Here is a 103,643-nt window from a genome sequence, read left to right as displayed (position 1 = left end):
AGGTCAAGTTGGTGACAAGTACTCTGTATCCTTACTACTCTTCTGTCTACTTGTTCTATATGTTATTGAGAGAAGGGTTGCAATCTCCAACTGTAATTGTGCTTTTTCCTATTTCCCTTTTCAGTACTATCAGTTTTTGCTTCATGTGTACTGAAGCTCTGTTCTTAAGTGCATAAATATTTAGGATTTTTATACCCTCCTGATGAATTTATTCTTTTAGCATTATGAAATAAAATGTAGTGGATTTGCTTTGTTTCTTTAGTACAGATATCACCAAGTTATGATATTTCCATCTAAACATTTTCTGTATATGCATTTTTTCAAGAGTTGAAATCATGTGTATCCATCAGTTTTTATCCTATTAAAAATTTTCACCATGTTACATAAATATCAGAGTATACGTGTATGTGTGTATACACACACAGTGTTTAAAAAGAATACAATGAAAACCCATGTACACACACACTACTTAAGAAAGAATATTACCAATACCTTTGGAGTCATCTGTGCATGCCCCTCTCCCTTCCAAGGTTATCTTTACTTTTGTATTAATCATTCGTTTTCCTTTACAGTTTTCCCACATAATGTATTTTTAAACAACATATTCCATTTCCCATTTTTGGCCATTATATAAAAGAAATTATATTGTATATATTCTATGACTAGCTTTCTTTGCATGACATTATGTTTTGAGACTCATCCATGATGTATATAGCTGTACTTCATTCATTCATTTTCAACTACTGTATAAATTCTGTTCAGAGTATATGGATAGACCACAATTTATCCATTCTTCTACTGACAAACAATTGGGATATTTCCAGTTATTTTGCTGTAACAAATGATACTGCAATGAAGAGTTTGAAACGCAGGTCCTGGTACACATACATAAGAGCTTCTCTAAACTGTATACCAGAAGTAGAATTGCATGCACATTTTCAAAATATTCTATTTTTTTCACTTAATTTTAATTCTGTTTTTAATCATTCTTCCTTAGTCTTTTTTTTTTATAAATTTATTTATTTATTTGTTTATTTTTGGCTGTGTTGGGTCTGTTGCTGCATGCAGGCTTTCTCTAGTTGCGGCAGGCGGGGGCTACTCTTTGTTGTGGTGCACGGGCTTCTCATTGCGGTGGCTTCTCTTGTTGCGGAGCACGTTGCTCTAGGCACGCGGGCTTCAGTAGTTGTGGCTTGCAGGCTTCAGTAGTTGTGGCTTGCAGGCTCTAGAGCTCAGGTTCAGTAGTTGTGGCGCACGGGCTTAACTGCTCCGCAGCATGTGGGATCTTCCCGGACCAGGGATCAAACCCACGTCCCCTGCATTGGCATGCGGATTCTTAACCACTGCACCATGAGAGAAGCCCCATTCATCCTTATTATTAATGACAGTATGTTAATTCAGCAGGTGTATGCACTAAGCCATGTCTCTGTTGTTGAACATCTAGAGTTTGTCTCCATTTTTTTGAACTTTATACACGACTCTGGGGGAAAAAAAAATTTTTTTTGCCACAGAAGTCTCTGCTTTTTAGGTCATTTCCTTATGAGAGATTCCAGAAGTGGATTTCTTGAATCAAGGCTGTACCAATTTACATTCAGTGGGAGAGGGGATTATTGCTGAAATACATAAAGTAATCCCCATCCCAATAGCTGTTAATCCTTTCGGGATCATAGATCCTTTAGATACTGTGATTAAGGGTATGGACCTTTTCTCCAGGAAAAAAAACCACACACAAATTGTTTATATTCACAAGTAAGCATACAATCTCAAGAGTTTCTCAGACCCTCTGAACCCTGTATGCTGACATCTCTATTAAATAAGAAACATTGTCTTACCCACTGAATATAAAATTTCTTATAATACCTCACCAAATAAGTTCACAGACCAACTGTTGTATCTGTCAAACACTTTTTGTTTTAAACCACCATTTACTGAGTACCCATAACATGCCAGCACTGTGCCAGATACAAGAGACAGAAGAGGAAATGCTCCTGGCTTCAAGGAATGCAGTCTACTGAGGAAGACATAATATAACAAGTATTTGTAATAAAATATGTGCAATAAGAGAGGTCTTCATTAGGCAAATGGAGATATAAATTAAGGACTTATCAACCTTCTTTTATCAAGGGTTTGCAAAGAATGAATAAACATTCTCAAGGATGTTATAGATAGAAGAAACAGTACCAGCAAAGGGAGAAAGACATCATATAACCTGGCATATACAGGAAATTATACATGAGTTTATACAGTTGGGTTAGAATGGTAGTGAGCATAAGGAAGGGCGAAGACTCTTCCTTATTTGGAGCAGAGATTAAGAAAAACCTATTGACATTACAGGACTTTAGCAACTGGTCTGACAACACAAAGGAAACCACAAAAGAAGATCTCCTCCCAAACACTTCCTTTATTACCCAAACCTACTCATATTACATACAAAGAAAACATTTTGCCTGTTTTCTCTGCAACTGTCTGAAGTTCAGTGTTCAACACACAACATGTGTATTCTTCTTTTTTAAATTTATTTATTTTATTTATTTATTTTTGGCTGCATTGGGTCTTCGTTGCTCTGCGCAGGCTTCCTCTAGTTGCGGAGAGCGGGGGCTACTCTTTGTTGCGGTGCGCGGGCTTCTCCCTGAGGTGGCTTCTCTTGTTGTGGAGCATGGGCTCTAGAGCACAGGCTCAGTTAGTTGTGGCACATGGGCTCGGTAGTTGTGGCTCGTGGGCTCTAGAGCGCAGGCTCAGTAGTTGTGGCACACGGGCTTAGTTGCTCCGCGGCATGTGGGATCTTCCCAGACCAGGGACCGAACCCGTGTCCCCTGCATTGGCAGGCGGACTCTCAATCACTGCGCCACCAGGGAAGCCCCAAAAACAGGATTTTAAAGTTCAAATATCAACCAGCTGAAGCTGAATAAACCAACTGAAGTTTATAAAGCTCTCAGGACAAAGGCCTGACTTATTTTTTCTTCTTTTTCAGGGTACCCCTTGGATCTCTAGATGGCATCCTTTGAGCTTTGTCAAAATAGAGGATCTCCAAGGGTACCTCAAAAGAGTAAAACGATGTATTCTCATTACAGGTTATCTAACAGACACATAGAACATGGTTCCCTTCATATTCTAAAGAAAGGACATTTTTTACATGCATGAAAAAGAAATCCAAAAGGAGCAAGTTTTTTCTGTAATATTTTCATGGAAAACCCAATGGATCTCATTGGAGTCAAGTAAAAGCACAAACAAGAATATATGTTAATATATGCTTTTTTCTCAGGGTGTTTTGTTTTGTTCTGAGAGGGGGGAATCTTCTTCGTGTGGCATTTCTTTTCCTAAGTGGAAAACATTCTTTAAAGGAACTTCTTAAAACACAAAGCATGGTCAGTAAATGAAGGGTTCAAAGACTTTCACGAAGTGGTTTGAAAATAAGTAATCTGTGACGTATATTAAAAGACTTCCAAAAACTCTGACCACATAAAAAAGTAAAACAACAAATCTACAATAGGTACAAATTATATACATTTATTTTTTAATAATTTTAAATAACACTCTTGTATAAATTCTTTCATATTTTCAAATCATACACAAATTTAGAAATGCATCATGAAGCCTAGTACAGCATACGCATGAGACATGTTTTTAAAATTTGTGTTAGAATTTTAGTGACATAAATACAAGTTTAATGTTTCAGAAACACTCCCCAATTGCTTGGGCTTAAATTTAACGTAGTACAGAGTGCTTGTGCCTAGCATGAAAACGTCACTGTAAATCAGTTAGCTCTTGGACTAGTGCAGACCTAAAGCCCGGGCTCACGTTCTAGGGCTGCTGGTTCAGTTACTGCGTATGCATGATAAGTAAGAAAGGTTCCCAATGGCCTTTGAAAAAGCATCATTCATCCACTGACATTGTGATGATCCAGAACTGTTCTAGTCCATGTGACGTCATTTGACTTCTTCCGCTGAATCAGTGTGTTCTTCCTGCTTCTCCCCTTGGCATAATCACTGGCTCGGGGCTGAAGGGAAAACTTGCATTAACCTTCTGTTACTCCCCTGCACACACCAAACTCATTTTAGCTTCCAAATTCCTATCAAGATGATCATAATAGACCAAAGCTTCTTCGTGGATGAGGCCAGAAATGCCTTCTTTGCTCTAACAGATTACATTGGGTTGCTTTTTACTTCTCTGACATTTCTGTCAGAGAGCTTTCCTTGACATATATAAATTCAACTCCTTCCCACATACCTCAAAATACAAGAACCAGGGAATGTTCATTATAAGTGGTGCTATGTTCACCATATGTGCTACAGAAAATACACGACCAAGGTGAATGATTTAATAACCCAGTCCAAACAGAGGCTGTCAGGAAGAAGTACTGTTGCTTCAGCTCTCTGGCTCCAAAATAGCACAAGAAGGACTAAGTGTCCTCAAGGCACTCAGCTGACCAAAATGAACTAGTGGGTCAGTGAGTATTGCTTTAGTGGCCAATTTTCTGGGAATATTGGGGCTAGAGAGTAGACATATAATTTGATGCTTCCACAAATCCTCTCCCCCCAAATCTCTCTCCTCCCATTCCACATCTGCTCTGTTCTCCTCTCTTAAAATTCAGGTATCCCTAAGAGTAACACAGTAGGTCCATAGGACCTTAGTACAAATGAGGTTTAGTTTTTATTATCATTTTTCTCTATAACTGGAGAAATTCCATTAGAAGAGACCTCTGGGAGGTAGAGGATGGAGGGAGGGAGGGAGGGAGGGAGGGGAAAGTAAGGGAGGACAGACATACTTAACAACACTACCGAGGGCATCTGTCAGAAATGCGGAAGGGCTTACTAAAACGAATTAATGAAGATAAAAGTATCACTTAATAGCAGTATCTGTCATTCATCAATAAGATTCATACTAGTCTTATGTCATTTGAAAATAAACACATTCCTAATCCTTAGACAAAAATTCTTCCAATATTAGTCTTTCTAAAGGACGTATGGGATCCTGGTGCTAAACGCCATAGTTCACGGAGATCATGCCTTTAGAGAAATGACTATTGTGCAATGTATTCCATACTGGTTTCCTAGTCTGATTTTGGTTGTAGATCACTTCATGATTGATTTCATTTTAGAGCAAATTTATTTCCACCAGCAGAAGCATGGGACACTAAAGAATATTATTTAAAACAGATTTTAAGACCTTAATTTTTTCCATCAGGACAAATTGAGAACATGACCTAGGAGCTGTTCATAAATATTTAAAGGTAAACGTTCTTTGTGATTCAGTTTTTGCAATATCTTTTAAAGTGTGTTTCATGGAATCTCTACATGGCCAGAATCCGGACTATTTGGCTTTGGCTCTTAGACCCCAACAAACTCTTTCTTTCTCTGTTCGGTTAACTTCTGTTTAACAAACGCTTATTTCTCACCATCCTCAATCCCTGGCTTGAGGGGGTAGTAATCTGGGGGAAAGGCAGGTATGTCACTTTACACAATTCCTTGGAACTACGCACTGCACAGTCTATACACGCATATGTGGCAGCTGCTGGGGAAATCAGGTTTTCTTTCCCTGCTTGGAAGGATTAGTTCACTTTAATGAAGCACAAACTGGTATTTTTATTTTCTTATCACCAATACTGGCTTCAGCGAGTAATCCTCCTGTGTTCTTTCCACAAAGTCCTTCATGGCTGTATGGCCCTGGATTGTACCTTGTACTTAGAAAAATTAGAAACGTTCACAGATGGGACTCTTCCTCCCAGCCTTCTTGTGTTCATGGCTGGGCAGTTTCTGCACAAGCATATGGTTGAAAGAACATGTGCTTCAGAGTTAGGAGTCCTGATTCCAAGCCTAATAATGACATATTATATAGCTTTGAACAAGACATTTAACCTCACCTATAAAATGGGAACAACAATTACTTCCTCAGGGGCCTATGTTGAGGAACAAAGGACACACATATAGAAAGATGCTTTGCACACTGCAAAGGGCTACAGAGATAGTAACTAATTTTAATGTAATGTAATCTCTACTTTCACGAACAATGGCCAAATATTCGGAGCACCTAAGGTTAATAGAAGCAGGTTACCTGCCTGTGCATCCTCCAGAGCATCGTCTCCAAACCCTGAGAACAACTACAGAGGGATGACCGAATTCCAGGCATTTCTCTGGGGAAGTTAGGCAAAGGTATCAACTTGGATTTCCTAGGTCTAATCTTTGTTTTTTTTTTCTAACCACTTGACAGTTTGCTCTCCTTCCTAATAAATATCTATATTTGACTTCTGGCTGCTTTTCCTGGCTTGCTTAATCTACAATCTGTCAATATCATAATTAGATGAGAGCAAAGGTAGAGAGGGCCTCTAAGAAAAAACTGCGTCTAAAAGCAAGGACTAACTATACCCACTCAACTACAGAGCTACCCTCTAACCAGACAAGAAGAAGATACAAGAACTGTAGCACTGCAGAGAGATGGTACACACCTCATGGCATGTGAGTGACAGGCTACGTTCAAATGTAGGAAGTATTTTGGGGTGGGGGGAGAATATAAATGTTTCACAGGCATGATATTTCACAGGGGATCCCAAGTAATATGATGGCTTTTCTTTTGGAACTAAAATATTTCTAATTCCTTTGGAAGACTATGTTTTACATTAAAAAAAATTCTTTAATGAGGATATGCTCTACATTAATCTATGTAAAATATATAGAGGCTAATGTCTAATTAGGTGAGTAGTTTGGAGAGTGCAGCCTGTGTCCCAGCTTAACAAACACTGTCTTCAAAATCTACTGCTTGAATCTATAGGAAGCCAAGACCATAGAACTCTACTTTTAGATTGAAAAAGGGAAAGAAAAATTAGAAACACCCAACCTCTTATAAATTTCAACAGTGTCCCAAGAGGGACTGAAAACGACTGGTGCTCACCACAGTCCCAGCTCTAGCAATACTGCCATCTATGTTACAGTCTTTTAAGCCCGTATTTTCTTTTTACAACTCCATTAACTGCTGTACAAATAAATTCTAGATGATAAAATATGACATGATTTTTTTTACAAATAGATACAAATACAATGCTGACCAGATATTCTACATCAACTATATACACCTTATTTCTCCAGAGGCAGGAATATTCTTATTTTTAGACAACTTATCATTTACACTGAGACCCTAAGGAGGACCGTCAGCTTCCTGCTCCCAGATGTTGCCTTCCTCTCTCTACCATTAGAAGCTTATCCTGTGCTTTAATCTTATCATTGAGCAAGAATTCTGGAAGGAAAAATCAAACCCTTCTAAAGATCTTCTTGGGACTTTTCTGCCCCTATTCTGGAAATAATCAAGGTTGTTTATTGTGATACAGCCCCAACATCAGCTTTTCCTCAATGAATATCACCCCTGACCCCTCCTTTAAAAAAATGTGTTTCAGGAATGGAGATGAAGTCTTCTGGTAGTCCTTTCCCCCTCCACATCCATCATCCTGTTTCCGCTGGTCTGATAAACACTTCCCCAGGAGTCTATTTGGAGGTCAAAGTGGATTTGGGCTGCACTATGCGGTTCCGCCTTTCTATACTCCCATGTGGTTTGGTACAAAAATATACTTTACTTCAAGTCCTTATTGTCAGTGACTGCTTCAGATCTTCATGGGAAATCTAAGAGTAATAGGCTAAGTACATTATAAATTTGTACCTGAAAATTTCAGATGCACTATATGCCTTTGCTTTCTCATCGCAGTGACTCTGCCCAGGCTTTGTTTGGCCCAGGGGCGGACGCTGTTTTAGTAAGCACTGTGGTCTCACAATCCTGGAGAACAGCTCTAGCTCCTTAGGCTTTATAGTTATGTATTGGTGTCGTCAGGGTCAGTTGCCCATTGGGAGCCACTTCATTGCCATCATCTTCCAACAATCCTGACACATCTGCATTGGGAATGCTGTCATGGTAGCTGCTGAAACTGATATTGTCTTCTTTTAGCTCAATGGTCCAAAAGGGGGCGTTGAGTTTCCGGTTTTGGTACTCCCGGTACATATATACGGCCCCCACAAAACCCATCAGCAGCACCACCACGATGATGATGACTGTCAAAATGATGATGTTAAACTGGGTCCATGATACGTCAGCTAAAGCTGATGTGCTATTTTCAGCAGAGCTTACTGAAAAGATAGTCTGCAGGGTTGTAGGGGTAAATGTACTATTTATAACAGGGGTGGGCACTGATGTGGTCAAAGAGGCATTGGAAACCCAAATGGTAGAACCTTCAGGTGTTGGAACAATAACTTCTGAAAATAAAAACAGAGAATGAAATGTAAAAGACAAAACATCTTGTTTTAAGAAACCATAAAAGAAATACACATGGGAGTGGAAATTGATATGGGATGTTGACATGATACTCTGCTTTAAGGTAATGCAAGTTAAAAATAACTTTTTAAGAAATATCATGAAAAGAATCAGGGTCTAGAAAGCTAGATTATTACATCCACGGCTGTTATCCAAAATGTATAATATCTATGCTAAAATCTTTGGGAAAATTCTAATGTTGGAGTTTTCCAACCTTCTGTACTCTTGAATAGATTCATACAAATTCCTGAAAAGGTAGTAAATATGTCACTAGAGACTTCTAAATCACTTGGTTAAAAGTGATTTAGATAATAATCATTTGAACTAAGATAAGTTCAACATGTCTGATGGCATTTCATAAAGGTAAAATTCTCTTCAATGGAGGCAAAAACAAAATAGGAAAAATTGTATTTCTAGTTACTTCTGAAAAACACAATTTAAATATCCAAAGTTGATATGAGCCAAGACAGAAAACAGCCATTGCAAGCGTAGTGATTCTTCCTTTATGTAGATTATAGCTATTTTATAACTAAGGTACTATACTTTGTACTTTTAATGCAGCATAGCTCAGTAGAAATACCAAAAGCTTTGGAATCAAGTAGAACTGTGTGGCAATAAATAAGTCAGTTAATCTTTTTTTTTTTTTTTAATGCTATTCTTGTCTGCTTACATTCTTTTTATTTATGTATGTATGTATGTATGTATGGCTGTGTTGGGTCTTCGTTTCTGTGCGAGGGCTTTCCCTAGCTGCGGCAAGCGGGGGCCACTCTTCATCGCGGTGCGCGGGCCTCTCACTATCCCGGCCTCTCATTGCCGAGCACAGGCTCCAGACGCGCAGGCTCAGTAATTGTGGCTCACGGGCCCAGCCGCTCCGCGGCATGTGGGATCCTCCCAGACCAGGGCCCGAACCCGCGACCCCCGCACCGGCAGGCAGACTCTCAACCACTGCGCCACCAGGGAAGCCCAAGTCAGTTAATCTTTTTAAAACTGAGGTTCCTCACCAATAAAATGGGAATAATGATATCTACTTTGCAGAGTTCTTGGGAAGGATTAAATTAGATAAGGTACTATATAACATTATCACATTTAATGTTTACAGTGCTTGGCACATAGTAGGCACTCAACAAAATGATTACTATTATCATTACAATTCATCACTACAGTCAGACACATCAATCTATCCTAAAAAGAGGCATGTTTTACATTTCCTAATAACTAATAAGAAAAATCATCACAGCCCTGTCAGCTAAGTATGGACAAGGTATGCCTCCAGTGGGAAAGAGAATTGAGTGACAGGACCTCCAGGCTAATGATAGGGTTCAATCTGAGCTTTTTAGCCTTGATAACAGCAGAATAAGGATATCAAGAAAATGGCAGAAGGATAACCCTTGCCACAGACCAACTGCCTATCAGCCCAGTATTCAGCATCTGTCAGAATATCAAAGAATGGTTTATAGAAGAGCATGGCCTAATCTCTATGACCTAATAAAGCCTGAATATCCCTAATTCAGCCTAAATTTCTAATCATTAATTTTTATCTAAACCCTTACTGAACTTCCCTGTAAGAAACATTTTGCCATATGAATAACTTTTTATTTTAAAAATTGAGGAATATTTTTACTATTTCCTCCATCACACCTGGGAAAACTTAAGCCCAAAGTTAGGACAGAAGTTAGAATAAACCCTTGTTTCTCAGCTGGAACTTCTAACCAGATATAGGTTTCTACTTAAAAAGACCTCTGATGATCACTGGAAGTGATGAGAATACAGGAAGCAAAGGATAAAAGAAATGACAGGACTTTAAAAATATTTTTTAAAAAATAGATGAAGAGAAAATGTGAGAACACTGCAATGACTTTGTCTTGGTCCTCAGATTTCTAGAGTTGACTCTGGAGTCTCAGGAGAGCAACAGGAATAGAAGGAAATCTCTTTAGGCAAATATCTATCAAAATCTATTTCCAGAAAACTTCTCTGGTAGGATTGGAAGCTTTTACAAAGCTAAAAGTAGCTGTCCTGAAATTTTCACTGCTAGGTTTAAATATTAAATTTACAACCTTAGGTGAAGTTTTACCTTTCTTGATGCAATTTCCCTCGAGGTCTTGAACATAACCTTCTAGGCAGTTCTCACACCAAAACCCAGTGGTGTTATGGAGGCAGTTGATGCACTCACCACTCTCAGGCTTACAAATCTTTGGAGTTTTAACTGGGTCCACGTGGCCATGACACTGGCACTCCATACAGATGCTGTCAGAATTGTAATAGCCATTGTCACATTCATTGCAGTTCTGGCCCATGTAACCATCTTTACACCGGACACATTCAGGTTTCAATTCACCCAGTTCTGAAAGAGAGAGAACATCAAAATAATTTAGTAAAATTTCAAGCTACAATTGAAAATGCCAAACTAATACTAGTCCCCCCACCAGAACAGTTTACACACCCTGCCTACTATCTCCTCTCAAACTTAAGAAACACATGGAATTCAAACTAATAATTTACACCTTATTTATTAATTGTCCAGTTTGTTGTGAGAATGATAGGGCCACCCAGAAAATCTATTTAGGTAGAGAAGGAAAGAAGTGTGCCTACATAAAGAATCTGAGTAACTGAGATGGATAGGCACTCAAAATTTTTTTATTCCTTCCTCTTCAGTCATGTCAGATGGAACAAAATACAGTTTTTGTTTGTTTGTTTTAAAGTAGAAGCCTAGTGCTTTTTTTTTTTTTTTTTTTTGGCTGTGTTGGGTCTTCGTTTCTGTGAGGGCTTTCTCTAGTTGCGGCAAGTGGGGGCCACTCTTCATCGCAGTGCGCGGGCCTCTCACTATCGCGGCCTCTCTTGTTGCGGAGCACAGGCTCCAGACGCGCAGGCTCAGTAATTGTGGCTCACGGGCCTAGTTGCTCCGCGGCATGTGGGATCTTCCCAGACCAGGGCTCGAACCCGTGTCCCCTGCATTAGCAGGCAGATTCTCAACCACTGCGCCACCAGGGAAGCCCCAAAATACAGTTTTAACAAAAACTTCCTCATCCCTCCCTCATGTCTCATTTCACATATGTATTTGGATTTGACTGCAAATTCCTAGAAAGGAAAACCTATACTGTTTTTATAACTCCCTTTCACCTACAGCATCTAGAACTTTATCAACACACTTTCTACCTAGTGATAATTGATTCACTGATTTTTCCTCTAAAAATGAAGATTTAGGGAAAGGCCTTACTTATGATACAACTGCCTGTAGATGTCACTGCTGAACAAGGGCAGCGAAGACATTCTTTAGTGGCATCAGGACTCTGATAAAATCCTTCTTTGCATTCTTCACAATGATCCCCTCTGCTATTATTCTGGCAATTTAAACAAGCACCTAAAAGAAGCAAATCATTTCAAGAAGTTAAAGATTTACTCTGAAAGCACAGTAACTTTAAATAGATCATACCTGCAACCAAAAAAACTTAAGAGTTAACCAGAAAAAGTTATCCACCAGAGATTGCACAGAGTTCAGTTTCTACCCCATCTTATTTCTATACTAAACAGGCCTATCAGTTCTGTGTCCCCTACTAGATTGTAAACTCTTTAGGGAAAGGCTAGGTACATGACTAGAGTCGCAATAAGCCCTTGTTGATTGATTGACTACATACCAAAAGCAGGCCAACAATTTGCAAAGAAAAAATAAAAACAACCTAAAGACCTATTAAAAGAATAGATAAATTGTATTATTTTAATAGTTGGGATACTGTAGTTAAATTAGTGAACTACACCATATGTATGAACACACATAAATCCTAAAAACAACGTTGGTTGAAAAAAGCAAATTGTAGAATGATACATAAAGAAGGAGAGTGCTTACTTATTTTGTAAAAATTGATTGATTGAAATAAAAATTTTAAAAACCACACTAAACAATACTAAGCAAATGGATACATAATACTCTAGGCAGATGGATACATACATATGCAGTAAAAACTAAATCCAGACTGAAAGGGTACAGGCAAGTTATATGCTCTGTTTGTCTCTGTAGAGGGAGGGAGAAAAACGAGAGCAGGGAAGAAAACAAAGGAAGAATTCCAACTCTATTTGAAATTTTCTATTTCAAATATGTAACTATAAATATGTATTAATATTAAGCAAAATACCAAAGTGTTAATATTTATTAATTCTTTGTTATATTATTCTCCATATTTTTCTAAGATTTTTTTTTTGATGTGGACCATTTTTAAAGTCTTTATTGAATTTGTTAAAATATTGCTTCTGTTTTTTATGTTTTTGGTTTCCTGGCCCCAAGCCATATGAGATCTTAGCTCCCCAACCAGGGATCAAACCCACACCCCCTGCATTGGAAGGCAAAGTCTTAACCACTGGACCACCAGGGAAGTCCCTCTCCATATGGTTTTATATTTAAAAATTCAAAATAAAAATGAAAACAATTAATAAAGAAAATGAAAAGGAAGGAGGCAAGCAAAGTTATGTGTTCCTTAATGATACTCCTTTGGTTCCCTACTAGTAAGGACATTCTACAGGCACTGAAGCAGCATAACATCTGCAAACAGGAAACAAAAATGTGTAGTGTAATCTACATTCCACAAAGATTCAAGGGGACACTCAGAACTACTATTACAGAAATAAGTGAGTAAACTCGACAAAGAAATCTAGGAAGACAATGAAATTTTTACATGATAAGCTAAATATAGTTCAGTGCGAAAGTATCATAAGTAATTTTATTTGATTTCTTTTCCTTACTAGTGAAATATTTACAAAAAAGGGGAGCGAGAATGAGGCTGTGGAATAAAATGGTCTGACAACTGGAACAAGATTTGAAAAACCAAAAGAATGGAAATTATTAACATACATCTCAAATCTCAATTCTTATGTGATTACAGCAAAGTTCCTTGAAACTTCATGAACTTATTCAGAAAGACATTTTTTTTAAGTTTATTATATGAACACTTAACTCTGAATTAAATCAAATTTGCATGTAAATATCACTTTTAATTATAGAATTTTTTAAGGCCTGATAGTGTTAATGATGTATTTCATATATGTAACAAAGTAGTATATCCTCATACGTTGATAAACACTTAAGGTACTGATTTCTTCGCAGATCTTCTTATATCCTGATCCCTCTTTAGCTATGTACCATTGTGACAATAAAAATAGCTGAAAAATACATACTAGGAAACTGTAGATTTGGGCTCTAAAAATAAAATAAATGTCAAAGTGTTCTGCAGGTTGGAAAAGTCAAAACCTGCTTTATGTGTAAAATCTGTCTACCTGCTCTCCCCCTATTAAAAATGTCCAATGGAAATAATTTTCAAGAAAAATTTCTGATAATGTCCTAAACTTTAATATAAAAATATCTCAAAAATTAATAGTTCTGAAACAGAATAAGGATGCATTCCAATAACACGCCATTTGCAATGTGGCAAGAAAAGGTCTTATTAAAAAACAGTATATATATATATATATATACTTTTAATACTTTGCTCCTACAATGTTACTGGACCTACATGCTTATTATTTTGGGGCTTTCTACTATTCTAGGTAAGACCTTCAAACGTTTGTTGTTGTGCTTATCACAATACAGCTTCACTCTCCTAAACCATTTATATTAGAATATTTAATATTTTTTTCCAGAAGAATTTCTTATTTCAATTTGTTTTACGCGACAAGCCACAATGAGAAATCAATAAGAAAAAATAAGCCTACATGGTAAATATGTTATCTGAAAAGTAAAGGAGGAAACAAGTATAACAATAAAACTCATCAGTTTTTAAAAACTCATCACTCTACATTGCTTTAAAAATAGCATGCATCTGGAACACAGCTATAGAAAAAGAAAATTAATAAATTAAAGACGGTAAGACATAAATACACCAGAATGCTAACAATAGTTGTGAGGGGCAACAGTCCTTTAAGTGTTTTATTCCCCTCTAATTTTTAAATTGTCTCTATTATGAACTTATCACTTTTATTTTTACTATCTTAATTTTTTTCTGATTACAAAATTAATACATTGTAAAATGTATCACATGTATATTGTAAAATATTTCAAAAACTCAAGCAATTTTAAAACATTTCATGTACAAAATTGAAGATTGATTTTTACAATAAAAATAAAGATCATAACTTTTAAAGTCCATATAGAGCAGGAACTAATAATATGAATTTGCTTTTCTAACAGCTTACAACTCCTCTTTGGGAGGCAACATAACATAAGAAAAATGGTATGTATTTCATGTCAGATATGAGTTCCATTCTCAGCTGAACCTCTTACAGCTATGTGACCTTCAGCAAATAGCTTCTCTGAGTTTCACTTTTTTAATATGTAAAATGGGATAATAATTCCTTGCCCAATGATTTAATGTAATGTAAACATTTCAGAGGGTATATGTAAATATTCCATAGGATATAATGCTTCAAATTCCTCATCTACAAACTAGGAAAGCTGAACTAGATGAGATCTAAGTTCCCTTTAAAATCTGAAATTTAAGAATCTTTCTTTTATGATAAATGACATATAAAAATTAGGTGAAGTGTAACTTTGTTCATTATGCTCTGCCTGGAACCTCCCAAATATAACAATACTGCCTTAAAATTCACATTTTCTTTGCTGAAAGATGGCCAAAGGAGCAAATCCAAAAAAAAGAATAAGTGTTTCCTGAAGATGATCTCATGCTCCTTGGCTAAGCATCAAAAAAATCTGGTGGTGGTAACCAAGAAAATAACTGGTCAAAGAAAAGAATGTAGGGTTCTTTTCCAACCAAATTCAGTGACAAAGCTTTGAAAGCATAAATCGCCACCTGTAAAAAGCCTTTTCCTTATTTATTTCATTACCTCTAATTCACATATAAACCTGTCAGAAATGCAGCAAGGTACTTTGTTATAAAAAGAAATGCCTAATCTTCTCTATGCAACAGAAGACAAACTTCAACCTGTTAAACAGAAAGAAGGCCAGCCTAAGCAAACAAGGGAGAGGGTAACAGAAGATAAGGTCAGAGAGAAAGGCAGAGGCCAAAAAAATGTAGTCATGGAAGGAAGTTTGAATTTTATTCCAAGAGGGATAGGAAGACTTTGGAGGGTCTGAGCATGGGAACGACATGATTTGGTTTTACATTTTTAAAAGATCACACTGGTTGTTATGTGAGAATGGACTGTGGTGGGGTGGGGTTCAGAGGATGAGAGGACAAGAGAGAAGGCAGAATGGTCAGATGAGAGCATGTCAAAGTAGTTCAGAGAGATGACAGCTGCTTAGACAAGGATGATAGCAAAGAAGGTCATGTTGAATGTCAGGCTGACAGAACTTGCTGACGGACTGGATCTGCAGTAAGGAAAAGAAGCAAATGTGACTCCTATGGTGCCAGTCACCAAAATGAAGGACACTAGAACACTAGGAGTAAAGCGGGCTTAGCTTATATAGTAAAATGAGAAGTTGTTTTGGATGTGTTAAGGCTACCTTGCCACTTAGAGCAGCGGTCCCCAACCTTTTGGCACCAGGGACTGGTTTCATGGAAGACAGTTTTGCCATGGACGGGGGTGGGGGGGGTGGGGGGATGGTTCAGGCGGTAATGTGAGCGATGGGGAGCGATGGGGAGCGGCAGACGAAGCTTCACTTGCTCGTCCGCCGCTCACCTCCTGCTGTGCGGCCTGGTTCCTAACAGGCGGCGGACTGGTACCGGTCCACGGCCCGGGGGTTGGGGATCCCTGACTTAGAGCATTCAAATGAAGATGTCAAGTGCACTGTTAGACCTTTGAGTGTAGAGATCAAGGGAGAAATGTAAATCTGGTAATTAGCTCATTTGTAGATGGCATTTAAATTAAATCCAAGGGACTGAATGAGATCATTTAGGGAGAGTATAAATGCAGAAGACAAATGTGTCAAGACAAACAAACCTCTGAGGCACTCCAGTGCTTATAGGTGAAAAGAAGAAGATCTAGCAGAGCTGACTGAGGAGGGAAAAAAAAAAAAAAAACAGGAAAGTGTGATATCTTAAAGTGAAGAAAGTCACTGAGGAATGAAGGATGAAGGAGTGGTCAACTCAGTCAAGCTACTGACCAGTCAAGGTACTCACCATGAGACACTATGAATACACAAAGTCGCCTTAAATTCTTAAAAAGAAGTACTCTATGTGAACATAAAGTTTTAGCTTAAAAATGACAGTCCCTCCCACCTCCATTTTAAGGGAAGTCTGTGTTCAATAAAGAAAATCTAGAAAAATACAGGAGAATAGAAACAAGATAAAAATCACCCAAAGAAAGCTGTTATTAAGATTTTGAATACTTCTCCTTGCATCTCTCCTTATATAGAGAAGTTTGGGTTTTGCTTTTTAAATAGTCTAAACATATGGCACATGTCGTTGTATACCCTGCTTCTTTCACTCTCTCATGTCGTTATATTTCATTCTTTAAAACATTTTCATGGCAACATAACAATAGTTGCCATTTATTGACTGCTTGTAATTAGCCAGGCACTGTATAAACATATTGCATTGAATCTTCACAACATCCCATTAGGCAGTTACTGTTATAATCCCAAATTTCTAAGTGAAAAAACAAGGCTAAGTAATTTGTACAAGGTAAGTCAAGATTTCACTTTCTGTGCTCTTATCATGTATTGCCTAGATAACATAATTTGCTTCATTCCCCGCTGTTAGAAATAGAGTTGTCTTATTTTTTAGAATTATAACTGCCACTGTGGTGAGCATCTTTGAACATAAAGCTTTTTATGAATTTCAAATTATTTCCTAAGAATTGATTCCTGGAAACAGAATTACTGGATCAGGGAAATATTTTTAAGACATATTGCTTTCCAAAATATTTTTCTCAATATATTGTATCATGAAAAGGTTACTTTAAAAATCTACTTCAATCTAAAACACAAGGTATAGATAAAGACTAGGCGGGTGGGGGAAATAAGAACTGCAAAAACACAGTAAGTGGCCACCAGAGGGCAACCGTATCACAACACTGTTGAAAAAAAAATCTTTTCAAAATTTGAGACAAAAGGAAAGACTGATTTTATATTAAGCTGGCAGTTTTATATTAAGTGTTTGCACTCTTTCACATTAGATTCCACTTCTATTATATTTCCAAACAGAGAAACCATTTATTTCTTATTACTAGCTGCTTTAGAAATCATAACCATGAAAAGGATTTCTTTTGCCTTAAATTATCTCCTGAGCAAAAACAGGTTGGGATTTATGTGACACTAAAGAAAGCTACCTCGCTGCTGCAAGGAAAATTAGAAATGAGAACCAGCAATGTAGACTGCTTCCTGGTACCATAAACGACCTAGGGAGCAGTTTAAATCAACTCAGCATGATGAAGCATTTCTGTCGTTCTGTAGGATTGAAACTCATCTTTGCTCTGTAAGTTTCTCCATTCATTTGTTCATTTATTCAACAAAAATGTAGCAAACACTTACTATGTGCAAATATCTTTGCTAAATATTGTATAAAATGGTGAACAAAACTGGTATGAAACTTACAATGTAGTGAATAAACCATATATGACTCATAATCACAAATAAATATATAATTACAAACTGTGATATGTGCTATGAAAAAGATACAAGTGTATATGAGAGTGTGTAATTGGGAATTATCATTTAGCCTGGAGCATGAACTGCTTTCTAATGAAGTCACTTTTAACTGAAGGCCTGAAGGAAGGATATGGTTTAATAAGGCAAAGCGGCCAGGGGTGGGGGTACAGGTATATTAGAAAGACCATTCTAGGCAGAGGAAAGATCATGTATGAGAATCTTGGGACAGGGGAACATAACACGTGTTAGGAGTAGAAGCCAGTATGACTGGATCACAAAGAGTAAAGAAAAAGAATAGCACAAAATAGAACTGGCAAGTAGGCAGGGACCAGATCACATAATTGAAAAAAAAAAAACACAATTTCTTCTAAATCAATTTGTTTCACCACAGACTACAGGATTAGAATGAAGAATAAGATTTCAACACATTTTTCCAGGGTACTTTCTTTTCAAATATTCTGCTACCTTGGTCTCATAAAAACACTTGTACTTGTCAGACTAGTATGTTCTGATTTTTTTTGTTGGGGAAAAAAAGATTTCCAAGGAAGTATCTCTAATCCTTACACTCAGGAAAACTGAAGAGCAGAAAAGTTAATTGTCTTTAGTTTTAAACAGTTTAACTAAGTTTGCCTAGATGTGGTTTTCTTTGCTTTTATACTGCCTACGGTTTGCTGAGCTGTTTGAATCTGTGGGTTGACGTCTTTCATTAATTTGGAAAACTCTTGGACATTATCTCTTTAGATATTTGCTTCTGTCCCAATATCTCTCCCCTTTCTTTCTGAGCCTTCAGGTACATTTATGTGAGACCTTTTGGCTATTTCCCACATGTCTTTCCTGCTCTGTTCTTTACATTGCATTCTTTTCCTCCATGCTGCAGTGTGGATATTTCAAATTGAGCTGTATTTAAATCTACTAACCTTGTCTTCACTGTATACAATGGTATATAACCTTGTCTTCACAGTATATACTGTATACTGCTGTTAAGTCCATGCAATGAGGTATTAATTTCAGACATATTTTTCAGTTCTAGATTATTCTTTTGATTATTTTTTATAGATTCCAAATCTCTTGAAATTTTGCCTCTTTTCACCTATTTTGTCTGTTTTTTCCTCTATTTTCTTAAAATATTAATTTTAGTTATTTTAAAGTCATTTTATGCTACCTCTAACACTTGGGTCATCTGTGAGTCTGCTTCCATTGTTTTTCTCTTTATTATTGGTCACATTTTCCTACCTGAGCATTGTCTAGTGTTTTGATTGCCAGACACAATGTATAAAGAACCACAGATGATTCCCCTTTCCTCTGTTAGACAGATACAATGAGAGGATCACCTCAATTCAATCAAAAATTGAGATAGATTGAGGATGGACTGCAATTTTAGTATGAATCAGTTCACCTACGGTTCATTACTACTTCTTGGTCATGACCCTCTAAGGCTTTTGACTGAAAACCTAGCAGGCATGTGTCTCCTCAGCTCTGAAAGACTGCAACAGATTAGTACTTCCCTTAAGTAATGTGAGCCTAAGTCCCACTCCACACACCTTTGAATCTGGCAAGGTCTTGAGAGAGAGATGGTTGTATGTTGTAGCAGGTCCTCTCTTTCTAAAGAGATTTTTGTCTCCTAAGCACCACAAGACTGAGAAATTTCTTTCTACCTTTTGGAACAGCCTTCCATCTCCTGCACAGTCAGCTTATGTCCTGTGGGAAAATTGGCCTTGTGTTTAGGGCTCCTCTAGTTTCCAATTCATCACGTGAGCCCCAAATGACTGCCAGAAGCTCTTCTTGTATCTCTTTCCTCAAGAAGAATTCTTTTACTTGGACCAAGCCTGCTCCTTAGTCTGTGCCCAGAATCAGCAATGTCCCTTGAAAGGAAAAAGGCTGGTTGATCATCAGCTTACTTAGGAATACCCTGTCTGGAATTTTAGTGCATATAGTTTTCCTTTCTTCCATGGATCTCCAACCAATATGATTTTTGAAATTTATATATCTTTTTTAAGTTGTTGTAGCAGGAGTTTGGCTTGCTATGACCTATTACAGCCTACTTAGAAGAGAAAGACCCTTACAAACTATTTGGGAGAATCAACTCATAGAGGAAGGACTTCAAAGTGAAAAGAACAGTGCACTAATTATATAAAAAGGTAAGGAAAGTGTGTACCTGTGAGGGCATCACAACTGGCAGACCGATTATTGCATTGGCAGGGCAAGCAGCCATTCTTATTAAAGTCATAATATCCATCTTGGCATCTATCACATGAAGAGCCGGTGACACCCACTTTGCACTGACATTTCCCAGAACTGCAAATAAAAGCAAAGACAATGAACAAAAGTAAATAAGTTTGAAAGTTTTGTTGCCTAACATCCCATCATAGATGATCTTAATGTAGAAATAGTTTCAACTAGATTGTGTTCACTAGATGTACTGAGTGATTTTTATTTTGAATTGGAAGTTGAGCAGCTTCATGACTATATTAATTCAATTAACATAGTACTAACACTAATCATTTTTGACAATTTAATCCTCTGCACTTGGGTAGTTTATCATAGATGATAAAGGAACCATGGAGAGTACAAGTCCCTGGTCCTTCAAAATCTTTATTTACTAAAAGCACTGGGGCATAGAACTGGCACTGCTGCTACATCTCATTCCTGAATCATTCCACAGTTCCCTCAGCACCCACACTGCCCAATCTGAAGAAGAAACACCACCCAGCCCTCATGCAATCTAGCTTTTGGCTGAAGAATATGAAGGCCAGGACCTTAATGAATGTGCTGGAAACTCAACATGATTTTCTACATTAGGTCAATGCTTTATTAAAATATTTCTGATAATTAACTGGAATTCACAACTAAGTAAATATGACTATAATGGGGACCTCTATTGGTTTCTGAATTAAATCCATATAAAAATTCTAGATTATCAACCCAAAAAGAACACTAAAAATCTAAAGTAAGAAAAATATTTTATTTAGTATCCCATCTCTTCCTATTAACCTGTTTTCTTAGGTGTCAATTATATCAGTGACATCATCTCTCTCTGATCAGTGAAACTTACATCTTCATTGTAATTTTCACCTCTTCTCTCTCTACCCCATGCTCTTCCAATCACTCCCTCAAATCCAATATATCACCAATTTCGGTCAAATTTTCTTTCAAATTTTCTCTTGTTATTTACTCTATAGTCACCCCTCTTAGAATATTTTTCCTCTTCTTCACCTCTCAAAATTTTTCCTGCTTTCAGGCTCATCTTTTCCCATGAAACTCTTCCCTGACTGGTCGACAGAGATCTTTTGGCCTCCTGACATCACACACTCTATACCATACATTTTATTCCTAATTATGGACTTTTCTATATTCTTTCATATATGTAACTCTTGTTTCTCTAGTTAGATTGGTAAAGACCTTAGGCAAAGGCCATATCATGCAGTTTTTTAAAAGGTTATCTTCAAGACTTAGCACGAGCCTAGGAATAGTGTACTCTAACTATTTTCATGTCATACATCTTACTCGGTAAGTTTGCTGAGTTCAGGGACCATATCTTAGCCATCTTGGTATGCTCAGATTCTAGTATAGTTCCTGGTTTGCTGTAGGCACTTAATATATGCTTGATAAATAAATGCTCAATACACAAATTGAGTTTTAGAGTTAAGCACTGGAAGGGAAAAAGAAAGATGAAAGACTATACTAATTACTAGAGTTCTCAAAACAGCTAAAGTATTTTCTCTTTTTCAACCTTTCTTTATATGCTCATTCTGGACATCAAGTTTTTAGACTTCATCTCAGTAAAATTTTGGCACCAGTCATATTGGATGGGAGACAGTATAAGGTAGAACTGCATTTCAATATAATTATTTTAGAGACTGAGCTCCTAATAATGAGCCCCCATGGGGTTGTTCATTTTAGTTCAGAAGACTAAGCTAAAATTATTAATACTTACACAGCTCTTACACGTCAGTTAAAGTAATCCCCTACTGCTTCCCATATTCCTATTTCTGTAATAAAAATAGAAGTTCTAAATTTGAGTTATTGGAACTTTGGGTTGAACTTTGCAGAATGGAAGTAAAGCAATTTTCAGCTGTGTGTATTCTACTTGTAGCATACAAACCTAAGAATTATTTTTTTAGTTTGAGATGTGCCTCTCTGTTTATCAGCATGCCCTGGGCTAAATAATGAGGCTTCTGCTTTCTATCCTAAAAAACTATTTTGAGCAGCTAGAGTTGAAGTTTACTTCTCTCTCCCACTTACCATGGTTCTTTGCAATATCCCAGGGTATGCCAAAAAGGAGTAGAAAAACAGTTCTACATGGTATATTTTTAAGGCATAACTCAAAACCATTCCAGAAAGGAAAGAAAGCCAGGCTTATGTAAATAATAAATACTTAACATATCTTAAAGCCTTATATCCTGAGAAGTCACCTATCAAACTCTGTATTTCTATCTTAAAGCTGCCTAATATACTTGGTTACGTAATTTCTTGACTTACAAATAACTTTACAGAAAATGTAAAATGGAAGCATCTGAAAGCAGGAGTGATGATGATGATGATAAAAACAATGTCATCATTTATTGAGGGTCGATGTCAATAAATATATATTCTCTCTAATCCTCAAAATAACTCTACAAGGTGGCAGTCACAACCCTCATTTTACTCCTGAGGGAATTCAGAGGGTTAAAGTTACTGTCCACATCTAGTAAAGGCAGGTTTATTTATACAAAGCCAGACTTTCCCACTCTGCTACCGACCCTTTCCTCAGTTTAACTCTGTATTTGTACAGGAAATCTGACTGCCAAATAACCTGATACCCACCTGCGTATCAAGCTTCATTCTGTAGATTCCAAGCACCAAAATTCACCATTTATTTAGGTTCTGACCCCAGTGAGCTGTTTCTGCCTTACCCAGAATAAATCCCAGTCTCTTTTCTCACTGCCAGTAAGTTTCAGGTCTTCCTTAACAAAAGCTGAGAGTTCTTTCTGCTTGAAGAGACTGCAGCCTAACAAAATCCAAGGTTCTCAGAGACACAAGCCCAGATATTTTGATGTTTAGTTAAAACTTAAAGTTTGTATCGATCATACTATAGAAGATGATTATTCTCTTTAAAAATGCAACAGAAATGTACATTTCCAAGTCTCTCAAGTAACTGCAAAAAAGAAAACAACTGAAAAAAAACCCCAAAAGCCCACCTGCATACATATACGCAGTCTTACACCAGAATACCCCAAGGTATTTAAAGATCTAGCAAAGTAAATCTGTATTCGTCAAATATGAAGTTCAGGATTATCTTATGACTCAACAAGAAGGAATCAGTCAACTTAAGTCTCACTATACTGTCAGAAAATTATAAACGATATAATGTACCTTTTGGAGACTGGCCTTAGCCAATTTCCAAGGCTTTGGAAAAAATGTTAATCAAAATATGCTTGCTCCCCATTTCTCTATAGACATTAGGTTATTTGGTATACAAAAGAATAAACAGTTACTTTTAATGACAGTGTCTGCCCAATCCACCATCTATAAGAAAAAGGTATTACCTTGGAATACCTAATCACCTAATAACATCTCATAACCGTAATATAGCCAGTGTTCCCAAAGTAGTTGCTATTCCTGTAAGTGACCTTTCTCTTCATAGTTCTGCTCTAGACACTCGGAAGACTGATTTAAGCAGGCATCTTTCTCCCTGGAGAATATGCTCCTTAGTTCTTCATTAAAAAAAAAAAAAAAAGTGGCTTTATGAATCTTGTTAAGGTGGTTGACTAGTCTAGATACCATGCATCACTTTTCCTGGGTAGATTTTAAAACAGCAAGAAAGGAGGTGTTTTTTCTCTCTTTTAAAAAAAATATAGAATGGAGTGGGGAAGTTTGGTTGTGAGCCTGCAACTAGTAGTGCTTTTCCATCATGTTACTCATGGCCCATGGCCAATTTCTGCATGTATAAGAATTAAATCACTCAGCAAATATAAAGCTTTCCCTGTGTGACTTCTTTTATAGAATAAAGCCTTTACAACACCGCTTTTCATGGTCTCCCTCTGTTAAAGACCGTTGAATGCTTTTTGAAGCAAAGGTCAATGATATAAATGCAATGAAATTTTTAAAAAAAAGAAAAGAAAAAAAAGGCCTGTTAACAGACCACTTGTGCTTATCCATAGGTTTAAAATTAAAGAACCAAAGACTCACATCTTCATATGTGGAGAATAAGGGCACAGAGCTGGATTTTGAAAAGTCAGAAATCTATACTACTGAGATCAACTAGCAAAGAATTTAAGATGGAATTTCCTCATCTGGCATCACTTTTTATAGACATGAGTTAGTTGCTAGTAAAGAACTAATGAAGTATGGATAATTATATCAGAAAGAAGAATATGGAATTATTTATAAAGGAAGCACAAATATTGTGGAACTAAGCTACACTAAGTATAACTAAACATATATTATACATTCTTAAATTATCCCAGACAGAATTATCAGATTTTCTTATGGTGTCAGTGCTTAGTTATAGAATTTATCACACTCACAGGTGTGAACAACTATTACAAGGTTTAAACACTTGAAAATTTCTCTCTTAAAATGTAAACAAAGAATGTATTTTCTGACATGAAGTTACTCGTTTTTCAAAAGGAAATTCAATGGTGTGTCATCTCAAGATATTGTACATATTTATGTCATACAAGTACTAACCAAAATATCATTTTAAAGGTTCTGTTTTAAGATGAGTGGGTGGAGAATCTTCAGAATTTCCATTATTTTACTAGGGTAGGAAGGGTGGAACACAGGAAGGGAGGTATCAGGGTCTATGGAAAATTCATAGCCTGAGGAGACAGAGCTTGGTTCAAATTCCAGCTCTGCTAGTAACTAGCTGGGACTAAGTTCTTATTCTATCTTGGACTCAGTATTCTCATTTGTAAAATGAAGATAATTATACCAAACTTTGTAAAGTCCTTGTGAGGATTAAAGATCACATATGCAGGGTACTTAGCACAGTGTCTGGCACATAATCAATACTCAAAAATGAAAGAAATACAAAGATGATGACAATGGTCCTAGATCTTTAATTTTTTCTGTGAATTGTAAAGAGAATGAGTTAGAATCTCTACTAGGCAAAAACAGACAAGATTATTTACTTTTAAAATTCTGTTAACAAACCTAGAAAAATGGCAAGAATTTATGGGGTAATTACTAGTTTGGAGCAAAAATGTGGCTAGGAAAAGAGAGCACATTATGAACACATGGTAGAAACAGTTTTTGGAAAGAAAATTTAAAAATTGAGAAGGGAAAGAATCAGCAAAATCCTACATTAGGTGGGACCAAAGCCAGCAAGAACTGATATGCTTTTGTACCAACTAGCTAATTGATTTAACTTTTTTCTAAATTGCCAAATGTCTTGACATGTTTTACATTATCAAAAACATTGTCTATTTTCTTCCTAAGATTTACAAGGTATAAATTATGTGCATGGCATACCTTTATATATAATGTTATCAATTTTAATTCAAACAGTCACAGAGTAACTACAAAGGTATAGTTCTAATTAGGGGAAATTAATTTATTCAGAAGCCTTGCTTTTCCTCCTTCCTTCTTCCTCAGACAGCTTACATGTTGGCATTCTGACATGGAAAGAACAAGAAACAGAAAAAGGGAGATAATTAAATGTATCAATTTTCTTCTTCTGCCTCTTTTAATAACTAAAAGCAATTTAGTTTAGGAAGAGACTTAAACTACTAGTTAAAACAGAGTCTGAAATTAGAAAATTGCTGATTGCAAGCTTTCCCAATATATTAAAAATAATATTAAAAGGCAGCTAGCAAAAGTTTTTCTAACCAGAAAAAGCTTTTACATGGGAAAATAAACAACATGAAAAGTTATTAACAATCCTTAATTTCATGTTTGGCTCATGGTTTGTAAAGGTAATGAAAAAAATCGTTTCTCCTTTTTGTGAAAGAAACTCAATAATCAGACATTTTGGCAAAAGACTATTTGCATTTAGTGTTCCTCTGTCTTTCTACCATCATGTAAAAGACCACTATGCAATGAGCAAAGCTCCTTTTCTGGAGGAAAAAAGAAGATAGCTTCATTGTTGAAAACATTGGGCTATTATGCTAAACATTCCTTGTTTTTTCGAGTCTAAAATATGTTTAGAGGAAATTCATATTTGAACAGAAATTCTTAATACTCAAAAAGGGCATTGCCTAAGTGTAAAAATATTTTCTGATAGCTGGTCTTACCAAAATCAAATTTAAAAGTTTATTTGAAAAGCCAGAAGTAAAACTTAATGGTAAAAAAAATAAAAGTATCATATTTCCAGAGCCACAACTTGGGAGGGCAAACTTAAACTAGGAAAGTTATTTCTTATTTCCTTCACTTTTTTTTTTAATGGAAGAAATATAGCCATAAGAATTCGCAGACCCACACAATTACTCCATTATTTGATAGTGATTTCTGCATTTCAGAAGTCATTTTGAAAACAGAAAAAGCATGAAGTCCCAGTATCATCTTCTTGAAAAGATGATGCTTCTCACATGTTAACATCTGTATTCTTTTGTAACCATTGTAAAAGGTTTGCTTAGTAAAATGACAATTATTAATAATTTGTTTTCATGCTGAGTTCTAAAAATTAACTTGTAGAGCTTAGAATTTAGAACTCATTTTCTCACAGAAATGACAGCATAAGTGGTGGCTTAGTTTCCAGATGAGCGAACAAAAACCTGTTTAACTCAAAATGTTGATATCAACAGTACTGAGGACCAAGTCCTTTATACCCAAGTCCTAACTAAGCCTTTGTGTTCTGAACCTGTAGGGGGTGGAGTGGTCGGGGGCAATATTAACATTTATTGAATTCCTACTATGGGGTTATAAATAAAGTGCATAGAGCAATATTTATCTACGCATTACTTAATTTTGTCCTTACAATATGACATTCATTAGTTTCAGTTTTGTCACTTTCTTGCTGTTTGATTATTGGCCAAGTTAAGTTTCCACCTCTGAAAAATAAGAATAATAAGCCCTGTTTCAAAAGATTGTAATCATTGGCTAAATTTACATATTTAAGTGTCTTCCAAATATTAGTAGCTCCATATATGGTAAAATACTAATATTGTCAACATCCCCAATTGTTAGAAAATCAGCAATGTGAACGACTCAGTTTTCGAGGTCACACAGCCAGAGAGTAATCAGAATCAGAGCCTAGGTCTTCTGCCTACTAATACAATGTTTTTTTCTCTCTCTTCTATATTACAGATTACCTCTATGTACATAATGAAAGCAATTCAGAAGGATTTAATGTGCTCATCTCTATAGACTTGCAAAACTCCTAGAAGCTTTTTATGTTGATCTTCTCCTGGCTCAGTCGTCAGTCATTTAAATATCTCCTCAGTTGAATGAGACTTTAAAACAATTGCCAAAGAAATAAGACATTGCTTCTGATCTGTCTCAATACAATTACAAGACTTAGAAGCTCTTGTTTCCTACCTGTATCTAGAACTATTTGCAAATGCCCCATAACAGCCAGTTTCCTTGCAAAGCTTTCTTTTTCCCCCTACCAACTTTGATATAATTTTGCAAAAGTTTTGCAGTCTTCATTTTTAAATTATGAAATATTCTTTCAGAAGCAGACAAATTTAGGGCTTCCCTGGTGGCGCAGTGGTTAAGAATCCGCCTGCCAATGCAGGGGACATGGGTTCAAGCCCCGGTCCGGGAAGACCCTACATGCCGCAGAGCAACTAAGCCCGTGCGCTACAAGTATTGAGCCTGCGCTCTAGAGCCCGTGAGCCACAACTACTGAAGCCCACGTGCCTACAGCCTGTGCTCCTCAACAAGAGAAGCCACCGCAATGAGAAGCCCGTGCACCACAACGAAGAGTAGCCCTGGCTCGTTGCAACTAGAGAAAGCCCACGCGCAGCAACAAAGACCCAAAGCAGCCGAAAATAAATAAATAAAATAAATAAATTTATTTAAAAAAAAAAAACAGAAGTAGACAAATTTAAAGAAAGTACAATCATCTTTGAGTTATTTAAAGAACAATAAACTTAAAACTTTCATACCCACTAGTGAGACATTTGAAGCCCCTTAAGTGGCCCTCCTCAACTGCACCCTTTCTCTTGCCCCAGAAGCAACTAAGTTTTAATCATTCTTTAGCTTTTTAAGAGTTTTACCATCTCTGTATGCATTACTAAATAATATATAGTTTTGCCTGCTCTTAAACTTCATTAATAAAAATAATTATGTACAGTTCAATTCACTATTTTCTTGCTCAGTAGAATATTACGTTTTTGAAATTCATCACTGTAAATTTGTATAGCTGTAGTCATTCATTTTTCTCTGCTGTATATTTCATCATATGAATATAACCCTATGTATTTATTCATTCTTCTAGACATTTGGGCTGTTTTCATTTGTTATTATGGATACCAAAGGCTTCTGTGAACCTTCTTGTATGTCCCTTCTGGTACACATGAGCATGCTTTTCTCTAGGGTATTTACCAAGGAATGGAACGGCAAGGTAATAGTTTGTGCATGATCAACTTTACTAGGCAATGCCTAACTGTTTTCCAAAGTGGTAGCAACAATTTACACTCCCATTACCAGTGGAATAGTGGTCTCATTGTTCTGTATCCTCACCAACGCTTGATGTCGTCAGCTTTTTAAATTTTGGGCAATTTGGCAGCTTGAAGTGGTATCACGTTCTGGTTTTAAATTGCATTCTCCTGATTATTAATGAGATGGAACATGTTTTTATGTTTATTAGCCATTTAAGCTTCCTCTTCTATGAAGAGTCTGCCCAAGTATTTCTGACATTGATTTGTACACATTCTTTATGTATTCCTGGAAAAGCAAACCTTTATCAGTATAATGTGCTACAATTATCTTCTCTCAGTTTGTGGCTTGTCTTTTCACTCTTCTCACAAGTTTCATAGTTTAATGAAGTGTTAAGATATGAACTCTGGAGCTTAACCACCTGGATTCAAATCCTGGTTTTATCACCTACTAGCCATATGACCTTAAGTAAATCATTTAAACTCTTTGTGCCTCAGTTTCCTCACTTATAAAATGGAGAAAATAATAGTACCTCTCTTATACGTTTGTTGTGACGATTAACTTAGTTAATGTGTCAAGCATATAGTACAGTGCCTGACACATAGTAAAGACTATGTAAGCACTGTCATAACATTAACATTTTTGTTTAGGAAATCCTTCCCCACCTCAAGGTCATTAAGACGCTTTATGTTTTGCCTTTCACATTTAGGTCTTTAATCCACCTCATCTTTATTTCTGCATATGAAGAAAGTTAGAGGTCCAATCTCATTTTCTTCCTTACAGATAATCAAAGCTCTAGTACAATTCATAGAAAAGTCCATCCTTTTATCCCTAAGCTTTAATACTTCCTATGCCATATGTCAAATGTCTTCACAATCATGGATTGTTTCTGAGCTTTCTTTTTTGTTCTATTTATCTGTTTGTCTATTCCTGAACCAATACCACACTGTCTTAATTACTATAGCTTTATTTCCCTCCCCCCCATTTTTCACATAAAATTTTTTGAAAATATAGATATATTGAAAGAACAGTATTTTGAGTATCTGTGTATATATTTTGCTTTACCTAGTACTCCCCTAACCCCTTCTCCCAACTCACATCACTTCAGCCACAATCACCCTGCTTTTGCTCAAATATGCTAGGCACATTCCTGCATCAGGAACCCTGTACTTGCTGTTCCCTCTATTAGCAATACCCTTTCCCCAGGGGATCCATATGGCATGCTCCCTAAATTCTTTTTGTTATTTATTCAAATGTCATATTCTCAACAAGGCCTTGGCTAGCTACACTATCTAAAATTATAATATCTCTTACTATTTAACATAATATATATTTTATTTCCTTGTTTATTCTCTCTCTCCCCATCAAGAATGTCAGTTCTTAAAAAACAAAAGAATGTCAGCTCTATGAAATCAGGGTGTTTTATCTGTTTTTTTCCACTGCTGTATTCCCACGGCCTAGCACAGTGCCTGGCACATGATAGACACTCAAATTTTTTGTTTAATGATTATGTAATCTGGCTCCAAAATCTATGTACCTTTCTTCATTAACTCTGATGCCTTCTGAGTGCACTATTTGTCTTCAATTTAGTCCATTTAATTTTTTCCAAGCACCTAATCCTGATGCTTTATATCACATTTAAATAAACCTCTTAGAATCTTAGAAATAGGATATTTATTCTAGGTGAGAAAAATGAGACATTTAATGACTGGTCCATTATGGGTCAATCAACCTTGGAAGACAGTGATCCCTTGGGTTTGTTCTTTAAAGTAGGACAAAGAAGAGCAGATAAAAATAAAATTACTAGCCCTCAAAGAAAATGCTATTTTACTTAACTTCAATATTCTATTATGACCCTGCTAAAAGGGCATCTTTAATGTTTATAATCCTTATATAAACAAAGAATAGAGGCTAGAACGCCTTCTGGTTTTCTCCTGCATATAAGTTGACATTAGGTTTTAGGGGGCAACATTGTCCACTAGATCAGTGGTGCTCAAACTTAGGCATGCATCTGGAAAGCTTGTTATAACACTGACTGCCCGGCCCTATCCCAGAATTTCTGATTCAGATAGGTCTAGGGCTGGCCCCAAGAATTTTCATTTCTAATTAATTCCTAGGTTATGCTGATACTGGTCTGAAGACCATACTTGGAGAACCACTGCACTAGATTAACTGGAAAAATATCATTGTTCTTATTTCACTCCCTACTTTTAATACTCCTAGCCCTGACTTAATTTCCACCTCTAGGCTTAGTGCTGAACCCTTTATTTGGTATCAGTTCTGACCTAAGGAGAGGGTACTTACAGCAATCAACCTCAGTGATGTCTGTCATCAAGTTCCATTTGCTTACTGGTTCCTTTGACCTCAGTCCCCTATATTCTCAATGACTGAATTACAACTATTGTCCCTAACTTCTCAATGCCTGGCTCCTGGTCCCAGTTGCCCTGCCTCCCCACTTCCCACCTCAATGGCTAGGTCCATGACACTTGTTTTCAGCTCTCCTGCATGTCAAATGCCTGCCATTTAGGCTCCAGCAAGTCAGGTGGACTCAGCTTTGATATTCATTAATGTGCTAAATCCTACCTTTCAAATGATTCTCTACACATACTCTCATTATTTCAAATTGTCTTCTTCTATGCAATATTTATTTTCATTGTGCCCAGATCTGACTTCTAGATTTATGTCTCCATGAGCCAGTTCCTAGGTGGATGAATCATGCTAACCACACCCAGAACTTCACTTACACTGAGCCGCTGCCATATCTAATCTTGCCCATTCTATTTTAGGGTACAGTGGGGAGAACCTTGGAGTCAGACAGACCTAGTCTCAAATCTAAGCTCTGTCACTTATTAGTTATGCCATACTGCTAAGTAACTTAGCCTCTAAGAGCAAGATAACTAAGTTGTTGTGAGAAGTCAGCGAGGTTATATGTGTAAAGCATCAAGCATAGAGGTTCAACAGTGTTCATTAGATGTTAGTTTCCTTCTGATCCTCCTGCTAAATTATGCAGCTTCCTTAGGTAAACGGTTTAGTCAAGAAGGCTAAAACTATTTCCCTGCAAAAACCTTTCTTTCAAATACCTATAGTATCTGTTTTACTGGACATTCTATTTAACTGTAGAACTTTTTTATAATCATTTTTTTTTTTAAATTTTTATTTATTTATTTATTTATGGCTGTGTTGGGTCTTCGTTTCTGTGCGAGGGCTTTCTCTAGTTGCGGCAAGCGGGGACCACTCTTCATCGCGGTGCGCAGGCCTCTCGCTATCGCGGCCCCTCCCGTTGCGGGGCACAGGCTCCAGACGCGCAGGCTCAGTAGTTGTGGCTCACGGGCCCAGTTGCTCCGCGGCATGTGGGATCTTCCCAGACCAGGGCTCGAACCCGTGTCCCCTGCATTGGCAGGCAGATTCTCAACCACTGCGCCACCAGGGAAGCCCTAACTGTAGAACTTTTTAAAAATCAACTCAAGACCAGGAAAAATAAAAATTAAAGAGATGGTTGTAGTGTATGTGTTGGGAACTGGCAGAAGAGACAAAGGGATTCCAGTACTGATAATATAAGCCATATTTTCATTACTGCTTTTGGCAATGTGAGAAGAACATCTATGCCCTTCCTGTACAGTATTCAGAAAACTTCTTAACTTGATGGTATCTCAGATCCCTTTGAGAATCGATTGAATGTTGCAGACCTTCTCCACAGAAAAATGCATAGATTCACCATTACATTTCATGTGCTTCCCCCTCTTAGGTTAAGAACTCCTGACCTCGAGCACAGGGGAGTATACTTACCCAGAACTGCAAGCCATGGGAGTTTAATGCAACAGAAAGAACATGGGATATGGTGTCAGAAGACCTTGAGATGACTCTTCTCACTCTGGTATGTAATAGATATCCAACTTTGGGCTTATCATGTAACCTTTCAAATATTACTTCTCATCTGTAATTTGGTGGATAACAATTTTTACCTACCTCTCAGGGTTGTTGTTAGAATCAAATGAGAAAATGTACAGGAGAAAAGAACACTATTACTTGTAAATGACTTTACAGATATTAGTTATTAACATTCTCTGGAAACCTACTGAATTTATAAACACAGGGGCAAGCTTGAAAATCCAAATTATTGAAACTAATGGAATATATCATACCAGATAATTATCTTAATAAATAAAAAAGCATAATAATGATTTTAATAATAATGAAATTAATAATTTTAAACTAGTCCTATACACTTTGAATGTCAAAATAATCATGGCTGAAGCACTCATGCTCCTTTTTAAAGGAAATCTTGAGAAACTTCAAGCCCAAATCTCTAACTGGGATTGAGAAATTTAGATATTTTGAGTGGAAATCAAATCCAAGGAGAAAAAAGATGAATAGTCCCATATTTCTCTCTACCCTACAGGAAACATATTTCTTGCTATGAAAAAACCATCTGAGACGGAGAAAGTCATGCTGATTTAGTTTTCTTTCAAGGGACACAGGGGAAGACAAAGCCTTCTCTGTGGGAACAAGCGTCCTTCTATTTTAGCCTAAGTCTACTAACATTTTAGAAGCTCTTCTTTTAAAACTTTAGAGAAAGAAGATATTTAAAATATTAAAGTAGGCTACGAATTTGATCGTATATTCTAACCACAACGTCATACATCTAAAATGGCAGATCTCCACGACAACAAAGTAAGTTTATTTCCTTATCCTGATTCCTCTTATGGATCTAAGGCTAAAAATTGTCACCAGGACCAATTCTGCCCTCATAATAAGACAGTAATACTATCCATATTCCCTTGACTGACTGTTCCAAATAACAATTCTATTAACTTTTTATTTTGAAATAATAGATTTAAAGAAAAGTTGTAAAGATAGTACAGAGAGTTCTTGTATACCATTCATGCAACTTCCCCTAATGTTAACTTCTCATGTAACCATGGTATATTCATCAAAACTGAAAATTAACATCGCTACACTGCTGCTAACTAAACTATAGACTTTGTCAGATTTTCCTAATTTTTACACTAAGGTTCTTTTTCTGTTCCAGGATCCAATCCAGGATATTACCTTACATTTACTCATCTCCTTAGCCTCTTCCAATTTGACAGTTTCTTGGTCTTTCTTTGTCTTTTACTACCTTGAAGCTTTTGAAAAGTACTGGTCAGGTATTTTGTAAAATGTTCCTCAATTTGAGTTTGTCTGATGTTTTGTCATGATTAGACTGAAGTTATGAATTTGGGGTAAGGATATCATAGAGGTAACATGCCCTTCTCATTTCATCATATCAGAGAGTACAGGATACTCACGTGACTTATTACTGATGATGTTATCTTTACCACTCAAAGGATAATTTTTCATGCTAGGAATCTGACTATATGGTAGCTAAACCTAGGATGGTTACCACCCTTATTTGGAAAATAAGCAAAGGTTCAGCTGCTCAACTAAGAAACTCTGGGAACTACTGAAGGTAGTATAGTCAAACAGGTGTTGGTTTGAGTCTGTTTCTGCCACTTACTAGTTGTCTGTTGGGGGGCAAATTACTCAAGTCTCAGTTTCTTCACCTGTAAAATGAGAATAATACCACTTCAACCAGTTGTTATTTTATCCTTACAAGATAGTATATATAAAGCACTTAGCTTGGCACATAGTAAATAATCAATAAATGTTAATGCTGTTCATTCTGGGGTTGACGGTGGTAGTAATAATGTTAGTAGTATTTGCCAAGTTGTGTTGTGTGTTATTTTCATCTCAGAAGGAAGTCAAACTACAGGCCAGAAAAATACTAGGTGTTTATAAGATTTTTAAACTTTTTAAGTGTATTAAAATGTCCTATCAGAGAGATGTTTAACTAGAGATTAAATATGTGGGTTTTTTCTTCTTTAGCAAGAGAAGTTTGCAATTGCTTTACCATTTGGGCAGAGGTAGAAAATAACCTTCAAGCAGATCCTACTGACTGGGTAAAGAATCATTTAAGAATGAAATTAGAATACTCCCTAACACCATACACAAAAATAAACTCAAAATGGATTAAAGACCTAAATGTAAGGCCAGACACTATCAAACTCTCAGAGGAAAACATAGGCAGAACACTCTATGACATAAAACACAGCAAGATCCCTTTTGACCCACCTCCTAGAGAAATGGAAATAAAAACAAAAATAAACAAATGGGACCTAATGAAACTTAAAAGCTTTTGCACAGCAAAGGAAAACATAAACAAGACAAAAAGACAACCCTCAGAATGGGAGAAAATATCTGCAAATGAAGCAACTGACAAAGGATTAACCTCCAAAATTTACAAGCAGCTCATGTAACTCAATATCAACAAAACAAACAACCCAATCCAAAAATGGGCAGAAGACCTAAAGAGACATTTCTCCAAAGAAGATATACAGATTGCCAACACACACATGAAAGGATGCTCAACATCACTAATCATTAGAGAAATGCAAATCAAAACTACAATGAAATATCACCTCACACCAGTCAGAATGGCCATCATCAAAAAATCTACAAACAATAAATGCTGGAGAGGGTGTGGAGAAAAGGGAACCCTCTTGCACTGTTGGTGGGAATGTAAATTGATACAGCCACTATGGAGAACAGTATGGAGGTTCCTTAAAATACTAAAAATAGAACTACCATACAACCCAGCAATCCCACTACTGGGCATATACCCCGAGAAAACCATAATTCAAAAAGAGTCATGTACCACAATGTTCATTGCAGCTCTATTTACAATAGTCAGGACATGGAAGCAACCTGAGTGTCCATCGACAGATGAATGGATAAGGAAGATGTGGCACATATATACAATGGGATATTACTCAGCCATAAAAAGAAACGAAATTGAATTATTTGTAGTGAGGTGGATGGACCTAGAGTCTGTCATACAGAGTGAAGTTAGTCAGAAAGAGAAAAACAAATACCGTATGCTAACACATATATATGGAATCTAAAAAAAAAAAAAAAGGTTCTGAAGAACCTAGGGGCAGGACAGGAATAAAGACACAGACGTAGAGAATGGACTTGAGGACACAGGGAGGGGGAAAGGTAAGCAGGGACAAAGTAAGAGAGTGGCATGGACTTACATATACTACCAAATGTAAAATAGATAGCTAGTGGGAAGCAGCCGCATAGCACAGGGAGATCAGCTTGGTGTTTTGTGACCACCTAGAGGGGTGGGATAGGGAGGGTGGGAGGGAGATGCAAGAGGGAGGAGATATGGGGATATATGTATAGCTGATTCACTTTGTTACAAAGCAGAAACTAACACACCATTGTAAAGCAATTGTACTCCAATAAAGATGTTAAAAATTAAAATAAAATAAAAAAAGAATCATTTAAGTTAGGGTTCCCTTAGTAAGTTTAGAGTGAAGAGGCCCCACTGTCCTGAGAGAAGGGTTTAACAAGACCTTTTGTATTGGGGAAGAAGGGAGATTTATAGTTTGTTAGGTAAAAGATTCTACAAAATGTCCTCAACCAGTACTCTTGGAACTGGCTTATACACTGGGATGTAGCTGCACGTATAAACTAAAGGAGCCAGTTGTTAAATCTCTATAACTTCCAAGCCCCAATTTAGAGTATAATTGAAGGAACTTGGAACCAAGGGAGTGGGTTCATCCTACCTCAAAGAAGCGTTGCTGCCAACGATTCTGGACCAGTAAAAGCATCATCTCAGTAGTGAGCAAGCATCATCTGTCAGGTTGTTCAGGGTCAGGCCTCAACCCCAAAATTCAATATAAGAGTAAGAAACAACAAGATCACTGAACTGATCAGAATCATGTTCCCCTGATACTCAGCATTAGAGGGGGATTGACTCCTAGAGCTACCGGAAAATTAGTAATTAATTGTTGGGGAATGGATTGATGCAAAAAGAGGGCACTGGATTTATGCTACTGAGGCATATGAGTGTCAGAGTAATTAATTGTAAAATAAAAGAGGTATGCCTATATTTGAAGCCCATTCGCGGAAAGTTTATCAGTTGTATAAGCTTTCAACTTCCCCATATCTATTGTTTGCTACCCCCACAGGCCTCTCTATAAAGACGAATAGTTTTTAAAATGCTTACAAGGTAAAAGGCCCCTGGATTTATTTTTAGCAACACAGAAAGAACATGAGTATGGGGACATGGCTTGACACTTAGCAGCAAGGCTTATGAGGGAATAAAAATCCCATGGGATACAGTGGGTGGTAGCAACTACTGAAGCATAGGAAAGCAGATTCAATTCCTGCAGCGTGCAACAAAGGAAGAACGGTAAGCATACAGTGAGGGTATGGGCCTAAGAAGGAATCCTGGGACTGAGCACTTCCCTAAATTCAACTTAGAAACACAAACTGCCTTTAGATTTGTGTGTATGTATTAATGCAAAAATCATAAACTTTCTAGAGAATTATGCACGGAAACACTATCATGGGGCAGATCACCATTCTCCTTTCTCTCCGCAGTCTCTCCATTCTCACAGTTTTCATTCTGCCTCTGATCTCCCCCTACTTATATCCACCCAATCTACTACTGCTAGAACACAGTGCTGATCTTTTACCTGCTTAAAATTGCTTTGTGAATAAAATCCAAATCATGTGTCTGGCCCTTAAGGCCCTCTGGGACCTGACCCCAGCAGGACTTGCCAGATTTATCTCCTCTGCCCCACTGCTCTTCCACCTTACATCCTGTGTAAGCACATCTCTGAGATGTTAATCTTGCTGTTTCTATTCTGTAACGTTCTTTTCCACCTTTTGCACTTCTGTATGTCTAAATCCTTTCCTTCCTTCACACTGAGGTCAAAAGCTATCTCCTCAATGAAATCATCTCTGATTTTTCCAGCTATAAGTGATATCTCCCAGTTTCTTAATCCCCTTAACATTTTATCTTTCTATTTTATGATGTGGCTCAGTTTTTACCTTGTATTATATATATATATATGTATACATGTATTTCTTTTCTTTTTTTAAAAATTAATTAATTAATTAATTAATTAATTTATTTATTTTTGCCTGTGTTGAGTGTTCATTTCTGTGCGAGGGCTTTCTCTAGTTGTGGCGAGCGGGGGTCACTCTTCATCGCGGTGCGCGGGCCTCTCACTGTCGCGGCCTCTCTTGTTGCGGAGCACAGGCTCCAGACGCGCAGGCTCAGTAGTTGTGGTTCACGGGCCTAGTTGCTCCTCGGCATGTGGGATCTTCCCGGACCAGGGCTCAAACCCGTGTCCCCTGCATTGGCAGGCGGATTCTTAACCACTGCGCCACCAGGGAAGCCCTATATATGTATTTCTTAATGATCTTACTAGACCAGAAGCTCCTTTGGTCTTCTCATTGTCTTATTTATTTCCCACAAGGTCTATTAAAGTATCCTGCACACAATTTGTTAAAGAAATAAATACCCTGGTACCAAATACTACATTTATATGAACTTGATTATCTGTACTATTAGCATATATATAACTACAGATTTGGGGGAGCTTCTCAGAAGAAGCACAATAAATAATCTTTTAATATTATCAATAATAAAACTTTAACTTTAAAAGATTTCTTTTAAAAATTCCAAACTGACCTAAAACTGGCTTAATAAAATGAAACAAGCAGAGGATTCTGCAATATGGTTTAGGAAAAATTATGCATTTGATCAACAGCAACTACATCAATTCACTGTGACATGTTACATTAATGTTCACAAAGGTCACCAATAGCTGGGAGGAAAAAGTGTTTTGTTTGTTTTTTTCATTTGACTACAGATGATATCTAGTTAATAATTAGAAGACCAGGAGGGCAGATCATGCTCTGTATTGAAAGGAGGATTAAAGACAGAGTGCACTGAAAAACATACAAAGCTTTCCAAACTGTAATAGACATGCATTATTTACACTTAAACCTCAATGCACTCAGTGCCTTTTCTAAATAAGCCCCTGTCTGGCTATTTATTAACATTCAAATTTTATTTTAATCTGTTTTACCATGAACTTTACATGATTTATTTTCTAAGGTATAAACCATTTGGAACTGTAGAAACATTTATTGAAACAAATGAACCACGATATAGGATAAGGGCTGAGATCAGTTATCTGCTTCTGACCAAGACAGCTACCTTTTAAAATTCTACCTTCAAGGAAAAAAATACTGAAGTGTACCAAAAAAAAAAAAAAAAAAAGGTAATTTAAACTAGAGATTGGTATAATTGCAAGAATAATAACGGAGGTATAGAATAAAGTTTAATAAGTAAAATTAAAGCTATGAGGCTTTGTTTTGTTTTCCTTAGAATATGCTAGTTTCCTTTACTAAGAATATGCTAGCTAGTTTGTAAGATTTCTTGAGTTTGGCACACAATGCACATGCAGCTCTCTACCAGACACCACTATCTGAATGTCCCATAGAAAATGAACATGTTGAAGCCTAAGATCATAATCATCTCCTTCCAACTTGCTTATCCACCTGTATTCTTTATCTAGTTAATAGAATATCTCTTCATTCATGTGCCTGTGCCAGAGCCAGACCCAGAGCGAAACATGGGAGTCATATCTATCTCTCTCTTACTCTATAAATACAATCAACCATCTAGTTCTGTAGATTTTCTCTCTTACGCTGGTTCCCTCCTCTCCAGCACCATTGCCAATGCCAGTGTCAATGCCTTAGATCAGCGTCAATGCCTTTAACTTCTCTTGCTTCCAGAGTTACACGATAGCCTTCTCCCTGGTCTCTCTGCCTGAGCTCTCTCTCTATCCACCAGACTTCTGATGGAGTAATTGTTCTAACGAGCAAATCCAATGTTGCTCCTTACTCAGTATTCTTCAATGGGCAAACTAATTTACATGGCATATCAGGCCCTTCGTGGTCTGGCCCTGTTTACTCTTAATCATTCATTCATTCTGTTCATTCATCAAGTATTTACTGAGTCTACTTTGTACCAGGTACTATTCTAGGTATTAGAGATACAACAGTAAACAAACAGACAAAAATCTCATCTTTTCAACCTTTCCTCTCTACCACTGTCAAGTGTTCCCTGCCATCAAGAAATAGTGAGCCACTTGCAGTCTACTAAAAGATGGCTTGTTCTTTCATGCAAACTTCTACTCATCCTTCAAATTTCAATTTAAATGCAACTTCCTCTCTCAAGACCTCCTGAATCTCCTGTGTACTTTATAAATACTTATATTATGTTTGTGTTTCTATCTTTCCATTTCAAGTTCCTTGAGCACAGGAATAATATCTTTTGACATATAGTTGGCAAATGCAATGTCTGTTAAATGAAATAAGTGAATAAAATGACAAAGGTTTCCTCAAGTTTTAATTGTTTCTAGTGATCAAATAACTTTTTCTTGATGTCCCAGAATTACAGGCAAAGTAATAAGTAAGAGTTTACACAAGCAACTGTTACTCCTTATTACACAACAGATGATTTTCAGAGCCCCATATGAATGTTAAGTCTTGGCGATTTTGTCATCTTTCTATTTGACATTTATTTCAGCCTAAGTTTATTTCATGAGTAAAATTTTTCCCTCTGCCCTGGGGCATATTCCCATAATTAAAAATGCAAAGTAGTAAATATTTCAACATACACTATACAGCAGTAACCACAGGTTTTATGGGAAAGGATATTACGCAACAGCAGAACTTCGTTATCTCACAGAGACAGTTTTAAATGATGCACCTTGTATACTAACCTACTATGGATACATTAAAAAATCTCAAATCAGTATATGACTGCCTACATATAAGTCAACCCTGACGACATTCTAAGGCTATATTAAGAGAGTCAGGCTCTCACTAGGCATACTGCTTTATTGAGATAAAATGCTATCTGATTTCTCCATTCATTTATTCAACATATGTCCAAATGTGAACCAGGAAAATATCAGAAATGTATTCCAAAAGCAAAAGTGAAAAGATAGATATTGTAGACCAAATCCTTCCCAATTAAACAGGTTGGAACACCACTGTTGATGTGAGGGGTGGCCATCTGTCAGTACATAAAGGAACTTGTGTTTGCACACAAAGACATTGCTCAACCCACATCTTGCTCCTGCAGCCAAATTCTACCCTCACTGGGGCAACTCCCACTGAAATATATGGGCATAAAGAACAGGCAAATAAATTTTTAAAAAGCCAGCTATTCATTCATGGACAGTAGATGTATCAGAGAATCTGGATAGAATTGAGTCCACATTTCTACTTTCATTTTTTTTTTTTTTTAAAAAGAGAACAAGAAGTTCATGACAGAAGAGAATTTGCATATGTGTTAGGAGATCATATTTCTCATCTCATTGTATAAACTTAGGAAATTCTCTTGGATTCACATGTTTTTTTCTCTTCTCATCTCTCTTCCCAAATCATAACCTGTAAGGCACAACTCAGTTCCTACCTCCTCTGGGAATCCTTTCCTAAGTATTCCTGCTTTTTTCCTACTCTAAACTACTCTACTTAGAAATTTAGCATATATTTATAAACTTCCTCTAATGTTCTCAATGTCTACTTGGGATTACTCTTTCCCAAGAAGAGTTATTTATATAGCACCAACTACATAATCAGATGAAATTCCTATAAAATATCAAGTAGTTGGCACCACAGCATCAAAGTTTCTTACAATACTCACTCACTTTGCTCAATATCTGAGATTTTGAGAGGGGCTATACCAACATAATGGATAGGAATATATACTATAGATCCAGATTGCATATGTTTCAATTCCAACTCTTATTTACTGGCTATTATATCATAAGTTAGGCAAATTACCTAACTTGCAACTCTTTTCCTGTACAAATGAGAATAATAATAATAGTGCCTTCCTGATATGGTTGCTGTGAGGATTAAATTAATCACTACATTGAAAGGCCTTAGGATAGTGCCTAGCATGTGTTCAATTCATTTTAGCTGTTATTATTCTAAAGCATGAAATGTCCAATTTTAAAAAGCATATATGGGTTTCTTTAAAATGGAAGAAAATAAGCTAAACTTTTTTTTCTTCTACAGTGAGCAATTTCTTCTTTAGCCTACCAGCAGAAACAGATATCCCAACCCCTACTCATACCCAAGACTGGATGACTTAATTCTTCTCTTTTGTGAGTCACCAATTCTATTCCTCATTTAAAAAAAAAAACAGGGGACTTCCCTGCTGGTGCAGTGGTTAAGAATCCGCCTGCCAATGCAGGGGACACGGGTTCAAGCTCTGGTCTAGGAAGATCCCACACGCCACGGAGTAACTAAGCCTATGTGCCACAACTACTGAGCCTGAGCTCTAGAGCCTGCAAGCCACAACTAGTGAGCCCGCATGCCACAACTACCGAAGCCCATGCGCCTAGAGCCCGTGCTAAGCAACAAAGAGAAGCCACCGCAATGAGAAGCCCTTGCACTGCAACGAAGAGTAGGCCTGCTCGCTGCAACTAGAGAGAAAGCCCGTGTGCAGCAACAAAAACCCAATGCAGCCAAAAATAAAAATAAGTAAATAAATATAATAAATAAAAAAAATTAAAAAATAATTTAAAAACAGACTCAACTACTGGGGGGTTACTGAGTTGAATCTAAGTGCCAGTTACAATGTAAGTGGGTATACACACACACAATTTAATTCTCACAAAAATTCTTCATGCTACATTTATGAATCCTATTTTACAGATGAAAACACTGAGGCTCAGAGAGGTCAAATATCTTAATCAAGACTGTACAGTTAGTAAGTGGCTAAATCAAGAATGGAATCAAAGTACCAATTTCAGATTCCACCTCCTTTCTGCTACATATCACACTACTTGCCTACAATTTCCTTTTTCCCTTAACTTACCCACATATAATTTATAGCAGAGCAGAACACAGAGGTGTTTCCTCAGAGTTCACCCAAATGTTCTTGCCAAAGTACATAGTCCCGCAACTTCCCATTTCTGTTCCTCAAGTCTCATGTCAATTTAACTTCCTTTCTTGTAGTAAGAAATGCAGTGCTTACAATTTTGGAAACACAGAAGACCCCGAATAGCCAAAGCAATCTTGAGAATGAAAAACGGAGCTGGAGGAATCAGGTTCCCAGACTTCAGACTATACTACAAAGATAAGGTAATCAAGACAGTATGGAACTGGCACAAACACAGAAACATAAATCAGTGGAACAGGATAGAAAGCCCAGAGATAAATCCATGCACATATGGTCACCTTATTTTTGATAAAGGAGGCAAGAATACACAATGGAGAAAAGACAGCCTCTTCAATAAGCGGTGCTGGGAAAACTGGACAGCTACATGTAAAAGAATGAAAGTAGAACACTCCCTAACACCATATACAAAAATAAACTCAAAATGGATTAAAGACCTAAAGGTAAGACCAGACACTATAAAACTCTTAGAGGAAAACATAGGCAGAACACTCTATGACATAAATCACAGCAAGATCCTTTTTGACCCACCTCCTAGAGAAATGGAAATAAAAATAAACAAATGGGACCTAATGAAACTTAAAAGCTCTTGCACAGCAAAGGAAAACATAAACAAGACAAAAAGACAACCCTCAGAATGGGAGAAAATATTTGCAAATGAAGCAACTGACAAAGGATTAACCTCCAAAATTTACAAGCAGCTCATGCAGCTCAATATCAAAAAAACAAACAACCCAATCCAAAAATGGGCAGAAGACCTAAAGAGACATTTCTCCAAAGAAGATATACAGATTGCCAACAAACACATGAAAGGATGCTCAACATCACTAATCATTAGAGAAATGCAAATCAAAGCTACAATGAGGTATCACCTCACACCAGTCAGAATGGCCATCATCAAAAAATCTACAAACAATAAATGCTGGAGAGGGTGTAGAGAAAAGGGAACCCCCTTGCACTGTTGGTAGGAATGTAAATTGATACAGCCACTGTGGAGAACAGTTTGGAGGTTCCTTAAAAAACTAGAAATAGAACTAGCATACGACCCAGCAATCCCACTACTGGGCATATACCCTGAGAAAACCATAATTCAAAAAGAGTCATGTACCACAGTGTTCACTGCAGCTCTATTTACAATAGCCAGGACATGGAAGCAACCTAAGTGTCCATCGACAGATGAATGGATAAAGAAGATGTGGCACATATATACAATGGAATATTAGCCATAAAAAGAAACAAAACTGAGCTATTTGTAGTGAGATGGATGGACCTAGAGTCTGTCATACAGAGTGACAGTAAGTCAGAAAGAGAAAAACAAATACCGTATGCTAACACATATATATGGAATCTAAAAAAAAAAAAAAAAAGGTTCTGAAGAACCTAGGGGCAGTACAGGAATAACGCTGACGTAGAGAATGGACTTGAAGACACGGGGAGGCGGAAGGGTAAGGTGGGAGGAAGTGAGGGAGTGGCATTGACATATATACACTACCAAATGTAAAACAGATAGCTAGTGGGAAGCAGCCGCATAGCACAGGGAGATCAGCTCGGTGTTTTTGTGACCACCTAGAGGGATGGGATAGGGCGGGTGGGAGGGAGATGCAAGAGGGAGGAGATATGGGGATATATGTATATGTATAGCTGATTCACTTTGTTATAAAGCAGAAACTAACACACCATTGTAAAGCAATTATACTCCAATAAAGATGTTAAAAACATTTTTTTAATAAAATAAAATAAAAAGTCGAAAAGAAAAAAAAAAAAGAAATGCAGTGCTTAGAGCTGGATTCTGAGCTCCCACGCCTTCCTTCTAATGACTTTCTTTAAGTAAAAGTTTTTAAATGACTTTTGTGATACACTGCTTGCTCTGACAAATTGTCTGACATTTTGAAATAATATTATTTTAAAATTTTAATTAAATATTACTCTGTAGTAACTCATAGAAAAGAATTATGGATTTATCTCAAAATTTTAATATGCCTATCCTTGGGGCCAAAACAATCAAGAAATGAGGCTTCTGTGCTCCAATGAAACTTTATTTACAAAAACAGGCAGTGGACTGGATTTGGTTCATGGATTTGGTTTACAGACCCCTGCCCTAGACCTTCGAATGTCCAGTGCACTTTTCCACTACTTTATAGTTACTACCTATTTTCAGAATGGTGTTTTAGCCTATGTCACTTGATGACATTCACTGTCAGGGAAAAGATAAATAAAAAGTAATTTGTAAAAGACCTATGAAAACAGCAGTATACTACATAAACATTAGTATTACTTTTTTCCCTCTTCTCCAGCTTCTCAAACTTTCTCTCACTCTTCTCATTTCTTTCTCCTCTAATAAGGTAGTTTGGCCTAGAAGTAAACACTTTTTTATCTTTCCAAAAGTACTCAAAGCAAATGTGTTTGCAGAATCTTATTTTAAAAGAAGTAGTGGACAGGGGACTTCCCTGGTGGTCCAGTGGTTAAGAATCCGCCTTCAAATGCAGGGGACGCGGGTTCGATCCCTGGTCGGGGAACTAAGATCCCACATGCCATGGAGCAACTACTGAGCCTGTGTGCCACAACTAGAGAGCCTGCATGCCGCAACTACAGAGCCCACGTGCTCTGGTGCCCACACGCTGCAACTAGAGAGGAGCCCGCACACCACAACGAAGAGCCCGCACGCCACAACAAATATCCTGAGTGCCGCAACTAAGACCCAGCACAGCCAAATAAATAAATAAATAAATATTATAAAAAAAAAAAAAAGTAGTGGACATGTCTTTAGATACCAGAATGAACAAACTTATGCAAATCTCACCTTTTAAAATGGTAAGAAATGTGGGCCTTCTGAATATAACTTGTGTCGGCATGTTTTAGGGGAGTAAAGGGAGCAATGGTAAGCAACCGTTATATTCTCAAACTCAAGTAACAAAGTGATTATCAGTTTTCTCATTATAGAATCTATACAGCATGATGATAAGAATATTGGACTTAGTACTGGAAGACCAAATTTGGAATTCCTTTTCTGCCACTTACTATCTTTGTGATTTAATAACCTACATAAAAGGAGTTGCTATGAGGATTTAGATAGTTAACTATTTAAAAATACCAAGCATCATAAACATCAATTATTGTTGTATTTGAAATTATAAACTTCTTAAGTTCACATCTATATTTTAATAGAAGTACAATATGATACAGTATTGTACAATACGATTTTTTTGGGGGGGCTGTGCCACGCTGCATGTGGGATCTTAGTTCCCTGACCAGGGATCAAACCCAGGCCCCCTGCAGTGGAAGCGCGGAGTCTTAACCACTGGACCACCAGGGAAGTCCCTGTACTATATGATTTATAAAGCATCCAAAATATCTACTGCTAAGTATAAAGAAACTTTTCTGCCAAGGAGCTAAAAATTATTTTAAAATACTCCCTCATCAAGCCAACAATACTCCTCTGAAATTTAAAGAAACCAGAATTAATTGAGTGACGTGTGCTGGGTATTTTACATAGATTCTACTCATTTAACCTTCACAACAACCTTGAGAAGAAACTGAGGCGCAGAGAAGTGAAATAACTTGCTGAAATCACAAAGCTCCTAAGTGGCAGCCGATCTTGGATCCATACCCAGGTTAGATTGATCCTAAAGCTCTGTTCTTTTCATCACATAGCACTGCATCTTCAGCTTTTTCACTTGGGGTCCACAGAAAGCTAAGTACCTCACACAAGGTCAAATGATAATTACTTTCAGTGGAGTAGAAGGCAAATCCTTAGATTACAGGGCACTGTTCTACTAGATTAAGTCACCTACAAATAATTTACTATTTTAAAGGTAATTTCCAGACAATTTCTGCTTAATCTAGTTTTGGTCCCCCAAAATGTATATACTGGTACATAGAGTGAAACCAGTCTTTTTCACACTAATTAAAGAAATTAGGATATTACCAAGTTTAAGCCTTACATGTGCAAAGAAACAGCTTTAGAATTTTGAAAAGAGAAAAAATAAACCAAAGAATAAGTTTCCTGAAACTCTAATGGTATGTTAATAAACATAACAAGGACATTTTCACTGGAAATGCCTGGAAGTTATTGCTTCCAGGAAGCAGACTGCTTTCTCAATACTTTTTTCCATGAAATTTAGAGAAACTATTACAAGGCAAAATTGGTTACCAAGGTGCTTTTGAAGAACTAAATCAGTAAATTAGAAGCTTTTAAATCTTGACATTAAATATAATTCACAAAATGATAAAAATATGTGAAATATTTTATAAATCTATGGCCCCTTTATTTAAACCAGTCTGGTCCTTGAGAGCAGAGGCCTTTTTGTGTGTGTGATAAAATAAAATTAATTTTACCTTCAACTTCTGCTGCTTACCTATTGCAGAGTATGCTGAGGGCTCCATGTGGACTACAGTCACATGGCAGACAGAGCCTGGAAGTACGATTCAGGTACAAACCCTCCTTGCAGGTTTCACAGCGAAGACCCTGATAACCTGGCTGACACTCGCACTGCCCTGTGGTCTGGTTGCAGCGATTCACATCCAGGCTTCCGACCACAGAGCAGTTACACACATATCCTGCAAAGAAAAGAGGGAAAGAGATATCAACTAAGGTTTAATGCTTTCCTAATAAAATGAGCTCTATTTTATTTTTCTTAATAAATATTCATGACAACTTTGTAAGGATGGATAAAATTAAGTCTAGTTCAAATTCACTTTCTATCCTATTTAGTTTATTTAAATTGGGAATTATATGCAGTAAAGTACATAAACTAATTATAAAACTAACATTCTCAATTTCTTTTTCAGCACTCTTCATCTTCTAGCCCTCTTACCCTATACTCCAATGTGTGGGTGGGTCCGTATATTACTAGTTTTTCTGGATTAGAAATCTCCAAAGGCAGGGCCTATGCTTATCTACATGGCACTGAGAGCACATGCTGGAAACGACAACACGTTAAATAATAAATAATCCCGCTGTATAGCAGCAAGAGCTCAGACGATTGACTGTGGTAACTTATACAGGTCAGACAAGATTGTGCTACAGCTGGAATCATGAACTAGTTTGTTCTTCCCAAGAAGAAATTAATGGAGAATTGAAACTTTAAGGTGAGGAAATGACAAACAATAAATCCCAGATAAGAACGTTTACAGGGGCACCCTGATCAGTGGGTTAAAACCAATCACAATTTGAATCTCTTTCCCAAATTAAAAGATTTAGAAAATAAACATTTTCTTTAGATATTTCAAACAGTTTTTTGAATGAAAATATTTAGAAGTAGTTGGTTTTAGCTTTTTTTAAAAAAAAAATCATTTCCGTAGTTTTTTTTTAAGATTTATTTTATTATTTATTTAATTTATTTTTGGCTGCATCGGGCCTTAGTTGCAGCGTGCGGGATCCTCCGTTGCAGCGCCCGGGCTCCTCATGGCGGCACCCGGGCTTCTCTCTAGTTGTGGCCTGTGGGTTTTTCTCTTCCCTAGTTGTGGCTCGTGGGCTCCAGAGCGCGTGGGCTCTGTCGTTTGTGGCACGCGGGCTCGCTCATTGTGGCATGCAAGCTCAGTAGTTGTGGCGCGTGGGCTTGGTTACTCCGCGGCATGTGGGATCTTCCTAGACCAGGGCTTGAACCCATGTCCCCTGCATTGTAAGGCGGATTCTTTACCACTGGACCACCAGGGAAGTCCCAGCTTTAGCTTTTTTTTGTTTTTTACATCTTTATTGGAGTATAATTGCTTTACAGTGTTGTGTTAGCTGCTGCTGTATGACAAAGTGAATCAGCTATATGTATACATATATCCCTGTATCCCCTCCCTCTTGCGTCTCCCTCCCACCCTCCCTACTCCACCCCTCTAGGTGGTCACAAAGCACCGAGCTGATCTCCCTGTGCTATGCGGCTGCTTCCCACTAGCTATCTTACATTTGGTAGTGTATATATGTCCATGCCACTCTCTCACTTCGTCCCAGCTTCCCTCCCCCCCAACCCCAACCCCGTCCCGGTGTCCTCAACGCCATTCTCTACATCTGCATCTTTATTCCTGTCCTGCCCCTAGGTTCATCAGAACCTTTTTTTTTTTAAATTTAGATTCCATATATATGTGTTAGCGGCTTTAGCTTTTTAATGCAGATACATTTAAAGGTCAGTTAGGATTTGTTTTTTGCTATTATTTATACTCATTCTATTAAGAAGAAAGTATTTTCAACATAGTTTGACAAAGTATCAACATAGGACTTTCTAACCATATACAGAAACATGTAGTTAAAGTCAATTGCAGATAAAACCTTGAACATATTTTAGGAATAGCCCCCATTCCAAAGTAGCTATGGACCTCGGTTTAAAAAGCTCAGAGAAATCTATGACAAATTATACTTCTGAATAAGTAAGGAACTATCAATATATAAAATGACATTATACATATAGATAAAAGTTTAGCTTGAAGAAAAATCTTTAACATAACTTTTGATTATTTTTAAAAAGATACTGGATAAACTGGATCCAGAGTCTTAAAAAGAAAGCTATAAAGAAGTTTGCTTCTCTATTCTAGACAAGGAAATTAACCTTCAAAATTCTTTATGTCATCACAAATAGCTTATGCACACAAGTCCAAACAAAGGATTCCACAAAGATATTCTCACTTGGCCAACTCTTGGCCCACACTTCTTCAGTTCCTAACCTTTGGTGTCAGCTTATCTCCCTACTCTTCACACGTCTTCTAATTTGTAAATATACCAAATGAATGAATATGTAAGTGATTTGTTTATTTTATGTATATTTTAAGCTTGAGTGGTGAATTAGTTACAAAACCCAGAGGAGAGTTCAGATTTCTTCAGCCCCAAACTTAGGAAAGGAATAAGCTTCCCATCTCAGTCAGGATTCTTATTTTTACTAAGCTACATAAGCATGACATTTCTGTGATAGAGTTACATGTTTTCACATTATTTCTAGTTTCTGGGTTTGTGTGTGTGTGTGTGTGTGTGTGTGGTTTTTGTAAATAAGGAAGCCGTGTTTAGTGGTCTGTAAACCTGCCAATAACAACTTCATGGCAAGGCCTTCACTCTACCAAAAATGACCAGAATGCTAAAAATAACATTTTCTTCCAAAATCTGGCAGGATTCCAACATACATTCAATTCCTCCTGCTGGACCAATTTCATCACAAGTTAAACCAAGCAAATTGTGCTGGTATGGGCAGAATTAGCTCAAGAAAAATGAATGGACTAAAAAACTCTATAATAAAGACTGAGAACTTTATTCTATTATTTCCTTACTAATGTGCTTCCATCTGAAACCTGAATCAGTGTTCCCAATGAATAACATTTTTAGTAAAACTGTTAAGAACTCTGAGATAAAAACTAAGTATTTTTTTCAATCAAGTCTTATGGATAAAAAGTAGTAACCAAGTTTGTTGGTTATTTATTATTTCTATAGAACTGATTCAGCCTTTTCATTATCCCCTGAACATACTTTTTTCAGTCCCATTCTGTGCTCCTTGTAATGTTCTCTCCTCTCCACATATTTAAATCTGTCCCTTATTTCAAGAATCAGCTGAAATTTACTCCTCCATAAACTCTAATTCTATTGCCCCTTGTTTGAACCCATAACAACAACTACCACCTATGACCCTCATACGACAGTAATTTAAAGAGGCAGTAAAGTGAAGCAGATATGAGCACAGACTATAGAAGTAGACAGCTACAGGTTTAAATCCAGCTCCATCACTTACTAACTTTATGACCTTGGGCAAGTTAGTTAACCTCCTTGTGCCTTCCTTTTCTCATCCGTAAACAGGCATAATACAGTACCTATAACACTCAGGCCCAACACATAAACTGGAAGTGGTTTGGAGTGCCGAAATAATTACTACAATAGCTGGAAGAAAGGGATTCCAAATAAAATAACAGAAACACAATTTAGATGGCCAGATTCACAGGCCACAGCTTTGTGGTGAGATCTGAAAGCCTGGGATTAGGTTTATTACCATGGCAGTTTTGGACAATGTCTGTGAAATAGAATTAGTGTCCTGACATTCAGGAATTCAAGCGGTGGGTTAGGTAGAGAAGAACAGTGTATCCTTCATATGCTGGGCTCCATACATTACCAACATGGGTGCCTACAAATACAACGATGAAAACAAAAGGGTATAGGACATGGTTTCAGAGAGAAAAAAGGAGCATTTATTGATTATATGCCCTTGGTACTAATCATCCTAACAGTAGTGGGGTGAATTGCAAATATTTCAGCAGGAGAAGAGAAGATCACCCTAGTGCCAGGATGAAGTGCTATCACCTGATACAGCAAGACAAAAATACACTATCACATTAACATTCCTCCCCAGATTAACCAAAGGGAAGGAAGCTGAAGTAAAGCATACCAAGTGCCAGGGAACATATGCATCTTTTCGGTTTGGAGCTCAGAATCTGAGGCCCTATCCCAGTGTTTAACCTCAAATGAAATGATCCAAATTAAATGAATAGTATGAGCAACAGTAATAAATATAAAGGTCTATGAACATGCGTTAAATTGTGTCAGGATAACTCATTAGCTTGTTCAGAGCCTTCACAGTTCTTGACATTCATACGGAACCAGATAGGAGTTAATGCAGAAACAATGCAATTTTCTAGGAGACTGGCAATATGAAAAAAGAAGAAAAGACATGTCAATCGATAAAAGCAGTGGGAAGGACCTATAGCCAAAGACAGGAGATGAAGTGCTGACTTTTTAATGAGGTAGAATCTTAGACACCAGAGCGGCACAAAGGAGTCTGTGACATGACTGATGGTAAGGCACTAGTGTGTATGTTAATGGGAGTGAAACAACATGAAGAGGACACAAAACGCTAATCACAGACAAGTCTGAATGAAATGCCAAAAGGCTCATCTGGTTGCCTATGAGTAAATATGGAATAAACTCGCCATCATTTGAGTAGCATGTTTCCTTTCAGTGCCCTATAATTCTTAGGAAAACTCTACAGAAAAATAGAGAAGAGTAACATATATATTAGCAGGGAGACATTTTCTTTTTGTTCGGCTTCTGAAGAACAATGAAATACAGTGACTTGAACCCCGAAGAAGAATAAGAAACTAAAATCTGGAACCAAACTGTTTAAAAATAGAAACATAGGGCTTCCCTGGTGGTGCAGTGGTTAAGAATCCACCTCAATGCAGGGGACATGGGTTCGAGCCCTGGTCTGGGAAGATCCCACATGCCATGGAGCAACTAAGACCGTGCACCACAACTACTGAGCCCATGCTCTAGAGCCCGCGAGCCACAACTACTGGAACCTGCGCGCCTAGAGCCTGTGCTCCACAATAAGAGAAGCCACCGCAGTAAGAAGCCCACGCAACGCAACGTAGCCCCTGCTCGCTGCAACTAGAGAAAGCCTGCACGCAGCAACAAAGACCCAACGCCGCCAAAAATAAATAAATAAATTTATTAAAAATTAATTAATTAATTAAACACTGCACTTTTCAAACATCCCTTGCCAAAGCCAAAAGATGAAAATTTTAGCACTAAAGAAAAATGATGAGTTTTGTAACTCATCAAACACCTGTTTCATACACCTGGTAGGCTTCTCTCTGCATTCAACTTTTAACCAACTCATGTCCTTAGCTCAGTAAAAAGTCCATTATATCATCTACAGAATTTTAATTATGTTTTGGTATCTGCAGCTACTTCGATGGGAGTTTTTAGAAAAATATTAATTGTAGTAATATGGCCTAATTAATGTGTCCTTTGTTTCTCTGTGCCTGTTTCTTAAGTCCTTTCTGAGTGCTGTAATTAACTATGATGTCTGAAGACAAAGGCAGTTTGATACAATAGTGTGTTAGCCTTTTGCAGATAAAAAAGAACTATAAAAGAAGTGAAAGATTTGAATAAGATTGAAGAAGAAAGTGAAAAACATTGTGTCCTCAGTCAATTCATGATGCAAATCTCGTAAAGAAATGTTCATCGATAGCAGCACTGTTGCTGAACTAAAATGATTACGAAACAAGTATTGCACTTAAGCATAGATACTGAAAAAAATACTTGTAAATACAACTAACACAGAGCACTCACAGGAATCTGATTCAGGAATATAGCCTGAAATTCCATCTATAGCCTCCTGCAAAACTGTGGAAATACCTTTGCAAAACTCAATCTCTGACTCCATTCCTTCAACAATGATTTCACTCTTGCTTTTCAGTATCTTCAGATATTGAAAGAATACAAAAAATATATCTATTAAGAATACCAAAAAAAAAAGAAAGAAAGAAAAACTGCTTTGGGCTATTCTAAAACTTTTCATTCTTCCCCATATTCAGAAGACATAGTAAATGTACTATAATAATGATGGCATCTTCTGTTCAATCTCAAAGCAGCAAAAACTAGAAGATAAGTATTTAAAATATATTAAGACTCAGTATTTAATCTTATAATGAAAATTTAAAACATTAAAAATTCAAGTTTAGTAAGTTTAAAATTATCTGAAAATATACACTTAAGTAAAAAATAAATACACTTTAGTATCTCCTTCAGGAAAACATAATTATTTTGTAAGGCACTAACTAGAGGTCATTTATAATTATGGAGAAATTGAGTTTCTCAGGCTTATCATTAGATGGGAATAAGCTGATTCCAGGATATAAAATATTTGGGGAGCTTTATGAACGGAGGTCATATGACAAGAGTTATGTCGGCACTCATCATACTGGTACAATTGTCACCACCTCCTGCTTTGTACCCTAAAGCCAAAGAAAAAAACACATCTTCCCAACTTCCCAAAGAATAACCTCTTATTCCTCTACTTTCTCCTTTTCCTTCTTTTCTCTCTCTCTATTAACTGTATTCTAATGTTTAAAAGTATTCTCTACACACACAATGCAACCATTATAACAGCATCTACTGAATGGAAGTCAAAGAGCAAATTGCACAGTAAGAGGCAATGAATACCCACCTATTAGAATGGCTCAAGTTAAATAAACAAAACAAAAAAATGACAATATCGATTGCTGGGAAGGATGCAAAGGAACTGAAACTTTCAATAACTATTGCTGTGAATGCAAAATAGTACAGACACTTTGGAAAATAGTTTGGTAGTTTCTTATAAATTAAATATACCTTCATCATATGACTCAGCAATTCTACTCCTAGGTATTTATCAAGGAAAATGAAAACCTATGTTCACACAAAAACTTGTATTAAAATGTTTATAGAGCTATATTCATAATCACCCAAATCTGGAAACAACCCAAATGTCCTTCAACTAGTGAACTGGATAGGCTGTGGTACTTCCTTACAATGGAATACTACTCAGCAATGAAAAGGAAGGAAGCATTGACATGCAAGGATGTGATGGACCTCAAATGCATTATGCTAAATGAAGAAAGCCAGACTCAAAAAGGTACGTATTATATGATTCCATTTACATGATGTTCTGGAAAAGGCAAAACTATAAGAGCAGAGAAAAGATCAGGGGTTTTCCAGGAACTGGGGGTGGGGGGGGGTAGGGAGAAGGGCTAACTACAAGCTCAAGGGAATTTTGAGGGAGTAATGAAGTTGTTTTGTATCTTGACTGTGCATTTGTCAAAACTGATAAAACCGAGAACCAAATGAGTAAATTTTATTGGATATAAATTTTAAAATTAAAAAAAAAACTTTTTAAAAAAGCAATGAGGTTTTACTAAACTAGATTCTTAAATTTTGCTAGAGGGAAGCCATGGTTGTACCACAAGCAGCGATTTTAGCTGGACTGTGGCACTAAAGTCAACATGGGACCCAACTAATAACTCAGTCTTTTTCAAAGCTAATGTTACAATTAAGACAGCGAGAACTGATTAACGCTTCAGCTGATTACTGCATAAGGAGTTGTGGAACATTTTAGGATTTAAAATGCTATTTAACTAAAAGAAGTAGAATTTTCCTTTTTCCTTTGGCTTCAACTAAAGTCTTGGATTGTAATTGCTCCTGTGTAGAATGAGGGAGAAGAGGGAAAAAATGAAAGATAAAGATGTATAGGATTTCCAACCTCTCTTCATATACAATTGCTTATTTCCCTTTGAGATTGATCATTAAAAATCCTACTCTATTTAAACAAAGACCAGGAAAACAACTTTGAATCTATCCAACATAAAACTTCATCCTTTTTCACAAACCTAGGATAGCATCTACAAAAATAACATCTCTCCTGATTTTCAAGTTGAAAAGAAAAGGAAAAATAATTGTTGGAAACAAGAATAGGAATACTTAATTCAAACCTCTGCCTGCACATCAAAAGAACAGAAAATTACAACAACAACAAATTATACTGTCTTGACTATAGACCTGATTTCCTAAGTGTATGGGGTATTTATTTCAAAACATAGTTTTTATTAGGCCCATATTTCATCTTTGTAGGTTTAGAGTACAGGAATCTCAGAAAGGCCTCATTCTAGGGAAAAGGAATTATCAACATAGAGTTCTTATTTTTATAAAAGGTCCTACTCTAGCATAACACTGATACTCAAATTATATTTCACATTTATGTTATGCCAGTGTAAGGTCACAAATCTTTGCAAAGCTGGGAAACAATATTAAAGTTGATGAGTTTTTGAGTTAAACCAGGCTTTGTAGAAATATGGAAAGTTTTAAAGCCACCACTTTTAAAGAAAGCTTTACCTTTTAAAATAAAAATATATCCATTAAAATTCCCAATCACAATTCACTATTGCAAAACATTTCTTCTACTTTACGGTAGACATATGAAAAAAAAAAAAGTGTAGCATGACGTAGGTTTTGTTGAAAAATTTCTGTCTCATGCTTTAAGGACCATGTTGTTAGTGCTTGTCCCTGGCTCACTGCCAGTTTTCCACAATTCAAAGACAATTCATCTAATTAATGAGACAAGACAGCAAGTTCTGGGAAAGGCTATAACAACTACCTTTTACTACAAATAGTAACAGAGGTGATATTACCAGTTATTGAGCATGTGTTGTATGTATCTCAAACTTCACATTAGAAACTTTACACATATGGCCTCCTTTAGTCTTCACCACAATCCTGTGAGGAAGGTTCTTTGAAGGAGGAAATTGAGTCTTAGACAGATGAAACAAATCATACAACTAACCAGCACAGGAGAACAAACTGGAACTCAAACTAAATAACACCAAAGTACACGTTTTTTCACTATAAGAAGCTTCTGCTTTCACTTTGTTATAAAGCAGAAACTGACACACCACTGTAAAGCAATCATACTCTAATAAAGATGTTTAAAAAAAAAAAAAAGAAGCTTCTGCCTATGAAAACGAGTAGTAAAAACACTAGACAGAACCAGCAATCCCACTACTGGGTATATAACCAGAGAAAACCCTAATTCAAAAAGACAAATGCACCCCAATGTTCATTGCAGCACTATTTACAATAGCCAGGTCATGGAAGCAGCCTAAATGTCCATCGACAGACGAATGGATAAAGAAGGTGTGGTACATATATACAATGGAATATTACTCAGCCATAAAAAGGAACGAAAATGGGTCATTTGTAGAGACGTGGATGGATCTAGAGACTGTCATACAGAGTGAAGTAAGTCAGAAAGAGAAAAACAAATATCGTATATTAACGCATATGTGTGGAACCTAGAAAAATGGTACAGATGAACCAGTTTGCAGGGCAGAAATTGAGACACAGATGTAGAGAACAAGCGTATGGACACCAAGGGGGGAAAGCGGCAGGGGTGGGGGTGGTGATGAACTGGGCGATTGGGATTGACATGTATACACTGATGTGTATAAAATGGATGACTAATAAGAACCTACAGTATAAAAAAGTAAATAAAATTAAATTAAAAAAACAAAACACTAGAGAGACCCAGGACACCTGAAAACCAGAATATGCTGCTAATTAACTATCTCCATGACCTTCAGTAAGTCTAACTGTTCTGCGTTTCAGTGTCTCAGTCTATAAAATATGGATAATTCTTGCCATCTCTCTATATGAAATACTTAGATATAAAGTAAAATAGTATGTGTATGGTTTTTATGCTAAAAACTGGAAAACACTGATGAAAGAAACCAGAAAGACCTACATAAATGGAGAGACATACCATAACAATCAGATCTACAGAGCTGATGAACCCTGATCAAAATATCAGCAGGATTTTTTGGTTGAAACTTGAATAGCCAAAGAGAAATAAAGTTGGAGGAGTCTCAATAACTGATTTCAAGACAATCTAAAGCTGCAGTAATCAAGACAATGTGTTATTGGTGAACGAATAAACACAAAGATCAACGGAATAGAATAGAGAGCCCAAGAATAGACTTTCACAAATATCATCAACTAATTTTTGACGAAGCACAGAGGCAATTCAATGGAGAAAAAATAGTTTTTTTCAGGCTTCCCTGGTGGCGCAGTGGTTAAGAATCCGCCTGCCAATGCAGGGAACAAGGGTTCGAGCCCTGGTCCGGGAAGATCCCACATGCCGCGGAGCAACTAAGCCCGTGCGCCACAACTACTGAGCCTGCACTCTAGAGCCCGCGAGCCACAACTACTGAGCCCACGTGCCACAACTACTGAAGCCCGCGCGCCTAGAGCCCATGCTCCATAACAAGAGAAGCCACCACAATGAGAAGCCCGCATACCGCAATGAAGAGTAGCCCCCACTCACCACAACCAGAGAATGCCCACACACAGCAACGAAGACCCAACGCACCCAAAAATAAAAGATAAAATAAAATTTAAAAAAAAAAAAGCTTTTTTCAATAAATGGGGTTGGAACAGCTGGACATCCATATGCGGAAAACTGAACCTTGAGTTAACCTCACACCCTGTAAAAAATTAAGTCAAAATAGATCATAGCCCTAAAAGTAAAATGTAAAACTATAACACCTCAACAAGAAAACATAAGAGAAAATCTGATTGACCTTGGGTCAGGCAAAGAACTTTTAGATACACACCAAAAGCAAAATCCGTAAGAGAAAAATTTATAAATTGGACTTTATTAAAATAAATTTAAAACTTTTGCTCTTTGGAATACTACTGAGAGAATGAAAACACAGCCACTGACTGGAAGAATATTTGCAAATCACATTTCTGTCAAAGGACTTGTATCAAGAATATACAAAGAACTCTCAAAACTCAATAAGGAAACAATGTAATTTAAAAATGGGGATAAGGTCAGAATAGACCCTTCACCAAAGATGTGTGTATGGCAAATAAGCACTTGAAAAGATGTTCAACATCTTTCATTAGGAAAATGCAAATTAAAACCATAATGACATACTACTAAATACCTAACAGATTGGCTAAATTTCAAAAAACTGGCAATACCAAGAGCTGACAAAGATGCTGAGCAACTAGAACTCTTATATGTTGCTGAGAGGAATACCTGGAAAACAAGTTTCTTATAAGGTTAAATTTACACCTCCCATATGACCCAGCAATTCCACTCATATGGATCTACCCAAGAGAAATGAAACTTATGTTCACACATCAGTGTAAGTGAATGTTTATGGCAGTTTGCTTCATCATCACTAAAAGTTGGAAGCAACCTAAATGTCCTTCAACCAGTGAATTGTTAAATAAACTATGGTCCTTTTTATAACAAATATTAATATATTTTTTCACATCAGAATCTGTTTCTGATTTTGAAATTGATCTATTCTTGTGCCAGTACAGTAAAAAAAAAAAAAAAAAAGGTTTTAATAACTACAGCTTTATAATATGTTTCACTGCTATTCTTCTTCACATTTTCTTTCAGTTCATAGTACTTATGTTTTCATCTGAACTCTGTTTGCCACATTTCCTCCAAAAAAGTCCCTACTGTAATTTTTCCAGTAATTCAACTTATTCTAAATAATGTGTCTTAATGTGTTAAGAACTGATAGCTTTACGATATTCAATTTTCCCATCTATGAGCACTGGCATGCCTCTCCATTTATTCAGTCTTCTTTTAAATCTCTCAGTGAAATTTCATAATTAAAAATATATTTATATGAGTTTCACACATATCTTGGTGAGATTATTCCTAAACTTTTTATCATTAGTGGTAGTGGTAGCAGTAGTGGTTAGAACTGTGATCTTTTTTTCCATTATCTCTTATAATTAGTTTTAGTTAGTAAAACTTATTAACTTGGATTTCTTGGTATATATACATAGTTATTTTGATGAAGTCTCATTATTTCTAATGGTTTTTCCATTGATTCTTTTGAGTAAGGCCTCTATTTTTAAGCTACGTGGAATGAGGTCTTCCATTGAAAGTCATATTTTGCTTGGCTAAAAATAGATACAATTCTGAGTTTCCTCAACCACAATAGTTTGCTGGTAAAATAGAGCAGGCCATTTCATATAACTTCTTATCTTAATCCCTAGGTTAGCTTTATTATTAATTATAATAAAAGTAGTTACCACTTACTATTACCTACAATGTCTCAGGCTTTGTCACACATTTTACTTGTATGAACATTTACCTTCACAACAACCTTGCAAAGGTTGTTTATAAAAAGGAAAACTAGAACTTAAAGAAGGTAAGTACTTGCCCAAGGCCACAGAGTTACAGTAAGTGGTTGAGACAGCATTCAAATACAGGTTCATCTTACTCCAATGCCCTTCCTCATTCCACTTCACCACAGAGCTTTCTTCCTTGGTAGAGAAGGGGGGAAGGAAGGAAGGAGGGAGGGAGGGAGGAAGGAAGGAAATAAGAAAGAAAAGAAAGGAGGGAAGGAGGGAAAGGAAAAAAGGAGGAAGGGTAGAAAGAAGAAAAAGAAGAGGAAGAAGAAGGAGAAGGAGTAGTAGTAGTAGTAGTAGAAGAAGAAGAAGAAAGAAATTCCACCTAGTATTGTTAAACGCAATTTTTTTTTTCAATCTGTTTTCCTTGTGAGAAAGTAACATCAAGTCAAATGACTGCCAAACAGTATGGTAGGGAGAAACAGTTGCTCCAGCTACAAAAATAATTCTCAACTGGCGACTCACAACACCTTGTATATGCTTTGGGCTGGAGAGTCTTAATATATTGCTCAAAGTTAAACATGCATGCTCATGATTTAGTATTTGGGATCTGTTCATTTAAATGCATTCTCATAGCTAAAAGAATACTGCTAATTAATATTTCCAGTATCTCTCTAAAAGAAGTGTAGTGATTTAGGAGTCAAGGGTTACGGATATGGACTATGCTAAACTGCCAAATTGCTACCGGAACCTAAACAAAAATTTTTTCTTTATGTGCCAACATTTTCCCATTTGTTTGCATTTTTCAAGCCTTTAAAAAAAAAAACCTAATTTTGCCATTTAATAGAGTCAATTGCTTACTTTTTGAAAGCGCATTTTATTCTTTCAGGCCACCATCAAATTCAGAATGCACTGACAGAATTAACCAAATACTGCCCATATGGCTTGGAAGAATAACTATTCTATCAAACTTTGAATTTCTGTGAGCTTTTTTATTTACAGAATTTTTACAGTATCCTTGAGTTTAAGGGGAGGTAAGGAGCGGGGAGGGGGAGCAAATACAGAAAGTGAATTAACATGTGAAATCTGGTTCCAGGCCATAGTAGAAAAAGATCAGTCTATGAGGTGAAGGGACCTGGGTTCAAATACAGAAACCACTGTTTATAAGCTCTATGATCTTAAATTTCATGACCTCTTTTCATAAAATTGGGATAATGATACCTAACTTATAAGAATGTTTTAAAAATTAGAGGAGACAAGGCAAAGAAAACACCTATGACAGGGCCTTCTCCTCCCCATCCTACAATTTTATTATAAGTAATCTTTTTAACAAAGCAGCATTCTTAGATGTTACTAAAAATTGCAAGAATTGAGAACTAAAAGGGATCAGCAATCTCAGAATGCACTCAAATTACCCTAAATAATTTCATTAATACCTTAATTTTGTAGCAACAGAACAGAAAAGGTAAGAAAAATAAAAGAACTTCAAGTACTGCTGATTGCTTCTGAGGTTGGGACTTAGATTTGCTCTCTATTTACAGAGCACAGCTGAGCAACTTAAAGGCTAGAACTGTTTGCTCATTATAATACCTGAAAAATGAGTTCAGAGAAAAGGAGTGCAAACAGAGCAAGAGGAAAGGTCAATTTAAAAATACTATCTTAAGGCACCCAGTGATGTAACCTAGGAACCGTTTCCTAATTTTCAAAAAAGGGAAGGTTGGTCCCATATTATAGTTTAACATTCATCCCCAGCCAATTTTTAAACATGTTATTAAATAGATGGTTTATGGATTACTAGAAATATATATAGTTGATCACAAAATTACGCCATACCATCCTGGGAAAATACCTGGTGTATACAGGGAAGCATGAGTAGAGAGAAAAATCTTACTATGGTTTCAACAGACTAATAGGAAGGAACATAGGAGAAAATACATATCTAAAGGGTTTACTGGGGCCCTGAACTCCAGACTAAGGAGTTTCCACTTCATCCTACATGGAATGATTCTCCAAATAAGGTCACAGTACCATCTGCTTCAAAATCCCCTGGGGAGCACATTGAAATTCTGACTCCTGGGTCCCATCCTAGACCTACTGAATAGAAACCTCTATTTCTATTTGGGGGACAGGGGACTCAGGAATATGCATTTTTTACAAGTTTCAAAGTGATTCTGATGTACCCAAAAAGTTTGCTATAAGCAAAAGGGACTATGAAAAATTCTTGAGCAGAGTAATGATGTGGCCAGCATTGGGCTTCAGAAGTAAAAACAACAACAAAGACAAAATAGCAACAATAATAATGACAATAGTAACACTCTCTACTACTATTCATTATTTGTTACTTATTTACTTTTTACATACCAGGCACTGTTTCATGTACTCTACATACACTGACATTTAAAACTTTCAAGGAATCAATAAGGTAGGTAGGTATAAGGTGATACAGGGGATAAGATAAGGAAATGAAGGCACAGAAAAATAATTTCCTCAAGGTCAGATGGCCATAAGGAGCCCAGCTGGGATTAGGTTATCCTTAGCAGCAGTGTGAAGGAAGGATTAGAGAGGAGAGACTGGAGATGATAGATTTACTGATAAATATCGTAGCAGCCTAACATGAAAATCTGAATTGAGGCAGTCTCACTAGTAAAAATTGCTTCTGCAAACATACAGATACCTGTCTGTATGTCATAAAGTGAAATTAAGTCTGCTTGCTTTCAGAATAAATAAATACTGCAAGGTGGAAAATATACCTGTCTGCAGCTGTCTGCAGTGCTAAAAGTTTAAAAGATTTGAAGTTAAGAGCCAAGTGAAATAGCTGAGCCTTGAGTTATTCCAAAGGACACTTGAAAGAAGCACTTTTTTCTTTTGGAACTGGATGTGGGCTATCTTACTTTGTGTTCCCTATCTAATCCTCTTACTCCCCAAAACATGTTGACAAATTCTTCCCACTCTCCTGCCACACTTCACTATTATCAAACACTTATACAGTATCAGCATTGTTCTACACTGCAAGCTGTGAAGTTCTTTGCCTTATCATCATGACTAAGCATTTGGGTAACACTTCAGATTCAAAAATAAGGGCACAAGAGAGAAGAAACTCCTCTTCCAACTCCACTGCTCACTCCTGCTCTTCCTGTACATACCATTAGTGGAATCCAATTGTCCCTCCTTCCGAAAACACACGCATACACTCACAGGATCCTCAAAAGAAAACTGAAATGGTCAGAAGTCACAGTTCTAAAACATGGATTGGGAGGCTTCTTCTTTTTTTTTTTTAACAAGAATTTGGGAGCATCAAGATGTCAAAGATCTTGTTCAAGTTTGCAAACAATACAAAACACAACTTTCAAACTTTTCCTAATCATTGCTAAAGCACTACTGGAAGTTAACAATCTCAGAAATTTTCAGGGACCAGTGGTCAATAATAAGCCAAAAAAAAAAAAGAAATAATTTGGCTTCCTCCACCACTCCTAAAGTATTAATAATAGTCTTGGAGAAGCAAGCAATGTTAGCTAAAATATCTAAGGGAAACAGATGCTGGCAAAGTGAAATTTACCTTCACACCAGTAGAATTTACCTATTCTTCTTACTTCACTTCTGATTTCACATATCCCATTCGCTACTTTCTGTGCCATTAAAAGATGTCACCACACTGTTGGTAGAATTGTAAAATGGTGCAACCACTACGGAAAACAGTATAGAGGCTCCCCCCAAATTTTAAAATAGAATTACCATATGATCCAGCAATCCCACTTCTGGGTATATATCCAAAAGAAGTGAAAGAAGGGTCTTGAAGAGATATTTGCACACCCCTGTTCATATCAGCATTATTCATAATAGCCAAGATGTGGAAGCAACCCAAACGTCCATCAACAGGTGAATGAATAAACAAAATGTGGGATATACATACCATAAAATATTATGCAGCCTTAAAAAGCAGGGAAATCCAGTCACATACTACAACATGGATGAAACAAAGTCATTATGTTAAATGAAATCAGTCATAAAAAGACAAATACTACAAGATTCCATTTATAAGAGGTATCTAAAGGAGTCAAATTCAGAGAAACAGAGTAGAATGGCAGTTACCAGGGATGAGGAGAAAAGGGAGAGCTCTGTTTAATGAGTACAGAGTTTCAAATTTGCAAAATGAAAAAGTTCTGAAGATCTGTTTCACAACAATGTAAATTAACACTCCTGACACTGTACACTTAAAAGATGGTTACAGTGGTACATTTTATGTGTGCTTTTTAATTACAACAGAAAAAACAGGTGGGTAGAAGCTATCATCATACAATATGTGTGTATGCATTTCTTAATTTATCAAAGAAGCTAGGAAATCTTAAGTGCTGGGAGTTAAGGATCTAATTATCTGATCTACTCCCTTTTTACAGGTAACTGAAACTAAGAGCAGTAAACTAATTTCCCATATAAACCTTGAAGCCAGACAGGTTAGACTACAAATACTGGCTGTAATACTTAGCTGAGAGCTTGTACAAATGTGGGGATTAAATGAAACAATGTAGCACGGTGCCTGACACACAGTTCTCCTTCCCTTTCAGCATCTGGGATAGTTCATCTTATAGCCTGAGCCCTGTCTGGGTTGACAATGGAAAATGGTGTATTTGAAAAGAAACAAGTGAATTTTTAGAAAATTATTTAATTAAAATCTATTATCTATATAATTTAGATCAATTCCTAAGAAATATTGTAGTTAAGCTAACTATCCTCTGAAATAATTTTATTATTTCATGTTTTCCCACCCAAAAATCTTTCTAATTTTAAGAAGAGAATGGCTGCAGATTACACTTAAATAGTTACCTAGAAGAGGCTACTCCTGGGACAACCAAATCCCTCATACACTCCTGTTGGAAATATAAACCTGTACGACATCGTCAAAGAACAGCGTGGCAGTATCTAGAAAGATAATGATGTGCCACAACCAACTACTGCCTTGCAATTCAAAGTGTGGTCCATGGATCTGCATCACCTGGGAACTTGTAAGAAATGCAGATTCTCAGGCCCGCCTCAGACCAACTGAGACAGAATCTACATTTTAACAAGATACCCAGGTGATTCCTATGCACATTAATTGCGACACACTGCCCCAGAGAAAGCCTCCTATTTGTGAAGAAAGAGACATGGGCAAGTTCATTGCAGCTTTATTTGAAATAGTAAAGAAAAGCATTAATTGAAATAGCTATCAATAATAAAATGGTTACACTGTGGTATATTGGTTTACCACATACAGTGGTAAACTACACAGCAACTTAGACAATCTAGAGTTACATGAACCAGCAAAGATAAATCTCAAAAAAAAATGTCGAGTGAAAAAAGCATGGGAAGATGCCATTATGCAAAGTTTAAAACATTAAAACAACCCTATATTGTGTGCGTGTGTGTATGCATGTGTGCGCACACGCACGAGCACACACAGAACCAAATTCAGAATAGCACTTACATCTAAGTAGGGAAAGAAGAAAACTGGATAAAAGAGGAACACTGGAGGCTTTAGTCATCTTCTAGTATTTTAATTCAAAACAAAACAAAAAAACCCGAAGCAAATGTGGGAGACAATTCAGATATTACAAAGCTGAGAGGTAGGTATACAGGGGATGCTTACCACATTACTTTCTATGCTTTTCTGGAAGCTTGATATATTTCACACAATATGAAATATTGTATTGAATATAATATGATATACAAGACATACATTTCTCCCCAGTGATTAATATTCCTCATTATTAATATTATCCTACTCAACCTTGTACTATAGTTATTTATCTACTTGTCATATTTAGGTTCTAGAAGAACAGGTTTCACATCTGATCTATCTCTGAATGTATACTCACCCCTCCCCAATACACACATACATGGCTCTTTGGGCTTCAGATACCAGGTTAGGAGATGCAGAAGTCAGATTTAAGTTGAGTAATGGTCACCTGAGGCTATAAAATGGATAAACAGGATTTGCCTGGGGTAGCCAAGATTATGGCCTCAAAATAGGACTAAATGTACAAGTCCCAAAAATGAAAGACAGAAAAAATAAACAGCACAGTACTGGAAGCAGGACTGAATCAGGGGCACTGAAAGAGTAAAGAAGAAAGAGACGCACACTTAAGGGTATGAATGTATTCATTCATTCAGCAAATATATATATATCGGTTCACCATGTGCCAAACATTGTATTAGGTGTTGCGGATGCAGCAGTAAATAAAACAAACCAAAATTCATGCCCTCATAGCCCTCACCTCGTAGCAGGGGGAGACATTCAATAAGTAACTTAAACAGGTTAAATATCTAGTATGTTAGAAGAGTTAAATAGTAACGAGGGAAAGCAATACAAGGAAGCAAAACATAGCGGTTGTGGCGGGGAGAGGAAGGACTATATATGTGTGTATTAAAGAGTCCAAGTTTCGATAGGATGGACAACGGAAGCACACACATGTACTTTCCACATGCTTCTGGGCAAGGTATGGAGGTTGAAGAGGTTCAAAGCAATGTTCTGTTGAATAATTAAATGAATAAATAAGTGAATGAATGAATATGACTAGAAGATGAGAAGAAAAATATCAAGAACGTGAAAACAGAGAGATCGTAATTTTTCTCTGATGTTGTTAAAGATTCTTGGCAATGCACATGATTATTAATTCAATCATTCAACATATTAGTTTTGTACCAGAAATGAGTAGTATAATTTCTAGATGCTGAAGATATAACAATGTGGAAAAAAAAGAAAAGGTTCCTGCCCTTATACAGCTTAAGGTCTAATAGAGAGAAAAACAAAGTAGCAATATAGTGTGATAAGTACTAAAATGGAAATATGCCACAATGTTATGGGAAAACAGGGTACATGTTTGCACAGGGAGAAACACCTAATTAAGGCTTTCCAGAGGAAGAAATCTAGACTGGGACATAAAGAATGAGGAGGTTTAGCCATGCTAATAGTAGAGAGGAAGAATATCCCAAACGCCAACGTTTGTGTAATGACCTGGAAGTAAAACAGGGCACAGAGAACTGAGAAAAGTTCATTATAGCTCTGACATAGAATAGGAGGCAGGAGTGGTGACAGGTTAAGGGCTTTCTTAAGGGCAACTGGGTAGCCATGGAAGAGATTTATACAAAAGAGCATAACATGATCATACCTTCATTTTAGAAATATAACTGACTGCATGCAAAGAATGGATTGGGAAAGAATGAAGGCAAAGAGACCTTTCAGCAGCCTGCTAAAATGAAATAATCCAGTTGACAGACAAAGATAGCCAGAAAAGTAAATGCCAAGAGCATATGAACGCTATTATAATCAGAGAAAATTTATCGTTACCTGGGCCAGATGGTATGCTCATGTCCTAAAAACCTGCTTTTCTATTGTTGCAAAAACAAATCATACATGCCAATGAATTATCAATGTCTCTTACCCAGAAGACAGGAAAATTGCATTAAATCAAAGACCCTAATAAAACAGGGCTATGAAAATGTTATCAGAGTTGTGCTTGATAACAACCTTAAAGTCATTATGCTCTTCCCTAAGAGAGCGCGTTCATTGCACATCATGTCAATATCTGATAACAATTTTCATCCTTTCCCTTCCCAAAACAATTTTTCCACCTATTTTAACAGCTTCTGAGACCTTGAGATTCACGCCTGACTGTATAAGAGACAAGCACAGCTTTTCAGCTGAATAAACAAAGACAGACAATGAGGGCAATGTGGCAAACAAATCTGCCCACTCAGATATTTCCCGAAGTAGGAGTTCACGCTGGGCTCCCTCAGCTGGAAAGCCCAGGGGAATAAACATTCCAGATATATAACTGAACTAATATCAAAGACATATTTCAGCAGCACTATCATTTCTGTTAATTGTTGACTCGACAGTATATAAAACTTTGGGGAAATTATGAGGTCCAAGGGTTTAAAAATTAAAGAACAGAAATAAAAAAGTTTGGTATACTGGGGTATTTTGTAATCAAAATTGGCACCACTCAAAATGGAAGTTATTTTTATGTTAGGGTATACTCTAAAAGACTAATGTTTTATATCACCTATACAGCAGATGTAAAATGTTTGACTTGTGTTGCAATGTTTGAGGCAGCTTCACTATCCTTTTTTCTCATTCAAAATGAGCAGTACATTCCTAACCAGGTCTGCTCAGACACCCAGGGTGCTAGTGAATGGTAGCACACACTCTTCAGTGACCAAGCAACCAATATCCTGGAATTTGAAAAGAACTTTTTATAATGAAATGTTCTACTATCAATAGACCATTTGCTTGAGTTGTTTTCATAGTTGCAACTGATCCTCTGCTGGAGACCAAAATTTTCCCTGTATTAGCCCTAAAGTCACTCCACCAGCTAAAAATTAGGATAGGACAGAGGAGGGAGAAAGTACTTTAAAATTCTAAGACAACAAAAGATAAAAGAAATCAGGTGATCAAAGGGAAGAATGTCCTTGTTATAAAAATAATGTGGGCCATAGACATTTAAAAAGAAATATAAATAGTAAGTTTCTTGAACTCAAATATTTATGGAATGAGCATGGTTCAAATGACAAATTTCAGCACAAGTTGTTTGCAGGTTATATGACCACTGACAAACCATTTCTTTGAGTCAGTTTACTCACACGTAAAAACTAGATAATAATCTGCATCCAGTTCTACCCAAACAATTCAAGGAGTCCTCATATTGCTAGTTTTCATCCTTAGTTGGGTTATATGAGGTATTTAGCAATGTCAGAAATGATAACAAAAAGACTACCAATTTTCATTACTACTCCCCCAAACTGATCGATCAAGTCTCTAGATTTAGCTTTAAAAAATGGAAAGGGGAGGGACTTCCCTGGTGGTCCAGTGGGTAAGACTCTGTGTTCCCAATGCCGGGGGCCCAGGTTCGATCCCTGGTCAGGGAACTAGATCCGGCATGCCACAACGAAGATCCTGCGGGCTGAAACTGAGACCCAGTGGAGCCTAAGTAAATAAATAAAATTATTTTTTAAATGTTAATAAAGAAAAAAAAAATAGAAAGGGGAATTCCCTGATGGTCCAGTGGTTAGCACTCGGTGCTTCCACTGCAGGGGGCACTGGTTCTAGCCCTGGTTGGGGAACTAAGATCCCACAAGCCATGTGGCATGGCCAAAAAAAAAAGGAAAGATTTTCCCCCTCATCATAAAGAAAGCATTTTGATGATATTAAGAAATTGTTCATTTTTTCATTTAGATATGATAACAGTATTCTGGCTATTTAAGAAAAATAAGAGAAGACATATTTTAGAAACACATTCTGAAATATTCACAGACAAAATGATATGATGTCTAGGATTTATTTCAAAATAAAATAGGAGAGGGGTAAATGGATGGGGTACGGATGAGGCAGGATTGGCCTGAATGGTTGTCCAGATGGGTGATAGGTATGAGAGAAGTCAGTACGCTGTTCTGTCAACTTTTGTTTATTTTCAAAATTTTCCATAATAAAGAAAAGTTTAGAGTGTCTTTATGCTAGTTTCACAGGCATATTTTCATAGGTGTTTGTGATACCAAGGTCATTCACTGATCCCCTGAACCAGAGGTCAGATTTCAAACATGCATGCTAGGCAAAAGCTCTTCACCGAGATTAATTTGAATAAGGTAGGTTGATTTAAATGCATTTTAACAAAATTTCCTGAATGTTTGGAAAAAGATGAATTCCAAAGACAATTTTAACAGCTAACATTTAGGTAATTCTTTCCTTATGCTTCCACTGTTTTAACATTATCTCATAACAGTACTCACAACTCTATGAAATGGGCTGACAGACTTAGAGAGGGTAAATGATGGAACTGGGATTTGAATACAGACAATATGACTTTAGAGCCTGCACTTTTAATCACCAATGACTGGATCTTTTGAGGTTCAACTGGTTTGGGTAGTGTTTGAAAGAGTTAAGAAAATATGGGAAGAAAACTACTTCAGGCTTGAAAATAATATATATGCATTATCTTGTCAGAGAAAGCTAAATATATGATGGGGGGTAAGAAACACTCTGGAGCTGGGTAGATGGAATATTGAATTGTAGCTATTTACCATTCATTATTACATAAATACCTCTCTTAGTAGAGCTTTAAAATTCTCACCATGATAACAACAAAAAGGTAATTATGTGAGGTGAAGGATATGTTAACTCACCTTATCCTGGTAAACATTTTGCAATATAAATGTGCACTGAATCATCACATTCTGGCTTTAAACTTAGACAATGTTATACATTAATCATGTCTTAATAAAGCTAGAAAAAAATCTCTCTCTTATCCTGGATTTCCTCATCCATACTTTGAAGGTTTGAGAAAGCAATAAGGACAGAAAGTGAAAATGTAAGTAAAGGAATCTAATACATAAGTATCCTAAAGCATTTGTATACAAGTCTATCCCTCCACCAGATTGTAAACACCTAAGTCATTCACCATTTTATCCTCAGCTCCACAGTGCCCGTCACACAGGAAGTACTTGGGTTTGTTCAGTCTTACACCAGATCCATTAAGAGGTCCAGCACCAATTACTGACTTTGTCAAGTCTCTAATTTCAGTCATCTAGGTCTGTGTGTTATACCAACAAGCAAAATAGGTTTCAAATGTTTGCTTAATAAGAGAGAATAGAAAACTAGTTCATGTCCCCTCCTATTATTACATTATCTTAGCATTTAAACCCTTTAATCCAAAATTAATGATGGGAAAGATTTAGAGGGGCAGTCAGTGGCCTCTAATTATCTTTGCTGGGGATCACTTTTAGGAGTACCCTGCAGTTTCCATACTGATCTAAAACTCAAACCTTACCATATCACTTCAGGGCTTATAGCTCTTCGCTGCTTTTAGAATAAATTTCTGAGCGTGACACATAAAGCACTTCATGATTTGACAAGTGCCAGCTGTTCCAGCCTCAACTCTCACCATTCCCCATTCCACACTCACATATGCTCGCCTTTCCTACTGGAGCCACCCAAGACTTCAGTTCCCTGAACAGGCCGTGCATGTGCTTTCTTACCTCCATACTTTTCATGTGCAGTTCCCTTTTCCTGGAGCGTCCTTCCCCTCCTCCGCTTGGCTAATTCCAATTTGTTCTTAAGACTCAGCTCAGAGAAAACTTCCTCCAGAAAGGACATCATCTTTCACCCCCCCCCCCACCGCAAAAGTCTGGGTGAGGAGTCCTCTCTTTGCTCCTGTAGTACATGCATACCACTATGGTGGAACTTATCCATCTGTAGTCTGACTTTCTGTATCCTCCACTATGCTCTCAAGGACAGAAAACACGTCTCATTTGTCTCTCTTGCATCTATCCAGTCCAGCATTAGGTGCATAGCAAGTGATTAACGACGATCAGATAGATGAATAAAAGAACCTTATTTTGTTAACATAGAAAGCCCAATGTAAACTTATTGACAAAAGCATACCCTTTGGGCTTCCCTGGTGGCGCAGTGGTTAAGAATCCGCCTGCTAATGCAGGGGACACGGGTTTGAGCCCTGGTCCGGGAAGATCCCACATGCCGCGGAGCAACTAAGCCCGTGCGCCACAACTACTGAGCCTGCGCTCTGGAGCCTGCAAGCCACAACTACTGAAGCCCGCGCGCCTAGAGCCAGTGCTCCGCAACAAGAGAAGCCACAGCAATGAGAAGCCCGCGCACCGCAACGAGGAGTAGCCCCCGCTCACGGCAACTAGAGCAAGCCCGTGCCCAGCAACAAAGACCCAGCTCAGCCAAAAATAAATAAATTAATTAATTTTTAAAAAAGCATACCCTTTTCCCTATTACTTAAATAAAAGTGAATGCAAAGTCTTAAGCTGAACCATCTAGTGAAACACAGGTGAAGGCCAGTTTTAGCATGGTGAGACCCCCCCCACCCCCCCCAAAAAAACCAAGTGAAAAAGGATCTGAAATCTTGTCTGATTAACAGTGAAAGGAAAGAAGGAAAAAAGGAAGGAAGGGAGGGAGGGGAAAGGAGGAAGAAAGAGAGAGAGAAAGAGAGAGAGAGAGAGAGGGAGGGAGGGAGGGAGGAAGGAAGGAGGAAGGAAATAAAGAAAGGGGGAGAGAGAGAGAGGGAGGGAGGGAGGGAAGAAAGGAACCAAAAGAAAAGAAAGAGGAAGATACCATTGCAGATTGGTTAAGCAATAAGGAAGTACAAAGTAACAGCTTGTGACACTTGTGGCTTTATTCCCTGAAGACTACTTAATCACTGATTTTCTAAACGAGTGATCTATTATATGAGATTATCAACCAAAAGAAATATAGCAAAGAGAAATGCTTACTTTCTGATAAACTGTTAAAACGACTGCTGTTAACAAGAAAGATCATATGCTAAGAAAAAGAATTCTCTCAAACTAAGTTTAAGTAAACTTTTTTTTTTTGCAACAAATGTCTGGAGTCCATTTCTAATTTCTCAATAGAAGTTTAATGCACAAGTTAAACAATGATTAATGCACAGAAAAGTACTTTACTAGGCTGCAAAGCTTTTGTAGCAACTCAATATCATTATTTGTTACTGTCTCTATTTCTGACAATCTTGTGTTTCACCTGTTGCACCAGCTGAAATGGCCCTCAGTTGGGCGTATTCTATTTGTCCTTAAACGCCACCCTCGCTAATGTATAAAATTACTCATCTGACTCATAACACTACGTCTTCTTTTCTGGCAACAATCCACTGTACAGATCAATTAAGCTAACAAAAAAATGAAAGTGAAATTAAAATGAACAGTCATAGTAGTATGTGAGGATATGCTTTGGTCTTTCAAATAAAATACATACTTTCTACTACAAAAAGAATCAAGAAGAACACCAAAGAGGGCAGTACACAGACCTACGGTATGAACAGAAAAACAATGACTACAAGTCAGGAAAGAGAGTGAAGGTGGCAGGGGAAAAAAGAGGCATTAAAACTAACAGGAGTTACAGGGACTTCCCTGGTGGTCCAGTGGCTAGGACTCCATGCTTCCACTGCAGGGGGCACAGTTTCGACCCCTGGTTGGGGAACTAAGATCCTGCATGCCAGGCAGTGCGGCCAAAAAACAATCAAACAAACAAACAAACAAACAAAACAAAAAAACTAACAGGGGTTAGGAGGATATAACAGAGCACAATCTACTTTTAGCATACTATTTTGCCATGATAGAAAGCGCTTCCAAAAAGGGAGATCTTGGTTTGAATTCCAGCTAACTAGTATTTCCAAGCTCTGTGACTATTGAGCAAACAACTTAACCTCATCTCAAACTCAGGTTCTTTGTAAAATGGGATGATACTACTAATTCAGAATGGAAAGGATTAGCAGTAGTGAAGAATTAAAAAGACTGTGAGTAGCATTCCAATAAGTAAATGGGTATTCAAAATATAAAAATGAAAAGAACAGCTAATATTTAGAAGGCCTACTTATGCCAGGCAGCCTAAGTACTTCACATATGTTATCATTTAATCCTTGTAATAACCCTGTGAGGTAGATGCTATTATTATGCCCATTTTACAGATGAGGAAATTGAGACACATCCCAAGGTCACACAATAAGTAAGTGGTAGAAAAATTATTCAAACCTGGCTCCAGAGCTGATAGTTACCACATAACAATAATTCTTCACTTCGTTTTAACAAAAGTTCTCTTTCAGCTTGACATAATTATGCTTGTGTCCCTCCAAAAAGCTAACCTCTAAAAGCTACAGAACTCTGGTCTACATATAGTACATCTCTGCTACTCCACTACCCTTGTATAAATCATTCCACAATTATGGGTCTTCATTTCTTCAAAATGAAATGCTACCACCATAGGTTATGAAACTTTTTAAAACAGCATACAAGACAGTTTGCCTAAAAGCCTTTTCTTCCCAGAATAGACTGCATCTATCAAGACATAGTTGGTTATACAGAAGGTGACAAAAAAGATTTCATGTCAAGCAGGTATTGTACTTTAGGCCATTTTTGTGGCTAGTGACTATGGCGGTAGGTCTGGGAAAGAATTCCAAACTGCCCTTTTCTGGTTATGCTTCTGGATAGGAGGAAGAGGTAACTAGAGATGAACAAGGCAGTTTCTGGCTTCATATTGTATGTGGTCTAGTTGGAAATTATGATATAGTTCTTTGAATCTGCCATTCACATTCAAAGGTTTTTCTGACAGCATCATTCCCAGAAATAAAGAATGTACTATTTAGGAGTATTCATTTATTCTATAAACACTTACTGAGGTCCCAGCACATGTTAGTAATTCATCTAGGTGCTGGGGAGACAGTGGTTTAAAAAAAACAGAAAGACAGACAAATACAAACATCCCTGCTCTTGTGGAACTTACATTCTAGTGGTGGTGGGGAGGGAGGATTTACGCCTCAATTCAGTTCAACTTTTTATTGAGTACTTACTATGTGCTGAATGCTGAACACTATCCTAGGTAGGTAGATGTTAGACAGTACAAACATCAATATGACATAGCCTATGAGCTATGAGAATATAGCCTATAACCTTGAGAATAGGTTACAGAGAAGTCAGTTACATTAACAAGTAATACTTAAAACAAGAAGCCTTAACAAGCAAGTAATCAAAAAATACGTACAGTAATATTAGAACGTATAAGGTAGAACAGTATGGGAAGCTGCATGGATGATGTTTCTCAAGGACAAATAAGTTTCTCAGGTAAAAGAAAGGGATATGGTAGACATCTGTCATTCTTTCTGGCATCCTGCTAATTCCTTCGTATTCTGGGAAATTCTCCATCTTTTAAGGTTTGCTATCCCACCACAAAGGTTCACAATGCCAGATTATTGTGTTCCCTGCCTCCCCTACATCCAGGGAATAAACAAGTAATTGAGGCCCCAGTAAGCACAAGCACCCTCACCTGGCTTGTAATTAGAAACTAATGATTCTAAGGAATGAGCATGAGGCCCTTCTCTGGTGGCAGAGGGGGTGATGGCTGCAGTATGACAAGTGGCAGTAGTACTTGCTATTGCATCCAGTACCCAGTGTTAGGAATGTTGATGGTGCAAAACTAGAGCATCTAATGCTCAGTGGTGATGGCAGTGGCATATTCAGTGCACCTCTCTGTGTATGACTGGGCCTTATCTCTAGCTCCATGTCCTGAACTCGGTTCCCCTGGAGATTCTGTGAACGCTTTAACAATCTTTTAGTAAAGTCCATTTCTGATTAAATCAACAAGCATTCATTTCTGTTTTAAGGCCTGTATTAAAACTGAAGAGAAGGGCATTCCAGGCTGAGGGAAGAGCAGAAGCAAAGTAAACGAGAGGCCAGTTAGCTTAGTGATTAAGAGAGGAGCCTCTCAGACTAGATAGATCTAAATTTGAATCAAGGTTCTACATTTTACTAGCTGTGAGACCTAATTCAATGTATTTAAACTCTCAAAGCCTCAACTCCTGCTTAGTAAAATGGAGATAATAATACATATTTATTATAGGTTCTTTTGAGAATTAAACAAGGTGATGATAATTCATTTAAAGCTCTTAGAATCTCACACAGTAAAACTTCCACAGATAACTGTTTTATTAGTAATATTGATGATGTAATAACCATGATATTTGGGGGTAAATAAAAGCAATCTGATTCTGTTGGCGTTTAAACCACAAGGAGAGGGGTGGTAGGAAATGAGGACAGAGACAGATTACAGAGAAGTTTTAAATCACGTTGGGAAACTTGAGCATTACGCGCTGGGGTCACTCATGGTGAACACACAGGAGAATTATCTTAAAGTATAAATATTGTATTAAATTATTAACTAGGAGACTGATGTGACCAGGTTTTGCGCTGTATGTGTATTCTCCACAGCTAGTTATATAGTTCTACTTGACCATAGTACTTGTGCACTTGCAGGATGTAATAATATATTATACATTGTTACTGTTGAGTCCTGATGCCATACAAACTGAAGCTATTTGATTCTAAATCAAATCCTCCAACATTGTGTATATCCTCTGTCAATATGTTTGCAACTGGATCAGAAGAGGTTGGTTCTATACTTGAAATAATAGCTTCTCCTTGCCTGATCTGAGAGACAACTAGCCCTTCAGTGGGAAGTTTATAAAATGGGGAGGGGGAATGCATCCTCGGGTGACTGGCAGAAGTATGAATCACATTTGCAAGTCTGAGATTCTTCTATGACTTCTGTATAATCAAATATCACCTGCCACTTTTTACAACATGTTGTTTTGCACCAGCATCTTCATCTAGAGTCCATATTAAGTTAAAGATGAAAGGTTTTATTGTCAAGTCAAGAACAATCAATACTATCATTTTGCAGTGTGTGGTATTTCTTGCCAAATGCTAATAAGCATCACATTGTCTCTGTTAGCCCCAAACCTTCTGGCGCTGAGTAGACAATCTCATAGTTACTGTTCAGTTCTGCTTTACATTTACATGTAGTCTACCTGCTTACCCTCATCTAATTTCTACCATTATCTCCTCTCCCTACCTCCACTCCACACCCATATCTACCTCTGAGAAACACTCTTTGATCTAATTTTGATTTTCACAGCAGCTACTGAAATCAAACCTGAGTCAAAACTGTGTTATTCAGAACAAGCGCTGAGAAGGACAATGTATGGGCTTGCTGGTGGAGGCTCTGGGAGGCTAGGGAAGGCAACAAAAATGGAACCCAAAATGTGCTCTGTAACCACTGAATGCTTCATTTCATTTTCTGCTACTCCCATCTGCTTTGGCAATGCAGCACAGTTTAGTCAAAAGAAAAAAAAAAAAGCAAAACACAGACTTTTAAGTCAGCCAGAGCTGGGTTTGAATTCTAGGTCAACACTCAAGAACCCTATTAGGTTGGTACTATTATACTCATGTTACAGAAAACAGTATAGAAGCCCAGGGAGATTATGTGACTTGTCCTGTGTCTGTGCATGTAACAGGTCTCATTTTATAGCTAGAGAAACTAAGTCACAGAGCCATTAAAAAATTAAATGTGCTACGGAACTTACAAAGTGAATGAAAAGAAAGACTGGAATTTATTTCTTGTGACTGCTATTCCACTGATTAGCTGGACCATTCAGCCCTGCCTTTGTGGACAAGTTGAAGCAACAAACTAACTTAAAAACTAAAACCAGTTGAACAGGATAGGTTTGTAGGCAATACACCAACAATTCAGTATAATAATAAATACCCAACAGCTAGCTTGCTTTGTGGTTTTGGTACATTTTATAACCATTCATTAACCCACACAACATCAAGGGATGGTGGGGCTACCTTGTTAAAGCAGTTCATATAGAACAGGTAATCAAAACACGCTGTAGAGTTATAAGGAATATGAAGTCAAATGAGAAATCTACAGCAAAAAAAGCCCAATGCCTTCCTCTAATCAAGTCTCAATACAGATATAAAACAGGATAAATACGTTGGAATACGAAGCATTCCATCTTTTCCCTCATTATTACCGTTAACCCTTCCCAAACTGCCATTTCATCCCTATAAACAGCAGATAGGACTGAAGAGAACCTAAAAGCTACTCGGTTCATGCAATTTCCTTCAGAGGAGACAACTATCCCTAGAATATGTTTAAAGGAATTTCACTTTTAAAGACCATTCTAAAATTAAAAGGAACTAGAGAATATGATGTTCTCCTTACAATAAACAGTGTTACTCCTAACCTCTTCTTTTTGCTCAATACATCAAATAAAAACTATAGATTTTAAAAAATAAACAATAAAAATCTAATAAGATCCCTGGTAACATGCCAGTTTCTAGGAAGCATGCAAGACTGAAACAAAAGTTTCCAAAATCAGTTATCTAAAGAGTGTAAAATTTACTAAATAAAGGTTATTTAACATTCTCTAGCCAGGTTGAAAACATTCCTACCCCTTATCATTTTCCCTGTGACTAGGCAGAATACATTCCTTTTTCCAACTGAATATATTTCCCCTTCCCTCAGAGCTTAGCTGTCTCCCTGGCAAGGATATCATATAGAACAGCTGTTGTATTACCAGTATAAAAGCAGTCCCATCTGATCTAATCGCAAAACATATGGATAGACTGAAACCAAACTTTTGGGAGCTCTGTATCTTTAAAGGAAGAGATAACCAAAGACCATCTATTGGTAAAGGCTGTGAACAATGTCATGAATTCAAATTCTGCACAATTTAAGCAAGATCTATTTCAAAAAGCTACTTTAATTAACTTTTAAGTTTATGCTTTAAATTCCCTAGACAGAATGAAATGGATAAAGAATCAGCTCTGTTTTCAGCCTCTGCTAAGATCTCAGTTAAACCTTCCCTAAAGGTACCAAATCTTAGATGTGTCTTCACTACCCTGACTTGTCAGGTGCCAGGAATAGTTTCCTTTCTTGGGTATTGTCTTCAGCAATCTCCTTTCTTCAGAACCACAACTCACTGAGACTAAGCAAATATCTCTGATGCAGATCAAAACTGGTGAGTCAATCACAGAAACTAGAAAGTGGCCCAGGGTAATATCGCGTGAGTTGATCTCATATAAGTGGAGGCTTATCAAGCTTATCATAACTTTTTATTCATTTTTTTCATGTTATTCATTTATATTTATGATTGTAAAATTAAAATTGGATACATTCATTGAAAAAAAAAACTTGGAAAATCCAAAGAAACACAGAGAAGGAAATTAAAAAGACCCATAATCCCATTACTTAGCTTTAGCCACTTAATATTTTGGTGTATTTCTCTCCTTCTATGTATACTGCTACTTAACATAATGTAAGCATTTTAATAGATGCATAATAGTTCAGCGATTACCATAATTTCTTTATTATAGAATTTTAGAGTAGAAAAATTCCTATTTCAAATATCTCTACTGAAAAAAACAAACCCAATATATAAACCAGATGAGACTAGAGCTGATTAAAGTGTGGGCGGTGATGCGGGGGTGTGAGGTGAGGGTGGGGGTGGAGGGCCCGGAAGTAGACCCACTTGGCCTCCTGAGTCCCTATACTGGCTCCCAAACACATCTAAGGAACCCTGGCTTCCCAAATAATACAGTTTAGAAACAACAAATCTAGCCTCTCTCATTTTACAGATGAAATTACTTGCCCAAGATTACAGAACCAGTAAGAGAACTGTGAAAGACCTTAGGGTCCCATGTCTTACATACAAGGGCTCTGTTTTCCAACTTTAGCTACTTTCTCTACAAAAGGCATCAGATTTACATCTGTATATTGCTGTTCTTCCTTTAAGAAAAATAGAAGGGACAAAGTTATGTAACAAAAAATGAATAATTAATGTAATTTGCTAGATCTCAAAGAACTCCACTTGCCTAAGTAGGTTCTCATACTATTCCTATGAGTAATGGAGAAAAGGAGAAAAGTTCGTTTCTAAACTAAGGAAAAGGCCATGAGATTACATTATTTTCCTCAAGAATACACTACACATCTAGTGTAGCTACAAACCACTCCTTCTTCTTCACTCATTCAATCCTTAAATTTTTATTCAGAATCTATTTTGGGCTGGACGCTGGGGATACAATTGTGAACAGAACAGACAGAAGTCCCTGCCCTCATGGACTTCATAAGCCTGACAGTTTGAGCAAGCTGCTTTCTCTTTCTGAACCTCAATATTTGCCACCCATAAAGTAAGGATAATAATATTTAACTACTGCTTTGTCTAAGAATTAAATAACATGATGTAAGTAAAAAAAAAAATCCTGGTAGGTAACTAGGCATATAATAGGTGCTCAGTTAACATTAATTACCTTTCCTCCCAGAGAGCTAAATATTAGATTGGTAATGAGAGGTGAGAGAGTACCAAGTTCCTTTGCTACTCACACTGATTTGAGGCAACAGAACAAGTATGTTAAAATAATTCCAAACAGGTTCCTACACTAGGAAAGAAGTAAATAATATTTCCATCTGAAGAAATGAAATTTACATGAGTTCTCCCAATCAAGTTCTGTAGTTTGCATTGCTACCTCCATTACCATTTACTTTCAATTATTACTGGGCTCTTTCCATAACATTCAGCCCCATACAGTACTTAGGAAAAAATATATAAAGTAAGTAATCCTCTTCCCAAAATGCTATCTTTCCATCCCATAAATATGGGCAGCTAAACCAGTCAAAGATTTACATTCAACAAAATAAACTTAAAGGACAACAGTTTGGGACTTCCCTGGTGGCACAGTGGTTAAGAATCCGCCTGCCAATGCAGGGGACACGGATTCGATCCCTGGCCGGGGAAGATCCCACATGCCGTGGAGCAACTAAGCCCATGCGCCACAGCTACTAAGCCTGCGCTCTAGAACCCGTGAGCCACAACTACTGAGCCCACGTGCCACAACTACAGAAGCCCGTGGGCCTAGAGCCCATGCTCCGCAACAAGAGAAGCCACCGCAATGAGAAGCCTGCGCACAGCGAAGAGTAGCCCCCGCTGGCGGCAACTAGAGAAAGCCCACGCGCAGCAACGAAGACCCAATGCAGACAAAAAAATAAATAAAATAAAATAAAATAAAAAGGAAAAAAAAAGACAACAGTTTGATTTCTTTTTTTTTCTTTTTTCTTTTTGGCCACACCATGCAGCTTGTGGGATCTTAGTTCCCCAAGACAACAGTTTGAAATACAAAATACCAAATGTGAAACCCACCAAAAACCTATAAAGTTTTCGTCTATATTCACCAACATAAGTACCAACAGAGGTCAGAATCTGAGGTTTTACTGACTCATATAATACCCAGAAATCTACAAAATATGGATGCCGAAGTCTCAGAGATTCTAAGAGCACCTTGTAAACCGTAAAGCACTGCACACTTGTTAATTATTAGAAGCACTCTGTTCACTATTAACTTTAATTAGATTTCTACAGGGGAAATTCTGTCATTCAAAAGATCAAATATTTGCTTCTCAACCAAATTAAACCTTTTATATTGCTATTTAGCCCAAATCCACCTACCTAACAAAAACTGCTCATATTATTCATAAATAGAAAAAGAAATTTGCTGCTTATTCAAAGTACTGGATTTTTTTTTTTTTTTTTGGAGGCAGATAACTTCTGTTATGACAGTTTTTTTTTCTGTATTGTTCCTCAGGAGAAGGAAAAGAAAAACAAAAAACAAAAACAAGAACTGGACAATAAAGAAGATCCAGAACAAAAAGAAAATCTTTTCTTTCATTTTTTTCTAAAAGAAAGAATTAATACCATATCTTGAATATTGTATAAACTATGTCACTTTCTTATCAAGTGGGCTTAATAATCTAAATTAAACAGACTTTAAAAACAAATTCATAGGGAAAAAGTCAAAGTCACAAAGAAAGACAGGTTTTGTTCTGAGTGCAAAGTGTTCAACCCTGTGCACCCTGTTACCAGGACATCTTCAAGGACCTTTTGTTCCCCTGGAAAGACTTCTTGGAAGAATTAGGTTTTGAGGAGGCATTGAAGGAGGACAAATGGGAAATTGTTAAGTAGAGAGGATAATTTGGTTCCTTAAAGAACATGAAAGAATGGATGGGTTCAAGAATAAGAGACAGGAGTAAGAAGAACATACAGAGGAGCTTAAAGTGAAAAAAAATGAGCAAGGAGAACAGAAGATTGCATTTTAATGAAGAAAAAGTAATAGGGAAAGATTTTTCAGACAGTAATATTTATCTGTGGAACAGTGGCATTACTAGAGGGATTATTCTGACACACATTTATCACATGTACTTAAATAGAAACAGTTAAAAAGAGTTGAGTAAACCTTTACTGTGATTCAAACACATATGTATCCAGACATAATCTTTATCTTTTTCATGACAATTTTTAAAATATCTCCCTTCAAAGTTACGAGTGCAGTTAGGGTAGTTGTTTTTAGTGAAAAACAGATATACCAAAACGCATACTTGAAAAAAAGACTAAGAGGGGCTTCCCTGGTGGCGCAGTGGTTAAGAATCCGCCTGCCAATGCAGGGGACACGGGTTCAGGCCCTGGTCCAGGAAGATCCCACACGCCACGGAGCAACTAAGCCCATGCGCCACAACTACTGAGTCTGCGCTCTAGAGCCTGTGAGCCACAACTGCTGAGCCCGCGTGCTGCAACTGCCGAAGCCCACGTGCCTAGAGCCCATGTTCCGCAACAAGGGAAGACACTGCAGTGAGAAGCCCGCGCACCGCAGCAAAGAGTAGCCCCCGCTCGCCGCAACTAGAGAAAGCCCGCGCACAGCAACGAACACCCAATGCAGCCAAAAATAAATAAATAAAATTTAAAAAAATTTTTTTAAAAAGACTAAGTGACCAAAAGAGATACCTATAACATAATCTCAACATTAGTATTAAAGATGTTTATATTATATCTAAAGAAAACAAACAAAAATAAAGATCAAGGCAAAAAGCATGAATTAAAGCTATTTTTAACTAAAAATATCATCTAACACTATCTTTCAGCCAAACAGATCTTACATTTCTATTCTCTTCTGATCTATTAAGCGCCCTAGAGCAGTAATCTCTCTACCCATAATTTACCCATCAGTAAAAACAGCACCATGATACTTTTCTTCTATTCTTTTTATAAGGGTGCCAAGATGTCTGGAAGTTAATATATACATGCTTAGAAATGCTGAGATGAAAAGTAATGCTCACTTTAATTTTATGGATCTTTAAAAAAAAAATCAAGATAAAAAGACCTAGTTAGATTATTTCAATGTGTAAATTTTCAACTAGCCAGAAGGCTTCCTGGGGACATAATTCAGTAGATTTGAAACTAATGCTTTGGAGTTTAACTGTGCTGTTCCAGAAACTAATCAGACTAAGGAATTTCTGCAGAAAGCTAGGCACTCAGGCCAGGAATAAGATATAGTGAATTTGAGAAGTCCCTGGGCCTAGCCCTAAAAAGACTACAGACAATCCTCCCTATCACACACCATATTAGAACCTAATCAAAGGAAGAGTTAGAGCTATAATTGTACAACATTGTAAAGCAGAAATTTTGAGGAGGTGACTGAATAGCACACAAGAGAATGAAGAGAGTAAATGCCAAAGAACAGGTGAAAAATTTTCAGACTAGTATCCAAGGGCAAATATTTTTAGCAAAATGGTTTCCTTCTCTTATCTTCTATATAACTATTTCTTTAAATGCCAATAATATGGATTCTGGAACCACAAAGGCTGGGTTTGAATCTAGGCTCCACCATAGCTGGGCTTCTCTGAGTCTCAGTTTCCTTACCTATAAAATGAAGATAGTAATAGTACCTAACTCAATTATACCTAACTGTCGTGAGGATTAAGTAAAGTAACATATGTAAGGCACTCAGAACAGTACATGTAGCATAGTAAGTACTATATGTGTTTGCAATTACTATTACAGCGGTCCACAATCCCTCAGACCTGATGTAAATACCAGAAGATCCAAAAAACCAAAACTTTTTCTGTTATTCATTTGGCAGCAAAACCTGACCTGAACAAATACAAGGCTATTTATAGCTTTTTTAAAAACCCACTCAGTGTGAATATACATGCATTTTGCTGCAAGTATCTTCATGTGTTTGATTACAGGATGCTGCCCTAGACTTCACCGGGGTGTATTTATTAACTTCCTAAAATCTGAAAAATTCTAAATTCTGAAACACACCCAGCCCCACAGGTTTTCGATAAAAGATTATGAACATACATTATCTTTGAAGCCTGAACAATTTCTATTTCCTTAAAATGAATGGTATCTTCTTAAATAACCATAAGCAAACGACACCCTGAACCTAGCTGTACAGAATTTTAGGATGAAGAAAACATTTCCCAGTACAGGTAGGAGGGCCCTGAATTCCCAGAATGCTCCTTTCAAATAAAATCCATTCACAATATTTTATTTACATGCCATAGTAGTCAGCGCTTTCAAACTCTAAATTCTAGGACTTGTTTGAAAAAAAGCCTATTCTCTTAACTTAGATCACAAATAAATGATTAAGGCTCATTTCGGGGGCATTCATGTGCCCTGAATCATGGGTACCAAATCATCACAGAACTTTACAGCTGGAAGAGACCCTTGAGAACTAATCTAAATCATTATTCCTTCCCTTCCAAACTGTTTTATCATCCATAAATGTACTCTCCCCTATGAGGTAAGAACAACCTGCCCTAACTTGTCCTTAGACTCTGTCTATAGGAACACCCTGTAGGTGAATGTGAATAAATTGGGTGGGGTACATTGACAGACTCGGGATCCAAAATGATGGGTTGAATCTAACACAATAAATCTTACATGCTTGGCAAATGTCTCAGTTTATACTTAAGAAAATAACAAGAGTTTCCAAGTCCAGAATGAAGAAAGACTCATCTACTACATGTTTTAAAAAAAAAAAAAAAAAGAAGACTTAACTATCTTAATGGACTCAATGAGTCAACTACATAATGTGGCTGCTAAAAAAGCTACTGTGATGAGGAACTAACTGCATCAACAGTAGTACAGCATCCAGAAAGAACAAGGTAACCGCCCTCTCTACTATGAGCTGGTTAGAGCACATCTGGAGCAATACGTTCAGCTCTGTGCTCAACACTCCAGGAGAGACACAGAAAAACTGAAAAAGTCCAGAAGAGGGGTAACCAGGATAGTAAGGGAATCTGAAACCATTTCACATAACAGTTGAGGGAGCTGAAGTTATTTAGCCCAGACTCAGAGGGAACATGATCACTGTCTGCAGATCCCTGAAGAACTGTCATGGCCCAGAGAGAGCTGACTTGTTCTGTATGGCCCCAAAGGGCAGAGCCAGAACCAGCTGGTGTTAACCACAGTGAGAAATATTTCAGCTAAGTCCATGGAAGTGTTTCTTGCAATGTAGAGCCACGTTAGGACGCAGTGGCTTCTAAAGTCGTATCTAGCCCTGAAGGTCCGTAATTTTAAAAATCAAACATTTGTCATCTCTTCAGTCTCTTACTGTTGATAACTATTATTCTCTAGTATCACAGCTTCTGCCTTCACCCTTCGTAGAATGTCCTACCCAGCCAACCAATCAGTCAAATGTTTTGCCAGGTCTGTGGGAGGAAAATGCTTGCTTGCTGGGCAATTAGTTTCAGTTTGCAGATCAGTGTCCCTATAAACAAAAGACAGCCCTAATTGAGGGGCAGGCAAGAGCTCCGAGCTAGACCTCCTTGAAAGAAATTCTTATTAATTCAAGGAGCAGCTAGAAGACCCATCCAAACACGTAATATATTATCTATGGTGTTCAGCCCTTACAGGAACATTAAAATAAAACACCCTGTACCCGTCTTCCCAAATGCCAGAGAATCCAACTTTGCCAACCTAACTAGGTCTCTCAAATTCAGTTAGAAGTTTTCCTTCTGTCAAAGAGATGCGTTTACTGTTTGAAGTAGACTAGAACCCATGCTCAGATAGAAAGGCCATACTCGATTACATTACTGTAAAGCTAAAACTGCCCATCAGTAGGCCCACAGAGGCAGTTCAGCTTCTGAGAACTAGACACAGAAAACTACAAGCTATGAAAAATTTAAAACGCAGGAGAGCTACAAAAATTGGACATCCTGGGCTTCCCTGGTGGCGCAGTGGTTAAGAATCCGCCTGCAAATGCAGGGGACACGGGTTTGAGCCCTGGTCTGGGAAGATCCCACATGCCACGGAGCAACTAAGCCCGTGAGCCACAACTACTGAGCCTGCGCGTCTGGAGCCTGTGCTCCGCAACAAGAGAGGCCACGACAGTGAGAGGCCCGTGCACCGCGATGAAGAGTGGCCCCCGCTCGCCACAGCTGGAGAAAGCCCTCGCACAGAAACGAAAACCCAACACAGCCAAATTAATTAATTAATTAATTAATTTAAAAAAAATTGGACATCCTTCTAAAACTTCTGTTGCTCAAAGACCACCATAGACATAGATATATGGTAGTCCATGGAAGTTACTAAAAGCCTTGAACAGTTCAGATGGCAAATATTACTCAATCCTGCTTTACTTCTCTTGAAATTGATTTGGAGTCTACAAAACTCCAGCCAAAGTACTAGAGAATATAATATATACGTGATGGACTGAACAAGAACACATTCTTCCCTGTGCTTTTTAAAGTGAAGCCCAGAAGCAATCTAAGTGTCCATAAACAAGGGATTGGTTAAATAAGTTATGGTATACACTTACAACGAAAAACGCAACTGCTGAAAAGAATAAGGTAGACCTTAGGTACTGTCATGAAAAAAACAGTCCATGATACATAGTTAAGTGGATACAGCAAGTCGCAAAACTCTACGACTTGCTATAACCATATATAATTAATATATGTAACATATATATAATTATTTCATTTTGAGTTTTTAAAACCTATTTTTAAAAACCCTGTGTTTATGTTCATATATGCCTAGAAAAATGTCTGAGAAAAGATCAAACTGCTAACAGTAGTGACCTTTAGGAACTGACTGGACCTGGGAGGCAGTAAAGGAGTGACTTTCACTCTTTCCTTTGTAGACTTCTGGTTCTTTATAATTTTTGCAAGTAAAGGTTACCTTTGCGGACAAATGCTGTATGAGTCCCCCTGTACGAGGAACCTGGAGTAGGCAAATTCACTGAGACAGGAAGTAGAACGGTTGTTGCCAGGAATTAGGGCGATGGGGTTGGGAAGTTATTGTTTAATGAATACAGAGTTTAAGTTGGGGAAGATAAAAAAGTCCTGAAGATGGATGGTAGTGATGGCTGCACAATTTGAATGTACTTAATACCACTAAACTGTACACTTAAAAATGGTTAAAATGGCAAATTTTGTTATGTATATTTTATCACAATGAAAAAGCAACTTAAAAAGGAAAAAGTTACCCTTGTGACTTAAAAATAACAATACAAAAATTATTAAGGTAAAATAACATCAATTACACAGACATACACTAACCATTCAAAATAAGCAATCTTCCTACATAAACACTACGGTGTGCTTCAAACTTCGGAAAATCTAATTCATCCTTTTCTACTATATTTTACTAAAACAAATAAAAATCACCACAAGTCTCTACTACGTTTCTCAAATGCTTTCTATCCCACAAAAAAAAAAAAAAAAAGAAGAAGACCTAGTCATAAGGATAGCTAACACACACCCCCACAGTGCTTATTTACTCTGCACGGGGAACGGTTGTTCTAAGCTTTATAAATGTACTAAATTATTTAATTTTCACAACAATCCTATGAGCTAAGTACTATTATTATCTTCATTTCTCAGATGAAGAGAGGTTAAGTGACCTGCCCAAGATTATACAGTTAATAAAGGGCAGAACTAGGATTCAAACCTAAGAATGGACTCCAGAGTCCATACTCTCAACCTCTATGCTTCCTGCCTCTCAGTAATATGTCAGTCTCTCTATAGGAAGGCCAAAAACGGTTACAGTCAAAATCCAGCTAGTTAGTACAGCCCTTGAAGCTGGAAGAAATACAAACTTGGCTTTTTATGGGTGAATAATCTGCATTCCTTCTTAAGTCAATGCCAAGCTCCAATCCAAGATGTGACTGTATTAAGGCTCATAATCATGTGGGAAAACTCTCTACAAATTCAATTATAGTCCAAAGTCCATACCTGACTCCACAGTAAATCACTGAGCCTAAGAATTAGGTCAGAGATCCATTAATATAAATACAGCTAGACAAAATGGTTTGGACAAATCAAACCCCAACTCAAAGCAAAGGAATTCAGAAACTCTTGACTAACATCTTGACAAGGTAGGTTTTATTTGTTTAGTTCCAGGCCCACTTCAGATCTCAAGGGGGAAAGAACAGAAGTTGTCTCTAACTTTGAAGACTTCAATAGGCAGGAAGAAGAGCTTTATTTTCTACGGGGACTCAGACAGAAATTGGCTTTTATCAGCATCAGCAAAACTGAACATTCCCCTTAAGGGGGAAAAAACCTGGCATCCCTGCTTAAAATGTGTATTTGTCCAAACATATTGACCTTGTAATTGAGGAAGGGAAAAAAAAAATGGTGCATGGAAGGGATTTAACCTAATTTATAAACGTGCTCAACCTAGATACACACCTGCCCCAAATGACCTACTGAATCTATTTATTTGCAGGGAAAGCATGGATTACAATGTCTTTTTTTTGGCCTCGAGTGGCCTGTACTACTGTTTGTAAACAAAATCCTCTCAATATCTTTTCCACCTGCCACATGCACATCTGATATTTATATAAACAAGGAGAAATGAACAAGGAAAGTGGAGCTATAGGAGGAATCCCTTAGACTCAGTTTTTGACCAGTTGGTTTCAGGAGGTACTGGGCTGGCTTTCAAACTTCCCCAAATCACCCAGGCGGAGAGGCAAGGTGAGCGAACCGAACGCGAAAGTTTGCGCCCATTAGCCTGTCTGACAAAGGCCAGAGAGCCCTGTTTGGAAGGAGGTGCGATGCCTTTCCACGCAGCAGCCGCCCCCTTCCCGAGGAAGCACAGCCCAAGGGGGGACAAAAGACTTTCCAGATTGGGGGCTGGGGGGCAGGCTAGCTGGAGCTTGGACCTCCCCTTGAGAGTCGAAATCTGGGGAACCTTTGGGGCAAGAAATGATCCATTCCAGCCAAGAGCCCAACGCTAGAGGCCGGGGCTGGGTAAAGGCACTGGCAGCCGCTGGGAGGGTCCGGCGGGCGAGGAAGCACTGAGACTCACCTGGGGGAGGCGGCGAGGGGGCCTCGGTGGCAGGTGGGGTGGGCGGGACGCTGCTGCTGCTGCCGCCACCGGGGAGAATGGAGGTCGGGATCGGGGGAGTGGTGGGCGCCGGCACCGTGGTCGCTACTGGGGTGGTCGGCGCCGGGCCAGTGGTCGTCGAGATGGTGGTCGGCACGGGTCTGGTCGTCGCCCGAGCGGTGGTCCGAGTACGCTCCACCGCAGGAGGTGTGATCGGCGAGGGGCCGAGCGGCGCCCGAAAGGTGGTCGGAGCGGGTCCGGCCCTGGCCCGAGAAGGGGTGGTCGCCAGGGGCTGGGCTGAAGAGGACGCAGCCAGGGGTCGGTGGACGGTAGCGCGCGGGGGTCCGGTCCTCGGGGCCTGGGCCGTGGGAGCCATGGCCTTAGAGAAAGGGTGACTGGGCTCACCCCCGAGCCCCGGGCCCGGCGACGCGTCCACCTGCCCCGCGGCCCCGCCGCCACCGGTGACATTCCCCGCTGAGGTTGCTGAGGCGGCGGCGGCAGCGGCGGCGGCGCACAACAGGGCGAGGCCGCCCAGGCTCGGCAGGCTCCTCATGGCGCGCTCGGCTTCGCCATTCATTCATTCAGTCAGTCAGTCGGTCAGTCATCTTCTCCTCCCTGCACTCGGACCAGGGAAGCCGCCGCAGCCGCCACCGCCACCGGGCGCACCATCGCCACCTCCCTCTGACAGGCGGCCGGCCCCGCGGGCGGGCCCCAGCGCGGAGGGAGCAACCGGGCCGTGCGCGGACAGCCCGCCCTCCCCGATTGGCAGTCTGATCCGACCAATGGGAGGCCACGCTAACTCACGTGACCCACCCGCTTCCCGGCCTCTTTGTGGCCCCGCGGGCCAATCAGAGGACGTCAAGGAGAGGGGGCGGTGCTAAGTCGGGAGGAGGGTGGTGCGAGCACAGCACCAGCCGGTCCGGTTAGCTGCAGCCGCGGCTTTGTCTGCCCAAGGAGCGGGGCGCGGGCCTCGGGCACCGGGCGCCACGGAGCAGACAAAGGACGCGCCCCGTGCGGCAGAAGCCGGGCCAAGTCGTCTGCTCCGCTGGGCGGCGAGCGCGACCCGGAGCGGGGAGTCCGCTCTCGGGAGCTTCCCCGCCCTCTTGAACAATGGGGCGCCGGCGGCGCGCCCGGGCTCGGGTGGAGACGGAGCTGGAACCCCAGCGATGGGTGAGGGCGGCTGCAGTGAGGATGTAGAGCCCAGCATTCCCTCTGCTGCCCGAGAGCACCTGGCCTCGGCCCTGCGAGGTCTGCGCTGCATTCCCATTTCAGAGATGGGGAAACTGAGGTCCTTGTTGAGGACCTCACCGAACCAAGACCCACGCCCTCATCAGACACCTGCAGTGGGCCAGGTGCTGTGCCTGGCAGGACGGGGGTTCTAAGAGACCCGTCAGGAGCCGGAGGTGCAAGCTTCCTGCGTGGGGGAGACAGGCTCCCATGCACACTTTACCCTAAAACCCTGGGGAGAGTGGGATCGGATGGGCTTGAACCTCAGCTCCAAGTTTCCTGCTGAGTGGTTTTGTGGCCTGAGCGCAGTGTTCTCACCTCTAAAAAGGGGTGGATAGAGAGCTAACACCCCCAACGCCCCCATCCCCCTCTTACAGAGCTGATGTGAGAATTAAGTAATGATTTGAAAGGGCTTAACGCAGTGCCTGGCCCACAGTAAACCCTCATTTATGCTTACTACACTCAGTGTACTGTGTTAGGACAAGACCCATGCCGCAGCCCTGCGTGTACCCAAAGCCGCCTGCCTCTTGGGGTGGGTCTGATATTAGAGCTTGACCCTGGGTGACACTCAACCCTGTGTAAAGCTGGAATTCCGGTGCGCAGCCTCGCACCATCGCCCAGGATTCAGAGCTCGCTCAGGCGCTGCAGCTTCGGCTCAGCAGCTTCTAGTGGCAGCCGGGCAGGGCGCGTTTGTCATCTGACAGGGCTTAATCCCAGCCCCACCGCCAACCCATTCCTGGCCTCCCCTGCGTGATGCTCGCTTTGTGTATGGCTTTCCATTAGTCACTGGCCTCCAGCAAGAACAGGGCGATGAGATTTGCGTGCGAACCCGTGTATATGTGAATTAAAAATGCATTTCTTTACCTGCATGAGGAGTGGGTGGGGAGAGGATAGTTTTGTGCTTGTGTAATGAAAACATAAACATGTTTGTGAGTCTGTGTGTATGAGTATTATGTGTATTTGTATGAGCTTATGAGTATGGGAGCTAGTGTCTATTTTTGCATATTGTATGTTTTAAGTATCTGCATGTGTTCTGATGTGTGTTTTATGTGTATTTTCTGTGTGTTTTTGCATTTGTGAGTACCTATGAGTGTGTCTTGGTAGGTCCATCTATATATGTAAGGGGAGGGGGCAAACTGGGAGGGCTGTGTATGGGTTCTGGTTTCAGACCAATATTGAGGAAGCACAAATCAAGATTCTGTTTTTACTTCTCTTGGGGAAGGGAGGGGACAGGTCATGCCTCTTTCCTATATTCTTTTGCTGAATCTTTCTAGCCCTTCAAACCCCAACCCAAATACCATATCCTCTAAGAGACTCTTCTGGATCTCGTGAGTGGGAATTAATCTCCCCCTCCCCATTTTCCCACTGCTGTTTGTTTGTTCATTGATTATAGCCCTGATCTATCAATCTATCTCTCCCCTGCCTCTTCCTAAAAGGATTAAGGATGGCTTTCAGAAATACATACAACAGGATAAATAGAACTGCCCACGTGATTTTATTACTTCTCACAGGCTTGCATCAGCGGGAATACTAGAACTTGTGATTTCTGCGTCTGTCTCTCCCATTAGGCTGTTCTCTCTGTTCTCAGTGCTTAGCAGGGTTAATATGTGTGAGCACTGACCCATGCTGGTTAAATTGAATTAAATTGAAAAGAGATCCTGTGGTGCCCTGGGAAGAGCTTGTATCTTTAGCGTCAGACAGATCTGGGTCATGAATCTGCCAGCTGTGCGACCTTGAAAGAAACCTTTCACCGCTCTGAGCCTCAGTTTCCTCGTCTATAAAATGGGACCAATGAATTCTGTCTCACTTAGTTGAGCTGAGGCCTGAAGAGAATGTTTTTGCAGAGCCTGGCACACAGAAGTTGTCCGATCTGTGGAGGGTCATTGCATTTATACCAGTGCTAACTTTGAGTCTTGTTGGCCTAAGGACCACAACCAGAAACAACTTCCCCATCAGGTGACATGGCCTGACAGTCACCCTACCAGATATCCCAAGTGACAGCTGAAAAATGCTGGGTTGGCCCTAAGCTGTGCTATATCAGAGATTCAATGGCACTAGGAGAGAAAAGCTGATGCAGCTTCTTTGCCGGGAGAATCACAGAGAAAAGACTAGAAGGCCTTGCCAAAGTAATCCAGGCCAGCTCCCTGCCTCAGACAGGGATCACCCCCACCATGGGTTCTAAAACGAGTTAATTACCCTGTAATAAGTATAGAAAATGTTGAATTTTTTGGAAAGGTGATTTAAGTGTATTAACGTTGATCCACTCAACATTTAATCCTTAAATTTCCTGTTCTGCCTTTATCTCTAAAGTGCAAGATAACGTTTTTGTTTGTTTGTTTCTTAGGAATAGTATTTTATTTTTGTGTTTAAAAATTGGAAATGCTCCAAATATCCAAATCAGGGAAAGTTGTTATTAAATCTCTTCAATTTAATCATATAAAGTCATTGTAAGGGTGGCTCTGAAGACATTATAGTGAATATTAATAATCGACCATTGAGCTCTTACTACATGCTAGACATTATACTAAGAGCTACACATTAATTCTTTTGTTTAATCCTAAGAACAACCCCAGGAAGTAGGTACTATTATTATCCCTATTCTACAGCTAAGGAAACTAGGCCACATGGAGGTTAAGCAACTTGCCCAAGGTCACTGAGTAAATGATAGAGCCGGAAATCAAACTGAGGCTGGCTGGCTCTAGCCGGCACCCTTAACAACTCTGCTCTAAAGGGAAAGTGCTTATGAAATAATTTTAAGAAAATTTGAAAATAAAAATTGGAGCTATGACTCTCTGTGTAACAGAATGTCGTTTGGTACTTTTCCTGTGGCTCCAGAATTGCAGCTGAGGCCCAGGGCTCTAAAGAGAGCTGTCAACCCATCCATGGTATCCGGGGCCTCTGGACTTAATGGGGGGTGGTTAGGAGGCGCAGAACAGCAGGGGGCAGAGAGGGCTGATTCCTCTTTGTATCTTCGGCACCGAGCACAGTGGCAAATACAGAGAAGTGAATTGTATGTTGAGCTAAACAAGGCCTTATGATGTGGCAGACACCGTTCCAGGAGTTTTGCATTCGTAACCCATTTATTCCCCAAAGGTAGGACTATCATCTGTCCTTGAAAGAAGGAGAAACGGAGCCTCTGAGAGGTTAAGGGACTTGCCCAACATCTGCCCAGCTCCAAAATCCAGGCTCTTCTCCAGACTCCACAGGCCATTTATGTGGCTACTATGCCTTGCACATAGTAGGAGCTCAATGAACACAAAGAAAGAACAGGTATACACCAAATTAAACCCTCCTGCTAGAGCAGCATTTAAGAAAAGAGAAGCTTTGAGAGTAAGGAAAGAAGGCATAATAATATAATCAGCCAAATAACTTCATCTCCAGATTTCAATAAAACACAGAAACTTTCCCCTTTCTGGTTTCATTGAAACAGCAATGCTGACATGGACTATTTCTTTTTTTTTTTTTTAACATCTTTATTGGAGTATAATTGCTTTACAATGTTGTGTTAGTTTCTGCTGTATGACAAAGTGAATCAGCTATATGTATACATATATCCCTGTATCCCCTCCCTCTTGCATCTCCCTCCCACCCTCCCTATCCCACCCCTCTAGGTGGTCACAAAGCACTGAGTTGATCTCCCCATGCGATGCAGCTGCTTCCCATTAGCTAGCTATTTTACACTTGGTAGTGTAAATATGTCAGTGCTACTCTCTCACTTCATCCCAGCTTACCCTTACCCCTCCCCACGTCCTCAAGTCCATTCTCTACGTCTGTGTCATGGACTATTTCTAATCCTGCCAGAGCCTGGGCTCCTATAAGATGTGGCCAGATGCAAGGTTTGGCATCATCTGCAGACAGCTTTAGTTGTTGGGGCCCCTATTAGCAAAGTCTGCTCAGCAGAGTCACAGAAAGAGAAATACAAATGGCTAAGACACATAAAGCACTGTGTATTCAACTTAAGTCATCAAAGATTTGCAAACAGACAATGTTACCATTTTTTTTAACCTATTGATTTGGCAAGAATTTTTTAAAACTGGTAATACTTGTTGCTGGCAAGGGAATGCCTCACATAATTGATGAGAATGTAAAATGATACAACCTTTCCAGGAAGCCTTAAAAGTGTTTGTACTCTTTGACTCGTTATTTCCACTTTTAAGAATCCATTCAAGAGAAATAAACAATTAGATGTAAATAAAGCTATATGTATGAAAACGTTCACCAGAGTGTTATGGATAATAATGAAAATTAGAAAAATCTAAACAGATAACAGGGAATTCCCTGGCGGTCCAGTGATTAGGACTCCACGCTCTCACTGCCGAGGGCCCGGGTTCAATTCCTGATCTGGGAACTAAGATCCCACAAGCCAAGTGGCTCGGCCAAAACATAAATAAATAAACAGATAACAGTAAGGGAGAGGTTAAATACTTTGTGCTGTTATGCCCTCCCTATGTTGGAACACTATACATCTATAAAAAATGATATTCACGAAGGAAATGCTTGCAATATAAAATTGTGGAAAAAATAGGTTATACACCTCTGAGAATAGCCAAAATCCAAAACTCTGACAACACTAAATACAAGAGAGGATGTGGAGCAGGAGGTATTCTTACTCACTGCTGGTGGGAATGCAAAATGGTACAGCCACTTTGGAAGACAGTTTGGTGGTTTCTTACGAAACTGAACATACTCTAACCATATGATCCAGCAATTGTGTTCTTTGGTATTTACCCAACGGAGTTGAACACTTATTTACCCAACGGAGTTGAACACTTATGTTCATACCAAAACCTGTACGAGAATGTTTACAGCAGCTTTATTCGTAACTGCCAAAACTTGGAAGCAGCCAAGATGCCCTTCAGTAGGTGAATGGATAAACTGTGGTGCGTCCAGGCAATGGAATATTATTCGGCACTAAAAAGAAATGAGCTATCAAGCCATGAAAGGACATGGAGGAAACTTAAATGAGTATTACAGAGTGAAAGAAGCCGATTTGAAAAGTCCATATACTGTACGACTCCAGCTACATGACATCCTGGAAAAGGCAAAACTATGGAGACAGTTAAAAGTTCAGTGGTTGCCAGGGTGCAGTGGGGAGAGGAGGGGTGAATAAGTGGAGCACAGAGGATTTTTAGGGCAAACAAAACTACTCTGAATGATATTATAATGATGTATACATGTCGTTATATATTTCTCCAAACCCATAGAATGTACAACACCAAGAGTAAACCATAATGGACTGAGTGAATATGATGTGTCATTGTAGGTTCATTAAGTTTAACAAGTGTACTGCTCTCTCTTAATAGTGAGGGAGGTTATGCATGTGTGGGGCAGGGGATATATGGGAAATCTCTATACCTTCTCAATTTTGCTGTGAACCAAAAACTGCAATAAAAAAACAGTTTTATTAAAAAATAGGTTACATGGTTATTTGTACTATGATCTCAATTATGTAAAATAATATGCAAATATATATTCATATATTACTATATTCATATATTGTTTTACATAGTATAAATAACACATGAATATATTATTAATTCTATATAATATGAATATATTATTAATTCTATATAGTATTAACTATATATTAATATGAATATAACATTTTATATATACATAAAAGACTAAAAGGGAATATACCAAAACATTAACAATCTCTGTCTCTGAATGATTGTATTATGGGTATTTACATTTTTTTCTCCTTCATACTTTTTCACATTTTTCAATTTTTTTTTTTTTGCAGTAAGCACATATTACTTAAATAATCAGAAATAACCTACAATAGAACTCATTTGGATCTGGGGATATGTTTGCCAACCACATCCTGGATCTGCCTCCATGGTATCTCTTCTCAAGATAATGAGGAAGAGAAAGTTTTAAGTTGTAAACTCACATTAACAGCAAAGTGCCTTCCCCAAGGAAGCTAAATGTTGAAATCCTGCTTCAAAGTCCTTCTGATGCTAAAATAAGCTCAGAAAAGCATTTGCTGCAGTTCTTGGAGATCCACTGAAGGACGTCATTCACAGTGGGCACCAAATCAAACCCTCACTCGTCATCAGCACTGGCTGCAGAGCAAAGAATTTGAACCATCTAGAGAAGGAATGGGGTCAGAGCTTCACAGATAACTCTTTCCCTTAGGTTGCTATAATTGTAATACAGGGGATTACTGACAGGTGCAGAACACACAAAGCTTTCCCAATCATTGTGTTGTTCGAGCTTTGCAACCACTCTGGAGAGAAGGTGGTGGTGGTATTAGTAGTAGTAGTAGTAATATTAGTAGTAGTGTAATAATAATAATAGTGACTAACATTTACTGAGCACTTATTATATGCCAGACATCCATGCAAAACAGTTCATGCACATTATCCCTTTTAATCTTATGCTGTGAGGCAGGAGTGATTATCCCCACTTTATAGGTCAGTAAACTATTGCTTAAAGAATTCAAATGACTTGCCCAAGGTCACCAAACTAATAAATGGAAGAACTAGGATTCATAGCCATTTTTTTTGTCCTCAAGTCCAGAGTGATTTCCACAACTGCTTACTGAACTTCCTCAACTTTAATTTTTATTGCTATTGTTACTAAGAGAGACATTAGTGCAGAAGTAAAGAGTGCCTGGCTCGAGGAGCAACTAAGCCCGTGCACCACAACTACTGAGGCTGCGCTCTAGAGCCCACGAGCCACAACTACTGAAGCCCACGTGCCACAACTACTGAAACCTGCACGCCTAGAGCCTATGCTCCGCAACAAGAGAAGCCACCGCAATGAGAAGCCCTCACACCGCAACAAAGAGGAGCCCCTACTCGCTGCAACTAGAGAAAGCCCACGCACAGCAACGGAAGACCCAACACAGCCATAAATAAATAAATAAATAAAATCTAAAAAAAAAAGAGTGCCTGGCTCAGTTCTGGTCTTTCTAGCTGTATAACTTTGGACAAGTCACTTTAGCTCCGTGTTTCAACGTCCTTCTCTGTAGAATGAGGATCATAATATCTATCTCACAGGTCGAGGTCAAACAAAGCAATGTATACAAAGTGTTGAGCTAAAGCCTGCCCCATAGTAAACACTCAGAAGACACTGGAACATATCTGATTTTCGTAAACCTGGTCTTTTCACATAGTGGGTCAAGGCCAGGAGAATACAAAGACCTTGGGGGTCAATGCCCAGTATTCATACTCCCCATGACCTCGGCCCCCTTGAAGAGCCTCCTTCACTGGAGTGAGTACCTGTCATTGGAACGTATACCTAGTATCTAGGGCTAGGAGAGTGGCAGGAGTGCACACCTGACTCCCCGGGTGTCCCTGAGAAACCCAGGCCTTTGGGACTAAGGTGCTCTTTGTTGAATTATTTTAAGGTAGCCATGTTGATTTCATGCTGACTTCTGAGGGCTGGAAGATAAGGAAACCCAGTCCTAGGGGGGAGCAAATGTTTCCTGAAAAAGCCACAGAAAGAGCAAATATCAGAGCAGGAAGAGGACTCAGGAATTAGCCCCTCCAAACCTGTCCTTGGACCAGTGATAAACCAAGACCCAGAGAAGGAAAGGGCCTTGACCAGATTCCATACTGCACGTTAGTGACAGAGCCGGGGTCAGATCCAAACCCTCTGCCTCTCAGGCCACCAACAGACCCAAATCTTTCCTTACAAAGGAGGCAGCTGAGGGCCAGCGAGGGACCAAGTGTCTGCTGGCTGGGAAATCCAGGGCCTGCCCACCCACATCACTGCCCTTCTGGCTTCTGGTCCAGGGCTTTTTATGTCACCAGGCTCCCTCACCAGGAACTTTCCTCCTGGAATCAAAGAAATGGTACCCTGCTGTCAGCTCTTTACCAATGGCCAAGGCAGTATTTTAAATGATAACAATAATCAAGGTCTGCTCTCAGGCAGTATTTGAGACCTCAAGAATGGCAAAATCTGCCAAATTAGGCCACATGAAACTGAAGGAACTAGAAACAACATCTTTCCCATTCCATCAGGCCTAAATTAGAATAGCTCTGAAGAGGACCCTGGGAGATCAGGCCAGCTCTCAGGCCTGTGGGTTTGATTTTCTTCCTCAAGCAGTCACTGAACTTTTCTTGTGATCATTGGGTGTTTATTAGGTATGTGTGATGCCTCAATGCAGCCTGGAATTCGGAATTGATTGTAATCCTTAGCCACATACAGACACCTCTTTAGAGATAGGAACTTTGGAATCTCTGCCATCTGGTCCCATGTTGTGGAATTAGTCTATGAATCAGCCAAGGTGGGTTCCCAACCCAGAGTCTATCTCCCCTCAAGGTGAAATAGTCTAGCGGGAAGAGTTCATAATCTAGGGCCTGGCTACGCTACTTCCAGTCTATGTGACTAAGGCAAGAATCCACCTCTCTAAGCTTCAGTTTTGACATCTGTAAAGTGAGCATACAATGCCTGGTCTATTCATTGTGCTGCTAGGAGGATTCAATCCATTCATTCATTTATTCATTCACTCATTCAGCAGAAATATATTAAACACTGATCGAGAGATACCCTAGCGAGCAACACAAAAAAAGGGAGAGTACCTTGCACTCATGGTGCTTACAATATATCAAGTGAGATAACCAATTAACATATAAACAGGTAAATAAGCAAGGTATTTACAGCTTATGATAAATACTACAAGGGAGATGAAAGGGTGCTGTGACACAGAGAAACTGGGAAACATTCCCTTAGGGTGGTCAAGGAGAGCATCTCTGAGGATGTAGCATTCAATCCGAAACCAAAAGAAGCTGGTTCTGCAAAAACCACAAGGAACAGCAAGTGCAAGGCCATGAGGTGGGAAAGGGTCTGAAAGGAGGCCAGAGCAGACAAAGCATATTGAGGGAGAGCGTATTAAGTGGTACGAAATAAGGTGGGAGCTGGAAATGCAGAGCTCTGTAGCCATGTAAGTAGGTTGGATTTTCTTCTAAGAGCAGTTTGAAGTCCAGGGAGAATTTTCAGGAGGAGATGGAGGTGGATTAGAAGGTGGCAAGGGCGGGAGCACGGTGAGAAGGCTGAGTGGTCCAGGTGTGAGAAGGCGGTGGCCTGCACTGGCCTAGAGGAGATTCAGGATCAATTTTAGACGTGGGGTGTCAAGACTTGCTATTGGGTTGGGTGTGGGGTGGGGGAAAGAAAGAAAACAAGAATGATTCCTAGATGGGGAAATCAATAGGATCACTCATTGCACAATCATCAATGAAGCACGTAGATCTGCGTGACCCTATGCTTGGTGTTGTTGACAAAGACAGGGACGAAGAGCATAGCTTAGTCAGGGAGGTAGACCGGAAAATAGGCAAATGCATGCATTTAAATAAGTTTCGTAGATGTTAGAGAACATCTAACTCTGCTAAGGAAAAAGGATCAAAGAGGTCTTCCTAGGGGAGAGGAATTTGGGATGAGTCTTGAAGGAAGAACAGAAATGAGGAGGAGAAGGGCTCTGGGGTCATGGAACAGAGCTCTGAAATAGTAACAACAAAAACAACAATAATAGTAATGGTAGGTGATATTTGTAAAGCCCTAACAATGTGCTAGGAACTGTTGTAAGTGCAAGTTAAGGGAATTCCCTGGTGGTCCAGTTGTTAGGACTGTGCACTCTCACTGCCGAGGGCCCGGGTTCAATCCCTGGTCAGGGAACTAAGATCCCACAAGCCAAGTGACACAGCCAAAAAAAAAAAAAAAAAACCCTTAAAAAAAATGGGTGTAAGTTAATTTATTTAATCCTCACATAAGAACTCTGTATGGTAGATACTATTGATACTATCATAATCATGTCCACTTCATGAATGAGGAGACTGAGACACACTTAACCCCTGTTCTATCACTTGCCCAAGGCCACACCATCTCATACCAGGCTTCAGTCTCATGCAGTTTGGCTCCAGAGGTCAGGCTCCCACCACCACAAAAACTGCCTCTCCCTGGGAGAGCACTGCATGTGAAGGGGTTGACAAGTGCAGAAAGTATAGGGCGTAGGAAGGTAGGAGTGGATGGAAGGGGAGATAAATGGCCTGAAAGTATTTTGCAAGCTAGTAAGTACTGTCCCCCAGCAGATGATCACCACTGCGATTAAACAGTGTGAGAGACAAAGCTTTCTCAGCAGTGTCTCTGGATTATTGGCCTTGGGGGACTGTGGTTGCTTGGGGGGCTGCCCAAAGAGAGGGGCTCTCAGGAGAGGATGGGCTGAAGTGAATCCGACCCTGAGTTGGGAAGCAGTAGGTGTGGGGTCCAGCCCCAGTTCTGCCCCTGACTTATTACAGGGTTTCAAGTGAGTCACTTTTCAGCCTGGTCTTCAGTTTCCCCGTCTGGAAGGCGGAAGGAAGGAGGAGTGGGGATTCCAAGGACCTGTCCTGTCTTCACATTTTGAACAATTGCTGTTGCTATTGGTGCCCTGCTTCTTGACTAGACAAAAAAAGAATGTCTGCTTGGAGCCCTTTACCAAAGCAAAAATGACACCTCAGATGGGAGTGGCACCTTCCAGAAAGCAGGACCCATGCTAGATGAGAAGCCTATGACATATGCCTCCTGAGTCCACAGACCTCTGAGTTAAAGCCCTCTCATCCCTTCTGTCCCTGCCAGGATGCTGGTTTCCAGCACCCCGCCCAGCCCAAACCCAGCCCATTCCTATCCTTTTTAATCTTCCAGCGGTGGGTCTGAGAAGCACAGACAGCATTTTAGACAGTATATTTCTGAGGATGCAGCCAGAAGATGCTTTTACATCCTAGGGGGTCTTGTTTTGAGTTTTCTGCGAACCAAACCCTCGGGGCTTTTTTGCATGTGCTGCTCCAGGCTCCATCTGCGTGACTGGTTCGGGTCCACTGCCCTGGAGTAAAAAGTGTGCATCTGGATGCAGCATGGGATCTTTCTCCTCACGTCTTGGGAGCTCCATAGTGAGAACAGATTCACAGGCCTGCAAGAGAACCTTTTCCATCAAAGCAATGCAATCCAATGCTATCTTGCTGACGTAGAATTTTGTAAACTGTAAAGCACATTCATACATTATTACCTTTTGTACCTCATAAAATTCCTGAACTAGTTTGGACAGGGGCAGGGTTGCAAGATAAAATACAAGATGCCAGTCAAATTTAAATTTCAGATAAACCATGAAGAATTTTTTTACCATAAGTATATCACAAATATTGTACGGGACATACATATACTAAAATATTACTCATTGTTTATCTGAAATTCAAATTGTTGCGAAGTCTAACAACGCTAGACAGGGAACATTAACCCCATTTTGCAGGACTGGGGCTCAGTGGGGTGAAAGTATTTATCCAAACTCCCTGAGAGCATGGACTATGTCTGATTCATTTTTAAAATTTTAGTATTCATTTATTTTGTAAACAGGAGAGGTATATTCTCATGAAACCAGTGTATCAGTTCCTTTAGTGGTGATCTGAAAGATCTATGTACTATGAAAAGTCTTCTCCTCTGAGAATCTAACCCCCATGTTTGCATAGGTATGTGTATTACACAGAGCATTAAAAAGGTAATGGTTCATTTTTAACCCCCAATTCCCAGCCTGGACTTAGCTCAGAGGAGATACTTGGGAAATGTTTACTCAACGACTGGGTTTTCTGAGCCTCTCACTCTTATAAGAACCCTACAGGGTGAAAGAAAGAGCTGGCTCAGGACAGAGAATGGTCCCAGGAACCCAGTACTAAGCTTTCCTGTTCTTCCAAAGTGGTTGTGCTTAAGATTAATTCAGATGAATTTCAGGAAAGCAGAATGAAACTATAAAACATCATGAAATCACCACAGGGCATCATGAAAAGTCTCCTTTTCACAACATCCCCTTTCCACTCCAGATGCAGGAACACAGGGAGGCTGCCACACCCAGGGAGGTCTTGGGCTAAAGGCCACCCAAGGAGTCCCTACACTGTCAGTGACAGAGGCACAAAGTCCCTCTCCTGGTGTGGAGAAAAGGGAAACTCCTACACCATTGGTAGAAATGTAAGTTGGTGCAGCCACCATGGAAAACAGTATGGAGGTTCCTCAGAAAACTAAAAATAGAGCTACCATATGATCTAGCTATCCCACTCCTGGGCATATACCTGGACAAAACTATAATTCAAAAACATACATGCACCCCTATGTTCATAGCAGCACTATTCACAATAGCCAAGACATGGAGACAACCTAAATGTCCATGGACAGATGAATGGATAAAGAAGATGTGGTGCATATATACAATGGAATGCTACTCAGCCATAAAAAAGAACAAAATAATGTCATTTGCAGCAACATGGATGCAACTAGAGATTATCATACTAAGTGAAGTGAGTCAGAAAGAGAAAGACAAATACCATATGATATCACTTATAAATGGAATCTAAAAAAAGGGTACAAATGAACCTATCTAAAAAACAGAAACAAACTCACAGGCATAGAGAACAGACTTGTGGTTGCCAAGGGGGAGGGGGAGAAGGAGAGGGATGGACTGGGAGTTTGGGGTTGGTAGATGCAAACTATTACATTTAGAATAAACAACAAGGTCCTACTGTATAGCACAGGGAACTATATCCAATCTCCTGGGATAAATCATAACAGAAAATAATATAAAAAAGAATGTATATATATATGTATAACTGAGTCACTTTGCTGTATAGAAGAAATTAGTACAACATTGTAAATCAATTATACACCAATTAAGAATAGTTTTTTTTTTTAATTCCCTCTCCTGCCCCTTGGATGAGCAGCCCAGTCAGGGGCGCTGGAGCGACAGCCTCCAGGGTGACTCTGGACCAGATTCAGCTCATCTCTCTCCTGATGGACATCCCGGGCTCTGCCCACGGAGAAGCTTGCATGCCGATGTCATCTGCCCAGCCAACGCTGTGACTAAACACAGACACTCGGAGAAGACTTGAGCTTCTGATGACGGACGTCAGGGGTCTTGGTTCCTTGCCAGGCTGCCCACTAAGAAAGATGTCCTGCTGAAGAATTGGAGCCTGGCACGAGCCCTGGCCACAGGTCTGAGGTTCACTGGGTAGCCTCCTGGAATGTTAGGATTCCAAGAGAGGCCCTTAGAAAGCATCTAGGTCTAATCCAAATATTCTTGTTTTTCCAGAAATACACACCAAGGCTCAGAGAGGGAAAGAACTTAGTCAAACTCACACAGTAACTTGGCAAGAGAACCAGGTCTGGAACTCATATTTTTTCGAGGTGCTGCACTCCTGATTCAGTCAATCAGCTTTTCAGTGCAAAGCAAAGAGCAGGTGGGACAGATGTGGTTACTCACCGGTGCACTGGCGCTGTGGGTCACCGAACTTTAACCCTGGCACAAAATTAGCATCTTAATCCAGTCTGTCACTCCCTGAAGGCCCTGCAGGCCACAGGCGGAGGATTAGAAATAAACTCCTCTCTGCCAAGGCCCTGAAGTTGGAGATGAAATGGCTCACAAAGATCATCTGATCTAGTTCCCTCAGCAATGCAAAGTCCCCACATCCGTGTTGAGGCCAGTTCCAAGTACCTGTGAGCTCAGCGAGCTTGCAGGTTGGCAGGCAGGCCCCATGGACACAGAGGGTTGCGAATGGGCCGTGGAGGGATGGACCAGGTGTAAAGCTAGCCGAGGTAAGCAGCAGCATGATCTTTCGGCCTCCAGCAGCTCTGTTCAAAAGTACGATTTACATCCACCTCAAGTCTGTCCCTATGAGCTTCTGCCCAATGGGTCCAGTCTGCTGCTTCTTCAGACTTGGGTAGAGGAGGTGGCCCAAGTCACCCCGTAAGTGAAACTACCAAGTTAGGCAGGAACCCCGATCTGCATGCCGTCCAGCCAGGGCTCTCTTCCCTGGTTTATCCCACTCGGGAGAAGAATGAGAAAACCGAATGAAGAAGAGCGGGGGCAGCTCTGCCTGGGATTCTTGGACGGATTCCCCTGTATTTGCCAGCTCTCAGCAGAGAACAGAATAGCCTTTGACCCTGCCCTTGTGGAGCTGATGTTCTGGTTATGGAGTCAGACAGTATGTGGCTAAATAAATGAACAAAATAGTTTGAGGAAATGACAGTGCTAAGAAGAAAACACAGGCTGATAATGGGATAGTGAAAGGACCCAAGGGGCAGCATGACCTCTTGGGAAAGGTGCCCACTGAACTGAAGGCTGAATGAGGACAATGAGGTGAGCATGGGATGATCTAAGGAGAGGGAACACGGCATGCAAAGTCTCTGGGGCAGGAACAAGCTTAGTGTATTTGAGGAAGAGAAAAGCCAGGATAGAGCATCGTGAATGATGGGAAGCGGGGGAGGAGATAAAATCTGAGAGGCGGTCGTGGTCTGAGCCACAGCGTATTGCACTGGGCTTGGCTAAAGATTAAATCACGGTGCCAAGTCTCCTGCCAGAGTAGCAGAGCCTCCACAGAGCAGGATCACAGCATCATTGTGAGGATAACGGTGAAGGCCAGGTGCTCACACACAATGTGGCTGGGATGGGGTCACTGGAAAACTCCACTGGGGCCTGCGGTTCTAGTCTCAAATCCAACAGGAAACATCCATCCCAGGGTTCTGTTGAAGCCCAACAACCCTGAGGGGCCTTGTCTGCAACTCCCCTGGGGGTACTGCACTCCTGGGGGAGTCCCACAGGTCAGAGGCAGTAGAGAAGGAAGCCTAGGTTTTAAGAGATTTTGTGAAAGGCTGGACTCAGCTTCACCTGCTTCTTCCTGGGGCCCTTTCTCTTGCTTTCAGGGTCTTCACTGGGACTCTTCACCTCCTTCCCCCATCAGGCCTGTTCTCAGAGCCAGAGATGATACAGTCGTTCACCCTGGGGTATAAATGGCACTGTGCCCTCTCCTGTGTTTTATCAAGAGTCAAAGTCCTGATCCAGAGGAATGCATCTGAAATTGTGTAATTTCAGTCATCAGCACTCCAAGGTTGGGGTGGGAGGGAGCGCTTGTTGAGTCAACAGGTTGATGGCAAGGCCCTGCCTGGAGCTTGGGCTGCTCACTCCAGGGTGGGTACTGTGCTCCCTCCACCATGTTGCCTTGTTCTGGTAAAACATTGATTCCCACCCCAAACAGGCATTTGACTCTCTCGGGAATTCACAGGAAATTCTAGAGAGCGCCCAGCTCTGTGCTAACTGCCAAGGTACAATTCCAGCAGAGGTAGTTGAGGAGGTGGAGTGGCCCTGGATAGACTGAGGGTCTAAGGATCGGGATATCAGTTGAGGATGTTCTCACAGAAAAGAAAAATCCAGCCCCTTCCAGAAAATTCTGCCTGGCTCAGCAAATTGTCCTGTCACCTCATTGGCACTGCTTCTGCATTTTTTTCCCATTTCAGACTGGAAAGAACATGTGGGCAATCTCCACGCATTGGTTTTATCTTCCTTCAGGATGATCTAACCTTCAGGAAAGGCCAAGAAGCCCTATTCCTATCCTTTGCCTCCTCAGCTCGCTTCCAGGAATTTAT

At 38.7% G+C, this 103,643-nt stretch overlaps 1 protein-coding gene across 3 annotated transcripts; it reads right to left on the bottom strand.

Moving 5' to 3' along the window:
- Positions 1-3,483: 3,483 nt before the first annotated feature.
- MEGF9 (multiple EGF like domains 9) lies at positions 3,484-87,795 on the bottom strand. Of its 3 annotated transcripts, XR_014265992.1 has the most exons (7): positions 87,018-87,791; positions 46,517-46,718; positions 19,971-20,110; positions 11,501-11,644; positions 10,358-10,627; positions 7,642-8,228; positions 3,484-3,994 (listed from the first exon to the last, which is right to left on the bottom strand). XR_014265992.1 is itself a non-coding variant. In XM_082470436.1 (6 exons), the coding sequence occupies exons 1-6, from the start codon at positions 87,610-87,612 to the stop codon at positions 7,777-7,779; spliced, it is 1,803 nt and encodes a 600-aa protein (XP_082326562.1). In that variant the 5' UTR covers positions 87,613-87,791; the 3' UTR covers positions 3,484-7,776. The 3 variants fall into 3 exon arrangements, 2 of the variants coding, with proteins under 2 accessions (XP_082326562.1, XP_082326563.1); XM_082470436.1 differs by having other exon boundaries at positions 3,484-8,228; XM_082470437.1 differs by lacking the exon at positions 11,501-11,644 and having other exon boundaries at positions 3,484-8,228; positions 87,018-87,795.
- Positions 87,796-103,643: the final 15,848 nt, after the last annotated feature.

The sequence above is a fragment of the Balaenoptera physalus genome (assembly GCF_965194825.1).
Source record: "Balaenoptera physalus genome assembly, chromosome: 7".
NCBI classification, from domain to species: domain Eukaryota; kingdom Metazoa; phylum Chordata; class Mammalia; order Artiodactyla; family Balaenopteridae; genus Balaenoptera; species Balaenoptera physalus.
The sequence above is the reverse complement of the archived record's forward strand: the minus strand, read 5'-3'. Positions and strand labels throughout refer to the sequence as shown.

Excerpts from the sequence above, each read along its gene's own strand:
- MEGF9 (XM_082470436.1), bottom strand. The coding sequence starts at position 87,612 with ATGAATGGCGAAGCCGAGCGCGCCATGAGGAGCCTGCCGAGCCTGGGC. Across the intron at positions 46,719-87,017 it reads CCCCTCGCCGCCTCCCCCAG|GATATGTGTGTAACTGCTCT; the intron begins GTGAGTCTCAGT and ends TTTTCTTTGCAG. Across the intron at positions 8,229-10,357 it reads GGGAAATTGCATCAAGAAAG|AAGTTATTGTTCCAACACCT; the intron begins GTAAAACTTCAC and ends TTTTATTTTCAG.